The sequence below is a fragment of the Crinia signifera genome, chromosome 4 (assembly GCF_055691185.1).
Source record: "Crinia signifera chromosome 4, ASM5569118v1, whole genome shotgun sequence".
Lineage (NCBI taxonomy): Eukaryota > Metazoa > Chordata > Amphibia > Anura > Myobatrachidae > Crinia > Crinia signifera.
Window position 1 is genome coordinate 109027315 of NC_139220.1, and position 144179 is coordinate 109171493.

Sequence of the window (144179 nt, forward strand, 5' to 3'; positions counted from 1 at the left end):
AGTGTGGAGCGCTAAGAACTAGTTGGATCAATATGGTATAAAACAATCTATTTATTTTATATATATTTTATAGTGGGCTATCCACTGAAAAGGTATAAAAACGTGTACACAGTAATACATAAAAAATATATCAAATCACATTAACATATACAAGTTAGGTAAAATTGGGTATGATACTTATGAGCTGGATTCTTGATGGATTGTCCTTATTGGAGGTATTTTATTGTACGGTCTGTGGTAGTGTGAAGAAAGGGTCCATAAACCTTGCCGGATAAGTGACGCTGGAGGAAGAGTATTCGCCCACTGGGATTGTGGGTATCCTCAACAAGATGCGCCCCTACGATCCTTATTTTGCAGGTGGTGGTGTCCCAAATTTGATGTTACCATATGATGGAATAATGTCCAAACAGACAGTCCAGTATAGATGTACCAGGTAATACTCCAAAGGACAGGATATCCAGTTTATCAGAAGCCCAAAGTAAAATCAATTCAGCAGGTGCTCCCTGGGGAGCACCTGCTGAATTGATTTTACTAGTGCCAATATTCAATATTTACTAGTGCCAATATTCAAAAAGGTAGTGCCAATATTCAAAAAAGGAAAAAAGGAAGATCCAGCTAATTACAGACCCGTTAGTTTAACATCAATTGTGGGTAAACTATTTGAAGGATTTTTAAGGGATGGTATCCAGGAATATTTAGATCATCACCGTCTACTCAGTACTTACCTACATGGGTTCGTGAAAAATCTTTCATGCCAAACTAATCTACTAGGGTTCTATGAAGAGGTTAGCAAAAACCTCGATAAGGGAAATGCTGTAGATGTGATTTTCCTAGATTTCGCTAAAGCGTTTGATACTGTCCCACACACAAGAATTGATTAATAAAATGGAGAACCTAGGATTGGGTGAAAATATCTGCAGATGGGTAGGGAATTGGCTATGTAATAGAGAACAAAGAGTGGTTGTGAATGGTGCCGTATCAGATATGATACCGGTACTAAGTGGAGTGCCCCAGGGTTCGGTTTTGGGGCCCATTTTGTTTAACATTTTTATTAACGATATTGGGATAGGGTTACTCAGCAATGTATCCATCTTTGCGGACGATACAAAACTTAGCAAAGTCATCAAATCACCAGAAGATGTCACCATGCTTCAAAATGATCTTGCAATTCTAGATGAGTGGGCAAAAAAATGGAAGATGAGGTTCAATGTAGATAAATGTAAGGTTATGCACCTTGGGAGACACAACCAGTGTGCAAGTTACAACCTTAGCGGAGAGGAACTGGGTAATTCCATACTTGAAAAGGATCTAGGAGTCCAAATAGACAGCAATCTAGGATGTAGTGCCCATTGTAATGTAGCTACAAAAAAGGCCAACAAAATTCTGGCATGTATTAAGAGGGGAATGGAAACTAGGGACTCAAGGGTAATTATGCCACTATATAAAGCATTGGTGAGACCTCACCTAGAGTACGGAGTACAGTTCTGGGCCCCACACTATAAAAAGGACATCATAGAATTAGAAAAAGTCCAAAGGCGAGCAACAAAGCTTATTAGGGGAATGGAGAATTTAAGCTACGGGGAGAGATTAAGCAATTTGGGACTATTTACATTAGAAAAGAGACGTTTAAGGGGGGACATGCTCAACATGTACAAGTATATCAAGGGCCAATATAAGGAACTGTCACACACCCTATTTTCTACTAGAAAGGAATCTAGGACGCGAGGGCATGAGTATAGATTAGAAGAAAAAAGATTTCATTCAGCTAGTAGAAAGAATTTCTTTACGGTCAGAACAGTCAAACTCTGGAACTCTCTTCCCAGAGAGGTGGTAACGGCTGGCTCATTAAATGCGTTCAAGGCAAAGTTGGACAAACATTTACTGGAGAAAAACATCCATGGGTACAAATAAGAAATATAATTTGTCTGTAAAATACCAGAACCTACCAAATCAGCAATGGATATCTATACCAGGTTGAACTAGATGGACGCAAGTCTTTTTTCAGCCTTACCTACTATGTAACTATGTAACTATGTAACTAGTTCTTAGCGCTCCACACTTTGCTTTTTTCTTCCTATATATAATTGGGCTTTGACGCCCCCCTAGAGGAGCTGCTTGACAAACCACCCTATTAGGCGCCTGTTCACTACTAGCCTCGGCTACTAGTTACCCTCTCCACAACAACTATGAAGTGTACAGTCGGGTAAGTGGAATCAGGAGAATACTGCAGATCTTACAGCAGGGAGCATTATTTTTCTGCACATGGCTGATGTTTGAATGCGTTCCTTTATACACAGATAAAAAAAATGGTATTTCTCCTTCCTCCACTAGGTGTCACTGGAGCGTAGACAGTGGGGATAGAAGGGCGACCTCAGGGAGCTAGGGCACTCTATTGTAAATTCAGTGTGGCCAACTCCTCCCCTTCTACTCCCCCCCCCCCCCCCCCGGCAGTCTTAGATCGTGCCCAAGGGAGCTGGGCACGTTTCCAGAGCTCCTGGGCAATGTCATTAGTAGCGTTTATTATTTTGAAAGCAAGAGGACAGGCTGGCAGTATGCTGTCACTGCCAGCCTGCTACGTGGGCGCTGCCGGGGGGACCCGGCCGCCGCTACAAAGCACTGCGCCCGGGTCCCCGGCTGAAGAGACCACAGTCTCCGTGAAGACGCGCGCGCCCCATAGAGAAAATGGCGACGCTTACACAGCCGCTCCGCCGACCGGCCAGCAGGACAGCTGTGAGTATTCTGACCTCTCTCCAGTTAGTGGAGGAGGTCAGTAAACAATAATGGCGGACAAGCAGAGGGGTTTTTCTCATGTTAGAAGCCCTGGCACGGAGCGCAGACGGAGGCGGGGCTTAGCGCTGACCCCTCCTCAGTAAAGGGGGTAACAGGCAGGGCTCAGAGCCTCCGTTCAGCCCCCTGCAGTGCTGCTGGCGGCCATTTTTAGACATTTGGCGCCTCAGGCAGAGCGTGCAGGAGAAGGCTGTGCAGTAACTGACTCCGGTGACCGTCCTGCTTATACTCTACCCAGTCTGTGAGGTACACAGCGGGGGCTAGAGTAGGGTGAGCCAGATTGGGCTGTGCTAAAGTTTGTTAGGCTACAGTGCCTTTGTGGTAAGGCAAGTTTGGCCGGGCCAGCTCTTAACCCTTTCTCTGCTGTCTCCCCTGTCAGTTTCACTTCTAACCTTATTCTTACTGTTGGAAGTGTGTGAGTGTGGTGTTATATCTCTGTTCATTATGGCAGGAGGGAACACCAAATGTAAGGGCTGTAAGGGGAAGTTTACTCCTTCTGCTGATGGAGTTATTTTCTGTGAGAAATGTGCAGTTAACCCCTCCTCATCCACAGCTCAGGTAGCACCGGTATGGGCTTCTCAGCTTACTGAGGTAATGACACGCTTGGCTTCTGAACTTTATGCCTCACAGAAAGACAGAGAGCAGGCAAGAGACCAACAAATCTCTTTAGCCACAGCTGTACAGGGGTTAACAAAAGCCCTTGTCCCGCCGGCTTCTGCGGAGCAGGGTCAGGCATCTTTACTGCCCCCTCTTCTCTCACAAGGAAGGAGGCAGTTTACTCATGACTCTGGCTCTGATTCAGACGAAATGCCTGAGTTAGAGGAAGGAGAATATTATATTCCTAGCGCTGCTGCACCAGAAACTCAGGATCAGCAAATGGCAGTCCTACCGGACCCTGATCCTGTGGTACATGGCTTAGAGGGTTTGATTGCCATGGTGAAGTTAGCCACGGATTATGTTGATACATCTGAGACTCCAGCAAGGCCTCCTCTGTTTGGGAAGAGGCCCAAGCAGTCGTCTAGCTTCCCTCAATCGGAGGAGTTAGATGATTTTGTTACACAGGCCTGGAATCATCCGGATAAAAAATGTCAAATTCCTAGGAAATTTTATGTCTCTTATCCACTCCCTGCAGATAGTAGGAAGAAAGTGGAAACGCCTCCGGTGGTGGACCCATCAGTGACTCGTCTATCTAAGAAGACGGTATTGCCGGTGCCTGGGGCCACGTCTCTGAAGGATGCTTCTGACCGTAAGTTAGAACTAACTTTAAAGTCTATTTTCACTGCGGCAGGAGTTTTACAGAGACCAGCGCAGGTAGGATGCTGGGTAAACAAAGCAATGGGGGTCTGGGCCTCCAAGATTTCTGAAGGTTTAAAAGACAACCCAGATCCAGCCGAGCTTAATAGGTTAGCTGAACACATACGGAAGGCCTCTGACTACCTGATGGAGGCTTCGGCGGACATTTGTAAAATGTCCGCACGTATTTCAGCCTTATCCATTTCTGCGCGCAGGGCTTTATGGCTTAGGCAATGGCAGGCAGATGCGGAGTCCAAGCGGGCGGTTGAAGCATTGCCCTTCAAGGGAGAAGTCTTGTTTGGAGCAGAACTAGACAAATGGATCTCCCTGGCAACGGGGGGTAAGTCTTCTTTCCTCCCTTCAGCAGCTCCACCTGCTCCTCATAAGGCCTTTCAGAGTCACACCTTTAGGTCCTTTCGTCCCCAAAACAGATTTCGCGGTAGATCGAGAGGAGCTTCCGTCGCCCAGAGGGGAACTCGGGGCAGAGGAAGAGGTATGGCCACAGTACAGCAGGAGGCAAAGTCCACCCCTAAACAGGCATGACGGTCTTCCCTCCCTGAGGGAGACCCTCCAGGTGGGAGCGCGTTTGAGGCACTTCAAGCATGCGTGGCTTCAATCTTGTCAGGATGCTTGGGTACGGGATCTGGTGTCAGGGTTACCAGATAAAATTCATGTTTCCTCCTCCTCAGAGATTTTTCAAGACAGGTTGGCCAGCTTCTCCACAAAAAGCAATCCTTTTGAGGGAAGCAATTGCCAAGCTTCAAAGGATGGAAGTGATTCTCCCAGTCCCGACGGAGGAAAGGAACCAAGGATTTTATTCTTCCCTGTTTCTGGTGCCGAAACCGGACGGATCGGCTCGTCCCATCCTGAACCTGAAACAACTGAATCCGTACCTACAGCCTCTGAAATTCAAGATGGAATCCATTCAATCCGTAATTGCAGGGTTGAGTCAGGGGGAGTTCCTGGTATCCCTGGATATCAGGGACGCCTACCTGCACATTCCAATTTGCTCATCCCACCAGGCTTTTCTGCGATTTGCAGTTCTGGAACACCATTGGCAATTTCAAGCCCTGCCCTTTGGCCTCTCCTCGGCACCTCGGGTGTTCACCAAGGTGATGGCCGTAATGATGGAGATTCTTCGCTCAAAAGGTGTAACGATAATACCATATCTCGACGACCTCCTTCTGAAGGGCTCTTCTCAGGAGGAACTTTTGACAAACATCAATCTGACCAAGAGGATACTGGTAGAACACGGCTGGATCCTAAACTACGAAAAGTCCCAGCTGCAGCCATCGCAGAGGATGCAGTTTTTGGGATTGATCCTGGACACGATACAACTGAGGGTTTTCTTACCGGAAGACAAGATCAGATCACTGCAGGAGTCGGTGCGTCTAGTACTGCAGCACAGGAAGGTCTCAGTACTCCTCTGCACGCGTCTGCTGGGGAAGATGACCGCTTCTTTCGAAGCAGTCCAGTATGCTCGCTTCAGGTCAAGACCATTTCAACTAAATCTTTTGAGGCAATGGTCAGGATCACACCTACACCTACAACGTCTGGGGACCCTGTCCCCGAGAGCGAGGCTCTCCCTTTCATGGTGGCTTCACTCAGCCAATCTCAGGGAGGGGAAACGCTTCGCTCTTTGGAATTGGACGGTCATCACAACGGATGCAAGTCTCCGAGGATGGGGAGCACTGACAATGGACCAACAGTTCCAGGGCCGTTGGACTTGTCAGGAATCCCGCCTACACATCAATATCCTGGAACTCAGAGCAATATATTACGCTCTCATCCAAGCACAACCCCTGCTTCAGGGTCGACTAGTCCGGGTTCAGTCCGACAATGCCACCGCGGTCGCCTATATAAACAAACAGGGCGGCACAAGAAGTCGGACGGCCATGAAAGAAGTAACCCGAATCCTGGTGTGGGCTCAGGTTCATGCGATGGCCATCTCAGCGATCTTCATTCCAGGAGTGGAAAATTGGGAGGCCGACTACCTAAGTCGGCAGGATGTCCACCAGGGAGAGTGGTGCCTTCATCCTCAGGTTTTTCAGCGACTGGTTCGAAAATGGGGGTGTCCTCAGGTAGACCTGATGGCTTCACGTCTCAACCATCAGCTTCCGTTGTACTTCGCACGAACTCGAGACCCAGCAGCGGCGGGAGTGGATGCCCTGACGGCTCCTTGGCCATTCAGCTTTGTATACCTGTTCCCTCCGTTTCCGCTGATACCCAAGATTCTACAGCGCATAAGGAGGGAGAGGGTGTTGGTCCTCCTAATTGCTCCGGACTGGCCTCGGCGAGCTTGGTACACCAGCCTCACAACCCTGCTGGTCGAAGAGCCGTGGCCTCTGCCGTTACAAGAAGATCTTCTAAGTCAAGGCCCTTTCGTCTTCCCAGACTTAAAGCGGCTACATTTGACGGCGTGGCTGCTGAAAAGTCCATCTTAAGACAAGCAGGGATTCCAAGAACAGTAATCCCGACCATGATGAGTGCAAGGAAAGCGGTAACATCAAGACATTACCACCGTATTTGGAGGTCGAATGTGGCATGGTGCGAAGGCCGTGGGGTCTCCACAACGGCATTCAAAAAGGCTAGACTTCTTTTATTCCTTCAGGCTGGGCTGTCTGCAGGTTTGCGTCTGGGATCCCTGAAGGTTCAGGTGTCCGCTTTATCCGTTTTTTTTCAAAGACGCCTAGCACTGCTACCTGAGGTACAAACCTTCTTTCAGGGGGTTTTACGATTGCAGCCTCCGGTTCGCCCTCCGACGGCCCCATGGGACTTAGACTTGGTCCTTGATAATCTTTGCTCCTCGGTTTTTGAACCTTTGGAAGAGGTAGATCTCAAATACCTCACTTGGAAGACGGTTCTCTTACTAGCTTTGGCCTCAGCCAGAAGGGTTTCAGAGCTGGGAGCCCTTTCATGCCGCTCGCCTTATTTGGTGTTTCACTCAGATAGAGCCGAGCTTCGTACATCCTTATCCTTCCTTCCAAAGGTGGTTTCCTCCTTCCACCTTAACCAGCCGATCGTAGTTCCTGCATTTACTGAAGATCCTCAAGCAGAGTCTTTGGACGTGGTGAGGGCCTTAAAAGTTTATGTGGCCAGAACAGCCTCAGTTAGAAGATCGGACTGTCTCTTTGTCACCTATGATCCAATCCGTCGGGGATGGCCTGCATCTAAACAGACTTTGGCCAGATGGATACGGTTGACTATAAGACAAGCATACGTGAAAGCGGCTCAGACTCCTCCAGCTTCCATTTCGGCGCATTCTACGCGTTCAGTAGGACCCTCTTGGGCGGCTGCTCGAGGGGTTTCCATTAATCAGCTCTGCCGAGCTGCTACGTGGTCGGGCAGGCGAACCTTTGTTAGGTTCTATAAATTCGACACATTTGCTTCATCGGCCTCTCAGTTTGGCCGAGCAGTTCTTGGGGGTTCTCAGCGCCTTCCCACCCGTGTTGGGAGCTCTGGGACGTCCCCACTGTCTACGCTCCAGTGACACCTAGTGGAGGAAGGAGAAAATAGGATTTCTGTACTTACCGTAAATCCCTTTCTCCGAGTCCACAGGTGTCACTGGACGCCCTCCTCGGCGCTGTTGCCGACTTACCTAGGAAGGACCTTCTAGTCCTGGTTTGGGGTTTCTTCCTGCTAACTAGTTTTTTGTGTGGTTAACTATGTTCAGTGTTTGTGTTATTTCATCACTGCTTGACTCAGTTTCCATGTCTGCATGAATGTTGGTTAAAAGTTTACCTCCTCTTCGGAAGTGTGTTTCTATCTTCCAGCTCCCTCTGGGCACGATCCTTGAGACTGCCGGGGGGGGAGTAGAAGGGGAGGAGTTGGCCACACTGAATTTACAATAGAGTGCCCTAGCTCCCTGAGGTCGCCCTTCTATCCCCACTGTCTACGCTCCAGTGACACCTGTGGACTCGGAGAAAGGGATTTACGGTAAGTACAGAAATCCTATTTTTATCCTGGGATTCACTTACGTTTATGATCTTTCTGTGAAGACACTTGATTGCGTTTCTGCTTTTTACAGTAATGTGGGGTACACACCAGGACGATATGGCCCAAAACTAGCCAATTTAGATACAATCTCGACCGATTGTATGTAAATCGGCCATGTTTTGGCCCATTTTGCTGCCCTTTTGATGTGATCCCGATCCGATGCATGGCCCCTGCCACAGGTAGGATCTCAGAAATGACTATTGTAGTGGGTGCGGGTCGCGATCGGATCACGATCACATCAGGGGCTTTTCCTGTGCCGGTCGGCGGCTCAGTCAGCTCGTGAGCGGGTCGTATGTTCCTGTGACGACCCGCTCACGGGCAGCATTGTGCTGGTGTGTACCCAGCATTAGTTTGAATGCACTTGAACAATAGGAAGTTCACATTAAATAATGCACCTTTACTTTTTTCACCTATTAGCAATTATATGGTTGCTTTTTATTTATTTTTTCAAATATGGATTTTAATGTAGCATAAAAATATGTTCCAGGTAATGAAGATGCAGAAAACATTACAGTGTTCATATAAACCAGCCCTATGCATTTTGCCTCTTCCTCTATAGCAGGGTTGGCCAAACTGGTCCTCAAGATCTACCCAATGGTCCATGTTTTACAATCACCTACTTCTTGCGCTGTAGTCATAACTAATTGTCACATTTTCAAACATGCTGCATTCATTCCAACTATAGACCCACGGGTTGCCTGAAAAACCAGAACTGTTGGTAGATCTTGAGGGCAGGTTTGGCCACCCCATGCTCTATAGTTATACAGTCCATGAGGTGAGAATTAATCGATCCACACACCAGCTCCCCATTAGTAATGCCACACACCTGCCCCCATTAGTAATGCCACACATCTGCCCCCATTAGTAATGCCACACATGCCCCTCATATATCCACACACCAGCTCCCCCTTAGTTATTCCACACACCTGCCCCCATTAGTAATGCCGCACACCTGCCCCTCTTTAGATATTCCAAACACCTGCGTGCTAGCCTTGAATAATGGTGCCAATTGCAGGCCCATGTAGTCACGGTGACTCTGTGCTGCTGTATGTGTCTGATGGCGGCTTTGTCTGTGCACGGTGTAGTCCTGCGGCCTTTTGCATATGTGCCAGGCCATGCTTGGCTCCTGCTATGCACATGCTGAGTGTCAGCTACACAGAACTACGCCGTGTGCATACACAGCCGCAATTGGACACACATAGAGCAGCGGCGGACCAGTCAGGAGCTGTTCGCGGAGATTTCAGAGGACTTCATAAGAATTGTTGATGCTCACAGGCTGGAAAAGGTTACAAAGCCATCTTTGAAGAATTTTAACTCCACCAAGCAACAGTTTGTGGACAAATGGCACATACCATGTCCTAATTTATTTCCCTACCAAATTTATTGTCATTATGATTGATATTTCAAGCTACAGACTGCTCTGAAGAGAGAAGTTTAATTATGGCCACAATATGTTTGTATGTCATGGTGCAAGGGATGTACAATATTTTTGGTTTATTAGCTTTTTAAATTGTACATATACAGCAAATGTAGTGTTGGTCTTTGAGTTGATAACCAGTGATACTTTTAATGTGACCATACATTTTAATTTGAGTAATTTTTATTTTGGAAAGATAGGCAACATTTGTGTTTTCGTGCATACACCACATACTTCAGGGACTCGGACCTGTTTTACTTTGCTTACCTTTGCTTACTCAGTAGTATGTATATGATAGTTATGCAGGGTATGAGTAAATTCAGGTTGATTTTTTTTTTTTTTCCCTCCAATTTTTCAGACCTTCGCACAGAGAGGAAAAAGGGACTCGAGTGTCAGGGCACTCTTTTACAAACATAATTAAAACAAATATAGTGGTTCATAAACCTAGTACAAAAATGTGTGAGTAAATCAAGCAATAAATGCTGGTGAGCTGTAAAGGCAAAATATGTGCAAGGATGGGTACCATGTGATACAATAGGGATGTGGGTACTGTGCCCAATAAGGTATGCATCCCATCCGTTACTCGATCCTGGTATCAAGATGACCTGCTAGCAGAGGAGAAAATGTAAATTCTGACTCGGCATAGCAATGTCAAAGTGGTATTAGTCAGCACACACTAATTACAAACCTAGGGCCTTATTTTGGTTCACTCTTTCTGACAAAATACTTCTTAGATGGACAAAACCATGTGCACTGCAGGGGGCAGATGTAACATGTGCAGAGAGAATTAGATTTGCGTGAGTAATTTTATTTCTGTGCAGGGAAAATACTGGCTGCTTTATTTTTACACTTCAATATACTGTAGATCTCACTTTGAAGTAAAACCCCACCCAAATCTAACTCTCTCTGCACATTTTGCATATGCTCCCCTGCAGTGCACATGGTTTTGTCCATCTAAGAAGGATTTTGTCAGAAAGAGTGAACCAAAATAAGGCCCCTAGAGAGGAGCTATCATGCTGAATCTTTAAAATTAATTATAATTAACTCTGCAATCTACCATAGCACAAAGAAGGATAATATAAGCTGTGTGTTAAGGATTTTTTAAGGGTGTTTCTAATTCCTGTAGTATGGTTCTCCAGCATTTACAGACCGCATAATGGGAAACACTATGGTGGTAAGTCCTGAAAAAATGGATACAATTTGTAAATTTATGGGATGGGTCGGCATAGCCTGGCTGCTTTGGTACATCACGTGTAATTTAATCTAGCACTTTCTGTTAGCACATTTATTATAGTTCTTTTTACCAATGTAACACTAACAAAGGTGAGGTATAGGTGATGCTTCTTTCTTATTAATACTCTAGCATCTGTCTGGTGGGGTGGCTGACTTGGTGGGTCTAGTGCTCTGGACTTGAACAGTAGTGCTAGGGGGATTCGGTATGAAATCCCGGCGGTTAAAATCCCGACAAGGACAAAATACCGACATATAGAATGTACAGGTGAAACAGTCAACATGACTTTGGGTCGACAGGTCGACATGGGTTTTTTCACTGTTTTTTTACCCGAATGCCGACATGGACACAGTTGTAAGTGAACCGCAGCCCCCTGCAACGCTCGCTATGCTTCGGGCACGGTGCCTGGCTGCGCTCGGCACACTATTTTATTCTCCCACTATGCCCTAGTAGGGCATGAAATACCGCCTGTCGGCACATGGGTCAAAAAAAGTGGGGGAAAAAACCATGTCGACCTCGCGAAGTGTCGACCCCGCGACCTGTCGACCCAAAGTCATGTTGACTGTTTAACCTGTACATTCTATAGGATTTTAAATGTCGGGATTTTGTCCTGGTTGGGATTTTGACCGTCGGGATTTTGACTGCATCCCGTGCTGGGGACCCACCAAATTAGGTCACCTAGAGCATGATTAGTGGGAAGAATTTTTTTTGCCAAAATAAATGTCAAGCACCTCAATTTGCTCTGTTAGATTGCAGAGTTCATTCTAAAGGCCCCCATACACTGAGCAGTTCACCTGCCATTTGGGCTCTTTTCCTGCGATTGCGGTGATCAATTTCAGGAAAAGATCCCAAATTATAGTTGAAGGACAGCAGGTCTTGATGCGAGTCTTTATATCTTTAGTCAGTGCAGCTTGAAATGATTAATAGAATCCTTTATTATATGTGATTGTGGAGTTGCAAGCTTCCAAAATAGTTTCCAAATTCGAGTATGGACGCTAGGTAGATGAATTAGGTGGAGCTACTCTCAAGCTTATAGATTTAATAGGTGGAGATACAGTCAAGCTTTTTTGGGGGGATATTGTTTGTTAACCTGACCTGAAGCATGTGGATAGTCATGTTTCAACCCTAACCTTTCACAAATTTAGTTTGATACCTGACCAATAAAGTGGGTGCCTAATTCTGAGTCTATGGCCACAAACATTGGAACAACATCTCAACCAGCTCTGGCACATGCAGTGTTGGAAGTACATATTCAGAATTTAACATTTTCTTCATTTAAATACAATTTGCATACATGTTTGAGAAATATGACATGCTTTGATCACCCTGTCATTTATGTATGTAAGATATGGAAGTAGATATTAGGTGCCAATAAACTGGTTAGGAGCGTACACAACTTATTAGACTGTAATATACAACCGAACTTGGGGGTCTTTCATTTTGCAGCTTAGTAATGGTCCTTTGTACTGTTATTGTCTGTTATGCCTAGGTCACATCTTGGTTTTTAAAGAGTCCTTGAAAAATAACCTAATCAAGTGACCTTGGAATCGAAGCCTGGCCGCTACCCCTGTTGGATTCTGGTAATGTGCAGTGTAAACAGCTTGACCCAGGTTATGTCTAAAAGCTGGTTGGCTGTGTATGCAGAGGTCTACCTCAAGGGAAATGCCTGTGAGTGACATACAGCTTCAGTGTAAATGGGGCTAACCCAGGTTAGGCCCATGTCCAGAAACTTGATTCAGGTCTGGGTTTTTAGTGGAAAATTTCCAATAGGAGAAAGGGCTGTGGCACATTTTGTTGTGTTTGTATACTCAACAATGGTAAGTCTTCCAAGAGTATAGTACATAGACCTCAGCACCACAATCGTGGTGCTGCTTCAGCCAGTTTTCTTTGAGCTCAGCTGTGCTTCTTGGCTTTCTTCTTCAAGGGGCATTTACCTCAGCAATTCATTATACGCAACAATGGTCCAGCATGACCTGTTCTATAAAAATGGTTTAAGAACTCCATAAATCCACCAACAGTAATGGTATCAGAAAATATTACTGCATATAGCCATAATATTCAGTATAAGCAACAGTGTTAGGCAACCGTTTAGTAAGGTGGTTCAAGTCCAGGACCCGACCTAGAATTGCTTTCATTGGGGTTTCTCATAACTTTGGAATCACACATGCATCTGCCCTGTGTCACTATAGCTAAACCTTTTTACATATGGTGGCCTTCAAATTAATTAAATATCACAATTAAAGGCTTGTTTAAACATTTTCCTTTAGATTAATTAATGCAGATGTTTTGGAGATCAACAAGTTCTTTTAGTCAAAACATTTTGTTGTAGCTTTCTCAAATCCTTCAGTCTCTTTGTGTTATCCCAGTCAGATTCAATGTTGAGATCAGGGCTCTGTGGACAAATCAACACTTTGAGGACTCCTTGTTGTTCTTTATGCTGAAGATTGTTCTTAATGACATTGGCTGTATATTTGGGGTCATTGTCCTAATGCAGAATAAATTTGGAGCTAATCAGTCGCCTCCCTAGAAGTGCTGCATGATGGATGAGTACCTGCCAGTATTTTTCAGCATTGAGGACCCCATTAAACCTGACCAAATCCCCATTTCCCTTTGCTGAAATGGAGGCGAAACGTGAAAGAAACTTCCACCATGCACCCCAGTTCTTATGTTTTTGTGCACCGTTGAGTCATTTGGCCTTGTTTCCCCCATTGAAGTTCTGGCATTTGGGCACAATTCATCGATGAAGTTGCTTCTGGCCAGATTGCTCTAAACCAGGCATTCCCAACCACGGTCCTCCAAGGCACACCAACAGTGCAGGTTTTAGTGATATCCAGGCTTCAGCACAGATGATGCACTAAGTTTCTCTGGGCGACCACTGCATCTAGAGTACTTAATGTTGCCCGTTTCTTTATGCATCTACACTGGGAAATTTGATGTTTTGGCCTCAGTCTTCCCTTCAAGTGAACTCCTTGTACCAGATGATAGAAAATAACACTGAGCCTCTACTTAAATAGCTGGGTCAGCACACAAATCATGAGGCAAACCCTTATTTGGGTTGTGCAAATATGTCTAACAATGTTAGGATTAGTAATAATGAATTTATAGCATACCTAAAGTAATTTTTTATGTTCCGCCACCACAAGAGTGGGCCCTAAGTAAAAGCACTTAAGAGGAAACATTTATGATGCAGCATGTGCTATAAACTGTGTTTAGATTCAAGGAGCATGTACCTGTTTCTTGGCACCTGCAGGATGTTATTGAAGTGATTAAAAAGATTCTGAAAACCTGGACTAATTGCTAAATAAGCAGCTGTGGGCTGCACCTGGGATTGACTCATTTATACCTTCTCAACTCTGTTCAATGCCCACCATATGTATCTGTTCCCAATATCTACACTTCGGTGTGACGTTTATCTGGTCTTCTGGCTCCAGAAGTTTAGCTAGGACCCTGTTAGTGTTTTTATTCTATCACAAATATTTGGCAATCCTATTTGTGATTAACAATGCTCGGGGGCGTGCATCGTTAATGATATTGAGTGTACACACTAGGCAATATAGTAAGATATTGCTCAGAAGGGTCCTTCTAAACCAGTGGTCAGGGAACTCTGTCCTCAATACCCCACACAGTGCATGTTTTGCTGGTAACCCAGCAGGTGCACCGGTGTACTAATTACTCAGACACATTTTATAAGGTCCACAGGTAGAGTTAATTATTTCACTTGTGATTCTGTGAGGAGACCTAAAAAACATGCACTGCGTGGTGTAATGAGGACCGAGTTCCCTGACCACTGGTCTAAACGATATCTTTTACTATATTGCCTAGTGCTGGGGTAGCCAACTCAAGTCCTCGAGAGCTACCAACAGTGCATGTTTTGCAGGTCTCCTCACAGAATCACAAGTGAGCTAATTAGCTCCATCTGTGTATCTTTTAAAATGTGTCAGTGATTAATGAGTGCAGCTGTGCAGCATCTAGGTTGTCTGGAAAATGTGAACTGTTGGTAGCTCTCGTAGGCTAGGGTTGGCTACCACTGGCCTAGTGTGTATGGGGCTTTAGGGTTGACCTTAAAATACTAATACTGCAGTGTGCCAGAATTAAAAAAAATTGGGAACCATTGCTTTCGCATAATATTGTGTTGATTTGCATCAAAATATTAGGATAAGGGTCCCATCATTTCGTCCATGCCATTTTCATGTGTTTATTATTATTTTAATTTAAAATTTTCTGTTGAAATAAAAAAACTTTTCAAAGTCTGATTAATAGTTCTACCAAACAAAACAAATAAACAATGCTTGATTACAATTCATTTGGTCATTTCAGTGGAATACATAGGTTGTTCTTCCTTTTTTTTTTTTTGTGTGGAAAAGGTACCAACAAATTTGTCCATGTATCAATATACAATGTAGATGAAACTGGTAAGGGGACATGGTCATTGGATCTACAGCTACCACTGCTCTAGGGTGTGGTGGGAGAATAAAATAGTGTGCCAAGCGCAGCGGTGTACTGGAAACTGTGTCCATGTCAACTGTGTCCATGTCAACATTTGGGTCAAAATGTGAGAAACCCCATGTTGACCTTGTGACTGGACCTATTGACCTGTCGATCTAAACATGTCGACCTAGAACCATGTCAACCTTTCCCCATGTCAACCTAATGCTTGTCGACCAACTTTCTGTAGGCCAAACGATCACAACACCTGGTAAGAGGGTTGGCAATGAAATACCAAAGTATTAGGATTTTTACTGAGAAGTGCAAGCACTACTTCATTCTCAAAATATACTGAACAATCTATTTTATTATGCAGTCCTTTTATATATGTTATGCATAGTAAATCCCACATGCACTTTAGAACAAAGATATTTTTCTTTAAAGAAATGAGTCACCCCATCTTATTCACCAGAACACACCCTCAGCTGTAAATAGAAGCCATCTAACATGTACTGCCTCCAGTTGATTTTTATATTTTTACAACAAGCAATGTGAGAAATTGAATTGCTTTAAAAAGGGACCATCACCATTCAAGAACAAATTTATACATAGCCTTTCCCTGTAATGAGTAAACTAGCCATTCACACAAGACATGTTTATTTGAGCAAACTATCTGCTATATGTTCTAGTATTCAGTGCAATCATCCCTGCCAGTGTGCAACATTGAAATGCAGTTGGCATGCATATTTTCCTTGCAGTACTGCAACTGATGCTAGACAACCATGGCTCTTATCCGAGCAACTCGTTCCGTTACAGTTAAGTTTGCTTTGGCACTAGATGGGATATAAATTCCAATAGTTAGGCTGGGTACACACACAAAGATTTATCTGTCCAATCTCTCTGGTGCTAACAAAAATCTGGAACTGTATGGGAAAAAAATGAGGTACTTGTTTCCTAGCACGGCCACAATCGGGAGTAATCGTGTACCTTAACTTAAGGTACACGATTACCCCCGATGGACCCGATTTCCTTTGAAATCAGGTCCATTTGGCCGGCTAGGATAAAATATCGGGGGCATCGCGTCGGTCGGGACCGTTAACAATGGTCCCGACGCGACCGACGCGATGCCCGCGATTTCCCCATAGGCTTCAATGTTAAAAAATATTTTAACATTGAAATCGTGTCGGGAAAGGTAAAATATCGGGGGCATCGCGTCGGTCGGGACCATTAACAATGGTCACGACGCGATGCCCCCGATTTTTCCATCGGGTTCAATGTTAAAATATTTTTTGACATTGAAATAGTGAAAAAATGTGAAAAATGTGAAATGGGCCAATATGACCCATTTCACATTATAGATGTCCCCGTCGTCACCCCACGATAGACGCCAACCCGAAGCGTGGCGAGCGCAGCGAGCCCGCGAGGGGCGGCGGTGCGCGTCCTCCGACCTTTTCATTCCCCTACTATCCACGTCGGCGTGGAGTTGAGAATAGAATAGTGTGGCGAGCGCAGCGAGCCCGAAGCGGATACCTTCACAGTTATACGCGTCCCCTCGCGGGCTTCACAGGTGTCCGTGGCGACGCGGACACCTGTGAAGTCCGCGAAGGGACGCGTTTACCTGTGAAGGTATCCGCGTCCCCTCGCGGGGCTCGCTGCGCTCGCCACGCTTCGGGCTCGGTGGCTCGCTGCGCTCGCCACACTATTCTATTCTCAACTCCACGCCGACGTGGATAGTAGGGGAATGAAAAGGTCGGAGGACGCGCACCGCCGCCCCTCGCGGGCTCGCTGCGCTCGCCACGCTTCGGGTTTGGCGTCTATCGTGGGGTGGGGTGTACGACGTTAAATTTGGGGGGGTTGGGAATATTTTACATTGAATTCAATGTAAAATCGGGTCCCAGGGACCCGATTTACATTTCATTCAAAAAAAAAAATCGGGTCCAAAATCGGTCGGTCGCGTCGATCGCATCGCATGCGACCAAATCGCATGCGATGCGATCGACCCGATTTTTCCGACACGACCACCCCGATGTAAATCGGTGTGGCCGTGCTAGGAAACAAGTACCAAAAATGATAATCGATCAATTGTTCACAAACACTGGAAAATGGATAAAAATGATTGTTCGGTTTAATTTAATAAATCAAAGGACTTTAACCAATTTATCTGAATTATTATTGTATGTTTTACAGCATTTGGGAGCAAATGGTTGATTCTCATATGCGTCCATACTGTACATTGCCAGATAAATTGGACAGATAAATCTATAGGTGTGTACCTAACAACATAATACCAAAAGCAGCATGCACACTATTTTAAAAGTTTGCCCTGGGTTAAAATCTGATTTAATGGAGAATCCTTATCAACTGCCGTTTGAAAAGGGGATATGTGCTCAATAGCTTCCCTCTCTGAATCCGAAAAGTATTCACAGTGCTTTGCTTTTTTCATATTTTGTTATGTTACAGCCTTATTCCAACATTAGATAAATTAATTTTTCCCTCAACATGAAAAAAAGTTGTTGGGAGATTTTTGCAAATTTATAAAAAGAAAAAAAAATTAAGAAATCACATGTACATAAGTATTCACTTCCTTTGCCATGGAGCTCAAGTTTAAGCTCAGGTGCATTCTGCTTTCACTGGTCATCCTTTAGATCAGGCATGTCTAAACTGTGGCCCTCCAGCTGTTGTGAAACTACACATCCCAGCATGCATTGCCATAGTTTTAGCATTCCCTAATAACAAAACTGTTGCAAGGCATGATGGGATTTGTAGTTTCACAACAGCTGGAGGGCCATAGATTGGACATGCCTGCTTTAGATGTTTCTAGTTCTACAGCTTAATTGGAGTCCATCTGTGGTAAATTCAGTTGATTGGACATGATTTGGAAGTAGGGAAGCCAATCCCGGGGCATTTTTTCAATCCCGGGATTCGGGATTGAAAAATGCTCAATCCCGGGATTCCCGGGATTGGCTTTCCTAATAAAAAGACACCCTAGCTGCCCCACATTTACCTTCATTTGAGGGTGCAGCAGGGTTGCCAGGAGCCCGGTTGCTGGGTGGGGGGGAACGGGTTGTCCATGGTGCGGGCTGGCGTGCTGGCATGCTGGCTGGCTTCGCGCTGGCTGGGCGGGCGGGTAGGCTTGCTGGCTGGGCGGGCGAGTGGGCTTGCTGGGCAGGTTCATAGCTGGCTGGGCGGGTTCATAGCTGGCTGGGCGGGCTGGTCGGCTTGCTGGCTGGGCGGGCGGCATCACATTGCCGGGCGCGACCTCTGCCTGCGCAGCGTGACCTCTGATCTCGTCACGCTGCGCAGTGCTGCCGGGAGAAGTCGGGCAGCGTCTGAGCGATGCTCAGACGCTACCCGGCATTAGACTGCGCGCATGCGCAATCTAATCCCGAAATCCCGGGATTGGAAACCCCGGCATTTTGGGGGCCAAATCCCGGGATCCCGCCGATCCCGGGATTGGCCACCCTATTTGGAAGGCACACACCTGTCTATATAAGGTCCCACACTTGACAGTGCATGTCAGAGCACAAACCAAGCATGAATTCAAATGAATTATCTGTAGACCTCCAAGATAGGATTGTCTCGAGGCACAAATCTGAGGAAGGGTACAGAAAAATATCTGCTGCTTTGACGGTCCCAATGAGCACAGAGGCCTCCATCATCCGCAAATGGAAGAAATTTGGAACCACCAGCACTCTTCCTAGAGCTGACCGGCCGGCCGGCCATCTAAACTGAGCGATCAGGGGAGAAGGGCCCTAGTCAGGGAGGTAACCATGAACCTGATGATCACTCTGTCAGAGCTACAGCATTCCTCTGTGTAGAGAGGAGAACCTTCCAGAAGGACAACTATCTCTGCAGCAATCCATCAATGAGGCCTGTCGGGGCGTAACTTCTACCTTCTGGGCCCTATAGCAAAATTTTGAAAGCCCCCCCCACCACCACAGGAGAAGAGGGTGACAGGTGTGTGTGGGGGGGGGGGGGGGGGGGAGGGAGATAGAGATTATATGGAAGGGGTGGGGCTGTAAAGGGGAGGTTGTAGCAGAAGAGAGGGAGAAAAAGAGGAGAGACATGGTGGGTAGGGAGTAAATGAGAGGAGGTGGAGAGAGACAGACAGAGAGAGAGCGCGACATACAGAGAGAGGGGACATACAGAGAGACAGACAGACAGAGAGAGAGAGAGTAGGGAAGAAAATGAGGAGGGGGCACCTGCATCACTTTTTTTTTCTCCTATTCACATCCTCTCCCCTCCGACCCACAGTTCAGGCTGCCCTGTACCCCCCTTACCAGTATAATTCATGCTGTCAGTGCTGAGTCTTCCTGTACTGAAAGCTTCGGGTCTCCTGTTTCCCAGGGCCTGGGTCTCCCACACAGAGCAGGCAAGCAGCACAGCGTGTTTCACGCCAGGGCTGGTCACTATATAGTGACGTCAGTCCCCGGCAGCATCAAAGATGGGGGGGGGGAAGGCTGCAACAGCCGGACCACCACATTTCCCTTCATTATGTAGCAGTGCATCCTCGCTAGCGGGGGAGGGGGCAGAGGCACCACCGACACTGCCAAGCGAGCAGCATTAATAAGGTAAAAGGGTGCAGGGGATGCCTGCTGTGCTATGGGGCCCCCTAAGGGCCCAGGCCCCATAGCAGCTGCATCCCCTGCACCCTCCATAGTTAAGCCACTGAGGCCTGTAAGGTAGAGTGGCCAGATGGAAGCCAGTCCTTCGTAAAAAGCACATCGCAGCCTGCCTGGAGTATGTCAAAAGCATGTGAAGGGCAAGGAAGTCCAGGAACAGAGTACTTTATTTTGGTTCACTCCTGACAAATTCCTTCTTAGATGGACAAAACCATGTGCACTGCAGGGGGGCAGATATAAAATGTGCAGAGAATTAGATTTGGGTGAGTTATTTTGTTTCTGTGCAGGAAAAATACTAACTGCTTTATTTCTACACTGCAATATAGATCTCACTTTGAAGTAAAACCCCACCCAAATCTAACTCTCTGCACAAGTAAAGTTGTGTACACATGCTTAGATTTTTCCCTGTTTTCGATTCGATTTTGCTTATAGAAGCAAAATCGAATCCTCATCGAATGGTTTTTAGCACACTTTCGATCTGCATTCGATTCGATGCGCGCTCCCGTTTTCTCAAAATCGAATAGAAAAATCTACTGTGCAGCCAAGGAAATCTCAAAATTTGATCCAGTAAATCGAATGAGTACATTGTGCCTACATTGTGAAATTGAAATCGAATCGAATGCAAAAGTACAGATCTAATGCCAAATCGAATGGGATGATCTAATGCCAGATCTAATAGAAAATCGAATCTAACATCAAATCTAAAGCAAATCTAAGCGTGTGTACAGGGCTTTACATCTACCCCCCCCCCCCCCACCCAAATAACCCCCTTTGTCCCTCCTAGAAATGGGTCATGTTGGGAGGTAGGGGAATCTCACACCATGAAAAACATGGTTGTTGTGAATGCCAGGTGTCATGTTTGGAGGAAACCAGGCACTGCTCATTACCAGGCCAATACCATTTCTACATTGAAGCATGGTGGAGGCAGAATCATGTTCTGGGGATGTTTGACTAGTCAGGATAGAGGGGAAAATTAATGCGGCTATGTACAGAGACATCCTGGATGAAAACCTGCTCCAGAGAGCTCTTGACCTAAAAATGGGGCAAGGGTTCATCTTTCAGCAGGACAACGATCCTAAGCGAATTTGCAAAAATCTTTTTTTCACGTTGTCATTATTGGGTATTGTGGGTAAAATTTTGAGGTAAAGAATGTATTTATTCCATTTAGGAATAAGGCTGTAACATAATAACATGTGGAAAAAGTGAAGCGCTGTGAATACTTTCCGAATGCACTGTATATTTCATAGTTGGTATGTCCAAAACGAGTAACTTCACTACACGTGCTTATGACCATTGCTTTATTTTCTATAAAAATAACTCCTCTACATTGCTTTAATGCTTTAGACAAGTCTTTTGTTTTAAATGATTTCTTACTGTTTCTAGAATTTGTTATTCAAATTAAAGTGTATTCAATATATTTCATATAAAAAAAATTCTGCTTATGACACACTCTAGCATTACCAACAACAACAATATTTTTACAGGAAAAACAGGTGTTTGTCAAATCCACACAATGGAACAATAAAGGCCCATACACGCTGGGCGACTTTGAGCTGAAAGTCGCTCAAAACAGCAGTCCGCCCAGTGTGTACAGCCCGGCGGTGAGCGGTGAACGCTGCTGCACTCTCCCGCAACATCGCCAGGAAAGCTTTCAGGATGGCTTTGCATAGCACTCCGCTATGCAATGCCGTCCTCCCCCACTCCGTCGGCGCCGGGCAGGGGGAAAGCTGCCCAGTGTGTATGGACCTTTAGGAGTTAAAATTAACATAAATCTATAGCACCCTACAGCAGTCAACTGGCAACCTGTTATTTCAATGAGAATCACTGATAATGGCATCAAAGCTTTCATGGGAGATGACCTGCTGTGAGAATGACATTATTACCTCTGTGAAAGCTTAGACCACAGTGACATACGCCAGAGAGTTTCAGTAATGTAACAAACCAAAAAAGTTCCAAGAAAACAAATATGCCCTGTGTCTGAAATGATATATTGTAAAACATTGTCATCCCATATTCTAATGCTGCATCACATCTGAAAGGAGGGAACCTGTATAATAACAATGCAAACAGGGGCGTAACTACCATAGGTGCAAGGGGTGCAGCTGCTATGGGGCCCAGAGCTGAAGGGGGCCCATCTTTGCTGTCAAACTAATATGATTTGCATACATTTATCACCATCAGTTGCTAAATAGGGGGCCCTTACAAACTTTTGCTATGTTGCCTACGAATATCTAGTTACGCCTCTGATTATGCAAACACACTTGTGTACTATGCAGAAGTTGTTACACGAGGATGGTTCTAAACAAGACCTCTCACATGTGTAGTATTCACTATTTCATTCTAATTTTGCGCCAGGACAGGGCAAGTAATCCACTGCTTCCCCTGATGGCCATTACTTCAGTCATACTGTCCCAACATCAGTTGTAAAATGGTGGGGTACAGTGATAACTTCATGGTTTGGTTTTGGTACACTGCTTTTAATAATAGCAATACAGATGTTCACGATGAGCAGTGTAAGTTTTTACCGTGCTACCATGGGGAGGTACTGGACCATCCTCCGTACAGCCCAGACCTGCCACCTGGATTGTTTTTAATCAGGAACGGAGCACACAAAAGGTGCCTTTCACAAATAAAAGGGCGAGGGCACAGAGTATAACCACTTCAAATTACACCGCACGTGCCCGGGTGCCGCCCCCCTCCCTCCCTGAATCTGTAACTGTCCACATGTTTATGGGCATAATTAAGCATCCCTGTATTGTGCCATAGAGGACAGCAGGAGATAATGGAGAAACTTTGCAGATGTTGCTTATGAGGGCTAATGCCATATTTAATCAAAGTCCAAGACTTTAACCCTTGCAAAACTACAGCTTCTTATTCAAAAAAGTAAAATATTGGCCTATTTCATGCCCAAAAACTTGTCGGGCCAGGCAACATACAAGTGGGTCCTATGTAAGTGACCACCCTCTGTTGTATTCAAGGGTCAAATTTGTGTCCACAAATATGTAACCATGGCAAAACCACAGCTGATTTAAATGAGTCAAATGTTTACCTGTGCCCACTATGGCAGCATATTTCATACATTTATTACCTTAGGTGCCCGCCCTTTCCACCCAATTTCCGACACATCAGGTCGAGAAATTGGTCGAAATGTTTCAAATCATATGTGCCTATCCTCAAATTCCGATCCAATGCACGGTCCAGTGCTCATGAGATTGGATGATGATCCGTAGATTGCCATGGCTGCCACAAAAATGTTTTTAATCCTGGGCAGTCAATGGCAGCGCATATGACATCTTATGCAAAAGGAACACATGCGATGTATCGTATGCTATCCTGCCACTCTTCGCCTCCCAGAAGGGGTATTGCATGCAAATGTATGGGGGCCTTTAGTGATCAAACTTTACTTTATAGATTTAATGTAGCATGTTCTGAATAAGAAGCTGGAGCAGAAATAAGTGAATAAGTAGCTGAAGCAGGAATAAGAAGTGAATAAGAAGCCAGAGAAGGTAAAAGAAGTGAATAAGAAGGTTGTTGAATAATAATACTATTAAGATAACTACAGCGGCAGCCTCGTCTTCTTCAGCGCATTTGGATCCTAAATGAACTTGTAGCTGAGTAGCCATCCCTAGAATGGCGTTAAAGGCAACGTGCTCCTCTCATCCTCTCACTGACTGGTCCTCACTCCCCTGCTGCGGTGATCTGCCTGCATCTGCTTTTATTGTCCTCCGAGAAAAAGTGCCTCATCGCAGAGTAGCCTTTAAGAGTCAGCCACGCCCCCTGGATTGCTGCAGAGAGTGAGACATTGCCTGTACGGAGGCTTTTAACCGGCTCCGGGGTTGTTATCCCCTCTCCCCCTCCCTGCCCGGGAGCTGCTCACCCCCATCCCTCCGCCGCCCAGCGCTGCACCCGGGGCCTGTGCCCGCCACCCGGGACTCCCTCCGGGGACAGTCAGGATGGTATCCTGGATCATCTCCAGACTGGTGGTGTAAGTACCGTATTGGACTGTGTGATGCTATGCAGCCCCTGGTCACTCTATTTACATATGTGTGTGTGCGTGTGTGCATGGGAGCGGTGCCTGCATGACAACTCATCCAGGATGTGCAGGAGTATTTGCCTTGTGTACATGATGCTGATGTGTTGTGTATGGATTATGCTGACCTGCACAGGATGGACACAGGCATCCCCCAGCAACGAGTTATTATGCTAATACTGTGTATTGACATTGGGTACATCATGTGCTAATTTATATAAACACATGTAAGACATTGTAGGTATTGGGATGATAATTAGTAGAAGGCCCTGTCTTCTAATCACACAAGCACAGGGTGTACCTTGGTAGCATGCAGCTGGAAAGGAAGCACACTCAGATAAATAATTCCTAGATTAAGGCTGCTCACTTACAAAACGGAAGCGAGGTACAGTAGGCCCATACATCCAAGTGCCCGCCAAGTGCATTATATAAGGTGTGCAATCCATCCATTTACCCATCCTTGCAAACACCGCGGTAATAATAAGTGAACGGTGTAGAAAGTAAATCCTTCTAGTCCTGCCTGCTTATATTTTTGATCACCTTCTTTATTTAATTAATATACTACCCATTGTAACTTCTTGTATCTATTCAATTAGTTATTAGGTTGATATTCATCATGCTCCTAGAAATGATTTCCATGCAGAAGGTGAAATGTGTGAAAATCACAATACGGCCTGGACTTCACCATATCTGAAACAGATTGTCATTTCAGTGAGCAGATTAATGCTGCTTACCTATTTATAAAGCTGGAACCAACTCCCTAAATGTACCTTCTACAGCTTGGACCACTTATCTAAATAATATTACTGTGGAAAGCCCACCCAACTCTCCCATCCACAACTGTTCTTGTTGTTCTGGCCGCCCTATTCCTGCAAATTTCTGTAACATCTGTAACATGCAGTGGTGCATTTGTCCATTTTCATATTCTTAAGTTATTTTATTTGTGGAAAATTATTTTTGTTTTTATATATACAACAATATGAATTTTAAATCTAGAGTTGAATTATAATGATACTGTAGATTTTGAGGAAATCCTAAATCACAAAGTACTGTACTGGAACAGAGTAACCCATAGCACAAGTGCTTTTGTAAGTATATTACTGCTGTGCTGTAAGGGAGCAGTGGGGTTATTCTGGTTCACTTGCAAAGGCAAATTCCTTCTCAAATGGACAAAACCATGTGCACTGCAGGGGGGGGGGCAGATGTAACATGTGCAGAGAGAATTAGATTTGGGAGAGTTTTTTTGTTTCTGTGCAGGGAAAATACTGACTGCTTTATTTTTACACTGCAATATAGACCTTTACGAGTGAACCAGAATAAGGGCCACATGTGTTTTACCTTATAAATAATGAATGTTAGTGTTTAATTTTTCTTTATGAAGGAAAGAAAAAACCTGAGCACAATAAACACACCATGTAAAATGTAAAAAGCCACATAAATAAATGTTTAAATTTACTTTAAGCAGGGGAGCGGGTGTCCATGTACAGGGGAGTGGGAGCCTTGATAGAAATGGGATGGTGCAGCCACAGGAGCCCAGGGGAAGGTGATCAAGTGCCAGACGAGTGGGGATGGCATGACGGAACACATACCAAGAAAGGAAGGGTATGGTAACCAGTGACAGAACCCCATGGAAAAGGGTCCCAGGGAATATGGATAATAGAGAAGCCTAGACACCAAATCAGCATTCTGAAGTTGCCAACATGTGGCATAGCAATGCATTACAGAGAAGGTGAAATTAACAGCACTAGCTCTAATGGTGCATACACACGGGGGGCGATTATTGCAAATATCGCTGGCAATATGGTCGCTGAGCTTGCTCCTGCGACCAGCTGATTTCCACTGCCGGGCTCCCCCGGCAGTTTCTTTTTCATCAGCGACCATCTCCGGGGGTGTGGTATGGGACTCCGACAGTCGGGATCCCGACAGTCATTATCCCGACGTTGGGATCCCGACTGCCTGGAGTCAGACAGCATGGCGAGTGCAAAAAAGCCCCTTGCGGGCTCGCCACGCTGCGGGCACGGTGGCTCGTTACGCGAGCCACCTATTCTATTCTCCCTCTATGGGAAAATAGCGGGTGGCCGTCGGTCACCCGGCTGCCGGCGTTTTGACAGTCGGGATGCCGACGTCGGGTAAATTACTGTCGGGATCCCGACTGTCGGGAACCCATCCGGCACCCCATATCCGGTCGCTGATGCAAACGGAACACCGAGCGATATATCGCCCCGTGTGTACAGGGCTTAAGGGTGCTTATAAGAAAAGTTCTGCACCATGGGCAGAACTGATTTTGTGATAGGGAATACTTAAGGCAGGGGTTCCCATTATTTTTCTGATCATGGCACCCTAGAGTATCAGAATTTTTCCAAGGCACCCCTAGGCCCCCAACAAAAATATATCAAATGAAGTAGATTGTGTTTATATGTGCTTCTTAGGTTCAGATATGTGGTAAAGGGCAGGATTTGGTTCTGATTGTACACATTTTATGATTGGCAGCCACCAGCACTGGTTTTGCCCAGAAATAATTGATCATAAATAAATTGAATTGGTCCTGGACGACCAACCTGAGGCACCCCTGCAAGTGTCCCGAGGCACCCCAGGGAGCCTAGGCGCACAGTTTGGGAACCACTGACTTCAGGGATTTTCAATGTTTATTTTACAACAAACGTCCTTAGTGGTGCTTTTTTTCTGGCTAACACAAATAATTATAATGAACACTAAAGTGGTTCTGGGATAATTGGTGGACAATGTCTAGGCTAACAATCTCTAGGTCAACACCTACAAATGGTTGACACTGACAGAAGGTCGACACAAGCAAAAGGTCAACATGGACATGGTCTACACATGAAAAGGTTTTTAATTGTTTTTTGGTACCCATGTCGACATGGACAACGTACAATGGGCGGGATGCTATATAGCAGAAATGCGGTAAAAACCCCGTTTTCGGGGTTTCTACCGCATTTCTATATGCTATATGGCGCCTCCGCAGTGTCAGCGCTGCGGAGGGAATCGCCAGCTAAAGCTGGCGAATCCCTGCAGAAGCCTATGGGCTTCTTACCGCAGCGCTGTTTGAGGGATCCGTCACGGATCCCTCCCAGCGTGTCCTGCGGCCGGCGCCGGGGTCTGCGCATGCGCAGATGGACTCCCGGGTCACAGACCCGGAAGTCCAGTGCCGGCACCGCATCGCAAGGGACAGCTCTTACCGCAAGAGCTGTCCCTTGCATGAATAACGGCATATGTTATAGCATATGCCGTTATTAAAAATGCGGTAGCCGGCGAAGGGGGCCGCGGATGTTACAACATCCCGCCCAATGTATGGCATTCCCTCGCATGGCTGGCTAAACTCACCATGCTTCGGGCACAGTGCCTTGCTGCACTTGGCACACTAATATATTCCGCCTCCATGTCCACTGGCTTGGTAGAGTCAGTTATAAAAAATAAAATCATGAAAAACCCATGTTGACCTTGTCATGTGTCGACCATGTTCATGTCGACCTTATGCATATGTTGACCTAGTCACTGTCAACTATAAGTGGTTGATCTGGGGATTGTCAACCTAGATAATGTCGACCTGTTGACTGTATTCTCACTAATGTGATAACTAAAACATTTTGGTTCTCAGTAGGGATGGCCATCGTTGCCTTTGCCATCGATGGCAAAAGTACAACAGCCCATCGATAGTGTATAACCATTCTATGGATAACCATCGATATTTTTGCATATCGATGGTCATCCATTTTCTCTGATTGAGTGGCCTGTGGGCCAATCAAAATGTGGGGGCGGGGCTTCACAGGTGTTGGGGGCGGAGCTATGCTCAGTGTCCCTGCACTGTAGGGAAAAAGCAAAAACGAAACTATTCGTTTAAGCTGTACATCGATGGTGGGAAACTATCTGGTTCTCCCCCATCGATGGCAAAACTATTCGACATCGGCCATAAACCATCGATGATTTCTAACCATCGATGGTCTATGGCCATCCCTAGTTCTCAGGTGCTCCTAATATTCCACAATGCTGTTCCCACAAATCAGCAGATCTGTCTTACACATAGAAATCACTGGTGTAATGCTGGGTACACACCAGGACGACTAGGGCACGATTCTGTCAATTTAGATCCAATTCCGACCGGTTGTATGCAGATTGTATGTACTTTTGTGTGTTTACATCTTGAGGGTAGAAATTGTAAACTGTGACAGGTTCAAACCCACATGTAAAGTGATAGTATTTTCTCCGTATGAAATGCAGGCTAACACAGGGAAGCTACAGTGACACCCCCTTTAATCAATATGCTTACAGAAATAAAGGATGGAATCAGCATGAACTCCGCTTGGGAAAACCATTATTATTCTTCAGATGTTTTTTTATTGGTCTCCAGACAATAAGGCAGACTAATAAAGCATTACCATGATAAACACAATTTATTAAAACGAATACACACATTAAAATAGCTTCCATCTGTACTGATGTTAAACAGGTACATCAAATAAAGATGGACGGCAACTCAGGAACACACACCCACCAACACAGACCCTCTGCATCATACACTACAATTAAATGGCATGACCATTACTAAAGTGATGGCATCACAAATTGCTATTTATACAGATATTATTTACTGTAATAGTATCACGCTTGTAACTGAGATGAAGGGTTTAAAAATACAGTAGCTGTAATGTCGGTAAAGTTAACAATACAATTAGGGATAAACTACACAAATGATTTCTCAGCTGTGATCCAGTTTTTCGATGCATTTTTGACCTGAGTGGACCAAGGGCCGGATTAAAGCAGGGGCAAAAGGGGTCAGTACCCCTGGGCCCCCCTAGCTAGGGCCCCCCTCTGGTTGGCATGTATTTTTTTTAAAACATTATTAAATTTTTTTTTTTTTAGCTAAAGGTTTTGTGCATGGGAGTGGGCTAGTGCTGCAGCTTCACATATCTGCCAATGTGACAATGATTAATGGTGCTGAGCATGGAGTGCCAAGGCACACTTACTGCACAAGTGTGCAGTGCATTACCGGGAGTTGACCAAGTCCCATGACACTTTGTAGAAGAGGGAAGAGGCTGAGAGGTTTGTGCTGAGCTCTGATTGGTGGAGCTCATTACATGCTTCTCAGGCCCATGGAGGACAGCAGCAGCAGCCTAGTCATGGGAGGGTTTTTAACCAGAGGCAGCACTGAGACTGTGATGTCTCCTACAGTCCTACAGAGTGAGGTGCAGAGGGATGTATGTGTATATAGCTTCTATATGCAGCTTCTTTAATTATTTGAAGTGCCAGTACCTACGTCCTATATACAGGGCCGGGTTAATGTTTGTGGGGGCCCTGGGCAACACGGTTTGTGCCCTCCCCTTCAGGGAGAAAATGCTCCCCTTCAGGGAGAAAATGCTCTCCCTCAATGCTTAATTTCTCCCTGAATGTCTTCAGGGAGAAAATGCCCTCTTCCTGGACTTCCCTGTTAAAGGAAGTCCAGGGAAGTCCAGGAACAGAGCATTTTCTCCCTGAAGGAGAGGGTCAGGCATCTTCCAGACTAGATGATCTCCTACATGAATACTGTCCTATTTTGGCTATTGGACTATACTTTGAAAAATCTCTAAGGATTACCTTTCTAGCGCTGGTATCAATTCAAATACTTTGTACACTTATATATTTTTTGTAGTCAGAGTAAATACTGACTACTTTTAGCTGTAACCCAAATCTATATCTTCCTGTACATTTAACATCTGTCCCATCTTAATTTGCCACAAATGTCCCATATGGTAATTAGTCCTCCCTCTTCCTGTAAATTACACCCACATAATATCAGACTCTGTCCCCCCTTACGTGTCCCAAACTTCCCCATGTGTCCCCACTTCCAAGGGGTGCCAGTCACCTCCCACTTCTAATCTATTAACAAAACTGGTACTTGTTTAATTTCATGGCAGGAGTTACGAAGTTTACGTAGTGCTGTATTGAGAATACCAATACAGCACTATGCTACCTACGTAAACTACGTAACTGCTTCTGTAGCCCTGAAACTAAACAATGGTTAATATCCCCACTATCCACGTCATACCCCAGTATCCACGTCAGCGTGGAGTTGAGTTTATAAAGTGCAGGGAGCCCCGCGAGGGGACACAAATACGCGTCTGCTCACCACGCTTCGGGCTCGTTGTCTCGCTGCGCTCGCCACACTTTATAAAGTCAACTCCACGCCGATGTGGATACTGGGGGTATGACGTGGATAGTGGGGGAAATGTGTGTGTGTTGTGCGTTATACTTACCCTCCTCCGGCCCGGCCACAGCATCCGCTGGGTTCCCGCGATCCACCGATGGGACCCCCTCCTCCGGCAGTCACTCCCCGGCGCCATTGTTAAGTCCCCCTCCTCCGGCACTGCAAGCGTACAATGTAAGCAATTAGCGTAGTGCCGCTGGTGGACCAGGGAAACCATGTGATGCACCCCCAGTGGCAATGCGCCGGGAGTGACTGCCAGAGGAGGGGGACTGAAAGCTGCCGCCCGTCGCCCGTGACCGTTGCCCGCGGGGATCGGTAAGTATAAAACCCACCCTGCTCAATCTGCCACCCACCACCCTGGTCCCAGTGTAGTTTCACAGCGGCGCCTGCTACGCTGACAACGTAGCCTAAGCTACGTTGTCAGCTTAGCGTAGAGCTGCCACCTTGAAACTAAACAAGTACCATAAAACTAATTACAAACTTTGAAAAAATGCTTGCATTCAGTCCGGTCCTGTAATAGGAATGGACTAATACAGTTATACTGCTTTCAAACCGCAAATGCAGGGTCACATCGGGACTTTGAAACAGTTCAGTCCCGTTGCGACTCTGCATGTGCAGTCTGTTCAGATGGCATCAGCAAACCGGCAATGATGTCATGTAGGGGCGCGTTGGAGCTTCATAGGGGGCGGGGGAGGATGCAGTGCATAGCGCTGGTACTGCTCCAATCGCTGCCCCCTCCATAGTGTGAACTATAGCAACCATTCAGATTCTATGTATTATTTATTTAGCACCTTCTAGAAGATAAGAAATTGAGTGCTAGATGTATCAAGCTTCAAAAAAGTGATAAAGTGGAGAGTGATAAATAACCAGCTAATCAGCTTCTACCTGTCATTTTTCAAACCCATCCTGTAAGGAGCTGATTGGCTGGCTGTTTATCCCTCTCCATTTTATCACTTTTTAAAGCTTGATACATCTGGTCCTGAGGGGTAGATTTATTAAGCTCGGTGAAGTGATAAGTGTCTGGTTTTTATCACCGGCCAATCAGCCCCTACCTGTTATTTTTCAAACCAAGCCTGTAACTCAGGGTTGCCTACTTTTGAAAAATCATTTCAGGGAGAAAAATAAAATCCAGGGGGCGGGCCTTGTGTCACCAAGGGGCGGGCCTTGTATCACCGAGGGGCAGGCCTTGTGTCGCCGAGGGATGGGCCTTGCGTCGCCAGGGGGCGATGCTATTTCTAAAATGGCATGTTATTAACATCACCAGAGAATGGCACTGACAGTGGTTAAATACATGCAAAAAGTGTCTTCAGTTAAGAAGTCATTTTGATGTAGACAATTGCATGTTATTGTACACATTGATGCTGCCAACGCAGTGTCATCGCCGTTATCTTGCGCATGCGCTGTACGCATCACGCAGGCAAAGAGGCAGCTCCGGGAGAAAAGGGTCCTCTCCCCGGAGTCCGTGAGATGTCCCAGGATTCCGGGAGTCTCACGGACATTCCGGGGGAGTCGGCAACCCTGCTGTAACTTCACAGTTAGTAGTTGATTGGCCGGTTAAAAAAACCGGACACTTTATCACTCCACCGAGCTCAATAAATCTGCCTCTGAATCCCATCTTCAATAGAAGTCTCATTTTAGTAAATTTACACCATAGAGTTAATTTGCTCTCCATTGAGCCTTTTACACTGGCTTATTGTGGCATTGTTTTTGAGATGCATGGATTAGGGCTTCCTGTCTATTGGTATTGAACATAATCATTTGATTAATATAATTGCACAATACTGTAGTAACTTGTCATATTTTTGTTTAATCTTGAATTATTTAGACATTATTATTATTATATATATTTTTTGTTTTTTATTTCTGCTCACAAAACGTTTTTAAATCCACTGTTTTTTTGTATTGTTTTCTGTATGAAGGAGTTAATCTGACGTGTTAATAGCTGTAGTTCTCTAGAAATGCCTTTGTCCTGTCAGCAGAAATGTGTGCTCCATCCCAGGATCTAATCTATTTGTTATTCCAGTAACAGAGGAAAGATTAGGCCGACACTCCTTGTCCAGGACATACATTCAATATCATTATAGTGCTGCCAGGTTATATCTATGGTCTTTTTTGTACACCTGTGTGTGCCATGGGGCATTTATTTTATAATAGTGGAGGAGCCTGAAAATATTTTATCACATTCAAAAAAATGTTTATATATGGGGGGGATCTTAGAATGCACACCTTATATACATGAGGTGCTATCATGCTGGGACTTGTAGTTCTGCAAAGAAAAATACATGGTGCAGATGCACACTCCATATTATTAATTAATAATAGAGGTTCTTGGTATATTAATTGACCAAGACATATTTGCCCACCAACCAGCTTCACGGTGACCTCATTTCTGGTGGGTCCCTAATACTAAGTTTGCATATTTATGTATACAGTGTCTTTACCCTTCACATTTTTTTAAGCATTATTCATAAAATTATGTTTGATCTACTGTTACATTTCCTGAAGTACTTTATATTGGTGTATTTTATTTTTTTAGGTTGCTGTTTGGCACTTTATATCCAGCTTACTCATCATACAAAGCTGTCAAGACAAAAAATGTGAAAGAATATGTAAGTTTTAATAGCTTGTATTTTCTTTTGTTTTGCTCTGTATAAAAGTAAATTAATGCATGTTCTAAATGTTATAAAGTAAATGTACGGTACACCAAATGTATTCAGCATTGTGATTTGTGTAGACCAAGTTGCTCATATTTTTGTTTTAAATCTCTGCATAAGTATCAAAATCATTCCGCAAAGGTGTGTACACCCGGCAGATACTGCTGTGAGATGCGAGTCCCGTCACGATCAGATCGCATCGGGACTCGCATCTCACGGCATGCCAGAGGGGCACAATTTACACTATATAGTGCAGATCTGCACTATATAGTCTTGCCTGCCCTCTCTATCTGGCTGCCGATATGCACTCACACGAGAGTGCGCATCGGGCTGGGAAACCCTAAAAAAGCATGCGATTTGCATGCGATTTGGCTTCCGATGTAACCGTGTGCATACCTCCCAACTGTCACGATTACAGCGGGACAGTCCCGATTTTCGGGTCCTGTCCCGCTGTCCCACCCGCGGCAGGCATTGTCCCGCTGCGGGGGGTGGCAGTTGGGAGACCCCCCCCTAATCTAATAGAATATTAGCATCTATTCTCGTATGAAAATGAGGTCGCGGTGAATTAGCATAAGCCGCACCCTCATTTGCATACGCCCGCCCGTCCCTATTTCATCATCACAGAAGTTGGGAGGTATGCGTGTGTACATACTATAAGCAATGTTTGTTTCTATTGAAGCTCCTATTGATTTTTCTTTAAAAATCCATGCAACATTGCTTTAGAACAACAAACAGCAACATGCAAGGGTGTGGGGCTGCCATCCATAGCCATCCTAACCTGTCTCCAATACGGAATATAGTACGGAACAGAGTACATATATCTATAACATATGTTTCCCCTTATAGCTTTTCCATCTGGTTTTCAGAAGGTCTTGCCCTGCTGTTTTATGTTTTCCTTGTCTGCTTATTACTTTTTTTAAACTTAATGAATAATTCAGTTTTCAGCTCTTTATTGTATATACTTAGGGGCTAAGGCAGAGTCCACCTGTAGAACATATTTTGCACGTGTTTGCACTGAGCAAAGTAGACAGGCAGGCGATGCAGTGCCCCACATAGGCCTTTATTCAGATCTGATCGCAGTACAAATTTGTTTGGAGAATGGGCAAAACCATGTGCACTGCAGGTGGGGCAGATGTAACATGTGCAGAGAGAGTTAAATTTGTGTGAGTTATTTTGTTTCTGTGGGTAAATACTGGCTGCATTATTTTTACACTGCAATTTAGATTTCAGTTTCAACTCACCCCACCCAAATGTAACTCTCTCTGCACATGTTACATCTGCCCCACCTGCAGTGCACATGGTTTTGCCCATTTTCCAAACAAATTTGTACTGCAATCAGATATGAATAAGGGCCATAGTTCAGTCGCAGCAGCTCCACTTACCACTGCCCAAATGTTTCCAGCCTTAGGAAGCAAGACTTCTGGACCTTTTACCCACATATAGATAGTGCCATCTATAGATGGCATTGCCTATAGAAGTCTTTGGGCTTCATTTTGCTTAATTCCCCAAGAGGGATTCCATTAGATCCTTGGCCAATGGCAGCTCATGAGCAGAATTGCTCCTGGGTCATAAATCCATGACTCCTCCCACTGCATACAACTGTCCTTTGCGTTTGTAAGTGCAGACGTCATGCATATGGAATTTTTAAATGCTGCTATGTATAAGGTAAGTGGTGTGATGTATCACACATTAATATTGCGATGCTTGCTACATCCTGCGACAAGTGTACAGAGATAGGGTCAGTCCGCATGCAGATGTGCCATAACGCCGCATGGGTTGGGATCATTAGGTTGACCAAAAGAAGGTTGACTTTCATTAGGTCGACCACTGAAGGTCAACAGGTCTTAGGTCGACACCTTCAAAAGGTCGACAGGCTCCTTAGGTTCACACAAGCATTAGGTCGATATGGGCAAGGTAGACAGTCAAAAGGTCGACATGGGTTTTTCATAGGTTTTTTCCCGAATGTCGGCACTGTTGACATGGACACTGTATTGTTGCACTGCGTCCCCTTGCTACGCTTGCCACACTATTCTGTTCTCCCTCCATGCCCTAGTGGATGGTAGGGCAGGAAATACCGGCTGTCGGCATGCGTCGGTTCACAAAAAGTGACTTTTTTGACTGTCTACCTTGCCCATGTCAAACGAATGCTTGTGTAAACCTTATGACCATGTCGACCTTTTGAATGTGTTGACCTAAGGCCTGTCGACTTCAGTGGTCGCCCTAATTAATGTCGACCTAGTGACCGTATACCACGATGCATACAGGAGAATATACATTAAGTTGGTATCTGGTTGATACATTTACAGTATAAAAGATACTGTAGATAGTTACTAGGTTGACCCCAAATTGTCGACATGCAAAATATCAACAGGGTCAAAAGTTTGACATGTAAAAGGTAGACCTTGCTTAATGTCGACTCAGATATGGCCGACACAAGTTATCTTTATTTTTCTTTCTAACTTCATCATTTACCATTAACGTGAACTAGGATTGGGAATAGTAACCTGTGTCGGGCGCAACAGTTGCGCATCAGATATTGTGAAAAATTACACAGACTTTCTCTGTCTTTGTACTGTAAAATGTGGGCGCCGGGGGCAGGCAGCTGACATCATCAGATGTCTTCTGCCTGCCCATTTACCATTAATATATTTTATTGAATTTTCAACAAACAAAAGTAATAGGATACAGAAAAATAAAGATTGGGAGGGGACACACACACACAAAAAAAAGAAAAACACGGGTGTGGGATGCACACAGTATCAGTACAAGGAGGCAATATATAACAATAAAGAGCTCAATACAGTGTTCAGTCAAAGAATAAGACATTTTGATAAAAACATAGGAAATAGGAAGTATACCCCCGACAACCTCAGGTGGCAGGTGGTTCGTTCAGACTGAACTGCAGAGGGGATGACCCAGAGGGTTGGGATACCAAAGCCGCTCCCTCACCATCTGTAACATAGTTATGCCAGGCCATCCATTTCACAATTGGGGAGGATGGTGTGGAGGAATATGGGACAAATTCGGTTTCCATCGTAAAGTGGAATTGGATTTTATGAAAAACTTTTATCACCAGGGGGGGCAAAGGATTTTTCCATGCTTGGGCTAGTGTGGCCCTTGCCGCTATACACATTTGTCCCAGCAAGTATCTACAATGGGGTGGGACTTCCGGAGGGTAGAGGTGCAGTAATGCTATTGTTGGGGCTGGGTTGAGGGCGAGGCCCATGACCTTATTGATCAACTGGAAGACCTCCATCCAGTAATTACGCAATAGGGGGCAGGACCAAAAGACATGATAGAGGTGGCCTACCTCGCCGCATCCCCTCCAGCACTGTTTGGAGCAAGACGGCCAGTAGGTGTGTAGCCTATCAGGTGTGAGATATAATCTGTTAAGCAGTTTAACATGCATCTCTGCGTGGTTCAAGCACTTGGACATTTGAAAGGACGAGCTGAAGATACGTTCCCACTGGGAATCCGATATTGTGATGTCCAGATCTTTCTCCCAGCGAAGTTGAGCATTGGATTTTTTAGATTTGGGCAAGTTGACTATTATGTCATACCAGAAAGAGATTTCCCCACCCGCCCTGGTTGAAGTTAAACGGGATAGGACAGAGTTAGCTACAGCACTAGGGGGATGCGAGGGGCGTGGCAGGTTCTGGAACCAGTGTCTGATCTGAATATAATGAAACATTTCCCTGGATGGGATGGCAAAGCGGTCCTGAAGCTGAGGGAATGTGAGCAAATTAGTTCCGTCTAACAGGTCACCTAGTACCCGTATATTACACTGGAGCCATGGGGATAAGTTCAAGTTGGGAACCAGTCTGGCAATGGCTGTCAATGACAATGCTGCAATAGGGGGGCTAAAGTCAGGCAGTTTGGCAACCAACTTGTCCCATGTGCGTATAGCAGAGGAGGTAGAGGGGAGTAAGGGTAAGTTTGGTGGCCGTAACTGCTTTGGAGTCCACAGGATATCTGTGAGGGGGTATCTGGAACATTTAGTTTGTTCAATTGAAACCCAGGGAGAAGTGAGGGGAGTTATCCAGTATTTCAATTGCGCCAAGATGCAGGCATCTTGGTATGCCGGCAGGTCAGGAAGATCCAGACCTCCACGGTGTCTGGGTAGGACCATACGGGAGTACTGCCTGCCCATTTCACTGAGAATGTACACGCATATAAAAGTGACCTGAGAGTCACTTTATATATGCGTGTGTGCACCACATCTTTCGATGGTCGGTGACCATTGAAAAATGTAGGAGGTTCCTACTGTATATGTAAATCATCCATTCGCATGCCATTCGAACGTACACGACTTGCGAATGGTGGGCCACCGTTCCACCACTTGCAGGGTGGGTTCTAGTTGACTCACAAGGATGTGAATTCGCATCCAAGCGAATCAACCAGAATAAACCCCTTAGATCTATGCACGCAGTGCAGGAACAATTGTGTCTGACAGTTGGTCAACTGTGCATCAGCCTGTAAATGTTTTATTTAAAAACCATTAATATATGAACAGTTTCAATATTATTTCCTCTTTTGCTGGCATATGCATAGCCATATTCCTTAGGTGATCATAGCATTAGCTTAGGAAAGTGCACAGTGATCATAGTGAACTGCAAGAAAGTCACGAAGTAGCAGTTCCGATCCATTTAGTGTTCACTAATTATCTTTATTCCACATGACGGCTTCAATTTAGTATGTTGTTGAATGCAGCTCAAGATCTATGTACTATGAGAGTATACCAACCATTGATGGTGCTCAGTATAGGGATCATGATGTGCCTTTTAGTACGTAATAAACCAATAGCCATAAAGAGAAGATCCGTTCCAGACTTGAGCTTATTTATCCAGGGGCGAAGTGTCTATTTCCTTGTAAAGACCCTAAGTTAGATTTATTTGCAACATAACACTTCTACTTGTGCTAGCAGTTTTATACAGTGACAGCTCCATGTAACCAGCAATCTCCCTGAAGTTTGGTCAGACAGAAGCAGTTGCAGAGCACATGATGATCTCCTGATCAATACATTTAAGCGTTCTACAGGAAAATGGCTACCCCCTCGCTTATTATTCTCTGCAAAGAATGTAAGAGTGAGATTCAGCTCAAGAACTTATATTCTGTGAGTCACGGTCTCACTTGCCAGCTATTCTGATGAACTTTGTGGAGAAGAGTATGCAAACTTTCCCATAATTTCTGATAGATGCCTAAAAGTAGGTGATCTCCTGAAGTCCCAAGAGAGTCTGTCACTCTCCCTAATGTCAGTGTTCGGTGAAAACCAAGGTGATGATTCAGTTCTAGCTATCACACTATACGCCATAGTGTTGTACTCTACCATTGTTCTACTCTACCAGTGTTTTACTCTACCAGAATGCCTGCTAGACTCTAGAATATTGATAAATCTTCTGGACTCCTGAGAAGGTAGTTTAGATTCCCAGATCAGGCAAGTATTTACTGAATAATCCCATTCTGATCGAGGACGAACTTGCAGATCCCTTTCTCTCCTCTTTTTCCCACTGTGTGTGCCCACCTCCCCAAATTGACATCATATCACTAATGAGACATTCACCGCATGACATTCATGCTGTTCCGCATGTGCAGGAAACAATAGAGGCAGGTAGAAAGGTGGGATGCGATTAGCATCCCGGTGGTCAGAATGCCAGCATACATAATACCGACGCCGGTATCCCAACTACCACCACGATACAGTCACTGTAATCCCAACATCAGTTAGGATGCCTGAGCTGGAATACCAACTGCCAGGATACCGAACATAAGTAGTTAGGATTAGGCTGGGGAAGGAGGGGTCGGGTTTAGGCACTTGGAAGGTAAGGCTGCACTTAGAAAGAGGGAATAGGGCAAGGCTGCAGGGCAGGGAGTTCGGTTTAGTAAGGGGGATAGGGTTAAGCACTAGTGGGGAAGGTTAGGTTTAGATAGTCTGTGGGGGTGGTCAGTTTTAGACAGGGAGGTACAGGGTTTAGGATTAGGCACTGCAGGGGAGGGGTTAGGGTCAAGCTGTGGGTGGTTGGGGTTTGTTAGGGTTAAGCTCTGGGGGGGGGGGGGTATACTTACCTGCCCCTAATGTGATTCCTTCCTGTCTGTTTTCTGAACGTCAGAATCCCAAACGCATCCCTGAAGGGGTTGTCTCTGGAATGTACAGTACCAGATGGTAGAATGGGCATATATTTGTAAAATTGCATAAATCACCGGTACTTATGCTTCTCCTTTGTTGCAAACAAATTATTATTACTATAATTAGAGTTAATATAATCAACCCTGACACTTGATTTATAGCAATTACTTATGAAATATAATTGAAACTACAAGCATACTGCTTTGTCATAAGTGGGAATTGATAAATATTGGCTGTCTTCTTGCAGGTGAAATGGATGATGTACTGGATTGTATTTGCCTTTTTTACAACTGCTGAAACCTTAACTGATATTATCCTGTCTTGGTAAGTAGTAGGATACAATGCTGGCTGTAAATGTATACAAATATACTGTTCTGTTTCTTAAATGTCCCCTCTGATTGGTCATAGCAACTGGTTCTGTTATTGTATGCAATTCTGGTCATTTTTATTCTAGGTTATTGGTATCAGGGGTAGTATCAGATATATAAATGAATGGTATATAATCTTGACTTAAATATACATTTGTTGGTTAAATAAGTAATAATGGTTACATGCTTATATTTCCCAGAAGAGGGCGCAAAATAAATGATTCAGAGGAAGGTTTAGTGCTATTTTTCATGGCTTATTGGAAGTACTTGTATTTAAGCCTGGGTGAACAGACATCAGGAAGAAAATGAGTGTACAGCACCTAAATCTAGAAAAGTCCCCCAGCTACCATTACACTTCTTAGGTATTTTGGTGGGAATTTTTCAATCCATCACTTACTGTACTGCCAGCAGTTTCTGCAAAAACAAAACCACGTTTTGTACGTAGTCCTTCAACACTTTCTTCTTGGCATCAGGCCCAGCCTCCTATGACTCTGAAACCCCCTGCATCTGTCTTGGCCTAATACTCACTGATTAGCACCGGGGCCTTTCGGGATACTCAAGATAGAAAGAAGCAATAGAGTGCGCCAATATTGAGTTTTAATAATACCACCACCTTTTTAGCTTAAAGCCTCTTATGCAAAGAGGAATTCTGCATTTTTATTTTCATAAGAATTACTTTAAAATAAAAACATTCAATAAAACATGCAAAGTACAGATGATTTTTCCATTAAACAAATACTTGATGACCCTACACATTTCGTCTTAACGACTTCATCAGGGGAAGTTCAAAGTGACTGATTTTATTACAGTTAATTATTACTATTTAAAAGGTTCATCATTAATAAAAATCAGGAAAAAAATCCACATTGATGATCTAATATAAATAAGCAAGTGCTCCACAAAAATTGGTCTCACGTTGGGAGGGTCTTTTTCCAGAGAGATACCCGGCAGACAGTGATCCCACATGTGCCTCCTCCAAATAGGATGTCAATGTAATTCTTATGGCAATAAAAATGCAGAATTCCTCTTTGCCTAAGAGGTTTTAACCTAAAAAGGTGGTGGTATTATTAAAACTCAATATTAGTGCACTCTATTACTTCTTTCTAACTACCTATCCATTGCCCTTTACTAACAGGGGCTATCTGCTTCCAATATATACAAAATCATAAGTAGTGACCTATAATAACTAAAATAATCAGTGCCCAGTTGTTTATTTGGCCCATTCTCCTAGATGACCAGAATGACGCTGAGCAGAGCCAGGTTTTTAATAGGGGTTTCCTGTGCTAGATTTCCCCCATTCTGACAGGTAAGATACCTGAACAGCATGTGGCTAGTTAGAGCTGTCTCTCCTATAAAACCTATTAGCAAGAAATTTGTGTTTATCTGGAATAACACAATATTTTATCTCTGTTGAACAAACTCTGATAGAATTGAAGGCTCTCACAAACACATACAAACAGACCATTTTTAATGTTAATGTATTTTTAGCACTTAAAACATAACATAAATTTAGATCAGTTTGGAATAGATGAAAAGCGACCTTTAGTAAATTAATTCCCTGAAGTGCTTTTTGCATTGTTTATTCCTGTACTATTATATTTTGGAGCTACTAGAGAAGTTCCTATCCCACAGCATACTATTACAAACCCCAATGTGTATTACTCTGGTGCTCACTTTAGAATGCTAGTTGATATGTTTTCTGGGGGGGGACTGGACAATGCATGGAGGGGGGGATGGGACGATGCATGCCATTTGTTCACCGTGCAGGGAGAGAATGAGGCAGCCCAGCATCTTGGCATGCCCCCACAGTGATAGAAATAGGGGGTGCTGTGAGGCTCTGTCTCCTTCCAATGAGCTCAAGCAGAGACCTAGGCTACACCGCAACAATATTGGTAGGTATGCCTTGGACTGTTTATATAGTAAGAAGAGAAATGTGTGTGTGTGGTATATTAAATATATTGTTGAGTATTTCTGTACCTTGTGTAAGAAGAATGTAACATGACCCTGAGTGTACATATGAGAAGAGCACCGGAAAATCCTGCAGTGAATACCAGTAGAGGGATGGTCATAATGAGCATGTTTTTATCAGCCCTCATACCATATCACTGCATTCAGAAATAATGTACCTACCTCATATATGTTCAAAGGCAGACATATATAGTTCCTTTATTAATCACACAGTTAATGAAACTGGATCTTGTCCTTGAATAATGGAGCCAGATCCTTGCTGACAGTCTGAAAATAGCTGAAGGCGGTCCTTGGTGATGCTCCTAAACCAGGCATGAACAGCATATTAGAACAAAGGTGATAACAACTTTGTCTCTGATGTGCTGGGCATGAGAACGCTGCAGTGCAGAAGTCAGGCATAACCAGCACTGTTAACAACAAATATCACTTCCCGCACATTCTGCCTGAAAGGAAAACTTTCAGCTTATATATTTGCTTTACAGTGTAGGGTCAGTGAGTAGTGCAGCACTAGTGGGCTACTTGTTACTAGGGACCATGACTCTTTCTATAAACAGTAAATATAGCCAATCCAGTAATTACACAAAGGAATGTCTTTTTATTAGAAACTAGTTAAAAGCTTGTCAAAATGACAGCTTAGTCCCTATGTCAGTGGTTCCCAAACTGTGTGCCGTGGCACCCTGGGGTGCCTCAGAGCACTAGCAGGGGTGCCCTAGGTTGATAGTCTAAGACCAATTCAAATTATTTATGGTCAATAAAATAGGCAAAACCAGTGCTTGAGGCTTCCAATCATATAATATCTGGACAAACAGAAACAAATTCTATCCCTCACCACATAACTGAACCTAAGGATGACATATGAACACAATTTATTTAGTTTAATATTGACCTAGGGGTGCCACAAATAAAATTTCATACTCTAGGGTGCCGTGGTTTGAAAAAGTTTGGTAACAACTGCCCTATGTGTTCCTACCTACAATTTCTGTCTTCACAGCTCCCTCTCTCCATATCTAGCAAGTTTGAAACAGATCATTTTGCTTTCACTTTCTGTTAAGGAGTAATTTGGTCCGTCGAGTGGCCTCTAGTGGTCAACGGCTCAGAGCTGAAGCGTAATTAGTCTTTTATATATAAAGATGCACACTATTGTCATATTTAAGAAGGGTTTGTTTTGCTTGATTGGTTTGGCCAGACTGACTATTGTTCTTGGATTATAGTACATCATTTATAAAATTGCTCTTACAGTAAAAACAGCAAATATTGGCACTGCGTGTTCAGTTAGTGTCCACCTCTGAATCTAAGTCAGCCACAAATCCCAGCCTACTGTATACAGATAATGCCCTAGAGATCTGGAACACCATCTGAATGGGATCTATCAGATATGGGGTGAGCTGACAGTAGTTGTGCTCAAACGATGACAACATCTGATCATTTATGTATGTGTGTGTTCCACTTTCCTGCCTGGAGCGTTGCTGTCTGCTTTGGTTCTTCAAGTAAAGTCCGATTTGTGTTGAGATAGAATAGACTGTGCTAGAAATACCACAGCAGACAGCAACATCCCAGGCAAGAACGAGGAACTTTGTGGAATTTGAAAGGTGCAGGGTGCTAGAATGAAAACTATGTACTACATAGTAACATTGTAGTTGAGGTTGAAAAATGAAATATGTCCATCAAGTTCAACCTTTTTGATATATACCGTATATAGCCCAGTCTGATAAAGGTCTGTGGGCTCAGTGACTAATTTCATCCCCTCTTTCTTTTAGGTTTCCTTTTTATTTTGAGTTAAAAATTGCATTTGTGATTTGGCTCCTCTCACCCTACACTAAAGGATCTAGTGTGCTTTATAGGAAATTTGTTCATCCTACACTCTCCAGTAAAGAAAAGGTATGTCTGTGTGTAATGTCTCATTGAATGCTACTAACATACAGTACTACGTGTACATGTGTGTACTTCATGTGCTGTGAGCATTACTTAACTCTACACTGTAGAGCCAATGATGTGGTAAGGACAGTTTTATTATACAGCAGGATATCTAAAAGGGTAAATACTTTAATGAAAAAGTCTTATTCTGTAAGTTCTGTATTGCATCCTTACAAATGGTAGACAGAATCTGATTGGTTTCTATGGGCAACATCATCTCTTTTCATTTTAGACGCTTTAGTACATTTATCCCCTAGAGTTTTAGGGGATACGGTCATTGGGTCACCAGCATGTTATTCGACAGTCATTAGGTCGACACGCATTTAGGTTGACATGGGTTATTAGGTTCGACATGTGTTAGGTCAAAAGGTCAACATGGGTTTTTTCACTCTTTTTTTTTTTGAGCCGACAGGCGGTATTTCATGCCCTACCATCCACTAGGTGGAACAACATGCTGATGACCTAATGATCCACACCCGAGTTTTAGCATGTGTATATTTTTGTCCTTATTCCGCACATGCTTATTTAAACACAAGGAGGATGAATCAGTTGTTTTGCTGGCGGCTGTGTAAGGGGGTCCAATATTGCAATACAGTTACTACACTGTTCTAATCGCAGCCTCCTGAGGTGGCAAACATAAATGTGTGAAAAGTGTCCTGTTCTTCCATTACAGCCAGTACTTTAGTTGGTACTATCCACTTTGCATAGCTAAACCTGGTCTAATTATGCACAAGAATGTAAATTGATAGCCACTCAGAACAATTGACTTGCTTCCATTATCATGGCAATTACAACAATTGAATCACCCCATATATAGAGCCTTTCACCACAATTCAATTCTTCATTATTTGTCAAACATTGCTGAAAATTCTCATAGTACAACAATACAGATATTCCGTCATACCTGCAAAGGAAAATCATTTTTGACCGTGAGTTGGTGGGGAAACCATCAGAATGCCTGGCCACAAGTCTTCACTAAGCGCAAGTCTTCACTGACAATTGTATTTTAGTTGAATGTGAGTGGCCTGAGGGCCAGATGTATCAAGCTTCAAAAAGTGATAAAATGGACAGTAATAAACAGAGAGCAATCAACTCCTTCCTGCCCTTTTACGGGCTCGGTTTGAAAAAAATGACAGGTAGGAGCTGATTGGCTGGTTGTTTATCACTCTCCCCAAATATTTACTTTGAAAGCCATCATTGCAGTAAATTCTAAGCATTTACAAATTAAGTAACTGCATTTAATAATGTATTTTTATATATTAAAATATGGTTTTACAGGAAATTGATGAGTACATAGCTCAAGCAAGGGACAAGAGCTATGAAACAATGATGCGTGTTGGGAAAAGAGGCTTGAATCTTGCTGCAAATGTTGCTGTAACTGCAGCTACTAAGGTATAGTATACAGTATAGTAACAGCTCATTTGCTCATGTTTAATTTACTAAGTACATCAAAGGCATTCTGAACTTACATTTTACCATAGTCTGTATACTGTAGATTTGGGGCCTTATTTAGTTATCAGCCCGTGAAAATGATGGAACACTACAGTAATGTCAGTGCTGGCGGCTGTGCGCGGCCAAATGGAGCAACACTTGAACTACTCCGTTAGCCCCCTTCTAGTGGTCATTAGCATGCAAATCACTTGAATTCCCCCATAGAGGAGAGTGGCAGCATCAAGCTTTTATTAGATTGGATGGATGTAATTGTATTTGTAAGGATAAAAATTGCGCATTTTGTGTGTGTGTGTGTGTATATATATATATATATATATATATATATATATACCACAAATCAACCAACAACTATATATATATATAGTAGAGAGATCCGCACTCCAGATCAGGACAGCATCAGTGGGGTGCTCCGCTTAAAGTACCACTAGTGTACCAAACTATAGTTCCAGGGGCTGATCTACAAATCAACCAAGCGTGCACACTCCAAAATTCCAGCAGTGACAATTTTATTATGTATCATACATCACCATTGTGATAAGTCAAGCAGTCGACGTTTCAATGTACAGGACAATTGCTGTGGCGTTGTTTGGCTGTCATAGATGCTGTCTTGAAAAAGGACCATTACTGGTCCGAAACGTCGACTGCTTGACTTATCACAATGGTGATGTATGATACATAATAAAATTGTCACTGCTGGAATTTTGGAGTGTGCATGCTTGGTTGATTTGTGGATCAGCCCCTGATAGTTTGGTACACTAGTGGTACTTTAAGCGGAGCACCCCACTGATGCTGTCCTGATCTGGAGTGCGGATCTCTCTACTATATATATATGAAAAAGGGTGGTTGTGGCCCCAATATTGCGCTTAGATGAGCAGCACCTCTATGGTACCTTGCTGTTAATTGAGGTACAAGTTGGGTAAAGATATAAGGGAAGAATAGGGGTGCGCTAAAGATACCACTGAAAGACTAAACATATAATAAGTCAATAAAATAGATAAAAACAAATAAGCATTTATTAATGGTTTGTCCAGCAATGCAATTTCATTTCACTGTTTGAAGGTTTTCTTTGTCACATATAGATCCGCGGCCCGACGCGTTTCGTCCCTTAGGACTTCATCAGGGGCGATGAACCAATCAATTTGGGTGTATGTGTGATCCTAGTGCCAGGGTTTGCTGACTAGATTTCACGTAGATACAGGTATAACGGTACTTGTTTCCTAGCGCGGCCACAATCGTGGGGATCGTGTACCTTTAAGTTAAGGTACACGATCCCCACGATGGACCCGATTTCCTTTGAAATCAGGTCCATTTTGCCGGCAAAGGTACAAAATCGGGGGCATCGCGTCGGTCGGGACCATTAACATTGGTCCCGACGCGACCGACGCGATGCCCCCGATTTTGCCATAGGCTTCAATGTTAAAATAATTTTTAACATTGAAATCGTGAGCACCGCGTCGGTCTTGTGCCATTGATATGGCACAAGATGAGATGGACTTGATTAAGTCCATCTCACATTGAAAAAAAATTTGAAAAATGTGAAATGGGAATCCTTCTTAGATGGACAAAACCATGTGCACTGCAGGGGGGGCAGATGTAACTTGTGCAGAGAGAATTAGATTTGTGTGAGTTATTTTATTTCTGTGCAGGGTAAATAGTGGCTGCTTTATTTTTACACTGCAATATAGATCTCACTTTGAAGTAACACCCCACCCAAATCTAATTCTCATCTGCCCCCCCTGCATGGTTTTGTCTAGAGTGAACTAGAATAACCTCCTTAGTGCCATGGTGGGAATCGAACCAATGACCTCAGTGCTGTGAGGCAGTACTGCTAACCATTACACCGTCCATGCTGCCATCCTGCTTTTAAACTACTGCAAGAAAGTAGATTGTTGCTGGACTAATAAAGTGGTAGGTGACATATGGGAATTGGAGTATAAATTATGCATTGCACTTTTATAGCTAACACTGCCACCACACTTGTAGGGCAAATTTGTTCTCAAAATTGACAAAACTATGTGCACTGCAAGTGAGGCTGATATAACATGTGCAGAGAGAGTTAGATTTGGGTGAAGTGTGCTCAAACTGAAATCTAAATTGCAGTGTTAAAATAAAAAAGACAGTACAGTATTTACCCTGCAGAGAAACAAAATTACTCACCCAAATCTTCAGGCCCCCATACATTAGGCCAACTTGTCCTAAGGACAAGTCGGCCTAATGTCAGCCCTGACTTCCCCTGAGCTCCCCCAGCATCGGATCAGATTGGATGTCATACCCTACGCAATTTGGGCAATTTCACCCGATTTCTCTGCCCAATACTCCAGAATCGGGTGAAATCGGGCCCAAATCACGTAGTGTATGGGGGCCTTTACTCTCTCTTCACATGTTACATCTGCCCCACCTGCAGTGCAGCATGGTTTTGCCCATTCTGAGAACAAATCTGTCCTGCGATCAGGTCTGAATTAGACCCATATATCTTGTGCATCCGGACCACTAGATGCTACAGTTTAATGATAGTTCCTTCAGTGTCATGGTGTCTGTACTGTGCCAATCATGCCCCCCTTTTAGCACAACATGTTAGTACATACATACAAGTATTACACTTTGTGCTACATTTTTTCATAATCAAAATTAATTCCAATTGTGTGATTCTTATAACAAAGCTGCGCATTAGAGACGCTGACTATTGTTATACAAATGATAGGATGTAACCACTCATTTGTTTTCAGAGAAACATCTTGGTATTGCAGGAGATGGAGCCTACCCACTACATCTGCGTGTTCCCAGTCTTCTGCTAACTGTGCTTACAGAGCAGCAGCTTAGCACATGCCTCTTGTAGGTCAGGTATAAAATGAACATTTGGCTTGTTCCAAGGTCACTTTCATTGTCTTAAGCATGGGTTTTCAAATTGTGGCCCTCCAGATGTTGTGAAACTACAAATCCCAGCATGCCTTGCCACAGTTTTGCTATAAGGGAGTGTTAAAACTGTGGCAAGGCATGCTGGGATTTGTAGTTTCACAACATCTGGAGGGCCACAGTTTGAAGACCCATGGTCTTAAGCATGACAATGTCTGTGCCAAATGCTGTGTGTTATATAACTGCTCCGTGTACGGTTAACACCCTGGGCCAGTGGGGGCTGCCTGGAGAGGAGGACGTTTGGTTTTGCAGAAGAGTAATTCTGATATTATCCTGAATCTGTATCTATGGAAGAGGGATAGATGAAGGTATCCTGTTGTACAGCAATGCTTCCATTGTAAACCCTCTAGAAACTTCCATACAAAGAAATATGTCTAATTACAGTCTCTACTAATAGATCTTCTGTCTGAACCCTGCTATAATATGTTATAGCACCAATGTGAGAAGGTAATATACTGTATACTAACACTATATTGTGTGCTATATGTATAAGTCTTTCTTGGCCTTTTTGTGCTTAAATGTTTTATTTGACTAGGAGACCCCACCCTCTAAACCAGGGGTCAGGGATCTTTACCTTTTACCCCAAAATATATTTAGATACGCTGACATTACCCCCTTGATTTGAAAGGAAATCATATAATTGTAATACACACTGTACCCCCAGAAATTGATGATCTATCCTGCTAGTACGGTGCACAGCCTGGTGGCAATTGATGATGATTACCATGTATGGCTGTGTGTGTGGTACAAAATTTTGTACCACACAGCCATACATGGACTAGAGATGGGTATACCTTGAAAGTAGCCTATAACCAGGCAAAGAAACTTGGTGCTGCAGTGGCAGTACAGACCGTATGCTGCCGAGATGGTGGGATCACGCAGGCGAGCGTGTTACACACAAAGACCTGATGCACTGCACCAGGTCCTTGTACACTACAGTACTGTAACACACACAGCCGGGCATGCATATAGAATCTATATTCTAAATATTTTGTGTCGGCTGTGCTACACAGCTGATGCCCAATATGTAAAGGTATACAGCAATGACTGGAGCCGCCGGTGATTGACAGCTCAGTGGTTGGTCGCATGCAAAGGTGGGCAGAGATGGATCAGTAGCATAGACCTCGCTAACGACACCCCCATCGCCCTGCATGTAGAGTCAACTGAGGATGTCGCTGATTACCTACAATGTGCCAATATGTCAGTCTAATCCACCCTATTGGACGGCATTCTGTCTAGAGTGTACCCAGCTGGAGCTGTTTGCACACATGTCCAATCATAAGGTATCTATATACTAGTCTGATTTGGGCTGATTTCACCCATTCCTGACGGATCAGGCCGAGAAATCATCCCAAATCAGATGTGTTTGACATCCCCCTTAGGTCCGATGCATGGTCCCATGCACATTGGACCCGAGTCGGAGGTCGGACCTGCTGCCGGCCCCCCTCCCGGCGATTGGAACAGTATCTCCTGCGATACATCGCAAGTGAAAGACCTGCTCAGGGGGGTCGTATGGCCATACACTACTGCAATACATTGCAGTAGTGTATGGCCACCTTTTAATGAGATCAGATTTCAGATCAAATTTTTCATGCAATCCTTCTGCAGACCTGATACCTGAGTCTACATCCAATTCGTGCACATACACTTGTCCAATTTATTGGCAGACCTCCAATCTGTATCACCTGAAAGGACAAATTTTGCTGTGGGGATGGGAGATTTATTACTGATAATATACTGGGAGGAGTAGAGGAACCTATATATATATATTTAGGGACTGTTTAGAGGGGGAAGATTTTGTCTCTTCGTTTCAACATAGCACAAAAACTACTTTATGAATTTGGATTGCATTTCCGCTATTGTATAGCTTATTGTATGAGTCAGGAAAGAAACTGAAGTATGTATTATCCCACTGTGACATCAAGTAAAGGAGCAATACAAAGAAAACCAGATGCTTTACATTCGGCGTCTGTTAGTTTCGTTAAGCAATAAGAGACATCCATATGAGTGAAGTCGTGGGCTTTTCATATCATTATTGCTGGGAGATGGGGACAGGGAATTCTAATTATGCTCCTCTCAAAAAAACAACGTGAGGTTCCCCCATTTTCCAATCATTCTTAATAGGTCCAGGTCCCAGTAAGCCTTCCCTAGCATGATGGCAGTTTTAGAATCATTTGGACATTAAGGGCCTGCTGGTAATCAGGCTAAAAAAGAAAGACCAGGGGCGAAATGTAATAGGGTGCGATTTTTAGACTTTTGCGATTTTTGGTCAAAATCGGCCAAAATCGCATTTTTTCTAAAAATCGCACATGTTATAGGGTGGGAGTCGCGGGAAAAATCACAATTTTTTACCGCGAATTCACACATTTTAAAGATGCGATTTTCAGTCACACTGAAAATCGCATCCAGATGTTTTTCCATTGTAAACTATAGAACTCGCATGTAATAGATGCGAGTTCTAAAGTCGCATATCGCATATGGGACCTTACCAAAAAACGCAAAAAAAATAGACCAGCTTCTTGCAGAACCATGCACAAATCTTTGGGATCTGTGTATGGTTCTGTCCAAAAAAAGGCCAAAAGTTAAAGTAAAAAAAAAAACGGCGTGGGGTCCCCCCTCCTGAGCATAACCAGCCCCGGGCTGAAAGAGCCGGTCCTGGTTTCATAAAATCAAAGGAACAATCAAGTTGGGGTTCCCTGGATTTTATTAAACCAGCACCAGGCTCAAGGGCCGGTCCTGGTTCCCAAAATACGGGGGACAAAATGACTGGGGGTCCCCCGTATTTCAAGAACCAGCACCGGGACCAACCAGCCAGCAGGGTAATGCCACAGCCGGGGGGAGACTTTTTATACAAGTCCCCCCCGGCCAAAGCATTCAGCCCTCTGACCGGTCAGCATGGGCAGGGGCCCTGGGGGAGTGGGGACCCCCCCAAAGAAGGGGTCCCCCCTCCAGAACTTACCTGCCCATGCTGTAACCCGGGGCTTTCCTCGATGCCCCAGGGCTGTGGGCATCGAGCTGATTAATGGTCTAAAAAAATAGATAAAATCCTATTGTGTATTGCTGTGGAACTAGAAGACCCAGCAAGCCTGCACCACATGCAGGGACTTGGAGAACCACAAGTCCCAGCATGTGGGGCAATAAAGGGCCCGCTGGGACTAGTAGTCCCACAGTAGTACAAATAGTTAAATAAACACACACACACACAGACAGTACAACTTTAATACACACCAAGCCCATTCATCCATACTCACCTATGTTGACGCGAAGCTTCGGTCCCCTTGTCCAGTAGAATCCAGAGGGGAGGCTGTGGAGAGAAATCATACTCACCACAGACGTCTTCAGCGCTTCCCCGGGAGCCCTGCAGCATTTTTCCCACGATCACCGTCCTCCGGTGTTCTGTTGACATCTGGGGCTCCGCCCCCCGACCGGGACTTAGGCCCGCCCATCAGCCAATCGTGGTCCTTGAAAACCGGCATGCCGGTTTTCAAGGACCATGATTGGCTGATGGGCGGGCCTAAGTCCCGGTCGGGGGGCGGAGCCCCAGATGTCAACAGAACACCGGACCGTGGGAAGAATGCTGCTGGGCACCCGGAGAAGCGCTGAAGACGTCCGGTGAGTATGAATTCTCTCCACAGGCACCCCAGTGGATTCTACTGGACAAGGGGACCGATCCTTCGTGGCAACATAGGTGAGTATTGGATGTATGGGCTCCGAACGTAATAAAGTTTTACTGTCAGTGTGTTTGTGTACTTTTTTAACTATTTGTACTACTGTGGGACTACTAGTCCCAGCGGGCCCTTTATTGCCCCACATGCTGGGACTTGTGGTTCTCCAAGTCCCTGCATGTGGTGCCGGCTTGCTGGGACTCATAGTTCCACAGCAATATACAATAGGATTTCAGCTATTTTTTACACCAATCATCAGCTCGATGCCCAGGGACATCGAGGACAGCCCCGGGCTTCAGCATGGGCAGGTAAGTTCTGGAGGGGGGGACCCCTTCTTTGGGGGGGTCCCCTCGCCCCCAGGACCCCTGCCCATGCTGACCGGTCAGAGGGCTGAATGCTTTGGCCGGGGGGACTTGTATAAAAAGTCTCCCCCCAGGCTGTGGCATTACCATGCTGGCTGGTTGGGCCCGGTGCTGGTTCTTGAAATACGGGGGACCCCCAGTCATTTTGTCCCCCGGATTTTGGGAACCAGGACCGGCCCTTGAGCCTGGTGCTGGTTTTATAAAATGCACGGAACCCCGGCTTGTTTGTTCAGCCCGGGGCTGGTTATGCTCTGGTTATGCTTGGTTTTTACCCAAAATCGCATATATGAAATAGCGCACATTTTCATGACTGAAAATCGCCCGAAATCGCGGCAAATCGCATTTTTTGCCGCTAATTCGCATCTCATTACATATGCGAATTCGCTGCAAAAAATTCGATTTTTAAAGGTGCGATTTCTGGCGAGTTTGGAACTCATCCAAAATTCGCACCCTATTACATTTCGCCCCAGGCATCCAATTTTTTTTCAATTTATTGAACAGCACCTTCACCTGAGCGGCGACACTCTTGAAGCTCATTTGCATGTCCTTCCTGCATCTTGTTCCTTTTGGTTGCTCATTCCCCGACGTTGGACTGATGCTGCCTTGTGCTGGCTAATGTTAGCTGGACCAATGGGAAGGAACGTCTTGATTTAAAAAAATGGCACTGCTGTAGAGGCAATCACGGCTTGTGACACCAGTTTAGAAATGCTGAACATAGAAATGCTGGACCAATGGGTGGGGGACATCTTGATTTTTCAAAATGGCTGGTGTCAAAGCAGTAACATCTTGTGCTTTTTGCTTGCTCATTCCTTGATGTTGGACTGATACTACCTTTTTTGATTGCTGGCCATTCGCATGGTGATTGACAGGAAGTAGGCGTCTGGGAGTGGCAACTGGCCATTTCACGGAAGTGCCAAGAAAAACACTAGGCGTGCCGAAGAAATTGCTAGGAGTGTCAGGGAAAATGCAGGTGTCAGCAACAGGCCGGATATGCCTGTATTCTTCACAGCTACTTTGAGCCTGCAATGAGTGGCAGGGGTGCCGACAGGACAGCCGGGCCCCAGTAAAATAAAGGGGCGAGTAAACAGGGAAGGTGGCGTAGTCACTTACATGTGGAAAAAACTTTGATTTTGCGGCAGTGAATAGATCTGCAGCCTTACACATCTTTTCGCACTGCGATCACATTAATTTGCAAGGTGGGATTTCAGCGAAGCGGGGCAGCGCCTACCTGAATGCTGAATTACCCCCTTAGAGTACCATAGGCACAGACTGGCTGCATTGGGTTATAGAGCATATATAACCGCAGCGAGCCACCGAGCCCGATGGGGACATGGATTACTTTGCATGTATTGCGCGTCCCCTCACTGGGCTCGCTTCGCTCGCCACACTTCGGGCTCTTACTCCGCGTCCCCTCGTGGGGTTTGCTGCGCTCGCCATGCTTCAGGCTTGGTGGCTCGCTGCACTCGCCACACTATCTAAGATCAACTCAACGCCGCGTACCGCTGCGCTCGCCACGCTTCAGGTTGACGTTGATCCTGGGGGTGACGTTGACTATGGGGGGCCATTTCACATTGTAAGGACCCATCAGGGTGCTTGTACAATCAAAAATCATATACGATCGCATCCTATGCCATTGTATGGCATAGGATGCGATGCAATATTTTATTGTACAACATCGCGTTGCATCGCATACCATCGTATACCTTATTTAGTGTTATGGTATGCGATGCGATGGGCGCCGTGCTAGGATACAAGTACCGAAACATTAATTATACATTGCATATTGTGAAAGAATCAACAAATATTGCCTAAATATACATTTTGTAATACATAGACCATGATGAAAAGGTACTAAATAAACTGATATCTTGGTTTTGCTACAGTGTTAAAAATGTATAGAACTGTATGTAGTAAGAATCTTATAGGATTAAATATTTTTATTACAGACATATTATGGAAAACGTGGTTACCTTTATTTCTCTTCCAAACATCATTCTACAATATTTTTCCTTTAGGTCTCAGCTTTGACCGGTCTTAAGAGCTCATATTGACATTTATTTATAAGTAAATTGAACAGTCTATGTTTATATTGTCTTGTAATTCTATATGATCACTTAAGCAAGAATGCATCCATTTCCATTCATTTTAAATACAACGGTCCAAACACATACTATCAAACAACTGTTAGCTATTGGGGCGTATTTATTATAAATCCTGAAATGTCCAGAAACGTAACATTCCTTTACAGTGCATGCATGCAGTTATATCTGCAGATGGATCGGGCAGTGTGTTCTGCATGTACGCTGCCCGATAAGTCGTGACTGACATCACAACTATTTACATGCACCTACCCAGGTGAGGGGTCAATCACCACCAGCTTGTGCAGTGGGTGTGCATTTGGATCACCCGCACACACAACACAGTGAGCTGATATATATCTTTAGATGTATCACCCATTGGCTGTGCTATTTTATGTGTTGACCTAGTGATTGTCGACCTAATGACTTTCGAGCGAATGCTTTTAGACCTATTGACCGCGTCCCATTTCTCCAGTGGCAAACACAGGATTTATAGAACCAGCATTGCACTTTCTAAGCACACATTCTCCCACCTCATAGTAAGGCTCCTGTCTCTTCTTCTTTGTAGCTACTGTCTAGTTCAGTGCACTGATTGAGGACTCAGATCCACACACACACAGCAAACTTGGTAGAAGCTGCTACCACTTGGCATGTGCAGCAGTTCTGCTCTGTCCCTTAAACCACAGATTGTGGTGGCATCTCTATTTATCATATTATGGGCCTGAGTTGATCGCAAATGCAACATCTTTCTAAATGGACATAACCATGCTGCACTGCAGGTGGGGCAGATGTAACATGTGCAGGGAGAGTCAGATTTGGGTGAGTTATTTTGTTTCTGTGCAGGGTAAATACTGGCTGCTTTATTTTTACACTGCAATTTAGATTTAAGTTTGAATACATCCCACCCAAATCTAAAGGTGCCCACACACGCACCGATCCCGGCGGTGCGATGCTGTACGATGGGGTGCGCGCTCCCGCGGCACCTCATCGTACAGTACAAAAAGTATGTGCAGCACATACTTTTTGTACTAGCTTTTTCTAGCACAGCATCGCATCGCATGCACATCGTATCCACAAGGCATACGATGCGATGCTATGTGTGCTAGTTAAGCCCACAACGCACGCCGGGATCGGTGCGTGTGTGGGCACCTTTACTCTCTCTGCACATGTTACATTTTGTCCATTTCAGAAAGAGTTGCTTTGTGTTCAACTATGAATCAGAACCAATATACCATTGCTATTATAGTCATAATTGGAGTCACTTGAAAAGAGGAGGAGAGTTCACACACTCACACACACACACCTGCATTTGACTATGTTTCTCTGTAGTTTACTTACTATTATGAGTTCCGACATAAATCAAATACTGTAAATATACAGGTTTTATAACATTTTTTTTCTCAGGGTCAGGGCGTATTATCAGACAAGTTGCGGAGTTTCAGCATGCAGGATTTGACTCTGATACAAGATGAGGATGCTATGAACTTGCAGAGCCCAGAGCCTCGGTTACGCAGTGCTTCCAGTGGACTGGTGGAAACCGTTGTGGATCCAGGTACAGATATATTAGATCTTTTATCAACAATGCTAAGAGGAGAGCTTATACTGAGCTATACATCAGGGTTGCCTACCTGGCCCTCTCCATTAGGGAGAAAGGGCTCTGTTCCCGGACTTCCGTGGTAATGTATGATTGCCATCACCTGTGGTGAAACACCTTTCTTATCTAGCTACCCACAGGTGATGGCAATCATACATTACCAGGGAAGCCCAGGAACAGAGCATTTTCTCCCTGAAGGAGAGAGTCAGGTAGGCAACCATGCTAATGCTATACATACACAAGTATGATGGCCGTTACATAAGTTAAATTTCTATATTTAATATAAAAAAATAATATATATATATATATATATATATATATATATATATATATATATATATAGAGAGAGAGATTTGTGAAATTTGGGATCCCTGACGACAGGAGGTTACTCCCGAAACATGTAGGATGCAATAAAGAGCTTTTTTAACCTACTTCTACAAAAGCCTCGAGTGCCGCTTATTCCACAAATCTACATTGAATCACCGTTTCTAAGAGGGCACCAGAGCAGTACCACTATACCTGCAGAGGAACCGAGTGCCGGATTCACCGAAAAAAAATAATAAAAAAAATAAAATATATGTGTGTGTGTGTGTGTGTGTGTGTGTGTGTGTGTGTGTGTGTGTGTGTGTGTGTGTGTGTAAATTGTCCTTAAATGTATAGATATCAGTGACAGAAATACATAAATAAATAAAACATGGGTACTTGTTTCCTAGCATGGCACCCCTGATTTTAATCGAAGTGCATCTTATGCAATCACATCGCATGCAATATAGCGGCATGCGATGCGATGTGATTGTTAGTTGTACAAGCACCCTAATGGGTGCTTACAATGTTAAATGCATCCCCATTGTCAACGCCACCCCCACTATCAACGCCAACCCAAAGCGTGGCGAGCGCAGTGGTACGCGTCCTCTGACTTTTTCATACCCCCACTATCCACGTCGGCGTGGAGTTGATCTTAGATAGTGTGGCGAGCGCAGTGAGCCACCGAGCCCGAAGCGTGGCGAAGGGACACGGATTACTTTACATGTATTCCGCGTCCCCTCGCGGGGCTCGCCACACTTTGGGTTCATGTTCAGCGTCCCCTCGCGGGGCTCGCTGCGCTCGCCACACTATCTAAGCTCAACTCCACGCCGATGTGGATAGTGGGGGTATGAAAAGGTCGGAGGACACGTACCGCCTCCCCTCGCGGGCTCGCTGCGCTCACCACGCTTCGGGTTCACGTTGATAGTGGGGGTGGCGTTGACAATGGGGTTGCATTTAACATTGTAAGCACCCATCAGGGTGCTTGTACAATTAAAAATCGCATCACATGCCAGCAAATGGCATGCGATGCCTGTACAAGCACTCCTGTTAATTTACATCGCATCGCACACCACTAAATACGGTATTCGATGGCCGACGTGCTAGGAAACAAGTACCAAAAAATAATAATGGGATCACCTTAAAGCAGCATATTTTTTTTCAACTTAAAAATATGATGTGAATTTAAATACAGATAAATATTACCGCAATTATAATATAAATGATCTATTCTTAAAATTGATTGACAAAAGAACTACACAAGATAATGTGTATCAAATACAAATGGGTACAATGGGACTGGTGCAGTGTTGGTTTTAAAATGAGAGTATGATATTATGATTATTATTTTTTAAATGACAGTATTTTAATCTATATGATTTATGGGGCCTACATGTGTAGCAATTCCCATGCATTTTGTAAGCGACCTCACTAGGGGCGGGATTCTCTAAAATCTGCAGCCCTCTTCGCCGGCCACCGCATTTCTAATGACCGCATATTCTCTAAAATATGCGGTCATTAACGCAAGGGACAGCTCTTGCGGTAAGAGCTGTCCCTTGCGATGCGGCGCCGTTGCTGGACTTCCGGGTCTATGACCCGGGAGTCCGTCTGCGCATGCGCAGACTGACGCGCCGGCCGCAGGGCATGCTGGGAGGGATCCGTGACGGATCCCTCACACACCGATGCGGTAAGAAGCCCATAGGCTTCTGCAGGGAACCGCCAGATTTTGCTGGCGATTCCCTCCGCAGCGGTGACACTGCGGAGGGACATTAGAGAATACAGAAATGCGGTAAAACCCCCGATAACTGGGTTTTTACCGCATTTCTGTAATAGAGAATCTCGCCCTAGATCGCTTAGAAAATGCCCCTACATGGCTCCGTGTGTAGTGGCATAGCTATGCGTGGCACCACACGTCGCTATTACCCCAGAGATTAATATCCATCAGGCTGGATAAATCTAGTTAATCAGCGGGGTCAGGCCAGTGTTCTCACCTGAAGAACACTGTCCCTGACAGATCACTCAGTGGCGCATCACTGATCTGAGCCTCCTGAGCGATCTAGCATCACTCAGAACACTCATCGCTGCGTGTGTAGGCCCCTTTACACTTTGAGCTTCAATACTAACACACACTGAACATGTGTGGAATCTTGGTGTTGTTCTGGATAGTGGCTTTATACTTAATCATCATGTATCAGCCACAATCACATCCTCTTCTTTCATCTAAGCATGGCCAATCTGGGGCCCTCTGACTGTTGTGAAACTACACATCCCAGCATGCCTTGCCATAGTTTTAGCATTCCCTAATAGGATGGGACTGTTTCACAATAGCTGGAGAGCCACAGTCTGGCCATGCCTGATCTACGGAACATAGGGCCTGATTCAGACCTGTTCGCTAGGCGGCTAATAATCACTGCCTAACGAGCAGGTAAATGGCGCCCTGCCGAACAACCCCCCCCCACACACACACACAAACATGAATCCAATAACTAGCATGCCAGTGGATGTGGTACAATTACACAACCACTCGCATCCGGCCGCACAGTGGAGAAATCATTCAATGGTTGCTCACCGCTGCTCTTAAAGAAAAGTCAGCCTGGACTGACTGTTCAAGCGTACGCTTCCTGACAAATTTGGGGTGGGCACCGATGTCATGTGACGTCAGCCGCCTGCCCCAAGCAGGCATGGGAGTGCCTGCGTTTGCAATAATATTGCACAACAGAGTGTCACCCAATCAATATAAAGGTCTACATATAAAATACACATCGAGGGCGTATATCAGTTTACCTATTCAAGATGTGCCTACACAGATTGTTGATTTTGTTTTATCCCACATGGTCCAATGAACCGAAAACAAAACTTGAACAAAGTTATAGGAGGACATACGTCATCCTCACATGGAACAGATAAACTACACTATAGGCCCCCAAACACTAGTCCAACTTGTCCTAAATGAGCTCCCCCGACAGGTTCCCGGGAGGCTCGCTTACGATTTGTGCCATTTTTACAAGCAATAAATCACATGCAAATTTCCCCAGCCAATCAGCGTCCAGCCAGCCTTTTCAAAATATTTTTTAAAATTCCGTAACTGCTTCCCGATCCGACGCCGGCAAATGCTGCTACCAGCTCTGTTCGGACCCCGCTGCCCTGACCCCACTGGTGCACATAGGTGTGTGCCTGCTGTGCTTCACCGCTGGCACACACCTATCCGATCCAATAGATTGACTCTGAAGCAGGTTCAATCTGTAGGGTCTGACTCGATGTGCGCGGAACCACACATCATGTCAGATGGGATGTCCATCTCATCTGATTTGGGCTGATTTCTCGGCTTCATCCATTGGGATCTTGTGAAATCGGCCCAAATCGGATAAGTGTATGGGCACCTTATAATAGACATATCTCTTCTATGTGCATTTTGTGTTATTAGCACCTGAAGTTTAAACATTTTTCATCACTTGGTATAATTTTACTCAGGCTGCAGTTGCAGATGGACACCACAATTCTTACTGAATGAGGTTCTCGAGGGTGCGATTATCGGCCTGATCCGTTGATAAATGCATAATGACAATTGCATAATGAATGGTCAGCATAAGTGAGGTTTGCAGTGGTTGTGGCAGTACTGGTTAGAAACAATGATTTATATAACATGCTCTTTTCTAATAATTCTTCTTATAGGGCTAATAATACTATATAATAACTGTTTTTGCTTTCTAATTACTGTGCAATACAACAAATGTAGGTTCTACATGACCACCTTCTAACTGGATAATGAATATCTGTAACAGGAACTAACAATACAAATAGAAAACATCAGAAATCTTTACCCACAAGTACCTACTATTTTGCTGACACCCCCCAGGAGGGAGCATGGTGCGGCTAAGTGTGTGGTGTTATGATTGCATCATAGTGGCCCCTCTCTGCTATACAATGCCATGTTGACCGCCTTTGTAAAGAGGGGATGGGGATTCAGGAGTCTCCTGGACATTTCCGGGACATAACTTTCCAAACACAAAGACAAATAAGAAAAAAATATGTTGCATACTATTATATCAATTCAGCGTATGTACACCACTTACAATTACTGTTTACAGTGAAGTGCGGTGGTGGCTGTGTACAGAGAGGAATGCTATAGACAATTAGACAATCCTGATTTCTATAAGCATTTGGACGGCAACCCCACAGCCAGATATCAGATCAAACTGAGAGATATGCTTGATCAAGCTTTGGCAGCGAGCGCAATATCCAAGGAGACTTTTAATTTTCTTTTCCCTATGCACCCCGTCACTTCCACGTTTTATTATTTACCAAAAATTCACAAATCACTTGTTTCACCCCCTGGACGTCCTATTATTTCAGGTGTAGGGTCCCTCACGAATAATTTATCACAATTTGTTGATCACTTTTTACAGGGTCACGTAGAGGGCCTCAGATCCTACATCAGAGACACAAAACATTTTCTCAACAAAATCAATGAGATTACATGGAAAGAGGGATATCATCTCCTCACATGTGACGTAGAAGCACTATATTCCAACATTCCTCAAAAACAAGGAGTGGAAGTAATCAAACAAATTTTGGAAAAAGATGACGAACTCTTAGACCCTCTACGTGACCTAATTATTCAATCTATCACATTTATTTTAGAACACAATTATTTTCTTTTTGATTCACGTTATTATTTGCAGACACGGGGGACTGCCATGGGGACCAGATTCGCCCCGAGCTTCGCAAACCTATACATGGGTGCCTTTGAGGACGAACATGTGTGGGGGAACGGGCTCGGGGGGAGTCTGGTCCTCTATGGCAGATATATTGATGATTTATTTATAATTTGGGATGGGGACCAAGCATCACTTAATCACTTCACTGATAGTCTTAACACAAATAATTTTGGTTTAAAATTGACTAGCTCTCACAGCACTGTCAATATAAACTTCTTGGATATTGCGCTCACTGTAAAAAACAATAAAATAGAGACACAAACATATGTAAAACCAGTCGATCAGAATCGTTATTTAAAATACGATAGTGCTCACGCAAAAGTCTGGAAAGACAATATACCCAAAAGTCAGCTAATCCGGTTAAAGCGTAACTGTTCCACAGAAGAAGCATTTCATAAACAATCACAAAACTTGATAGGGACCTTTTGGGAACAGGATTACCCAGATAACCTTGTCCAAAGGGCAAAAAATGAAGTTGACAAAATGGAAAGAAAGAAACTGCTTATAGAAACAACAACAAAAAGGAAAAAGCAAAAAAGCGAGATAGCAGAAGTAGGAAATAAACAAATATCGTTTGTGACTCAATATAATAGTTGTGCTAAAGAAATTCAGAAAATTATAAACAAAAATATGCTCATTTTGAAACAAGATGACTTGCTAAAGGAAACTTTGGGTGACAATAATAGAGTAATATTTAGAAAAGGAGATAATCTTAAGAACAAACTAGTGTGTAGTCATTTTAGTAGGAAAGAACAAGAAGATACTAAAGATGACAAAAAGAACTGGCTCACAAAACTCCCGATGGGGTTCCATAAATGTGGCAATAGCAGATGTTATACATATGCACACAGTGAGAAACAAAAAAGTGTGGATTTCAGCTCATTTGTAAATAAAAACGTATACAAAATAAAAGAGTTTATTAATTGTAAACAATCTTATGTAATATATTTGATAGATTGTGGGTGCGGCCTCCAATATGTGGGCCGCACCACAAGATGTCTACATATACGCTTTATGGAACATAAACGTAATATTATAACAGGTGTCAAAACACACCCTCTATCTAAACATATTTCGATATGTCAGAATCAATGTACAAAGAATGTTTTAGTAAAAGCTATTGAATATATCAAACCCACAAAAAGGGGGGGTGACCGGTTTGGAATGCTCTGTAGAAGAGAGGCCTACTGGATTTTCCAGTTAGGAACAATGATACCAAATGGCCTAAATGAAACCATAGAACTGAATAATATCTGAAATTCAATGGCGACACCTTTTTCTATAGGTATGACGATTATCCTATCTTCCCATACAGATTTCCCCCCCCCCTCAAACTAAATACTATCTTCCCCTATCCATATGCTCCCGATGCTCCTGTTCTGTACCTCTGTGTGTATATATATAGAGAATTTAAAAAAAAAGTTTTATATATATATATATATATATATATATATATATATATGATAAAAAAATTTTTTTTCCTATTATTATTACTATTGTTGTTATTTAATATTTATTATTATTATTATTCTTCATCATTTATTATTAATTATGATTATCTATATTAATTTAATCAATTTTATTACTATATATATTGTGTATATGTATATATATATATATATATATATATATATATATATATATATATATATATAATTATCTTCTTTGATTATTTTTAGTATTTTGTCTCTCTATCTTTTTCTCTCTCTCTCCCCTTCCTTTTTTTTTAGTAATAGAACTACTATATATATATATATATGTATAAGACTTTGTGAAGACATGGCGATAAAACAAATTATAGTATTATAACCCTGTATGTTTGTCAATATCGTTTTTAAACAATTAAAGTTGATAATTAAGTGTAAATGAGGCTCGAATCTACATTAAATAACGAAAGCATTCATATGAACAAGATGGAGACCAGGCGCGATAATGAGGCTTGGTTGCTGCACAAAATGAATAAAGTTTATTGCGACTAATATGAAAATGAGGCTTGGTTCTCTGCAACAAAAAGCCTATGTGTGAAAACGAGGCTTGGCTAAAAACATACAGAGATGCCGCGCAATGAGTAAAAACACAGCTGATGACACTGCCAAGTACTGTACATGAATACATGCCCATTTGGGCGGCGCGAGCATGAATAAATAGACGGAGATAAAGTGTAACAAACTAGGCGGGGAGAAGGCGGGGAAACGCGTCATCATACGTCACTGCACGCTTCCGCAAACAAGCAAGACCACGTGAGCCGGAGAGACTTTTGCCAGAGCAGGGAGTCCTAGAAAGGGCTGCACTATCGGGAAGACCAGCAGCCGGGGACCCGCTCCAGGCCAGCGAACTCTCACCCAAAAGTGGATTATAAATTGCTGTACTCGCTTGGAAGCCTAAGTATTATTTTACTCAATCTACATATGCTGCTATGCCTGAGTGAATGAGCACTTGCAGTTTTTACAAATATGAAGTATCTATGAAGGCGGTTCCATTACCAAGCCTGTTTGTGTGACTGATTAACACGCTTGCTATCGTTATTAACATCAGTGTGTCTTAGTGAGTTTCTGGGACTGATTAACCCTAAAGTGGATGAAAAGTTACCAAGCCTCAGATTCACATTACGCAACAGCCCAATTGGGCACTTATAAGATTTATTCTTACAGAACCATGGATTTTCAGTCACACCTAGTGCAGCCTAGTGAAAAAAGTTTTTCTTTTAAAATATTTTTTATGGCCAGAAATTAATTGTTGTGCAAATTTGATCGCTCTACCGGCCGGTGGTATTGTAAAATTGTATTAGAAATATATTCATTGTGTATTTTAATAAATTTATACTTTTTTGAATACTAATTAGTGTGGTCCATTAGCGCCGTTTACCTTTGTGTCTATGCTTTTTTGTCTTTTTTGAGGGCTGAGTATCCCTCATAAACGGAAGCTGGGACCATTACTAGTGCCCTGCGCTTGGTTATTCCCTATTGGTTTCGTGTACAGAGAGGAACTGTCACAGGTCTGAAAACATGGACTGGAGCTGTGTTCTTGAAATATATATATATATATATATATATATATAAATACTCACGCTGCCGAAGCAGCAGCAGCAGCACTCTGGAAGAAATCACTTGAAGCAGGTAATACACAGCAACGTTTCGATTTTAATTCAAATCGTCATCAGGCTTAACAAACATATAAATACACTGACCTTATATCCCCCTCCAAGTGTAGGACGTATCGTTACGTTTCCCGCGATCCCCGCAACAACGTCATCAGAGCGCGTCATCCACGCGCACAGCGCCATGGCAACGCATCCAGCCGGAGGCGCGTCACCATGACACCGGCGCTGCGTGACGACGTCACCTCGTCTGCGTTGTGAATAGAGAACCTGCTGGTTACACGTACGAAGTGAATTTAAAAACATAAAAACCCACAGATCATGGCTATTAAGAGGGACATACATAGATCCATCAACCATAATAAAGGTGATACAAATATAATAACAGTTGTAATGGGCATAAACAATACCATCAATAATAAAGAAAAAATACATATGGGAAAATATACAAAAGCATACACAAGTATATAGGGCACACAAGACATAATGCATAGATATCAAATGGAATACATCCTAAAGAAAGGCATGCAACCCCAGATGGTCATTAAGGCCATATGGTTGCATAGTCCTTAAACGGTGAATCCAGTGTGATTCACATTGAATGAGGGCCAAAGGACGATTACCACCACGTAGACGTGGGGGTATGTGATCGATAATAATATACTGGAGATTGGCCATGCTATGTCCAGCCTGTGCAAAATGCCGAGCAACAGGCTGGTCACTAGCACCTGTGGACAGTGCAGCCCGGATGGCCATCCGGTGATTGGCCATTCTCTCCCTTAGTGTACACTGGGTTTTACCCACATAGTGGAGGCCACAAGGGCAAGAGATAAGGTACACAATGTACTTGGTAGTACATGTGACCCTATGTCTGATCTTATACATTTTACCACTGAAAGGGTGGAAAAAACTATCACCAATTTTCAAGCTTCTACAGGTAATACAGTTGAGGCATCTAAAGCAGCCATTGCGTCTACCAAGGAAATTAGACACCGGGGAAGGGTCAAGAGAACTAGAAATATCAGTCCTCACGACCCAATCCCTGATGTTTCTTCCCCTGGTGTAGCAGGGCATCAAACGGGTTTTGGATAAACCCAGGTCACGGTCAGTATTCAAGATGGGCCAATGTTTCTTAGCAATGTTCCTAATACCAGGGCTAAGTGGACTAAAGTGATTGACCAAAGGCATAACCTGTGTGTCGGCATTCTCAGACACAGGCTTAGGAGCAAGTAAGGATGCTCTGGGGGTGTTCAAAGCTTTAGTTTTGGCCCTAATAAGAAGATCCAGGTCATAACCCCGTAACAAGAAGTTCTTAAGCATGTTATCAATTTGTACATTGGCCTCAGCAGGATCACTGCAAATCCTGCAGGCGCGAATGAACTGGGAGAATGGAAGGCCGTACTTAAGGGGGACAGGGTGAAAGCTATATGAATGCAATATAGTATTGCGATCAGTCTCCTTTCTAAAAAGTGAGGTGGAAATTAAACCATTATCCATACTAACTGCCACATCTAGGAAATTAACCCTAGATGCACTGATGGAATAGGTTAATTTAAGAGGGGAGGAGGAACGATTGTGCTGATCAATGAATTCCCCAAGTTCGGCCTCCGATCCTGTCCAGATCATAAAAATATCGTCGATGTATCTGGTATAGAAAAAAATCCTACCAGATACATCGCGATTGTCAAAAAAGATTTCTTTTTCAGCCACAAACATATACGCATTGGCGTACGATGGGGCCACATTGGACCCCATCGCACAGCCAGAGCGTTGCAAGAAAAAGCAACTGTCATGAATAAAATAATTGTGTGTAAGAAGCATGAGCAAAAGATCACATACAAAATCATCGGAAGGACCAACATAAAATGAATTGGAAGTAATCAGATCACGTACAGCCTGGACACCCGTCCCGTTGGGTATTACCGTGTACAGGCTCGATACATCGATACTGCACAGGAAGCTGCCCTCAGGGACCGAGTGGACAGCCTGCAATTTATTAATAAAAGAAGTGGTATTGAGTAAATAACGGGGATGATGTATAATGCAAGGCTGTAGCAGCGCATCAAGGTAGACAGCAGAATTTTGAAATAAGGAGTTATTAGCAGCAATAATGGGCCTTCCAGGAGGCAACGTCGGGTGTTTGTGCACCTTGGGTAAGGTATACAACACAGGTGTAACAGGCCATAATGGTACCAATGCCTCACCCAATTTTTTGCTGATGACCTTATCCTGAACAGCCCGATTAATGTACCCACTGAGTAAAGATGCATATTCTTTAGTAGGATCCCTAGGTAGAGCCTGATAGACCTCATGATCTGCCAATTGTCTAGCTATTTCTTGCTTGTATGTCGCCAAATCCTGTATCACCACCGCCCCGCCTTTATCAGCAGGGCGGATGATGATATCACGATTTTTTGACAAACGTTTAAGTGCCTGTAACTCATCTAATGGCAAATTATTGGGCAACCTCTTTGATTGAGATTTAACATAGATACCAACATCATGATCAATCATTCTGTTAAACGTTTTAATCGACATATTGTTAGATAATGGGTCAAAACGTGATTTAGGCAATACTTTACGTAATTGAATAGGGATATCAACAGTAGTATCAACATAAGTGGAGGGTCTCTCAGGTGTAGATTTAAGATAATGTTCATGCAGCCGCAGCTGTCTGCCAAGGCGGTACTTCTCAACCTGCCAGTCAAAGTCATTAAAGTAATTGGTAGGTACATACGATAGACCACGGCTAAGTACCTTAGTGTCCGCTTCAGACAGGGAATGGGAAGAGAGATTAAATATTATTGTGGCCTCCTGTTGAGAGGCGGCCTTCCTGGCTTTCTTTTCTCTCGTTCTCTTACCACCCCTTCTTGTTCTGCGTCGTTGTCGTGGAGGAGCTGTTTCCTGGTGCGCACCCCTAAAGGGGCCCCAGAGCCAGGGTGTTGTGGGCGTGCATATTGGTCGTAAGCATAATCAGAATCGCTGGTATTATACTGTTCATCATAGCGGGCTGGGCGCATTGGTCTAGAACGTGCACCCCTTCTGCGCTGGCGACCTTGGCCCCTGGGTTCAGGATTAGTCCATAAGTACACTGTATTACGCTCATAATCACCAATCACTTTCTCTAGTTTCCATTCTCCCAGTTCATTCGCGCCTGCAGGATTTGCAGTGATCCTGCTGAGGCCAATGTACAAATTGATAACATGCTTAAGAACTTCTTGTTACGGGGTTATGACCTGGATCTTCTTATTAGGGCCAAAACTAAAGCTTTGAACACCCCCAGAGCATCCTTACTTGCTCCTAAGCCTGTGTCTGAGAATGCCGACACACAGGTTATGCCTTGGGTCAATCACTTTAGTCCACTTAGCCCTGGTATTAGGAACATTGCTAAGAAACATTGGCCCATCTTGAATACTGACCGTGACCTGGGTTTATCCAAAACCCGTTTGATGCCCTGCTACACCAGGGGAAGAAACATCAGGGATTGGGTCGTGAGGACTGATATTTCTAGTTCTCTTGACCCTTCCCCGGTGTCTAATTTCCTTGGTAGATGCAATGGCTGCTTTAGATGCCTCAACTGTATTACCTGTAGAAGCTTGAAAATTGGTGATAGTTTTTTCCACCCTTTCAGTGGTAAAATGTATAAGATCAGACATAGGGTCACATGTACTACCAAGTACATTGTGTACCTTATCTCTTGCCCTTGTGGCCTCCACTATGTGGGTAAAACCCAGTGTACACTAAGGGAGAGAATGGCCAATCACCGGATGGCCATCCGGGCTGCACTGTCCACAGGTGCTAGTGACCAGCCTGTTGCTCGGCATTTTGCACAGGCTGGACATAGCATGGCCAATCTCCAGTATATTATTATCGATCACATACCCCCACGTCTACGTGGTGGTAATCGTCCTTTGGCCCTCATTCAATGTGAATCACACTGGATTCACCGTTTAAGGACTATGCAACCATATGGCCTTAATGACCATCTGGGGTTGCATGCCTTTCTTTAGGATGTATTCCATTTGATATCTATGCATTATGTCTTGTGTGCCCTATATACTTGTGTATGCTTTTGTATATTTTCCCATATGTATTTTTTCTTTATTATTGATGGTATTGTTTATGCCCATTACAACTGTTATTATATTTGTATCACCTTTATTATGGTTGATGGATCTATGTATGTCCCTCTTAATAGCCATGATCTGTGGGTTTTTATGTTTTTAAATTCACTTCGTACGTGTAACCAGCAGGTTCTCTATTCACAACGCAGACGAGGTGACGTCGTCACGCAGCGCCGGTGTCATGGTGACGCGCCTCCGGCTGGATGCGTTGCCATGGCGCTGTGCGCGTGGATGACGCGCTCTGATGACGTTGTTGCGGGGATCGCGGGAAACGTAACGATACGTCCTACACTTGGAGGGGGATATAAGGTCAGTGTATTTATATGTTTGTTAAGCCTGATGACGATTTGAATTAAAATCGAAACGTTGCTGTGTATTACCTGCTTCAAGTGATTTCTTCCAGAGTGCTGCTGCTGCTGCTTCGGCAGCGTGAGTATTTATATTTGGCTGGTCACAGCCTTCAGCTGGCACCTGACACCTTTTGCTCCTATTGGGGATGTGCTTAGCCCTCAAAGACATTGTATATATATATATATATATATATATATATATATATAGACAGGTTTGGACATCCCCGGTCATAAGAACGCATGAAACCCCAGATGGTCATTAACCGGGGATGTCCACCTATTGCTCTTTTTGCTTATATGGTTATATCTTTGCTGTCTAGGTTAAGGTATCCTTGACTAGGAGTTATGTACATTATTGCATATGGGTGCATGTACTTGTGATGTTTTATTATTTTTCCGTGTCTTGATCAAAATGCTATATTATATTTACTATTTTTGTATGTAGTATGAGTATTGTGCATACGCTGTATTTTGAGCCGCCAGATATCCCTGATGCCATTCTCTGTATTTTTGTTTATATTTATGCGTCCTTCACTGTGTTCCCTGCGGTCTATCTGCTACGTGTCGGCCGCGTCATTGGGATACGCCGGTTGCCATGGTGTGGGAGACGCAGCGTTACTGCGTGACCATGGTAACTGACGGTACTGTGACGCGCGCTGATGGCGTGGATGGCTGACGCGGGAAATGTGACGAGACGTGCACTCGGTGTGTAGGGGATATAAGGTGAGCTGTTTGTTTGTTTTATTTATGCCTGATGACGATTTGTAAATAAATCGAAACGTTGCAGAAATTTGTTGGAGTTCTTTGCATTACGACTGTGTGCCGCCTTCACTGCCCTGACGGTGTGGATACGTATATTTGGCCTGATCCGGGCCTTTGGTGAGCACCAGGAATTTTCACTGCTACTAGCTGGAGTGCTTGGCCTATTGGACTTTATATATATATATATATATATCTTTATATATCTTAACCTCCACTGGGGAAGAGAGAAATCAGCACACCACTAATAAAGTTTCAAAAATTTATAATGAATGCATCATAAAAAGTAAAAAAAAAATGGATTTCAAGCACATGGCAATATATTAAAAAGCATATAGTGGTCCAGGTCAACACTTATCGTAAATGGTCACTCCAACATGGTGAATCTTACGTAACCTGCGACCAATCATGCAGCCTCGTGCAGCCCAGTGAGCCCGACAGCCTGTTTCGGTGGACAAACCACCTTTGTCAAGAGCTAAAGGGTGTCTAATAGAAAACCATATATATAGAGCTCAAAAAGCCGCCAAAATCAGTCCGACACATATCACCTGTAATCATGACAGGTCTCCCTGTCCGGAATTATGGAACACCCAGAAGTGCAGCTTAATTGCACAATGTTGTCCGGTCCCGAACACTAACAGCCATATCACCTACTCAAAGTTACTTACCTGCACCCGCATAACATATTTTCATTGCTGCCAGAGCCTGTCTCAGGCTGGGTGACAAACGCCTAGCTCACCTTTGGTGCACATAGCGCTGACACCCGCCGGTCCTATGGATGGCGCGTCACTTCCGGTCCGTGGAACGCATGGCTCCGGCACCACGGACTATCACTGGGTGCCTGTCAGATTATATACTTATGTAGCGGCGGTGATAAAATATTGAAAAAAGCAAAGAATCATGGTTACTCATGTAGGTTCCCTGTGTCATGACTTCATACATATATATATATATATATATATATAAAAAGTCCAAGCCTGCCGGCACTCCACAGAAAAAATCAACAGGCCCCGGTGCCCAATAAGGTCAAACCATACAAACTCCAAACAGAATGGCACTCAGGAGGCAGTTTTATGCAGAATAAAGGATGTGTTTTATCGCATAGCCAAGCTTTCGGGGTATCACCCCCTTCTTCAGGGCACAATCCTACATATATATATGTAGAACAATATAGGTATGCTGACACCTGCGTAATTAGTCCACACTCAACCAAATTGGTGAGTCCACTGTTATTGACTTAGAACGTCCGGTGTAGTGAGTACATAGAGACTCCAAGTCACTGACTACTTGTCTTTCCTGCTACTTTAGACCTGAGTGCTGCAGTCCCCAGTATATGCTATCTATCTATCTATCTATCTATCTATCTATCTATATATATATATATATATATATATATGGAACAAAGAGTGGGGTACCCTTTCAATGCGCTAGATAAAGTAGATTGGGCAGCACTCTGTCAAGCCAGTTCCTCAATATGTGGAACAACAGCAGACAAGTTGGTTGATACCTGTTGAGACCTGTTTTTTAAGCGATACATATAGAAATTGTTGCAGCTGGATACCAGCATTAAGATCTCCAAGGGATCCATTTGCACACTTTTGTACAGTTTGTCAGTAAGACCACTATCCGGAGTGAAAACTTACATTCACTATCCATTTACCTGAGGAAAGTTACCCCTGAGGAAGTCATTTTTTTGACGAAACGCGTTGGATGTTTTTTCCTGATTATATAGATTCGACCAACTGACTGCATACAAGCAAAAATGTTTTTACTTTGTTTTTAAATTAATTGTATTAAATACTGTTGTACAGTGACCTGTCGATATATTTTCTTGATCCTTCTGGTGGTAGATCTCCATAAAATAGTGGCACGCTCTGTCTTCTATCTTTTTTTATATATATAGGCAGGTGATGAACGTGCGGAGCTAATTATCACACCAGCTAGATAAGAAGCCAAAAGCAGGGTCCACACTGTGGCCAAGTGCACAATGTCCAATGTACGGATTGCAGCCTCCTCCAAAAGGCTCCTGCGACTTATGAAAGGAAAGCAAATCTGTTTGAAAAAAGAACAGGAGGGGCGCTCCATAGTGCAGAAATGATGACTTTTAATGATAGTAAAATACAAATCCGTAATGAGCAACAAAGTATGAAGCAGCACTTTGGGTTGGGTACCACAAGATTTTCACAACGCCTACCAACAAGCCGGGGCACCGCTGGAGACCACGAACCCCCGCTGGGATCACTGTAGATGAAGACAGCGTGTTAGGAATCCAACCGGGAACAGCAGTTGGGGAGCGAGCCAGGCAGCAGTAAGGAGCGGACGTCACAGGCCCCGCCTTAACGCTTTTCGTTAACACTTCGTCAGAGGGCGTGGCCTGTGACTGACAGCTCCCAAAATATAAAGCAGTGACCATCCAATCAGTGCAAATGTGTTGTTAATGTTGTCGGCTAGCCGGCTGTGTAGTAAATATTGCCGGCTCTGCGGGCAAGAAAAAAAGAGACAAAAAAAAAAGAGATTTGTCTTTTTTTCCTGCCCACATAGCAATATTTACCACAGGAGTGCCGGATGGGATCCCGACGTGCCCGCAAGGGGCTTTGTTGTCCATGCTGTCTGAGTCCGGCCAGTCAGGATCCCGAAGTCGGGCTAATGACTGTCGGGATCCCGACTGTTGAAACCCTATACCACACCTGAAACACAGAGGCAATCAGGTAGCAGACTAGCTTTAGAAGCTGTTGCTTTGAGGGGGCTTAGCTAGTATGTGTTAATATATATATATATATATATATATATGTATGTGTATATATATATATATATATAATGTACAGTATCCACGTTTTACTTACCTGATTGGCGTGCCGCTTTGTGAAATTGTGTGTGTGCATATATACGATTTTCCAAGTGTGCATAACTGACCCTTTCACAAGTCTGTGACAAAGATAGGCTAATCGAGGCCAGAACTGACGACACAGACACTGCTTTAAAAGGCCTGGGCATGCTTGCATTTTTTCTGACACTCCCAGTATATGGCCGGTTACCACCCCCAAATGCCGATTTATGTCAGTGAAGTTGCAAGGAGATTGCGAATAGAGTAATCACTGATTTTTGTCACTATTTGGCCTCGCACAGGTGTGGCTTTGATCCGTACGCATGCGCAGTCATTCGATAATCGTTCTTCATGCAAATTAGCACAACAGCGATCAGGTCTGAATAACCCCCACAGTTAGCTATAACCACACACAAAGGCATACATTTAAAAAGATAGGAGTTTTTATTGAATATGGGATGTGCTAAATAATTAAGAAGTACAATCTGATTGGTTGCTATAGGCAATATCCCATCTTCAATAGACCTCCTGTCTTAGTAAATTTACCCCAAAGACCCATTGGAAACATCCACAGTAATCTTGTAAATGCTTTAGACAACATATTTATTAATGATCTGGTTTAAAAGGGATTAATTATTTGTTTTATGTATTGTTATTTACTATGGCTACATTATTGTACTATTTATTGGCCATTATTTGTATTCGATATTTACTCTTGCTACGTTACATTCTTTTGATTGAAAAAAGTCAACAATATAATTCTGTTTTTTTTTTTTCCTGCTTTCATGGATTCTGTGTAAGTTTACAGTGCACATTGTATATTTCAAGTATTTGTTTGCTTGTATTTATATTTCTACTACTAATTTCGAATAAGAAATAAATACAAAAAATAAAGTGAATTGGGAGATTCAGGTAAATAGTAAATGACGGTATTAATGCGTAAAAGTAAAGTGAGATGTTAAAGTATTACCTAATGTACATTATGAGTATAAACCAGTAGATCATGAGTATCACTTTTTAATTAGAATAGTATAGGTCCTTAGTACCAGGACAATTTCTGGTAAATTTGCCGGCACTCTGCTGTCTATATACCCTATACCAGAGGTTCCCAAACACTGTCCTGAGGTCACCCTAAGGGCCCAGGTTTTAAGGATAGCCAAGGAGACTTAGTAGCTCAATCAATTTGATTTAACCATCTGTGCTCATCCATGGATATCCCTAAAACCTGGACAGTGAATGCGCCCTGAGGACCGCATTTGTGAACCGATGCCCTACACAATTATGGTCTCATACACCAAGGTGATGTAAGTCACATCTGAAACCTTTTCTGCTCTTCGTAGTGTAACGGTTGTTATGTTTTGTTATGATTATTCATTGTTGGTCTGTAAAGAGAGTGATTCCAGTTCTGTCCTTTTCCTTATGTTTGCTTAAAGGCTGTCAATGTAGCTGTATCCCAATCCCATGTCATTGTGTTGCCACCAAGTGTGAACCTCTGCTCTTTGTATACAGCGCCATCCACTTGGTTAGTTCCCGAGGAACAAAGACACGTTGTGAAGGCAGATGGAGAGCAGGCGGATGTAAAAACCGAACAGTCAGATGAAGATGCCATGGACAAAGTACCGAAACGTACAGGAAGTGTCAAAAGTGTCAAGAAAGTTACAAAAGTGGAGGTAGGTGTTGTATTTTTGACTGGATGAATATAAACAAGTTCCATAATGGAGAAATGTGTGTAGCAGGATGTATGCATTGCTATAACATGCAACGTTGTCTGTGCTATTACAAATACCACTCTCCATGATGGGAATACTGCAGCATCCCATAAGCATGGTTATATAGCTAGAATCTTGTTTACAATGGGCAATATTATTATCATCCTTAATATATAAGGCACCATAAGAGTTCAACATCGCTTACAAAGTACAGAAATGAAACAAGAAAATCAGTGACCTACATTATAAGACAATTTAGGACAAGTACATGGTATATAAACCTTGCTGTACCAGTGACCATGCGCTGAAATAAGCATCATGGTGGCAAGAATAGAACTAGGGGCCTTGTAAGGAGTATGGTGTAAAAGATAATCTAAGTACAGTAAGAGAAGGAAAAGGACATAAGGGGAGAGGACCCTGCTTGTGACACAAACGTGGTAGACAGGGAGCATGGATCAGAGGCTTAGGATGAGAGATGACTGGGTTTGATGAAGTGGGTCTTGAGACATCTTTATTTGTTTATTTTAGAAGGTTCATACACTTCCCAGCATTGCCAAACTCAGTTGGGGAAAAATCAACCAAGATTTTGTTTCTATATGAAGATGGTAGAAATATATACTGCATGGTTCTAATAAAGTATAATGAGTCAGCTTCCAGGAAAAAGGTCTGTGCAAAGCTTTCAAATCTGAAAAGGAACAATCTCTAAGAAATAACAAGTCTCTTGTAACATAACATGTAGGCACATACAAAAACACAGTACTATAGAGGTTTCCAACATATAAAGTAGGTATCCACAGAGTCTTTCTGATTGATTTGAATTTATACCATAGGTACTTGTGTCCTAGCACGGCGCCCATCGCATTGCATACCATAAGGCATACGATGGTATGTGATGCGATGTTACGCGATGGCAGCCGATGTTATACAATTTTAAATTGTATACCATTGAATTGTATGCCATATACAATGGTATACAATTTAAAATTGTATAAGCACCCTAATGGGTGTTTTCAATGTTAAATGTGCCCCCTATAAGATAAATAATTGTATAAGCACCGTAATGGGTGCTTACAATGTAAAAATCACCCCCACGCCACCCGTACTATCAACGCCAACCCGAAGCGTGGCGAGCGGCGGCGGTACGCGTCCTACGACCTTTTCATACCCCCACTATCCACGTCAGCGTGGAGCTGATTCCATATAGTGTGGCGAGCTTAGCGAGCCACCGAGCCCGAAGCGTGGCGAGCGACCGCGGAATACATGTAAAGTAATACGCGTCCCCTCGCGGGGCTTGCTGCGCTCGCCACGCTTCAGGCACGTTGGCTCGCTGCGCTCGCCACACTATAGAAAATCAACTCCACACCGAGGTGGATAGTGGGGTATGAAAAGGTCGGAGGACTCGTACCGCCACCCCTCGCCACGCTTCGGGTTGGCGTTGATAGTTGGGGTGGCATGGGGGTGCATTTAACATTGTAAGCACCCATTAGGGTGCTTATACAATTAAAAATCGTATAGGATACTTATACAATTTAGCAGCGCATCGCATGCCGGCATATGGCATGCGATGCGATGCCGTACGACTGAATATCGTGGGCGCCGTGCTAGGAAACAAGTACCATACCATATATACACATTACCCTATCCCTGCCGACACTAATATTGGCGGTGGCCAAAGCTGGACACAATGGGGCCAACAGCAGAGGGAGCAACAGATATGCTGTATGTGATGTGTGTGCAACTCAGAATCAGGCCGCTATATCCCAGGCCTCATCTGGAGTGTCCACGTACTCCTCAGTTTTCAGGATTGTGTCCTTGGGTCTGGAGACTCCACTCAGCACTGGATATCATGAGGACGCAGATGGGAATACCTTCTGTATGCATGTGTGATCCGGAGCTGTTTCACATTGGATAAACTGCAACACCATCACCAAGCTGAGTAACTTATAAGGTTAAACATACTGGCAGTGGAAGCTCTGAGAAGACAAGGCAGTGGCAAACGCAGGATTTTCAGACGGGGGTTTCCAGAGGGGCGGAGCAAAGCACGGAGATGGACACTTAGGTGACCCAGTATATGCCGGGTCAGTTAAAGTATTATAGATAGACCAAATGTATATAAATAATAATAATAATAATATATATATATATATATATATATATATATATATATATATATATATATATATACATACACACACACACACACACACACACACACAGGGGCGTCAACAGCAGTGTAGAGCCCTGGGCATAGCAATGTATTGGGGCACCTACCGATCCTCCAGCGGTTGGGGTGGGGGAGGCTTTGATGTCCCCCAGGTGGTAGGGGGTATTGGGGCAGATTTATTAAGCTTGGAGAAGAGATAATCTGGAGATAAAGCGGAGAAAAGGTAAAAGGAGATAAAGCACCAGCCAATCAACTCCCAACTGTCTTTTTCAAACACAGCTGATTGGCTGGTGCTTTATCTCCTTTTACCTTTTCTCTGCTTTATCTCCAGTTTATCTCTTCTCCAAGCTTAATAAATCTGCCCCATTATATCAACCGCTCAGCATGTAGGGCCTGGATCAGTAATTTCCACTAATTACCCCTTTACTGCACAGATGGTGGGAGATGGGGTGGGAGAAGGGGGCATTGGGCTGAATGAAGGGGCCCCGATACATAACTTCCAGGGTGGTAGAGGATGTTTAATACCAGAGGAGGGGTGTATAGTGGAGTGGGCTTATTATTCATAATTTTCTGGTGGGAGGACAGCTTGCTTGACTGCAGATATCTCCAGTTCCCAGAAATAGATTTCTTAGATTTTTATGGCATTAAAAACTAGAGAATCCCACCTACCAAATGGTATTGGGGACTAGGGGATCAGAGTTCAGGGGGCAGAGCAATCTACCAACGAGAATATAAAACTACATACCAGGTGTGTGGAGCTGGTGCAGTAACCAGCTGCTGGAAGGCTGATGTCTATGGTTCTGGGAACAGTAGAGACAAGCTACTAGTGTCCATCAAAGGGGGAGAGTCCCAGCTTTTGGAATATACCCTCATAAAAACTCTAAGTCAGACAGAACCTGAAATATCTGACTTGGGAGAGCAATTAACAGGCTTGGATGGGGACCAGTGCTTTGAAGTCAGATATCTCCGGTTCCCAAGGGCCGATTTTCAAAATTCTTGTACCCATGGAAAGAGGGAACCCTCAGCTTTCAGCCTAGGGCCCTTAGACTCCTTGGGGGGTTTCTGGGTACTCAGAAACCCCCCCTGCGTGCGCTACTGCAAGTGGCTACCCATCTAAAACATGATGATAAACATAAATGCAGGTGGACCCAAATTCTTTAGAAGCGCTGGATGAAGGTACTAGCAAGAAATCTACACTTTAAGGTAAATGAACCACAGCTGGAGTCCTGAAGTTGGTAGACAGTGTTGTTATTTCTGCATCCTGCATTGAACTATTTCCTGGACTCAATACATCATTTGCACAATGCAGGAGGTCCTTTAATTGGAACTGGTAAATACTTCCATTCCTTGGGGATAGATGGTGATATAGGATTTCTTTCTCAGCTTTTCATGGACCTTACAACCTCAGTGACGCCCACTTTTTCCACTTATGTTAGCAATACACACTGGGGTTGATCCTATTAGGTGTGAATGATTCGTGAGTGCGAATCATCACGGTACCGGGCGCTCTTTACGGTGGACAGAATTTGCTTAAAAGCGATCGCACCTCCATAGGGTTTCAAGCTATTTTAGGCGAATTCGGCCCAGTGAAGGGTGCGAGATCAACTTATTTTGGATGCCGTTGCCAGCATTTAAACGCGTTGGAACAACACCCTTTAGAGCTAATAGGATCTACCCCACTGTATCTTATGTGGCACAACAATGTGTGTGAGTTAACAGTGCCATGTGATGGCACGTGTGCGTGCTGATTCCAGTAGTAACATACTACTGGGGAAAGACTCCACACACCACAAGGACTTGCGTTCCTGAAAGACGAGGAGCCCACCTACCACCTCAACCAGTCCATAGTCTACGCTCCTATCTGAAACCCCATTGGCTTGAGCGGGCTTTTTAGTTTACTAAGCAAGTGTACAGAGAGGACCCTTCACCAGCGCACCAGATCTAAAAAATGCCCTTCCCTTAAGTGTTTCAGGGATGTCACGGGAGATGCAGTTGTTGCTAACAATTTTTGGATACACACAGGTCTCCAATCAGCAGATTCCTCATTCAGGTTTCACCATAGAATGAGAGAAGGATATCTCCTAGCATAATACTGTTTAATTCAATAAAAGTTCCACAATTATATCCAAAGAATAATATACTATAAAAGGTGCACTGGACACAGTATTCCCTGGTGGTGTTTAACAGTGCTGTAGCAGCGTAATTACCGGATAGTAGCTCAAGTTTCTATCTCCATCTAGTTACCAGCATCTAAGACACAGTATTACGGTATTATGGGTTTGAACCCACAGCCGCTGTTTAGGATGGCCACAGTGAGTCCTACACTGTTGGTTACGCACTGAGATAACTGATACAGTACCTGCTCAACTAAAGCTTCACCTATAATAGCCACGTTTGTCGGTGCGAATTAAGTCCCCCACTAGTGCCTAGACTAGTGGGGGTACAGGGTGATGCTATGGGAAGGAGAAGGTTAAAGTTAGTCTGCGGGAGAGGGAAAGGTTAGAGTTAGGCATCTGTGAGGGTGGTTAGGGTTTGGCTGCTGCAAGGGGGGGCATAGGTTTAGGCTGCAGGAATGGAAAGGTTAGGGTTAGGCTGCTGGGAAGGGGGTTAGGGTGCAGAAGGGCGGAAGTTAGGGTTAGACTGGGGGAGGGAGGAAGGTTATGGTTAGGCACCTGGGAAAAGGATTAAAAGTGTCAGAGAGGCAGCGTCATAGAGAGAGAGAGCGTCAAGGAGAAAGAGTGACAGCATCAAATAGAGAGAGGGAGAAAAAGCATCAGGGAGATAGTGTCAGGGAGAGAGTGATAGCATCAGTGAGAGGGAGAGAGAGTAACAACATCAGGGATAGAGAACATCAGGGAGAGACTAAAAAAGTCAGTGAGAGAGAGAAAGGAGGAGATAGTGTCAGGGAGGTAGGGAAAGAGGGGGAGCGAGCACTACCTGACCCTGCAGATGTACCTGATGGAGGTAGGCACTTAAGTTCTGCCCCCTTAATACCTGCGATTCACACATTTTTGTTTTCTTTTTCTTGCGGCTCACAAAATCCTAGATCCTAATTATTTTGCCCATTTGGGATTTTGAGTTTGACATGCCCGGTTTAGTGTGTATGCACTATTGACCTTATTCATCCTCAGTTACATTATGCTAAAATTGCAAATCTTATTGCTATCTCATGCTGGCAGTCACCCAACACAGGGCAATGCCACCCAACATGAGAAGGTCATGCACTGTGGTCGCAATCTAACTGTGATCGCATCGCAGGAATCGCCATGCCTTGTCCAGTCTGGCTGTGAAGGCAGGTGTACAACTGCGTCTTTCCGTACGCAGCGGCACCGTGTGATGTCACACAGCCACCCAAAATATGGTCTGGACACGTCCACCTCCCTCCCCCCACCAATGTCACTCATAGTGCGATCACATTCTGCCAGAAGCTTTTTGAAAAGTCACATTAGCTTTATGATCACAGATGAAATAAGCTATAATCGAATAGAACAACATACAACAAGACAAGAGGGGGAGATAAAAAAGTGGCGCAGAGGAATCTTTGATGCTTATATGTTACCGGCTTCTCCTTAATCGAAATGGAGGTGTTCTCACGTGGGAGTGGGTACCCGGATCAAAAGAAGTTCGGTGAAAAAAAATTAAATAAATAATAAATCAATTAAAGACTTATTTTCAGAATGTGTGTGTGTCACTTAATATAAACCAATAAGGTGATAGATGTTAAGTTCCATTGGCGTACCAAGACTCACGTTGTTATACGGAATTCTCCCTCTCGTAAAGGTATCTTTGGCACGTCCAGGGAACTTATATATTCTGCGATGAGAGATCCTTTTTTTCGCTGTGTGTTTATTCGATTATTTTCACTTGTGCTCAAAAAGAAAAAAATATAAAAGGTGTCTGAGCTTTCCGTGTATTCAAAGGATTATATTTCAGTGGTAAAGGCAAGTGGGGAGGCTGGTAAAGGATGGTAGACCTATAACAGCGTACCTCACTTACGTGATTAAAGAGGAGGGAAACACATGTAAAGGTTTCATTTGATAGCGAAGGAGGGCGTACCCCTACTCACGATGTGTTAGGATGTTTTCAAACCTACAAAGGTTTCTTTACACGGGTTTCTCCCCAGGTGCAGATCATTACGTGATTACTTCTATGCTTCAAAAATTGGAAAATTCTTTCTCCACTGTGGGGTGTTCAATATTTTCCACGTGTGAGATAGGTTTTTAGTAATCAGCTTGCCAGCATGAATAGCAGCACAGGGTGCAGTCTCTTCCACGTTGAGTCAAAGCCGCAAAGCTCTCGATCCACCGTCGATAGGACCACCCACGCAGACGTCACTGGACACGCCTCTACGCGTTTCGTCACTTGATTGGACTTCGACGAAGTCCAATCAAGTGCCGAAACGCGTAGAGGCGTGTCCAGTGACGTCTGCGTGGGTGGTCCTATCGACGGTGGATCGAGAGCTTTGCGGCTTTGACTCAACATGGAAGAGACTGCACCCTATGCTGCTATTCATGCTGGCAAGCTGATTACTAAAAACCTATCTCACATGTGGAAAATATTGAACACCCCACAGTGGAGAAAGAATTTTCCAATTTTTGAAGCATAGAAGTAATCACGTAATGATCTGCACCTGGGGAGAAACCCGTGTAAAGAAACCTTTGTAGGTTTGAAAACATCCTAACACATCGTGAGTAGGGGTACGCCCTCCTTCGCTATCAAATGAAACCTTTACATGTGTTTCCCTCCTCTTTAATCACGTAAGTGAGGTACGCTGTTATAGGTCTACCATCCTTTACCAGCCTCCCCACTTGCCTTTACCACTGAAATATAATCCTTTGAATACACGGAAAGCTCAGACACCTTTTATATTTTTTTCTTTTTGAGCACAAGTGAAAATAATCGAATAAACACACAGCGAAAAAAAGGATCTCTCATCGCAGAATATATAAGTTCCCTGGACGTGCCAAAGATACCTTTACGAGAGGGAGAATTCCGTATAACAACGTGAGTCTTGGTACGCCAATGGAACTTAACATCTATCACCTTATTGGTTTATATTAAGTGACACACACACATTCTGAAAATAAGTCTTTAATTGATTTATTATTTATTTAATTTTTTTTCACCGAACTTCTTTTGATCCGGGTACCCACTCCCACGTGAGAACACCTCCATTTCGATTAAGGAGAAGCCGGTAACATATAAGCATCAAAGATTCCTCTGCGCCACTTTTTTATCTCCCCCTCTTGTCTTGTTGTATGGTTTGTGAAGTATTGGTGTTACTTCTGGGGATTGTGAATTGAGGCAGCATTGCGCCACGTATCACCTGTCAATCTTGTCCTGTAAAGAATAGAACAACATACCTACTGTGAAACATGGAGAAGACCTGGTTATGATTTGGATCTGGTTTTGCTGCATCTAAGAAGGGGTTTCTTGAATCTTTGTAGTGCACAATGAATTATTAAGACTGCCAAGACATTTTTTAAACTAATTGCTCAGTGCCAAAAACCTAGAAGCAGGTAATGGGTCCTCCAGCAGGATAATGACCAATACACACAGGTGAAAGCACACGAGAATGGATAAGAACATGATATTGGACTGTTCTGAAATGGCCGTGTATGCGCCCTGTCTGAATGGTTGCAAACGTTTATGGAAAGAGCTGTAACATGCTGGAGAAAGCTCCCTTCACACCCGAGACTGCTGGAGATGTTTGATAAGAAGTAGAGGGCCAAACTACCTTCTGACTGCAGTCTCAAGGAGCGCAATAGAAATCCATTGATTGCAATGACCGCAATATTCTTTTGAGTCAAAAATCAAATGCAGAGTCCTAAATCCTGTTAAATATGGAATAAACAATGTTGGATGCCAATTACTTTTGTCAAGTTTAAAAACACGGGCTCTGCTTTTGTCATGGAAGGGTGCCAATAAATTTGCCCACATTTGTATATAAAGCTTAAATGTCTGGTAGCCTAATAAACCCTTTAGCTTTTCACCATTAAATGATTATTTGGTAATGGTGAAATGAATAGAAGAAATTCTGGAAAACTCAATTTAAGTTCAAGAATAGAAAGTGGGCAGTGTCTTGACCCAGACTTGTCGCATTTCCACTAAGAACACATCTGAGGAAACAGGTCATTTTTTGTGCACATAAATATATGCTAGACAACAAAACAACAAAAGGTACACACTGTGCTAAAGGCATGCTATTATTTAGTCTGTGCTGCCAGGATGCACTGCATAACATAAGTCACATCATTATTCAGCACAGTGAACCACAAGCCTTCATTAGAGACCTACTCCAGCCTCGGCCTTTAAAATCACTTGAGGTTGATGATTAAGATGTAACACTGCCATTATCCGTTACTTTGTCGCTAACACTCCTGCCTCATTTCTATTGCTTCATTTAGAAAAAATATTTAAAGCTTGCATACTGTATAAATGAATCTAATATTATAATATTAAAATCAGAATAACTAAATAGAGAGGATTAGATTTAAAAATAAAAAATAAAAATGTGTGGCAATTAAATTGAAGGGATTGTTGAAAAACATAAATTCCTATACTGTTAATTGCAGGATTCAATCTTAAACCAAATGTACATTGTAATTATAACGTGCACTGCAAGCCATAGCCAGATCTGGCAACAGTAGGGATTAACCTGATGTACTGTAGCAGTTAGCAGCAGCTGTGGGAAATAATGCACATGTCTCAGGAGGCATCAAACCAGCAACAGGCTTCTGTGATCTGCTGCTGTGTTCGAAGATGCCGCATCAGATCACTCGTGTGAACATTGGACATCTGACATCTGAAGCTGAATTAGTTCTCAGACATCTTAATTCCCTCTGAAGATCTGCCAAAAGTCATACATGCATTTGTAACATCTCGATTACATTACGGCAATGCCCTCTACCTTGGTCTCCCAGCAAAATAATTGCACCAATTACAGCTAGTACAAAACACAGCTGCTAGGCTGTTAACCAACCAGCCCCATTCTATCCACATAACTCCCATTCTCTAATCCAGTGGTTCCCAACCTGGGGTACTAGTACCCCTGGGGGTACTCTGCAGACCAATTGGGGGTACTTGAAAATAATATTGGTAATGGCGGAAGAAGAAAAAGTGTCCCTATGGCAAAAGAAGTCTACCATTGCCATGGAGACGAACCACGTTGTGTCACATCCGGTTCTATCTGCAGCATCATCAGCGTCTCCTTGTGTTTTGCCCAACCAGCAATCCACTGAGAGCTACCCGCACTGCCCTCAGACATCAGCGAACATCTGCCCTGTACTGACATGGGTGGAAGAAGCATTAATCCTACAGGCATTAGCCGGAACTCATGAGACAATACACAGCCAGCGGCCAGACAAAGAGGGACCCGATATACTAGTCCACAGCCATATACTAGTCCACGGCTACCGCTCACTTCCATGCATACCGCTCACTTCCACTCATAAGTACTGTGGATATTTAAAATTGAGAGGAGGGGTACTTATAAATGAAAAGCCTACTCAAGGGGTAACGGGAGAGAAAAAAGGTTGGGAACCACTGCTCTAATCCCTTCACTGGCTGCCTATAAGGCAAATCATCTTCAAGATCAACTTGCCCCTACCAAATTACTGTGATCTGTAGATGAAGGAGTTTTAGCAGTACCTAGAATCTCCCATAATAAATGTGGGGGTCAAGCTTTTAGCCATGAGGCTCCAAATCTATGGATCTTACCTCCCTGCAGAGTTCAAAAGACCCAACTGTAGAATCCTTCAAAAACAGACTCAAGAATTTCCTGTTTACTCAAGCATTTATGTAATTCCTTTAAGTATAGTGTAAAACTTTTCTGAACTTCATTGTTCCTGTACTTATAAAATTTATTCTATCTGTTAAGCAGCTTGAGTACTATTGGTGAAAGAGCGCTATATAAATAAAAGTATTATTATTATTATTATTATTATTATTATTATTATGTACAGTTCTATTGCAGTGTAGTGTAGGTTGCTCTGCATCACTGCAGGAATGACAATGATTCGCCAGCTCTTATCTCAGAGTGCAGGGTTGCTCATTCTTGAAAAAAATGATGCACTGCCCATTTACAGTGTTTAAGGTTTTGTATATAAATTGCACAAAAATTCCTTGTATATTCCCTTATACATACAGTGATGGCTAACTTGACACTCCAGCTGTTGTTGAACTACACATCACAGCATGCCCTGCATCAGGTTTAACATCGCCAAATAGTAAAACTGTAGCAGGGCATGCTGGGATGTGTAGTTCAACAACAGACAACAGCTGGAGTGTCAAGGTTAGCCATCACTGCCTTATACCCTTATGTAATCCCTATTGATAATTGCATGGTGTCTGAAAATGTTGCTCTGATTATTATTTTGGTTGGATTAAGCTGTTAACAATGGCTCATGTAAGTAGTTTCTTTTCATCCATCCACTTCTTATTCAAGTAATCTTCATTTACAGCATGTCCTAAATTATTTCACCAAGCTATGTGTAAGATCGGACCTAAAACTGGGGCAGATATATTAAGCCTGGTAAAGTGATAGAACAGTGATGAAGTTGAACGTGATAATGTAGCAGCCAATCAACTCCTAATCAGCTGATTGGCCGGTGCATTATCACTTCCACTTCATCACTTTACCAGGCTTGATACATCTCCAACCCACTGCTCTGACTGACTGATGAGACATCTTATGTGAGCTACATCTGTATTTCTGTAGCAGACACAGCCCAAGACTATAAAAGCGCGCCCTAAGAAGAAAACCACGGGAACCACTGTGCCTGGAGAGTCCGCATGAAGACATGGCTTTCTGTTCGGAATTTCCCTTACACGCTGCTCATTTGAAACTCTTTGAAGGACTTTGTGCTTCAGTGGCGTCAACTGCCACTTTTAGGAATCCTCCGAATCTGGGGAACAGTATTTGCAAGAAAATATGTTTATTAAATGATATTAAATATTATATTGTGCCACACTCACATGTGCTACATGTGACATACAAGTTGGGCAAAGATCCATTAGGCGCAACTACAGTACTCGTAGAAACAAAACTTTTACTTCTCAGTGGACATGGAAATAGGTTTGAAAATGAAAAAAAAAAAACTAATATAGTAATAATAAAAAAAGAACAGGGATGCGCAGCTATGTCTGATGATGAACTACTGTCAGTCAGGTTTGTTATATGAGATTATACTATCGGTTGTCCTTTACAGTGACCTCATTAGTGCAAGTAGTATGTGTTTACAATTTGGTTGCTTTTTAATTTTTTTTTAAATCTAGATATGACAGATTTTTTTTTAATTAACCCTTTCATAACTATGCTGTAAAGCTTACAGTTTGCTAATACACAGACTATACTTTAGATGGGACTAAGTGACTGCAATGGGGAGGGCGTGAGAACAAAATGGCAATCACATATACTGTAGAACAGTACACACTAGTTTCTGTATAGCTCGCTATGAACTGTTGTATTGTTTTCTTACAAGCTGAAGTGTAAATTGCTATATTACTCCCTAAATAAGAGATATTATACATTAAAATATGTCTACAGGAAATTCAATTTATAGGTAGTTCATAATGAAAGATTAAGTGCAAGCAATTGCGGAAACTGACCAGGTGATCACAGTGCCACATGTAGTTACCATCCATGTTTTAGTATATGTGGTACTACTTCCAACCAGAGGCTCCCCTAAGCTTGAGCCGATGTACATTGTGCTAAGATGCTCAGCAGTCAGAGATGATAGGAGAAGGAAGAGTAACAGCCATGTGCCAAGTAATACGGTGTACCAGCTGGGATTGGAGGGGTAATGTATTATGCAGATGATAATTTGTGAAAGTGTCTGGAAGAAAATAGGTGTAACACACATGTAAATCTTAAACTTATTTTAGACTTATTTATAACAATAAGAAGAAACATTGGTTTCAGGATGTGAATAGCAGTGGGGATTGTTAATGGTTTGTTCACTGACTGTTCAGCATATTTGGCAAATATCCGTTTTCCCAGAAGTCTGTGGGAGCTGTAGAACGGATAAAGCTTTTCCCTGATTCATAACAGCTTGCTAGTACCGGGTTATTCAGTCAATTTAAAGTTTACATTCTTTTGATACTGTATGATACTGTATGTACCACAGCCTGTACCACATTAACTTGTACACTGCTTGCTATAATGCTGCCTATACAGCAAAATCACTTCTGTAAAAGTGCAGCAACACGACATTCCTTAGAATAGTCACTAGCTTTGTGTGGTCAAACTTGTTATTTATTGATAACACAACTGTTCAGCTTGATGGCAGTGGAGCGCACACCAACTAGTTATTCATGTATAGTTACGACTTTAGCATTTAAGGGGCAGTACTTTGAGTTAAAGATGGGTCATTGTAACTAACATTGCTCCGAAACCATTTGACTCTATGTAACATCATTTTTAATGAAAAGCCTTAATATATCAGGGTGCTTCTCATCAGCAGGACACTTATAGAGTACACACACACACACACACACACACACACACACACACTAAATTCCCATGCTTGATTTTGAGGAATACATAAAAGACAGTGTACTGTATTTAGCCGTTGGCCAATACAACAGCTGTTTTGATTGGATATTATTAATAACATGTATTTATGAGGTGCCGGTATATTCTGCTGTGCATTTCTTTTTTCAACTGGAATATTGTAAAAAAGAAAAATACGCTGATGTTTTTTTTTTAAATCCAAACTGTGAATTTTTATTGTGCTCAGACAGAATGCATAAACAAAACATTTGCACAATCACTGCTTTGATTTTTAAATTGATCAGTTAGCGTAGGGGGTTTACGCCAATGATTGGCATGTTTTGTAGTTTACTGCAAATCTTTTCCAAAACCTGCAGGTTGTGTGTCTGCTCTGTAAGGGGGTTGACATTTTGTTTATCTGATCGGTGATAATGGGGTATAGTACTGATTAATTTGGATTGATCTGTAGAAGATGAAGGAATAATGGCATATTACGCCACTGCTTTTAGGGAAATTTGCACTTTGATTGTAATAAATTATTCTGTTTTTAAATCTATATTTTTATTAACCATGTAGATTGCTGGAACGATAATGGGGCTCTGTATAATAAATTAATAGGTCATTAGTTAGAGTAGGTAATTATTTGCATAGCCGGATAAAGCCCTCATTTTCTGCTGAATGAAATGCTATTTGAAGTAGGGTAGGTACACTCCACATGTGTCTTTCTTTTTTTTTTATTCTCAGGAGGATTTTGTTTCCGTTTTGGCTTACACAATACTTAATAAAAATATTCTTCATTCTCATTACATTGCTGCTAACATTAACATTTTTATGTTTAAGCCTGGAAATAGGAAAGTTTATAATACAGAATGGAAGCCGTACTAACTATAAAGGTCACACATAATTATAGCAGTGAGATAACTGCCAGGATGTGACTTCAGATCGTGCTAGAGGTATTGATTGTTAAGACCTTTGTCATTTATATTTTTATTTTCTAACTGGAATAGTTGGTGTTCTAAAATAGCTACTCCCTGACTAGCCGTATCACATAATGATTCACAACTCTACCATTACAATATATATTTTAAGGCTATCCATGCTTGAGTCCAGAATTTTAAATCAAATTGACATAGGTCAATTAAGTCTCCTGTGCTCAAATACCCATAAAGCCTGGAGTTTCGAAAACTTCATTTATAGACTTTTGCCTTATGTACACACGGTGAGATTTTGATAGTCAAAATCTCCTAGTAGGTTAGCCAAAATCTCACTATTATTTCCTGCTTAGTCAATATAGAAGTCCTGATAACCTGAACTTTTTGGGGGAATGTGCTTTGAGTGCCTCGGAAACACAAAGCATAATCTCTGATAGCCGGCCGTCTGAGCCGCGCTAACACACAGGTCTGGGAACTTATCCCAGATCCCATTTGTTATCGCATAGTGGGCCCTTTTTCAGCTGATAAAAACGGTCTATGATTGGATATCCCGATAATGACTGGTAGTTGTTTTTATCGGACAAAAAATATTTGTAGCTAATGGATACCCACCATAAATCTCTTCTAATCTGTTTATAGAACTCGCTTACAGATATCGGGAATAAAGCATACTTTCCAACTTTTGAGATCCATGAATCATAACAGGGGACAATTGCCCTTCATGAGTGATTCCTCTTAGTCACTTGCCTACCAAACACCCATTATCACTATGCAAAGTATTAGGGAACTGGACATAACTCCAAACGTTCGATGCACAGTATTTCTCATTCCAGTGTCCCAAACTCGCTGAGCTCCTTACTGTGTCCCAAACTGCACTCTGCTCCTCTGAGAGTAGCGCTTAGGGAGGAGGGAAGGTGAGCAGGGCTCAGAGCAGCCTGAGTGTAAGGTACCCTGGGCCAAACAGCTGAGGCACCCTGAATATCCAGGACTCCTAGCGCTTGCCACTGCAGTATTTATGCCCATGCTCTGGAACAAAACAAACATGATGATATCTTTCATATATTAATGAATTAGTTCATGGTAAAAATAGTCTACCCACAAAATATTTTTCTGTACTTAGTTGTGCCACATACATGGGGAACAAAATGTGTTTAATATAGTTTTATGCTATTCCTCTTTACAGGCTGTAGGATTATTGTGATTCACTGAAATGAGCACTACTGCACTTCATTTCTCATGCTTTTATGTTGGTAATAATCTGGTGCATGAAACCCCCTGTAGGCAATACAGGTGTTTGGGGTTTTTGACTATTAGCCATTAGGAAACAATGAAGTATGTTTAAATCAACAAGATCACTAACAGTAATGCCACTTGTCTACATAAACCCTTAGGTTCCCAAACTCGTCCCCAAGGCACCTTAAAGACAGGTTTCAAGGGGTGTGGATTGTTAGATAAACAGTAATTAAGTCGACCGCTATAGGTCAACAGTGAAAAGGTCGACACATAAAAAAAGGACATGAGTTTTTCAAATGTTTCTCTTGTCTATGATGATCCCCAATAGTGTAATGCATACCCTTGCTTGGTTGGCTTTGCTTGCCATGCTTTGGGACTGGTGCCTAGCTTTGCTCGGCACACTTTACCATTCCCAGTTGTAGTCCACTTTGATTGTAAAGTATGAACAAGTTATCAGAATGAAAGATAATGTGAAAAACCCATGTCCACCTTTCTCATGTCGACCATTGGCACGTCGACCTGGTGCATGTTGACCTTGCCTTTCCGACCCTTAATGGTCAATATTTTGCGTGTTGACCAATAGTGGTCAACCTATTGACTGTCAACCTATATACCGGAACCAGTTTTAAATATATCCACGCTAGAGCACATGTGACTTAATTAGTGCTTCAGACGATTTTGATTTAACTGGCTGTGCTCAACCATGGATATCCCTGAAACCTGGACTGTTAGGTGCCTTGAGGAACCACTGCCTTAAGGATTGGCTTCTCTCACCTCACACATGTCGTACTTCACCAACTGTGACATTCTACCTAATCGTTGCCTCTAAAGAAAACCTGTATCCTACTGTATTGTGGCGATCACTATTGCACGTACAGTAAACAATGTTGACAAAAGATCTTGGGGAAAGACGATGGGTTTTGGAGCTATTTATCATAAGTCTAAAAACGTGTTATGTATGATAACTCATTGATAAAGCAGCCCCTATGAGAGATAGAAGATAGGGATAATACTATTCTGATTATTTCTATTCGAGAAATGCAAAAGGAAAAAATGAAAATTAAACAAATCTGAGAGTGCTTTTAATGCTGGCAACACGTTGTAAGCTGGCTACTGAATGTTTTTGTCAGTCTCTGTGCCACTTTGGACCTGGTGCCAATGCTAGATTGTAAATTCCCTTTGGCATTACAGGTCTGGCATCTAACTTTCACTTAAAGTATTTTTGGGACATAGAAAAGTATCACAGGGAGAACTAAGAAGTGTCTCCAGCAACTTTGAAATAATCGCAATATTTTCCTTGGATATCACGGCATTTATAGCAGAGATCATTATAATGAGATGATTCAGCAGGGTGGAATATATTTGGCCATATAATGAGGCGATGCACTGGTGACACTGTAGTGGTATGAACACTAAGCTTTCTTGATGCACTGATGTTACTGTGAAAATTATAATTTGTGATTCCAATATCATTTGTATAACTAAGGAATGTTCACATATAGGATGCTTTATGAGCAGTGATAAAAAAAAAAAAAAGAATGTAAACAATAAAACATTGAAATATTATCCTTTGGTTAATGTCTTTTTTTTTCGCTGTGTACAATTGAGTTATCAAGAGTTATTTGTAAATCCATACTAAGCACAGTACGCGGGTAGTACCAAATTCGCCATGGACTTTCCTCTCCCCTGTTCCTCCTCTGTGATCAGAGCTTGACAACTGGCCTGGCAGGAGGCTGGGAATATACACAGTGGGCTCCACAGACTTGTACCATCTCCCCCTACAGCAGTGGCTTTGGAGGCAACATGCTAAACAATGGCTGCAATCGGGCGATCTAGGAAAAAACAAAATGACGGGGCCACCATCAGTGTGTGTGTGTGTGTGTGGGGGGGAGTTTACTGCATGCTCCTGGGAAAATGGGGCTGCAGTGTTACCAGACCAGCTGGACACGTGCCTTAGCGCCCCCACACACACCCCTCCCCCCCTTCTGAATCTGCCACTGGCTGAAATATATAGAGATAAAACTGTGCGCATGGATGCATAGCTGTTGACTGATTCCTATATATAGACTATAGTGATCTGCAATGCTATACTCCTTTGCACATTAGGCTAGTAGGCAGCATCCAGCATGGATACCCCTATTATACACCTGTGGTGATAACACAAGAATGTTTCAGACTTCCCCCAGCAGAGAACGTGAGATGCACAATGCAGGGTACATCTGCATGCTTTGAATACATGAGACTGAGGTACAGTATACGAAAGTCTCTCCCCATACAGAGCATCATGAACACCCTCAAGATGTGCAGAATTGGCCCAAATTGTTCTAATGTGAGTAAAATACGTATGTTACTGTATACAGAGTGTGAGGCGCATATTAGCGGCACTGGCAAGATGTTTAGGTACAATATTACTGTACATAGATAGTTGTGACCAGGCCCCAGCCCCGACACCTGCTACCCCACCTCCCCATGTTGGCAAGATGGTGGCTGCAGCACTGAAGATTTTCGTCCTGATGCCACAACGCTATCTTTATTAGCACTAGGTGGCAATTTTAAAATGTGTTTCAGGAGCCGCAGCCCTGCACCATCTCTAGAGGCCGTGGTCAATACAGGATGTGCACCAGGGGACTATACCAAGAACCACTGCAGCCGGGACTATGCGGTCTATATACTAAGCCCTGTACTAACCAATCATCTCCTGTCATTTTTCAAATACAGCCTGTAACATGGCAGTTAGGAGTTAATTGGCTTGTAGTTTATCTCCACCTACTTTTTTCTCTCCAAGGCTTAGTAAATAGATCCCTTACTCCTGGGGCTACAGGGCTGTGTGCACTGACCACTGGTGACCATAAGCTTAGCTCACGGTGCACCACCCTTACCAGGCTGAGGCGTGCAACTGTGTAAGGTCCCTGCGCCAAGGAAAGTTCACCAGTGCTGGGACATGTACAAATGTGTGTCTTGGTATGTGCCGCATCCTGGGACTATTCTCTACCTTAAGCACCAATGCTCTGCACGGGGATGAATGCATGGACCCGTGAGTCAGATGTTCCGCTAGCTCGAGGTAAAAATGGATGCTGCAGATATGATGTAGGTACCAGTAACTCTGGGAACCAGGAAAGACAACTACTGGTATTACTCCTAGTGCTGAGAGGAAATAGTTGCTGCAGCCCATGCTGATTACTGGGGAGCAGGGCTGTGTTGGCAAAGCTAAACGCTGAGTTCCATTTATAAAATAAAGAACAAATGTGTATGTCTACAGTTCCTGAGCTGCAATCCTCGAGTGTGTACAGCATGATACTGTGCACAGGCCTCAGGTGTGTGCAGGCTCACAGTGTATTACTTGAAGTACTGTATGCATTTTAAAATGTATTTTGAAAAAATGCACTTACCTTGAAGGCCAAGGGGATCCAGAGCTCTGTGATGGCTGCTAGATCCCTCAGCCCCCTCCTAGCTAAATGGAATACCTTCCAGTTTTGAGCAAAACAATTTATTTTCAAGAATTTCCTATACATTTGTGGCGGATTCAAGGGGGAGGGGCACCCAGGTACGGACTGACATGTCTCAGGTTGCAGCAGCTGCATGTGACATCATGCAGCTGCTGCAACCCTCTCCCCAAGCAGTCCGGACATGAACGCTCCCAAAATATGCTGCCCCTCAACACCTGTGATCACAGTTTCAGGGCTTAAACATGGGCAGAAGTGTAGAAATCACCAAATAGCGATTTTTGCACTTCAGTGTTAAATATGGGCTGATCCGGACCCATAAGCCATAATTATGGTACTGCTGGATAAATTGCATAGACGCGTGCAGGCATATTTCTGGGTACCTACAGCTAAGTATTTGTTTTCTCCACAACTTGGATGGTATTATCAAGAGGGACTCTCCTATTCTGAACTGAGAAAGTGGTTTATCAGTTTGAGACTCATTCACTTTGCGGGATTTGCAATACTTGGGGGTGGGGCTTGATGATGTCTACATCAGGCCTCGCCCCCCCCCCCCCCCCCCGAAGTGCTGCTGACAGTCTCCTCTTGGGGGTTCTCTCGAGGAGGAGACTTTAAAAGTAGGCAACCTTGCTGACAGGCAATGTCTAGTTTGACAGCCAATAGGGAGACAACATATGGTTGACATACAGTACATACAGATGGAGCCATCCTCATCTAGCCCTTTAATAGGATTAAGTGAGTAATGGGATTACTCTGCTAATCTCCTACTGCAGTGGCGGAACTTGTGAGTGGTGGGCCCAGGTGCAAAAGAACAATTTAGGCCCCACACCCATGGGTGACTGGTACAAGCTGCTGGTCTAGACAGCAATGGGTCCCTTAGTCCTCAGGGGCCCCAGTGCAATGCACCTGCTGCACCAATTGTAGTTCCGCCTCTGTCCTACTGTACTATTCTATGTATTGTTTTGCAGCTGAGAACAATAGGCCTTGTCTCAGCATGGCTCACCATCGCTATCCAAAGACGGCTAGATGAGACTGGCTCCATCTGTATGGTGAATATTCACCATAATCACTGTCAACCATATGTGTTCACCCTATTGGCTGTCAAACTAGACATTGCCTGTCAGCAGGGTTACCTACTTTTAAAATCTCATAAAAAGGTAATCGCAAGCAAAATGGTTAAATAATGAAAACATGAGTTTTTTTTTTTTTATAATCTTTCATACTTTACCATCCATGTGGACTCTGAGGGACTGGAAAGTGTGCCAATTGCAGCAGGAGGCTGTGCTCGGCATCTGGCCCAAAGCATAGCGAATGAAGCAAGCAATGCAAATCTTGTTTACATCTCATGTCTATATGACTCACTGTGAATAAGGTTTTCATGGTCTATCTCATTTGCCTCCACTAGATGGCAACACTAGCACGGTTCATTAATCATAAGTACTGTACAGTATGTGGTTGTTATTCTTGCTTTCCGTTATTTAAACTGGGTGAAAATGAATGCCCACATGTTTTGTGATTCAGACAATACCAAGATTAAGCCACGGTGGAAATGGCATTGAAATGCTGAATTTGGTTCCCTCTCTGAAAGTAGTTTCTGTTTTAAACTTCACTTGATCGCAAACTAATTGTGTATAGAGAAATTCAGACACCCACAGACATACAGTACAGTACAGTACAGTACAGAGAAATCTCGTACTGGGCATCTTTTGTGGTCTTTTTATTGCATCCAGTTTTTGCTTAAATGCAAAGTGTTAATGCTGCCATATTCAGGATACACTGTTAGTCAGCCCTGTTACGGTACACATGCATTGGGTAGACCACTGAAGGTCAACAAGGTCGGAAGGTTTATTGGTAGGTAAGACTGGGCATGTGACCTATAGAGTTTGTGGGTGATAGTAATTATGACAGTGTTGTCACAATAATGACCGGTATTCATATGATTGAATAATTAAAACAGTACTGTATTAATAAAATTATATTTATTCTAATGTAACTATGACACATAATTAAATATCACATATATAATGACACATATGTAATATAATATATAATGAAAACATAAATAAAAGGACATGTTAAATAGAAGAGAGTCCACTCTAAAAGAGTCCACTTTGGTGTAATATCGATCTACATTGGTGGTATATATATAGAGAGAGAGAGAGAGAGAAGTTGATGTCCGGCACTCCATATTACCATGAATTAACTTGCTGGGGTGCCATCCCGATTTCCCTGGTGAGGGGATCCATGTAGGTACGTGAAGTAGAGGCACTCCTCAGACTGGCTTAAGCATTTAAAATTCCTTTATTGTCGCCCGACGGCGTTTCGGGGAAAAGTTCCCCCGTTTTCAAGGGCAAGGTATCCTGTGCCCTTGAAAACGGGGGAACTTTTCCCCGAAACGCCGTCGGGCGACAATAAAGGAATTTTAAATGCTTAAGCCAGTCTGAGGAGTGCCTCTACTTCATGTACATATATATATATATATCACCACAATAGTGTTAAACAGCGCCCAATATCTCTTTTGTCTTTCCTTAATTTAAATCATCCATGAACAAACAAATTTTGCAAATATATAAAACATTTATTAAAAATACAGGTACTTGTTTCCTAGCACGGCCACAATCGGGAGTAATCGTGTACCTTAACTTAAGGTACACGATTACCCCCGATGGACCCGATTTCCTTTGAAATCAGGTCCATTTGGCCGGCTAGGATAAAATATCGGGGGCATCTCGTCGGTCGGGACCGTTAACAATGGTCCCGACGCGACCGACGTGATGCCCGCGATTTCCCCATAGGCTTCAATGTTAAAAAATATTTTAACATTGAAATCGTGTCGGGAAAGGTAAAATATCGGGGGCATCGCGTCGGTCGGGACCATTAACAATGGTCACGACGCGATGCCCCCGATTTTTCCATCGGGTTCAATGTTAAAATATTTTTTGACATTGAAATAGTGAAAAAATGTGAAAAATGTGAAATGGGCCAATATGACCCATTTCACATTATAGATGTCCCCGTCGTCACCCCACGATAGACGCCAACCCGAAGCGTGGCGAGCGCAGCGAGCCCGCGAGGGACGGCGGTGCGCGTCCTCCGACCTTTTCATTCCCCTACTATCCACGTCTGCGTGGAGTTGAGAATAGAATAGTGTGGCGAGCGCAGCGAGCCACCGAGCCCGAAGCGTGGCGAGCGCAGCGAGCCCCGCGAGGGGACGCGGATACCTTCACAGTTATACGCGTCCCCTCGCGGGCTTCACAGGTGTCCGTGGCGACGCGGACACCTGTGAAGTCCGCGAAGGGACGCGTTTACCTGTGAAGGTATCCGCGTCCCCTCGCGGGGCTCGCTGCGCTCGCCACGCTTCGGGCTCGGTGGCTCGCTGCGCTCGCCACACTATTCTATTCTCAACTCCACGCCGACGTGGATAGTAGGGGAATGAAAAGGTCGGAGGACGCGCACCGCTGCCCCTCGCGGGCTCGCTGCGCTCGCCACGCTTCGGGTTGGCGTCTATTGTGGGGTGCGGTGTACGCCGTTAAATTTGGGGGGGTTGGGAATATTTTTACATTGAATTCAATGTAAAATCGGGTCCCAGGGACCCGATTTACATTTCATTAAAAAAAAAAAAATCGGGTCCAAAATCGGTCGGTCGCGTCGATCGCATGCGACCAAATCGCATGCGATGCGATCGACCCGATTTTTCCGACACGACCACCCCGATGTAAATCGGTGTGGCCGTGCTAGGAAACAAGTACCAAAATACATTTATATAAAACAGTAAATTCTTGTCAGAGGATTTTCTTTTTTAGACAATGGATGAGAGTAATAGCCCGACGCGTTTCGTCTCACTAGGAGACTTCATCAGGGGTGCTTTACAAACATCGGTACTTGTTTCCTAGCACGGCCACAATCGTATGGATCGTGTACCTTTAAGTTAAGGTACACGATCCATACGATGGACCCGATTTCCTTTGAAATCAGGTCCATTTGGCCGGCTAGGACAAAATATCGGGGGCATCGCGTCGGTCGGGACCGTTAACAATGGTCCCGACGCGACCGACGCGATGCCCGCGATTTCCACATAGGCTTCAATGTTAAAAAATATTTTAACATTGAAATCGTGTCGGGAAAGGTAAAATACCGGGGGCATCGCGTCGGTCGGGACCATTAACATAGGTCCCGACGCGATGCCCCCGATTTTTCCATAGGCTTCAATGTTAAAAGATTTTTTAACATTGAAATCCTGAAAAAATGTGAAAAATGTGAAATGGGCCAATATGACCCATTTCACATTATAGATGTCCCCGTCGTCACCCCATGATAGACGCCAACCCGAAGCGTGGCGAGCGGCGGCGGTGCGCATCCTCCGACCTTTTCATTCCCCTACTATCCACGTCGGCGTGGAGTTGAGAATAGAATAGTGTGGCGAGCGCAGCGAGCCACCGAGCCCGAAGCGTGGCGAGCGCAGCGAGCCCCGCGAGGGGACGCGTATAACTTCACAGGTATACGCGTCCCCTCGCCACGCTTCGGGCTCGGTGGCTCGCTGCGCTCGCCACACTATTCTATTCTCAACTCCACGCCGACGTGGATAGTAGGGGAATGAAAAGGTCGGAGGACGCGCACCACCGCCCCTCGTGGGCTCGCTGCGCTCGCCACGCTTCGGGTTGGCGTCTATCGTGGGGTGGGGTGTACGCCGTGACATTTGGGGGGGTTGGGAATATTTTACATTGAATCCAATGTAAAATCGGGTCCCAGGGACCCGATTTACATTTCATTAAAAAAAAAAAATCGGGTCCAAAATCGGTCGGTCGCATCGATCGCATCGCATGCGACCAAATCGCATGCGATGCGATCGACCCGATTTTTCCGACACGACCACCCCGATGTAAATCAGTGTGGCCGTGCTAGGAAACAAGTACCCAAACATCTTAATTGGTCTGAATGAGAATTTTCTCTTTATTTCAAAGATTATAGTTCTCTATGTCGATTATTTGTAGTACCAAATGTGTGGATTTTTCCTACTTTTATAAAGAGTATTTTAGCGAGATCTTAAAATGCTTTTCTTTTAGGCAACAGCCTATAGGAATACCAAACGGTTCAGGACTCAAAGGTTTAAGATCTTTACCAAACGGTTCAGGACTCAAAGGTTTAAGATCTCAAAAATTGAGGGCTCAACATTGGCCGGATGACCATATAATCGATAGAACCATTCTATTCTAGATCAGAACTGAAATTCCAGCTTTATTCTCCAATGAGCATACAATAGAACAATCTCTTTGGGATTAAACTTCAATTTTTCAAAGTAGTAGTAATCCCTGGTTATCACCAGTAGTAGTGTGCTCCTCTGTGTCCAATGTGTCCAATATACATATACAATTGTATTATAAAAGTGAGTGCCGAATCTTGAACTTACATATCTATCTATCTATCTATCTATCTATCTATCTATCTATCTATCTATCTATCTATCTATAGAAAGATAGATAGATAGAAGTCTTTGTGGAAGCTGAAATGATTATTCACATTCAGAAATAAATATATAATAATTTGCAATTAATTTCTTGTATTCCTGATGCACTGGGCGTCCCCAGGAATTTAGGAATCCACTGACCGCTTATGTCAGAAGGGTGACATAAGCATTTGACAATGGAAAGGTCACACTTTTTTGCAGCCAACATGTGCCGATAAGCAGTATTTCATGCCCTACCATCCACTACTGCATGGTGGGAGAATACCGTGTTTCCCCGATAATAAGACACTGTCTTATTTTTTTCCAACCAACAAAAAACACCATAGGCCTTATTTTCAGGGGAGGTCTTATTTTAAACATGCCTCTGTCCTCCTTTTAAACATGCCCAAATCCTCCTTTAAAACATGCCCCAGTGCTCCTTGTAAACATGCCCCCAGTCCTCCATTAAATAGAGGGAACGTACCATAACAGCCTCCTTTAAACACAACTCCTTTCTCTCTCAGTCTTAGCAACGCCAGCGCTCCATGCTCTGCTGCAGCCGCGTGATGTGCGCGTCGACGTCACACCTCCACGCGCAATGCATCCCTGGGACCGGGAGCAGGAGCGGCTTCTGTAGAAGTCTGTGGTCTCTAAATACCTCAGCCAGTGGCGTAGCTACGTTTTGGGCGCCCCCCCGCCGTTAGGGGGGGGTGCCCCCCCTCGCCGCCGCCCCACCAAGCACCCCTACGCCCCTGCCCTGCCGCCTCGCCGCCTATGCAAACCCCCCCCCCCCAATCCCCCACAGCCTTACCTATCGCGCTGGTCCCTGCGGCTCCGTTCTTCTGCTGAGGACCACCACAAAATGGCCTCCCCCATACAACAGACAGTTTCAGAGAACTGTGTGCTATATGGGGGCGGCCATTTTGTGGTGGTCCTCAGCAGAAGAACGGAGCTGCCGGGACCAGCGTGATAGGTAAGTCTGCGGGGGATTGGAGGGGGGGGGGGTTAACTATACCACCACAGCCCCTGGCGCCCCCACATGCACAGCGCCCCCCCCGCGCGGTGGCGGGGGCTGCGGTGCTATAGTTACTCCGCTGACCTCAGCGGTGAGCGGAGGTCACCCGAGGTTAGTGGGGGGGTTAGCGGGGGCTAGAATTTATTGTTTGGAACCCAGTGCATTGAAAATTTAATCTGCTTTTACTTTCGGGGGAGGTCTTATTTTGGACACATGTCCAAAATCTGGGGTAGGTCGGTCGGGAGGTCTAATTATCGGGGAAACACGGTACAATAGTGTTCCTGAAGCATGTGAGAGGATGCGGGGTACACTTAGGTGTCCATGTGGACTGTGTCGACATTTGGGCTAAAAAACGTGAAAAACTCATGTTAACCCTTTGAATGTCGACCTTCCCATTGTCGACCCAATACTTGTGGCCACTTTAAGTCGACAGCCACAGTTTCACACTGCTTCACAGAACTCACAAACCTACTACATATAGCAAGAGATGGCAGCATATGGAGCATAACGTGCTGTGTTTATTTGTTCAGGTTTTTCATTTCATTTCAATTTCACATGAGCTTGTGCTTTATACAATGGCAGACTGAGTGATTATTATGCAGAGTTGTTTATGTCTGTTTATGCAATCTATGTGGGTCACTATGTTGGCATGTATGCACTTTTTTCATCTAAAAATCAGGGATGTTTATTAAAAATTGATGCAGAATATCTGACTTGCCTATTGTATCCAATCATATCTTTACTGTTTACCAGACATAAAAAAAATATTTGCTATGGAAAACACAGCCTTTGTTACACAGTTACCCATTCGAGTTATAAATGTTCCCTACTATGTTCTCATTTTAAAGTATGAGGCCAAAACCTGTTATATATAGCATACGCTACCACTTGCTGTATGTCACAAGCACTGGAAAACAACAGGTTATCTCAGCCTTATTTATTAGATTAATTTTCTGTAAACTGTTAATTAATAGTTTGCAATAGAGCTTACTATGATTATTCCCTGCTCCCTCTTTTGTTGGAGCTCTCATGTTGTACCTGTGAGCAGACTTGAGACAACAACCCATAACCAGCACTACACACAGAAACTCTCTTTTATGGGAAGCCAATTTGCAAGATGAGACATCACAGAAGTGAGAAATTAGGGTTCTTGTTTAGTTTCACGGCGCCAGCATGGCCGGCCGCTACTTCCGGGTTCGGCGCTCGGCAAACTTTCTCAAATAAAGTCCATGCCAACGTGAATAGTTCATACCCCCACTATCCATGTTGGCATGGAGTTGATTTTAGATAGCGTAGCGAGCCACTGAGCCCGTAGCGTGGGCGAACGAAGCGAGCCCCGCAAGGGGACACAGACGCTGCTGCGACTGAGACGCTGCCACGGTGAAACTAAACAAGTACCAAAATGAGTTACTGTATTATTACATTTAAGTCCTTTGCAGAAACACTGGAGTTAGCACTAGTGGGAATCCCCAGATAAAGAACTACAAGGTAGGCACACACTGACCCTGGAGGGAATATTGAAGCTATGAAGAACACGTACCTCAGTGCACACCTACATGGGCTATTTACCTACCTTCACTGACACCAAGAGGGGAGGGAGGAGCACTAATTAACTGGGCCTTGGCTTGCCCCGAGTGTATACTGACCTTGATTGTAGAAGTGGGTCCTTCATCCTCCACAGCACTATCTTCCCAAATGTTATTGCAGGGAGGAGGCACTTATGCCATTTAAAAGATCTAACTTTCTCAGTCACATACAGTAGCTCTGTTACTTCTTGCATAGATTGCAATATATATATATATATATATATATATATATATATATATATATATATATATATATATATATATATATATACAGGGCTATTTTTGTGCAGGCTCCAGCAGGAACTGAGGCCCTTATTTCTCTTTCAGACAAAATATTTCTTAGATGGACAAAACCATGTGCACTGCAGGTGAGGCAGGTGTTACTTGTGCAGAGATAATTAGATTTGGGTGGGGTTTTACACCTGCCTCACCTGCAGTGCCCATGGTTTTGTCCATCTAAGAAATATTTTGTCTGAAAGAGTGAACTAGAATAAGGGCCTCAGTTCCTGCTGGAGCCTGTACAAAAATAACCCTGTATATATATATATATATATATATATATATATATATATATATATATATAATTTTGTGTATTCCGCACTCACGACCAGCTTTTGAAATTTTTAGGGGTGCTCCTTTAGAGTATGTCCCAATAATATATATAGTGGGAAAAGTATCCCAATAAGGGCACTCACCAAAGTTCACGTAATGACAATTCTTTATTGGTAATCAATTACCAGTTAAGTTTCATGTAGGTCTACGTTTCGGCCACCTCAATCTCACCCCCACCACCATCCATCAGCAGGTTGTAGAACAGAGGGCAGTGGACTTTGCACGGAATAGCCCTCCCGTCTCCCTGCGTTAACGATATCCAAACCATCCATCTATATTGGAATTCGTGAGTATTGTGCTAATTATTGAAGTTACAAACTTACACAGACTGGTTATCTACAAATACTGGCCTTTTTGCTCCATTAAAATTCTGGCTCATTGATCGGGAAAGTTTTCTCCCATATAAAATAGGGGAGATTAATACCTACTAAAAGACGGTGTCAATTTTATGCAATTTTTTATATTATTTGTATACATATGCTTACATGATTATATTAATTGACAATTAATTAGATTTGAATGTGAATGATAGGTGGCCACCTTAAGAAACTTATGAGCATTATATTTCTAATGTAGATTTATTTTTAGTAATTTTTATTTTTATTATATTGCTATATTTATTCATTCATTCATTTAAATAAAATATTATTGTTATTTTAATAAGTGTTTAATAATTGTTATAAGTGTTTAGCATTAATTCAGACCATTATGCACCTTGTTAAAATTAGCGCAGATAATTGGATATAGTTCTTTATCTTTGCAGTTGGAGACCTACGTATTGTAGGATCACCATCTAATTAAGTGTGACTACACAATCACACTACCATTTCTGCCGCTGAAAGAGATTCAAAGTTTATGGGAAAAATTGCTCAATAATTTATTGATCAATAAAATATATAATTCGAACCAGCGCTCGAAGTAGGAGGGTAACCTCAGAAAGTTTATTAGATGTAACCTGCTTTCTGCCCTCATAAATGATGTATTTCAGGTCTACTCTGTGGTTAATAACATTGGGGCAGGTAATAAGCCTGGTAAAGGGTGATACTAGTAATGATAAAGTATTGATATTATAAAACTGTAAACCCCCCATTTTGGGGAGAGGGAGGTTCATCACTTCATGATATATCTCCCCTTAATTTTTTGATGCCTCATGAGAGTTTTGTGATTAAGGCAAATTTGATGTTCTTGTTACAGCCTGCCATTCTTCCCTCCCACAGACATCCTACAGTAACTATATTTATTATGCCATGCATTCTCACTACATATTCAGCTGGCAATTTTATAGGTTAGACAAATATTGGTAGTGGTTGCCATAGCAACAGTCTATGTTTTCCTTTACATTTTAAACTGTCATATATATATATATATATATATATATATATATGAATATATATACAGGATGTGGCGGTTTGTGACCAAATGATGAAAATATCTCTACAGAATACGGAGTATAAATTGTATCAGCTCTTAAACATAATTTTCAAAGCATATAGAGTTCTGATGCTGCCAGTCCACCTTTAATGAGCCGTCTGACTTCAGCACCTCCTTATCAGAATACTGTGCAAGGGAATAGTCACAGAATTAGCTTACCCATTCCTCTCAGCAGTGTCCCACAGACAGGAGCTGGGAGTGGGATGGGGGGCGGTCATGTTGGGGAGCCTAAGATCACCACTGCTCTGTCCAGTAATGCAGCAGGTGATCTCTCTATATATATGCATGGCATCTAAACAGTGAATTGCAGTGATCCTGGTTGATGCCCTGCTGTTCGGGAGAACTGGACATGCTCCCAAAATGATGAAAACAGGGACCATGCTGTGTGGCCATGCCCACCCACTTGAGACCCTGCCCCTTCTCATCCAAAGCCATGTCATCTTCAATCCGCTGCTACGTCATGCAAAGGTCCCGATCCCTGAAGCTAAAAGATTGGGAAGTATGGTTTACCGTACTGTCCCTTTGAAACTGGGAAACTAATGAACTACACAGGTTCTGTGGCTGGCTGACATCAACACTCCTATATAGTGTATATTATAGGTCCATGAGGACTGTTATATAGACATAACCTGTACTTCCATGCATACATTGAAGGTGGACAGGCCAACCCAATAAAGGTACTATTGGACCTTAAGCTGCTGTGACCAGGGCCGTTGCGACCCTGCCCCCCCCCCATCCCTCATAATTATATAAGTACCAGCAGTCTCCAAGCAGTGGTGTCAAGAGACTGTGGGCCTGATTCAGGTTGCTTTGCAAAAGCAAACTCCTTCAATAATGGACAAAACCATGTGCACTGCAGGTGGGGCAGATGTAACATTTGGATGAGTTATTTTGTTTCTGTGCAAGGTAAATACTGGCTGCTTTATTTTTACAATGCAATATAGATTTCAGTTTGAACACACCCCACCCAACCCAAATGATGTTACATCAGGCCCACCTGTAACGCACATGGTTTTGTCCATTAAAGAGGGAGTTTGCTTTTGCAAACCAACCTGAATCACCCCCTGTGTGTGGTGGGTACTAATTACCTAGACACGGGCTGCAGGAGTGGTCCGGGTCCTCTGCCCCCTTCCCACTCCCAATTATATCTATACTTAAGGCCAGCACCATCTTTCTAGTGATATCTTTGCACATTGAAAGCAAAAACTGTGGCACTACACCAGAGTATTTGGTCGCTAGTACACATGCGCCACCCTCCCAAATATTACTGAGAAGATGGGAGAAGAGGAGTAGAGAATTGCTTCCAGCAAGCATATTATAAATAGGAGCCCTCCCCAGCACCCCCCCCCCCTTCCTGACTCCATGGATTAGAGTGGCGCCCTCTTAAAATTCTATTATTTTTAGAGTGTTTGAACATTCTCCCTTTTTAGGGTATGCCCCCATACATTACTGGGCCCATTGTGACTGTCTGCACTCCTAGATGGCGGCATTGAGAGTTGGGGCTGTGCCACCCCTGTTTTTTTTAGGTGTGCCTAGACCGGGTTTCTGAGCCTAGCAAGAGGGTTTCCAATGGCCAGTCTGAATATGCATTGGCTTATGCATGCTGGCTGAGAGCTGTAGCCATCATGATTCTAGTAGGAGGCATCTATTTCGTACAGGCCAGTAGCGCACGCAGGGGGGGTTTCCGAGTACCCAGAAACCCCCTCAGGAGTCTAAGGGCCCGAGGCTGAAAGCTGAGGGTCCCCTCTTTCCATGAGTACAAGAATTTTTAAAATCGGACCTTGGGAACCGGAGATATCTGACTTCAAAGCAGTGGTCCCCATCCAAGCCTGTTAATTCCTCTTCCCAGTCAGATATTTCAGGTTCTGTCTGACTTAGAGTTTTTCTGAGGGTATATTCCAAAAGATGGGACTCTCCCCATTTGATGGACACTAGAAGCTTGTCTGTACTTTTCCCAGAACCAGAGATATCAGCCTTCAAGTAGCTGGTTACTGCTCCAGTTCCACACACCTATTATGTAGTTTTATATACTCGTTGGTGGATTGCTCTGCCTCCTGAACTTTGATCCCCTAGTCCCCAATACCATTTGGTAGGTGGGATTCTCTAGTTTTTAATTCCATTAAAATCTAAGAAATCTATTTCCGGGAACTGGAGATATCTGCAGTCAAGCAAGTTGTCCTCCCACCAGAAAATTATAAATAATAAGCCCACTCCATTATACACCCCTCCTCTGCGTATTAAACATCCTCTACCACCCCGGAAGTTAAGTATCAGGGCCCCTTAATTCAGCCCAATGCCCCCTTCTCCCACCTCATCTCCCACCATCTGTGCAGTAAAGGGGTAATTAGTGGAAATTACTGATCCAGGCCCTACATGCTGAGCGGTTGATATAATACCCCCTACCACCCGCGTGACATCAAAGCTTCTGCTCATAGCACCCCCCACCCCTACCGCTGGACAATCGATAAGGGCTTCAATACATTGCTATGCCCAGGGGTCTACACTGCTGTTGAAGCCCCTGTATGTATATATATATGTATATATATATATGTGTGTGTGCAAGATACTTCAAAATACATAATTGAAATATTAAAATATTCCGAAATACGGAATAATCCGTTATCCAAAATTCTCCTGGTCCCGAGCATTTTGGATACGGGATACTCAACCTGTATATATATTTTATTATTATTATTATTTATATAAATTTGGTCTATTTATAAAACTTTAACTGACCCGGCATATACTGGGTCACCTAAGTGTCCATCTCCGTGCTTTGCTCCGCCCCTCTGGAAACCCCCTTCTCAAAATCCTGCGTTTGCCCCTGCAGGCACCTGCTGCAGCATTAGATCCTTGTGGTACGGTATTGCACAGACCATGGCATGTAAAATACCTAAGAAAAGACTGTTATATGCACATTGTGACATTGCAAAGTAAGAACAGCAGAGAGAAAGTCAGTGTCACTAAGTTTTCTAACCAATTCAAAGTATGAATTTGTTTGATAATCAGATTCCAGTAATAGTTATGTTAAATAGCTGCGTTAATTCCGAGTCAATGGACATAACCCACCTAATGAGGAAGCTGCTAATTTATGTACTACCATGAGAAAATATGTCCAGAAAACATTTGGAGTAATAAAACACCCCAATAATGCATTATAAGGGAGTAATTCAATTATTGACAATGGTGTCAAAGTGGTGGATAAAGTATTGGATGTGTTAAATCCCATTATTTTGTAAATTTTTTCTAAATCAATGGACAATAAGTTAGTTACGCTGTTTACGCAATGCTACGCAAACCTATTACCCTTTATTCCTAACTATGGGTGTACCTAAGCATAGCACCACATAGTGTACATTATCAATAACAATGTACTCACACAAACCTTAATATATATATATATATATATATATACGAATAGTGTGGTCCCCGGCACTCCTAATGCCCCCACTAGAGGGGTTTCTTGCCCCGTTGCCTTCCCGGAGAAGGGGATGCCTCCTGATAGGTATGCTCACAATAACGGGCGGCACTCGGAGACTTGAAAATACGTGAAGCAGTGAAGCTTTAATGGATCTACGTTTCGGAGCTCGTGGCTCCTTCGTCAGGATAACATGTGAAGTGCAAAACACAGTGCATTTAAACATAACTTACCGGCATGTCTCCTCCCCGCCGCGCTCCCGCACGTCCTCCGTCGCCGGAACTCTCCTGTGACCGCTTCCGTCTTCCTCACTGGCTTCCGGCGGGTACTGGAGGTCCCAGGCGTCTTTGGTCGCTATGGCAACGCGGCGTCGTCAGAGCCTGCACTGCAGAAAAACATATAATGCAAACGATAATAAACAAAGTGCAAATTCAATTAAAAAATGCATATGTGCTCCAGGTACTATATATAAAGAGCATATTACGTGATAAATTATTAAACTGTGACCAACACTCTCAGACCATGTATCTACACATGGATATAAAGATGTGCTAATTTTGTAAAAACGCTACTAACATACATAAATAAAAGTGCCCCATTGGGTACTGTAATTAAAAAGGAACATTCTCACCCTGCTGGTGCACGGGGGTTTGTTCCTGTTGGCGCTTCTACCTGTAGGCAACAGCGTCGACCGTATCTGTGTCGACCATTTGCAGTTACTTGATATCTCATACGTGTAAACTTGCTATATCTGGCTAATCTATGTCATAGATCAATCTGCTGTATATGTGATATTAAACAAAATGTATGAGTCCTAATGAATCGTTGAGTCCTCGTGGATAGATGGTGCTCAGCTTATATATCCATCTGGACTCCAATTGCAAGAGTTTTCTTGCCCTATTGCCCCCTCTCAAGTTCTCCGGTACATGATCTATGATCTTATATTGTAGTGTGGCCATGCTATGTTTTTTTACCGCAAAGTGGCGGGCCACTGGTTGCTCACTTGATCCTGTGCTCAGGGCTGCTCTGATTGCTGTTCTGTGCTGTGCCATGCGGGTCTTAAACTGACACTCCGTCTTGCCAACATAGTACAACCCGCATGGACAGATAATCACATAAACCACGAACTTGGTGGAGCAAGTGAGGGGCCATTTGATGGGGTACCTCTTCCCCGAGTGGGGGTGTAAGATAGAATCCCCAGCTGTAAGATAATTGCACGTGACGCAACCTAAGCATCTAAAACATCCGTTTTTTCTGCGCAGGAAGTGTTGGGTGGTGGATTTCTTAAAATGGGTAAGGTCAGTTTTGACTAGTAAGTCCTTTAAATTGGCACTGCGCCTGTAACTCGGCATGAGCCTGGTGTTGGTAAGGGGGAGTTCCGTGTCTGTGGCAATTATTGGCCACAACCTTTTGGCCATCTTTGCAACCTCTCTGCTCCCTGTATGGTATTCTTGTACCCAGGGGCAGACCTTCTTTTTATCTGCGGACTTCCGGGGAAATAATAATTCTTCCCTGGATTTGGCTAGTGCTTTACGCTTAGCCGCTTTTAAATCCTTGAGGGGGTAGCCTCTCTGGAGGAATTTTGTGGTCATTTTCTCTAGTTGACTTTCTGTTTCTAATGGGTCACTTGTAGATCTGCATACCCTGATAAACTGAGAGTATGGCAGACCTTTAGTGGTGGACAAGGGGTGGAAGCTATCGTGGCTTAAAATGGTGTTTCTGTCCGTGGGCTTGCTATACAGCTTTGTTGTGATCTTTCTGGACTCTAAACTAATCTGTAGATCTAAAAAACAGATAGTTTCTTTGCTGGTATGCATTGTTAGTTTTATAGGGCTTGTTGAATCATTTTGCTCCTTGATGACCTCCTCTAGCGTCTCCAGGCCCCCTGTCCAAAACAGGATGAGGTCATCAATGTACCTATAGTACAATGATACATAGGGTTTGGCTACCTCATTGGACAGCCACAGATCTCCCTCCACCTCCCACATGAAGGCGTTGGCAAATGAAGGAGCCACGGCAGACCCCATTGCACACCCTACTGCTTGACGGTAGAATTTCCCCATAAAAAGAAAGTAATTATGTGACATGACAAATTCCAATAGACACATGAAGAAATCAACCTGCGGGCCCAAATATCTCACGTTTCCTGTAATGAGCCTGCGTACGGCCTGTAGACCTGCCCCATGTGGGATGCAGGTATACAGGCTCGTAACATCAATGGTGGCCATGATGGTTTCTTCCGGCACTACTCCCAACTGATCAAATTTTTGCAATAGGGCACCTGAGTCCCTAAGGTATGTGGGTAGGCCCTGTATGCACGGTTGCAGATATGCATCAAGATATATTGCTATGTTTTCACACAGCGAATCCCTTGCGGACACAATGGGACGTCCTGGTGGATGTAAACAATCCTTGTGGATTTTTGGAATGCTATAGAATATGGGGACGACTGGGTGCTCATTGTATAATTTATTAAACACTTGTTGCGAAATAATTTGTCCCTTTACTGCTTCATCAAGGACCAGTTTTAGTTCACGTTGGTACACTACTGTAGGATCCTTCTGTAGCTGGACATATGTATCCAAGTCCCCCAAAAGCCGATTGCACTCCTTGATATACTCCTCTGTGTCTTGTACCACGATGGAGCCGCCCTTGTCCGCCCCTCGGATAATGATGTCCTCCCTGTTACTGAGCGATTTAAGGGCCATCTGTTGTTCTCTGTTTAAATTATGTTGTCTATTGACTGTGGGACTCAGTCCCTCCTTTTCCACCATCCTGTTAAACGTTTTGATTGCTGCATTGTGCGATTGCGGATCGAACCTGGATCTTGGTCCAAGTTTCTGTACAGAAGGAAGTAATGGTGGGGCTGTTGAGGATTGTGGGTGTTTGTGGAAATGTTCCTTGATCTTTAGGTTTCGATTGAACTTGTACATGTCCACTTTCCACGTGAAGTCATCTCGATGATGGGTGGGTACAAATGTGAGGCCTTTATTTAATACTTGTCTCTCAGCCTCAGTAAGCGGTGTAGACGACAAGTTGAAGATGGCTTCTTCCTTATCCGCTTTTATTTGTTTGCCCTTCTCCCTCCACGTTTGCCCCCCTCGCCTTGTGCGCCTCTTCCTCTGCCTCTTGCGACCGGGCCTCTCCGGGTGCTGACCCCTAAAGGGACGCCTGCTGTTGATACTGACGTGCCTTGCCCTGGGTCCTCTGTTTCGCTGGCCGAGGTGCTGGAATATTGGTGTATCCCTTGTGGTTGCCGCTGGCGACGGTAAACTGGGGTAAATTGTCTTCTCTTGCCCCCCTGTGGAGTATTCAGCCAGGTGTAAACTCTATGCTGGGCATAGTCTTGTTGGACTTTCACCAGTTTTTCCCGCTTGTACTTTAAGAGTTCCATCTTATATTGTTCAACCTGTGTCTGTAATTTGGATAGTAGGTCCTGAGTCTTATCCGCTTTTATCTGCGGTAAATGCTCCATCTCAAATTTAGAGATTTTTTCTTTGGTGGCATTATGCTCCTTAGTGGCTTCCTCCACCACCAGTAAAATTAGGTCCATGGAGCATTTATTGAGGACCGCGATCCAGCGTTTGCAAAACTCCATGCTGTATCGTCCTATGGTGGGTGTATTATGCACCCTGAATCCTCTGGGTATTTGTTTTGCCCTAAAATAGTCAGACAAGGTCCTTCCATGGTACAGAAAGTCCAGTTCACGTTTTTTGAGGCGAAACAGCTCCCTGTACAATTCCTCTGTTGATTGTGCAACATTGCCATCAAACGCTGGCTCCTTGTGCAGGATACGCTCTGCCTCAATGTCTGACAGGCTGAGCGTCTCATACGTATCACACTGCAGCAGAAAGGTGGTAAACTCCTGTGTGTCTGCTTGTGAGCCGGCCATGATGCTGTCTGTGCTGTAAATCAGGTAGGGTGTTCTAAGCGCTGCTGGTCATCAGAATCTGATGCAGAGACGTCCTGTAAGTTAAATCTGGAAAACGGCAGGTTGCCTTGGGACATCCATACACCTGCGCGGTGGCTCTGGACAAATGTATACGAATAGTGTGGTCCCCGGCACTCCTAATGCCCCCACTAGAGGGGTTTCTTGCCCCGTTGCCTTCCCGGAGAAGGGGATGCCTCCTGATAGGTATGCTCACAATAACGGGCGGCACTCGGAGACTTGAAAATACGTGAAGCAGTGAAGCTTTAATGGATCTACGTTTCGGAGCTCGTGGCTCCTTCGTCAGGATAACATGTGAAGTGCAAAACACAGTGCATTTAAACATAACTTACCGGCATGTCTCCTCCCCGCCGCGCTCCCGCACGTCCTCCGTCGCCGGAACTCTCCTGTGACCGCTTCCGTCTTCCTCACTGGCTTCCGGCGGGTACTGGAGGTCCCAGGCGTCTTTGGTCGCTATGGCAACGCGGCGTCGTCAGAGCCTGCACTGCAGAAAAACATATAATGCAAACGATAATAAACAAAGTGCAAATTCAATTAAAAAATGCATATGTGCTCCAGGTACTATATATAAAGAGCATATTACGTGATAAATTATTAAACTGTGACCAACACTCTCAGACCATGTATCTACACATGGATATAAAGATGTGCTAATTTTGTAAAAACGCTACTAACATACATAAATAAAAGTGCCCCATTGGGTACTGTAATTAAAAAGGAACATTCTCACCCTGCTGGTGCACGGGGGTTTGTTCCTGTTGGCGCTTCTACCTGTAGGCAACAGCGTCGACCGTATCTGTGTCGACCATTTGCAGTTACTTGATATCTCATACGTGTAAACTTGCTATATCTAGCTAATCTATGTCATAGATCAATCTGCTGTATATGTGATATTAAACAAAATGTATGAGTCCTAATGAATCGTTGAGTCCTCGTGGATAGATGGTGCTCAGCTTATATATCCATCTGGACTCCAATTGCAAGAGTTTTCTTGCCCTATTGCCCCCTCTCAAGTTCTCCGGTACATGATCTATGATCTTATATTGTAGTGTGGCCATGCTATGTTTTTTTACCGCAAAGTGGCGGGCCACTGGTTGCTCACTTGATCCTGTGCTCAGGGCTGCTCTGATTGCTGTTCTGTGCTGTGCCATGCGGGTCTTAAACTGACACTCCGTCTTGCCAACATAGTACAACCCGCATGGACAGATAATCACATAAACCACGAACTTGGTGGAGCAAGTGAGGGGCCATTTGATGGGGTACCTCTTCCCCGAGTGGGGGTGTAAGATAGAATCCCCAGCTGTAAGATAATTGCACGTGACGCAACCTAAGCATCTAAAACATCCGTTTTTTCTGCGCAGGAAGTGTTGGGTGGTGGATTTCTTAAAATGGGTAAGGTCAGTTTTGACTAGTAAGTCCTTTAAATTGGCACTGCGCCTGTAACTCGGCATGAGCCTGGTGTTGGTAAGGGGGAGTTCCGTGTCTGTGGCAATTATTGGCCACAACCTTTTGGCCATCTTTGCAACCTCTCTGCTCCCTGTATGGTATTCTTGTACCCAGGGGCAGACCTTCTTTTTATCTGCGGACTTCCGGGGAAATAATAATTCTTCCCTGGATTTGGCTAGTGCTTTACGCTTAGCCGCTTTTAAATCCTTGAGGGGGTAGCCTCTCTGGAGGAATTTTGTGGTCATTTTCTCTAGTTGACTTTCTGTTTCTAATGGGTCACTTGTAGATCTGCATACCCTGATAAACTGAGAGTATGGCAGACCTTTAGTGGTGGACAAGGGGTGGAAGCTATCGTGGCTTAAAATGGTGTTTCTGTCCGTGGGCTTGCTATACAGCTTTGTTGTGATCTTTCTGGACTCTAAACTAATCTGTAGATCTAAAAAACAGATAGTTTCTTTGCTGGTATGCATTGTTAGTTTTATAGGGCTTGTTGAATCATTTTGCTCCTTGATGACCTCCTCTAGCGTCTCCAGGCCCCCTGTCCAAAACAGGATGAGGTCATCAATGTACCTATAGTACAATGATACATAGGGTTTGGCTACCTCATTGGACAGCCACAGATCTCCCTCCACCTCCCACATGAAGGCGTTGGCAAATGAAGGAGCCACGGCAGACCCCATTGCACACCCTACTGCTTGACGGTAGAATTTCCCCATAAAAAGAAAGTAATTATGTGACATGACAAATTCCAATAGACACATGAAGAAATCAACCTGCGGGCCCAAATATCTCACGTTTCCTGTAATGAGCCTGCGTACGGCCTGTAGACCTGCCCCATGTGGGATGCAGGTATACAGGCTCGTAACATCAATGGTGGCCATGATGGTTTCTTCCGGCACTACTCCCAACTGATCAAATTTTTGCAATAGGGCACCTGAGTCCCTAAGGTATGTGGGTAGGCCCTGTATGCACGGTTGCAGATATGCATCAAGATATATTGCTATGTTTTCACACAGCGAATCCCTTGCGGACACAATGGGACGTCCTGGTGGATGTAAACAATCCTTGTGGATTTTTGGAATGCTATAGAATATGGGGACGACTGGGTGCTCATTGTATAATTTATTAAACACTTGTTGCGAAATAATTTGTCCCTTTACTGCTTCATCAAGGACCAGTTTTAGTTCACGTTGGTACACTACTGTAGGATCCTTCTGTAGCTGGACATATGTATCCAAGTCCCCCAAAAGCCGATTGCACTCCTTGATATACTCCTCTGTGTCTTGTACCACGATGGAGCCGCCCTTGTCCGCCCCTCGGATAATGATGTCCTCCCTGTTACTGAGCGATTTAAGGGCCATCTGTTGTTCTCTGTTTAAATTATGTTGTCTATTGACTGTGGGACTCAGTCCCTCCTTTTCCACCATCCTGTTAAACGTTTTGATTGCTGCATTGTGCGATTGCGGATCGAACCTGGATCTTGGTCCAAGTTTCTGTACAGAAGGAAGTAATGGTGGGGCTGTTGAGGATTGTGGGTGTTTGTGGAAATGTTCCTTGATCTTTAGGTTTCGATTGAACTTGTACATGTCCACTTTCCACGTGAAGTCATCTCGATGATGGGTGGGTACAAATGTGAGGCCTTTATTTAATACTTGTCTCTCAAGGAGGGACTGAGTCCCACAGTCAATAGACAACATAATTTAAACAGAGAACAACAGATGGCCCTTAAATCGCTCAGTAACAGGGAGGACATCATTATCCGAGGGGCGGACAAGGGCGGCTCCATCGTGGTACAAGACACAGAGGAGTATATCAAGGAGTGCAATCGGCTTTTGGGGGACTTGGATACATATGTCCAGCTACAGAAGGATCCTACAGTAGTGTACCAACGTGAACTAAAACTGGTCCTTGATGAAGCAGTAAAGGGACAAATTATTTCGCAACAAGTGTTTAATAAATTATACAATGAGCACCCAGTCGTCCCCATATTCTATAGCATTCCAAAAATCCACAAGGATTGTTTACATCCACCAGGACGTCCCATTGTGTCCGCAAGGGATTCGCTGTGTGAAAACATAGCAATATATCTTGATGCATATCTGCAACCGTGCATACAGGGCCTACCCACATACCTTAGGGACTCAGGTGCCCTATTGCAAAAATTTGATCAGTTGGGAGTAGTGCCGGAAGAAACCATCATGGCCACCATTGATGTTACGAGCCTGTATACCTGCATCCCACATGGGGCAGGTCTACAGGCCGTACGCAGGCTCATTACAGGAAACGTGAGATATTTGGGCCCGCAGGTTGATTTCTTCATGTGTCTATTGGAATTTGTCATGTCACATAATTACTTTCTTTTTATGGGGAAATTCTACCGTCAAGCAGTAGGGTGTGCAATGGGGTCTGCCGTGGCTCCTTCATTTGCCAACGCCTTCATGTGGGAGGTGGAGGGAGATCTGTGGCTGTCCAATGAGGTAGCCAAACCCTATGTATCATTGTACTATAGGTACATTGATGACCTCATCCTGTTTTGGACAGGGGGCCTGGAGACGCTAGAGGAGGTCATCAAGGAGCAAAATGATTCAACAAGCCCTATAAAACTAACAATGCATACCAGCAAAGAAACTATCTGTTTTTTAGATCTACAGATTAGTTTAGAGTCCAGAAAGATCACAACAAAGCTGTATAGCAAGCCCACGGACAGAAACACCATTTTAAGCCACGATAGCTTCCACCCCTTGTCCACCACTAAAGGTCTGCCATACTCTCAGTTTATCAGGGTATGCAGATCTACAAGTGACCCATTAGAAACAGAAAGTCAACTAGAGAAAATGACCACAAAATTCCTCCAGAGAGGCTACCCCCTCAAGGATTTAAAAGCGGCTAAGCGTCAAGCACTAGCCAAATCCAGGGAAGAATTATTATTTCCCCGGAAGTCCGCAGATAAAAAGAAGGTCTGCCCCTGGGTACAAGAATACCATACAGGGAGCAGAGAGGTTGCAAAGATGGCCAAAAGGTTGTGGCCAATAATTGCCACAGACACGGAACTCCCCCTTACCAACACCAGGCTCATGCCGAGTTACAGGCGCAGTGCCAATTTAAAGGACTTACTAGTCAAAACTGACCTTACCCATTTTAAGAAATCCACCACCCAACACTTCCTGCGCAGAAAAAACGGATGTTTTAGATGCTTAGGTTGCGTCACGTGCAATTATCTTACAGCTGGGGATTCTATCTTACACCCCCACTCGGGGAAGAGGTACCCCATCAAATGGCCCCTCACTTGCTCCACCAAGTTCGTGGTTTATGTGATTATCTGTCCATGCGGGTTGTACTATGTTGGCAAGACGGAGTGTCAGTTTAAGACCCGCATGGCACAGCACAGAACAGCAATCAGAGCAGCCCTGAGCACAGGATCAAGTGAGCAACCAGTGGCCCGCCACTTTGCGGTAAAAAAACATAGCATGGCCACACTACAATATAAGATCATAGATCATGTACCGGAGAACTTGAGAGGGGGCAATAGGGCAAGAAAACTCTTGCAATTGGAGTCCAGATGGATATATAAGCTGAGCACCATCTATCCACGAGGACTCAACGATTCATTAGGACTCATACATTTTGTTTAATATCACATATACAGCAGATTGATCTATGACATAGATTAGCTAGATATAGCAAGTTTACACGTATGAGATATCAAGTAACTGCAAATGGTCGACACAGATACGGTCGACGCTGTTGCCTACAGGTAGAAGCGCCAACAGGAACAAACCCCCGTGCACCAGCAGGGTGAGAATGTTCCTTTTTAATTACAGTACCCAATGGGGCACTTTTATTTATGTATGTTAGTAGCGTTTTTACAAAATTAGCACATCTTTATATCCATGTGTAGATACATGGTCTGAGAGTGTTGGTCACAGTTTAATAATTTATCACGTAATATGCTCTTTATATATAGTACCTGGAGCACATATGCATTTTTTAATTGAATTTGCACTTTGTTTATTATCGTTTGCATTATATGTTTTTCTGCAGTGCAGGCTCTGACGACGCCGCGTTGCCATAGCGACCAAAGACGCCTGGGACCTCCAGTACCCGCCGGAAGCCAGTGAGGAAGACGGAAGCGGTCACAGGAGAGTTCCGGCGACGGAGGACGTGCGGGAGCGCGGCGGGGAGGAGACATGCCGGTAAGTTATGTTTAAATGCACTGTGTTTTGCACTTCACATGTTATCCTGACGAAGGAGCCACGAGCTCCGAAACGTAGATCCATTAAAGCTTCACTGCTTCACGTATTTTCAAGTCTCCGAGTGCCGCCCGTTATTGTGAGCATATATATATATATATATATATAAAGGATAGAGATATAGAGAGCGCTTTTTAACCACCAAATGGAGATTCCACCAACAGTTTGTCAAAATACAAAACAGTACAAGTATTTATAAAACCAGTGTGCCTTTTATTAAGTAATTTTTCAGAATCACATCTGGAAATAGTGTCCTTTTCGGAAATAAAAGTAACCCGACACGTTTCGTCTTGAAAAAGACTTCATCAGGGGTTTAGTACTGCAGGTGGCAAAAATAACAATAATGGTATATTAAATACTGATATTTACAAAAAACATACACATTTTATACATACATTTAATAAAAATAATATTTTTTAGGAAATTATTAAGAACAAGCGGACCTATCTGGTCTTTAAAAACATATATATATGTAACTTAAGAAAACGAGCACAGAAAATGGACGAAGTGGAGTGCTAGATTGCATAAAGAGAGGACTTGATGGAAAATGGACTTGAGGGTAATTAGGAGGGTATTAAACATACCATTGAAAGATTATAACGCTTATACCAGTGTGTGTTTCCTCAGTTTTGCGTAGATAGCAATGACCTCCCTCAGTGGGGCAGATTTCAGAAATCTGTAGGAGAACCATGTGTAAAACATCATTTCTATACATTTTTATACCTAATGTACAAAAATCATTTTTGGATTCTGTAGTTCCGCACTCCCAGCCAACAATGTAACAAGTCGCGGTGCTCCTTTAAGGCGACACAATGTGTCCCAATGTATAACAGGGTTGGATATTCCAATAAGGGCACTCACCAGTAAATCATAAAAAGTTTATTCAGGGTACATTACCAATCAGGCATAGTAGTCAGTCTACGTTTCGGCCACCAGGTGGCCTTTCTCAAGACAGGTCAGCTTAGACATCCACACAGTACAAGAGTCAGGATACACTGACACACATTCAGCAAGCTCCTTATAAAGCACTCCACTCTAATGACATATAGTACAGCTGTGTATAGCTGTACGGGTGCCCAATGTGTTCATAGCTCAGCACCCCACATGACCACAGGGAAACTTCTAATAGGCTGCTCAGCGCTGCTAATGCGAAATTTAAAATGGCCGTGCGTTTCACACGGAAATGCGGTGCGTTCCACCGTCAAAACTACTGTTAAAACATATGTGGCATAATTATAAGACGGCAATTTGTTAACAAATCATTTTTGTATATTAAATAAAGAAGGTTTGGAGGATATTGGACGTACCAAAAATAATTAAATAATGCTTTTACCAGCTTGTTAATCTTCAAAATTACGTGGGTGGTAGTGACCTCCCTCACTGGGACAGTTTTAGATGTCTGAAGGAAGAGAATCATTTTTTATATATATGTGTATAGGTTTTATACTTTAAAAATTCATGAAAAGGTAGTGTAAATGGTTGACATACCTAAAAGATAATTTTGAACATATATACTGACGTATAATTTCTTTTAAGGTAGGGGGCTGTAGAAGCCTTCTCTTCAGAGGGATGATTACCTAATGGTCATAGGAAAATTGTATAGTGAGCAATATTTCAAAACCATTTGGGGTAAAAGAAATTTTATACTTCACATACCCGAATTATCCCCTTATAGGGTCAAGGTAACCACGGTGTGTCCACAATCTTTGTAAGTCACGAATATGAGCACTTTCTAAATAGATATGGATGGGACCATCATATTGCAAAGGGTTGCCAACAAGTAAAATTCAGTGTTTGGCCCGGTCCAGTTCAGTGTTTGGTCCGGTTTGAGTCTGCAATATCTGAAATAATGGGCATCTGAGTATATGGCGGCTATTATTAATACACCCATACCAATATAACTGTGGGGTGCGTGGGAACATTTACATACCTACTGGTCCGTTGTAAAATGGATAAAACGCACATAGGAAGCAGAGCAGAAGATTCAATTTCTGTGAATAATGTAAATTGTACCAAATTAGGTCTATTCGGTTGAGAGGGTAAGTGTCAGTCTCATTCATCTAAGGGCGATATTGGTTAGTTACACCTTCAGGTATAATTCAATAATCAACAGGCTGTTGGCCCTTCCATTAGACTAGTGCAAAGAATGTCGCTAGCCTTTAGTTGGGCTTGTGCAAAATACAGTATTATTATAATAACAACATGGGGTATATAGGCTTATAGCCCTTTGTGGGATTCCCACAATGAGTGTGATTGCTTTGAACAAGTAAACAATTTAACCTTAGCAGGGCTCTATGTGCAAAATGGAGCATTGTAATCAGTACATCAATGTCATAACAGTACATCTGTGCTGAAACATTGTTGCTCAAAACAAATAATAGCAATCAACAGTATATCTGTGACAGGCATGGCAATCGCCACCAAAATGGGTTTAGTGCAGAAAGTTAACAACAGTTCTAGTAACCATGGTCAAACAACACACCACCTCCTCTTACCTGGTCTCAATGGGAAGTTCTGTAATGCTCTGTCTGCCAATACAGCCAGCTGTTAAACTGGCTGCCTTATAAGCCCAGGGGTAGTGACATCACTTCCGTGTGTCAGAAGTGACAGACTGAGAGGATTCGTGCTAATTCATGGGGACAGCGTTCTTCCTGTCAATATGTAACGCTGCTGAAGCTGATGTGAATTAAATGCTGGCATTCTTGATGTTAGGGAGCTGGGGTTTATGTCCCCTAAGGTACCTAATTGACTCGCGTGCGTTTCACTAGCGTGTCAATGCACATTTCCGGGATAGGGTGGCGCCTATCACTAGCGTGGGCGCACTTCCTGGTTCCTATGCGCTCCACTTGCGTGTCAGCGCGTACTTCAGGAAGGGGGCTGAACACATAATCTGTGTCAGCGCATTTCCTGGATGACGTCTCGCCTATCGCTATCACTTCCTAGTTTTTATGCGCTTCACTTGCGTGTCAGCGCGTCCTTCAGGGAGGGGGCTGAATCGGCGCCCTTCCTGATTGTGGTGCGTTCCACCTGCGGGTCACAATGTGGGGGTGTGTTTTTGTTAACACATCCCTGCTGTGAGTCTGTCGCTGTTGGTATAAATAATAAATAATAATAGTAGTAGTTGTTCTTCGGACTGGTGATAACTTATTTTAATCACTGAGGTGTATATTTAATAATTTATTCAGTTTGACTTCTAATTGTTACCATGGTAACATATGTTACTCTTTAAAGGGGCATCGTGGTCAAGTGAGTGTTGCTACAACTTTTGATCGAAGCCATATATAAAGGACATCAAAATCCCAGTGAATAGGGGGGGGGGGAAAGTTTTCTACTGTGTTGCTCCTCAACATAGGGTGATTGAAATAGGTGAGTGGATATCAATTAATATATCAAAGGGGTATTAATTAGTGGGCTCTCTTTGTATATCATGAACATAATTGAATTAATTAAATTTAAATTTATTAAATTTATTCGTGGACATTATTATATTAATTTAAATTAAATATGTGGACTCTCTAAAGTCTCTTGTGAAGTGTCTATAAGGGTAGTGCCTCCACGGTGAATTTTTAATATAGTTGATCTTCAACTTATGGCGGACAGAAAATTAATAATTTATTAGTGAGGTGGTCTGTTGGGAAAAAACAATATTTGGTGCTATATATATATAGAGGATAGAGGATGTGTCAGCCCGGCACTCCAGAGAAGAAGAAGCAGATGCCGTGGGTGCCTTCCGGGCACAATGGATAGAGGGTGATACTCAAACAAGCAGAGGCACTCCAGCAGTCTTGTGAAAACAATAAACTTTACTGTGATGAAACACGACGTTTCGGGGATATACACTCCTCTTCTTCAAGTGTACAATACATATATATATATATATATATATATATATATATATGCATGCGGCCAACGGACCGGCACTGTCCATGAAAGTTCAAAGTAGCTGCGTGCCTTTGTCAATAATCAAAGTAGAGAGCGGTGTATCCCAGAGCTTGAACCAGGAGACAGACACGTCACTGCAGCATTCATTCAAAGTAGAAGAGATTTTATTGTATCATAGCCATAGTATATATATATATATTTATATAATATGAGCATCTCCGACGCTCATTCAGCTCTCATTAATAATTTAGACGAGACTGTTAGCTATCTTTAGATCAGGGGTCCAAACAGGCACCGGAGCGCCCCAGGCGGGAGGTTGCCCCGGCGCTCACCAGCTCCACGGGGGGGGGGGGGGGGGTGGCGTGCAATGTGGATGCCTGCCCGCCCGGCCACCCTGCTGCTCAGGGGGATTGGGGGGGACTGCTCGGGGGGTCCGCGTTGTGCCCGTTGTGCTGCTCACTCACCACCGAGATGCAACTTCCTTCCTCTGGGCGGCTCTCCTCTGCTGCTGGCCTGCAGCTCATTACCTCCCTCCAGTAGCCGAAGGCAAATACCTAAACCTGCCTAGTGGTGGCGCCGGCCCTGGGTCCAAACCCCTAACCGTATGTATTTAGCCCCTAGCTGACACACAGGGGTAACAAAATAGTACAAAATTACATAGTATACATGACAGGTACAATCTTGTAGTATTAACTAACAAAGGGAAAACAAACATAAGTACAATCAGCTATAAACAACCACACCAATACAAAGCGTAATAGTTACCGTCATCAACTAGCAGCGCCTCCTGGACAAAGTTTGAGCACAATGAACTGAGTTCCTGGCCCAGAGATCAACAATTTATAGGGAATAGATAATAGGGTCCTGAAGGTCTTCCATTGGTCAAGGGGTCAGTTTTCACCTCTTCTGATTGGCACAGTAAGCTGGGTTTTTATTCTAGGCTTGTCATCATGCCCTGGAGCTTCCGCTGTGCAACTGGTTCAAACTGGCCCCCACCATATGTCCCCTTTCCTCGTGGCAATACATATATGGTTCATATCTCCCTCCTAGACCCTGGCGACTTCCCCCCCACCTCTTATCAGACCCGCTATCTAAGTCTATAATTGCTGATGGCATTGCCTCCTATTTCAGTACCAACTCCCCTCAAGATACTTCCGTTACAACACACTGGTGTGCCTTTAAAGCGGTCACCCGAGGCACAGCTATCCAAGCTGATTCTCTTCTCAAAAAGCACACCACCCAGAGACAGACAGACCTAGAAGATAAACTCAAAGCTGTAGATGCTAAAAATAAATCCTCTCCCTCATCCGCACTTCGAAAGGAGCTCTCAGAGGTCCGCAGCCAACTCCAAAAATTGCTTTTGGCCCACTTCCAATCAGCTTTAAATAGACTACGCCAAAAATTATACCTCTCAGGGAATAATTCAGGCAAAATGTTGGCTCGTAAATTGAGGATGCAACATGCTAAAAATCTAATTAAACGTATATACTCTTCCTCTAAAGATAAACTCCTGAACCCACAAGACATTGCTAACCGGTTTTCCCAATACTATGCCCAACTATACAATCTATCTCAAGACTCTGAAACCCCTCAACCAATGCCTGAGTCTATCTCTTTCTTTCTAGATGGCCTAACTTTGCCCTCCCTCTCTGCAAACCAACTAGAGACTCTCAATGCCCCCTGGACCCACCTCGAGGTGAAAAAAGCAATTAAATCCCTTCCCCGCAATAAGGCCCCTGGACCTGACGGGTTTATTAACAACTTCTATACCACCTTCTGGGATATTCTGACGCCCTACCTGACCAAGCATAACTTCTTCAGGCTTTCTCCCTAAAGAAATGCTAGAAGCCTAGATAGTAACCATCCCAAAACCAGGCAAAGACCCAGCCCATTGCCATAATTATCGCCCGATAGCCCTATTAACCCCTTCACGACATTGCCTTTTAAGGTAATTTTTTTTTTTTTTCCTCCTTGCGTTCAAATAAGCGTAACTTTTTTAATTTTCCGGCTATATAGACACATGAGGGCTTTTTTTTTGCGGGACAAGTTGTACTTTTTAATGGTACCATTTAATATACCGTATAATATTCTGGGGAATCAGGAAATAATTCAATGTGGGGTAAAAAGAAAAAAAAACGCAATTCCACAATTTTGCGCTGGTTACGGTTTTTTTGGAGTTCATAGTTCGTTTAAAATGATGGGTTATCTTTATTCTATGGGTCGTTACGATTTTTCGAATTTGCGTCGCGTCGCCATGTTCTGCGGCTTATAACTTTTTTATTTTTCCACCTACGGACCTGGGTGAGGGCTCATTTTTTGCGGGCTGAAGTGTACTTTTTAATTAATACCATTATGGGATATGGGCGACTTTCTGATCTCTTTTAGCTATTTTTTTTTGGGTAGGCGATGCGACCAAAAAACGTAGTTTTGGCGTTGGGGATTATTTTCCGTTTACGCCTTTAACCGTGCGGGATAACTAATGTTATATTTTAATAGATCGGACTTTTAGGAACGCGGCGATACCAAATATGTTTATTTTTTTTTATTTTTTATTTATTTTTATTTGGGAAATGGGGAAAGGGGGGTGATTTGAACTTTTAATATTTTTTTATTTTTTTTTTATTTTTAAACTTTATTTTTTTTTTTTTTTTACTTTTACTACAAGGCCCCCTAGTGTACTTGACCACTAGGGGGCGCGATCGCCTGTACTAGGTTCAGCCATAGAGCTCTATGGCTGAACGTAGTGATTTTATGCACTTCCTATTACATCCTGCCTGAGGCAGGATGTAATAGGTATGCATACACGGCCAGCACAGGGGTCTACATTAGACCCCTGGCTACCATGGCAACCGATCGGCACCCTCCGATCTCGCTGCGGGGGGCCCCGATCGGCGCCGGAGGGGGGCGCCCCCCCTCCGATCAGCTATTTAAGCACTGCGGGCGCTTTGCCCGCGGTGCTTAAAGGGTTAAACGGCCACGATCGGCGAACTCGCCGCTCGTGGCCGTGAGAGCAGGGACCTGGCTGTAATATACAGCCATTACCTGCTCTCTTTCAAGCCAGCTCACTCCGTGAGCTGGCTTGATTCCCCCGCAACCGACATATGACGTATATATACGTCATATGTCGTGAAGGGGTTAAATGGGGACTTAAAATTATTTGCAAAACTTATCGCTACAAGAATCAATAAGTACCTCCCATTGCTGATACAACCGGATCAGACTGGGTTTGTGCCTGGCAGGCAATCATCCGACAACACCCGTAGAGTCTTTAATCTAATAGACTGTGAAGTGATAAAGTGTCTGGTTTTTATCACCAGCCAATCAGCTCCTAACTGTGAAGTTACATGCTTGGTTTGATAAATTAACAGTAGGAGCTGATTGGTAGGTGATAAAAACCAGACATTGTTTCACTTCACCAAACTTAAAAATCTAGCAGATCGTGCACAACGTACAGACCGCGAACCGTGAGTTCTAATAACTGCACACAAAATTTGCCCAATGGGAATGCCGCAGGCAAACTAAAGTGACAGAAGCTGAATGACCTATAGCAGTGGTGGCCAACCTGTGGCTCTTGAGCCTCATGCGGCTCTCCCCCTTGTAAAGTGTGGCTCCTGCTCCCACTGCTGCCCGCCGCCCACCATCCATCCCAGTCCCCCCTGTTGCCGGTTCCCTGAATCCCTTCTCCTTCTGAGGGGAAGAGAGTGCGCATCGCGCATCTCTCCTACCCCTTACTGTGCATTCTTGTGACTGGGCCATCTGCCAATTGGAGCTCGCAGGCCAGCAGCCAATCAGGAGCCGGCCAGCGAGCTTTGATTGGTGGATGGCCCAGTCACAGGGAAGTGAGGGGGAAGGAGACGCGTGGTGTGCTGTGCTCTCCTCCCCTCGGTGACATCACAGGACTGCAGGGGGATGCCAGACTGTCCTCTCCCCGCCCGGCAGCAGCAGCAACAATGGTGAGTGCTGCTTCTGGGAAATTTGCACTGTGGGGGCATAGCAGTTTGTGGCACTGTGGGGGCATATCAGTTTGTGGCACTGTGGGGGCATACCAGCTTTTTGGCACAGTGGGGGCATACCAGCTTTCTGGCACCGTAGGGGCATACCTGGCACCGTGTGGGGGGCATATGTGTATCTGGCACTATTGGGGGCATATGTATATATGGCACTGCACTATTGGAGGCATATTTGTATCACACCCACCCAAGGGGTCAAAATAGACTACGCCCTTTTTTTGGCGCATGCGTCTTCGGCGCGTGCATTATGTCGGCTCTTTAGCTTGACTACCGATATTTTTCGGCTCTTTACCTCTGACCGGTTGGCCACCCCTGACCTATAGAGTATGCCACTCAAGGAAAGGACATAGGTTGGGAGTGAAACCTATGGGATTGTAAAGGGGTTCTTGAGTATCGTCCTAAGCCTGCAAGGCTCCTCTACTGATTTGCCTCTTATATAGACTACCACCACTCCACCACCAGACTTTTCTATACAAATCACCATGAGGGACCGTAGGTCTCATGAAAGATACATCTGGGAGCTTAAAGGAGTCTCTAAAAGAACCCCATTTGGGAATCTCTCATGAGTGACACTTGTTTGAAAAAATTTCCCATAAAACTGGGGACTCCATATAGGTGAAAACACAGATTAAGACCGCACAAGGTATAGAAACAGACCCAACACACAATTAGAATTTGTGTGTGTTCACAACCTTCAGCTCCCCACTGAATTTTATCAGAAAAAACCCAATCCTTCCAAAACTGTTAATTAATAAGCACAAATTTTGTGATCAAATTCATCTCCATTTTTATTAAACATACACAGATTTCACCTTATTTACCTTTTTTTATTTTTTTCTCATCACAAGCTCTCACCACTTCACAAGCATTCAAACTCACGCAGTGATCATACTAACTAACCATTTAAACAGTAGTAACATCTAACTGAATTGGCCAGTATTGGCTAAAGTTAGTGAAGGCGGTTCTAAGGTATGTTTATGAAATGGAGGCTAATGCAGAGTGTTGGGCACCAAGACATCAGTCTGATACCTCTTTCTCATCGCACCTTGGACTGGGGCTATTGCCAGGTTGGTGATGTATGGACCTGGGTTGAGATGCGGTGTGAAAGCAACCACAGCTTATAAACCAGGTCGACAAATTCAGCAATTCAATTATACATAGGGTTTAATGTGAAAGTTTCTGAACTGGTTCTGTCCCGGAATTGCGATGATGGGTCCGACCTGGCTTTGCAATGTGAAAAGGGGTATGATAATAGTGACAGTTATGGATTCACATATAGGAGCAGTGCAGCGGGATAGTGTGGGTTATTGTGGTCCATTCATTCGGGGCCCTTAGTTCACAAGGGGTCTGATGGTGTGCGTCTGCGCATGCGCAGGAGCCAGGGCAGGCAACAGGGGGGGGGGGGGGTCAAGGGGGACAAGTGTGGCGGGCCCCAACAATCTCAAGGGCCCCAGAGCTTCCATGCCCCATCACGGCCACTGGCCTGTCAGTGACCCTCGCGGCCAGGCCGTCTACTGTGCACCATCTGTGTGTGGCTGAGTCTAAGGGCCTTATTCTAGTTCACTCTTTCTGACAAAATCCTTCTTAGATGGACAAAACCATGTGCACTGCAGGGGGGCAGATGTAAAATGTGCAGAGAGAATTAGATTTGGGTGAGTTATTTTGTTTCTGTGCAGGGTAAATACTGGCTGCTTTATTTTTACACTGCAATATAGATCTCACTTTGAAGTAAAACCCCACCCTAATCTAACTCTCTCTGCACAAGTAACATCTGCCCCACCTGCAGCGCACATGGTTTTGTACATCTAAGAAGGATTTTGTCAGAAAGTGTGAACTAGAATAACCCCCTAACTGCCACTGTGTGCCACTGCTGTCTACTGTGTGTGCACCCTGCCATTCGGTGCTCAGAGCCATCTACTTTGTGTGTGCACATGGCCTGTGGCCGCAGGTGCACAGCCATACCCGCCACTGGCACTGTAGCCTCAGTCTCTGGGTCCTGTACTTTATAGCACATGTGCGGGTCGTCTGTTCCGTGCCTGCTTTGTAGTGCTCTGTGTTCTTTTGTGAAAGTGACAGGCCAGCAGAAGGCAGCAACCAGGAGCCAGGCCAACAGGACTGAGAACGAGAGAAGTCCGCACCTGAAAGCAGGATCTGGAGCAGCGAAAGGTTAAATGAGGCTCCTACAGAAGAGGGTTGTGTGGATTTGGGATTTGGTGCGGGCCCCAGAAATATAATTGTACAGGGCCCCAAGATTTCTGTTGCCAGCCCTGGCAGGAGCGGGGTGCATGTGGCCACTGTGAACAGACTGTTCACCGGGTGCACGCACCCAATTGCGGGCGGGAGGTGGTGGCAGATAGTTGCGCCCATGGGAATTCCCAGCATTCCCATGGGCGCGACTATCAACCGCGCTCCCATAGTTGCGTTCCCATTGACATCACACGGTGATGTGGGCGGCAGCTGACGTCACCAGTTGTCAGCTGCTCGCCCACTCTGAATGCCCACACACATCTAATGTTACCTCAGAGTAACCTTAAATGTGCGTGTGCCTTCCACATCATTCCATGGTCGGTGACCACTGTAATTTTTTATCACTCTCCACTTTATCACTTTTTGAAGCTTGATACATCTGTCCCTGAAGCATTGTTTCTATCAGGGAATGTTTACCTGCAGCACGAAAAACTTTTTCCCAGTATATTGAGTGTCTATAGGTCAGGGGCTGGCTGGCAACTTTTAGCCTAGGGGGCAAGTCCAGAGCACTGGCCCATAATCAGCCAAGTTACCGTCAGAAGGAATGCTTTTGCGCGCCGTAGGCGCGCCGAAAAATTAGGGGCGTGGCCTATCATAAGGGGCGTTGCCTGTACCATGATTGTATTGTGTACCTGCAGATTGCACATTTTAGCGAACCTTGTAATACCCATTACACATAAAGCCACATGCCGTAATGCCAATTACACATTATGCTGAACATTATGATGCCAGTTACACATTACGCCCAACACTGCGATGCTAATTACTCAATACACCGCACACTGTGATGCTAATTACACATTATGCTGCACACCTTGATGCCCATTACACCCCATACTGTGATGGCAATTACCCAATGCTCCCCACACCGTAATGTCCATTACGCCCCATACCATGATGCCCATTACACCGCACAATGTGATGTCCACAGTGCCAGATATGCCCCCACAGTGCAAGATATTCCGCCACAGTACCAAATACACATATGCCCCCACAGTGCCAGACACAAATGCCGCCACAGTGCCAGATATTCTGCCACAGTGCCAAATACGCATATTCCTCCACAGTGCCAGATATGCCCCCAGAGTGCCAGAGACACATATGCCCCCACAGTGCCAGAGACACATATGCCCCCACAGTGCCAGAGACACATATTCCCCCACAGTGCCAAAGACACATATGCCCCCACAGTGCCAGATATGCCCCCACAGTGCCAGATATGCCCCCACAGTGCCAGAGACACATATGCCCCCTCAGTGCCAGAGACACATATTCCCCCACAGTGCCAAAGACACATATGCCCCCACAGTGCCAGATATGCCCCCACAGTGCCAGAGACACATATGCCCCCACAGTGCCAGAGACACATATGCCCCCACAGTGCCAAATACACATATGCCCCCACAGTGCCAGACACATATGCCCCCACAGTGCCAGATACACATATGCCCCCACAGTGCCAGATATGCCCCCACAGTGCCAAATACACATATGCCCCACAGTGCCAGATACACATATGCCCCCACAGTGCCAGATACACATATGCCCCCACAGTGCCAGATACACATATGCCCCCACAGTGCCAAATACACATATGCCCCACTGTGCCAGATACACATATGCCCCCACAGTGCCAAATACATATATGCCCCCACAGTGCCAGATATGCCCCCCACAGTGCCAGATACACATATGCCCCCACACAGTGCCAGATATGCCCCCACACAGTGCCAGATATGCCCCCACACAGTGCCAGATATGCCCCCACACAGTGCCAGATATGCCCCCACACAGTGCCAGATATGCCCCCACACAGTGCCAGATATGCCCCCACAGTGACAGAAACACATATGCTGGGGTGAGGGGGGGGGGGGGGGGAGAGCGCTTACCCACTCGCTAGCTGCGGGCCGTGCTGCGGCTGGATCAGCTTCTCCAGCCCTCCTGCGCTGGCCGCGGCTTCCAGAACACGGCCGCGGCTACAGGAAAATGGCCGCCGGCCTCCTGCACTGAGAACATGTCCTCAGTGCAGGGGGCCGGCGGCCATTTTCCTGTAGCCGCGGCCGTGTTCTGTAAGCCGCGGCCAGTGCAGGAGGGCTGGAGAAGCTGATCCAGCCGCAGCACGGCCCGCAGCCAGTGGGTGGGTAAGCGGCCCGGGGGGCATATGGCACTCTGCCCCCCGGCCCAGCCCGCCCCTGCTATAGGTACTGTCCTCTACTAACTTTCCCAAGCTAAAACCAGTTGTCTTGGTAACCCTTAGCTATGGTGCATGCAATGACAATATAATATGTTTCTTCATTTTAAATGAAACATTTAGCAACACTCTCCAGGCAGCCATACCATATACATGTTAAATCATATCTCCCAACTGTCCAAATTTGCGTACGACAGTCACAGTTTTTTGTCACTGTCCTGCATCTCACACGCGGTCAGCAGTGCCCCTCACGGGGGGGGGGGGGGGGGGGGGGGGGGGGCAGTGGCAAATGCAGGATTTTCAGAAGGGGGTTTCCAGAGGGGTGGAGAAAAGCACAGAGATGGACACTTAGGTGACCCAGTATATGCCGGGTCAGTTAAAGTATTATAGATAGACCAAATGTATATAAATAATAATAATAATAATAATAATAAAATTATATATATATACATACATATACATACATACAGGGGCGTCAACAGCAGTGTATGACCCCTGGGCATAGCAATGTATTGGGGCCCCTACCGATCCTCCAGTGGTAGGGGTGGGGGAAGCTTTGATGTCCCACGGGTGGTAGGTGGTATTATATCAACCGCTCAGCATGTAGGGCCTGAATCAGTAAATTCCACTAATTACCCCTTTACTGCACAGATGGTGGGAGATGAGGTGGGAGAAGGGGGCATTGGGATGAATGAAGGGGCCCTGATACATAACTTCCAGGGTGGTAGAGGATGTTTAATATGCAGAGGAGGGGGTGTATAGTGGAGTGGGCTCATTATTCATAATTTTCTGGTGGGAGGACAGCTTGCTTGATATCTCCAGTTCCCGGAAATAGATTTCTTAGATTTTAATGGAATTCAAAACTAGAGAATCCCACTTACCAAATATTTCTGGGGACTAAGGGATCAGAGTTCAGGAGGCAGAGCAATCTGCCCACGAGTATATAATACTACATACCAGGTGTGTGGAGCTGGAGCAGTAACCAGCTGCTGGAAGGCTGATATCTATGGTTCTGGGAACAGTAGAGACAAGCTACTAGTGTCCCTCAAATGAAAAGAGTCACCGCTTTTGGAATGTACCCTCATCAGTCAGACAGAACCTGAAATATCTGACTGGGAATAACAATTAACAGGCTTGGATGGGGACCACTGCTTTGAAGTCAGATATCTCCGGTTCCCAAGGGCCGATTTTTACAATTCTTATACTCCTGGGTATTCAGAAACCCCCCCTGCGTGCGCTACTGGGGGGGGGGGGCAGTTTGGGTCACCCATCGCTCATTGCTCTGCTTAGGGAGACAGAGGGAAAGGAGAGACAGAGCACTGGCATGCCCCCACAGCATTGAAAATGGGGTTGGGGGGGGGGGGGGGGGCTCGTAATGATAGGCCATGCCCCTAAGATGCCCCTTTATTTTGTCCACATGTAAGGTTGGGAGGTATGGTTAAATAAGCTGCTACATAATGTCACTTTTGTGCTTGGAGCTAAGCTGTGCATTTTGCAGTATGTTATAGTAGAGCACTGCTAATTATCATTGCTTAGGGGTCTATTTACTAAGCATTAGACTCTATCAATCATTTATCACTCTCTAATGATTAGAGAGTGATAAAGTGGCACGGGGTCCATTTACTAAGCATTGGGTGTGTGATAAAATGGAGAGGGATAAAGTACCAACCAAGCAGCTGCTAATTGTAATTTTTCAAACATAGGCATACATGACAGTTAGGGGCTGATTGGCTGGTGCTTTATCACTCCACTCAGAAGAGACTGCTTAATATAACTTCTTTATCCTCTTTGCAGAACAGTCCACAATAAAGCTTAAGCACAGCCCAATGTACAGTACTGTATGCAGACACAAGGACGGAGCAGCTCCACACCCCATCATGCACATCTGCAGGAAACAGATGTAAAATTGAAGGAAAATCTTGATGGCGGAGAGTGGGCTTATAAAACACCAGCCAAACTCACACGTACTGACAGAGGCAAAGTATGTTTCCTGTCTTCCCAGTGCAGAGAGGAAGGCTCCTGTTTTCTTCATTTTACTGGAGCCACTGACAGGCACATGGAAATTACTCACACTAATATCCTATCTCTTTCTGAATTTCGATTGGGCTGGAATCCCTTGCCTTTGAAATACAGCCTGTTTTCTTTGCAGCGTGGGTTTCCCTTGGGACGTCTTGCGTAGGTGGAAGTCTACCTCTCTGGCTGCCCAGAGAAGTTATTAATGCCAGAGATGTGCCATCCCTGCGCCTACACAAATATCTTGCTAAAGAGGCGGGATCACCACTGCACTGCAGCAAAGCGAGGATTCCCATCTCTGTGGGTAATATAGAAGGGGGGTCTCCCATCAGTGTGTGTGTATGGGAATGCAGCATCTGAGGTTATCCATCACTGCTTCATTTCCTTTACTTTATTCTGCTATATTTTGCTTAAGGGGAAGAACAATGTGCTTCATGTACACTGTTGTGCTTATGGGGTTAACTGTATAGTTAGGACGTACATGTACATATAAGGGTACACTGCATCCTAATTGGATTTGTGGGTGGAAGGATGAGTCAGCGCAGATAAGGAGGGAGACATCTGAATGAAACAGAAAAATGGATGCAAATGAGTAATTAAGGATACTTGGTAAGAGGTTGATATGGGAATTCACAGCCTAAGCAACACAATATGCGACAGATACAGAAAATAAATGTAATATTGCTGAATAGCAAAACATTGCATGGACTAAGGTCAAAATCAAATTACAGAATGCAAGAAGTCCACTGGTTTGACATGAATTATAATGCATATTTCATTATTCATCCATCAATGCTGTCTACAGTATTAAATCCAGCACATATTATATTAATATGACAAGAAACTCTAAGTAGGTAAGTTTACACATTGGGCCTGAGTTTAATGCAAACCCATTGTTTTCCCTGTTGACTGATTAATGTTCAACTGCGCATGCATCCAAGACACACAACACATGTGCCACTATGGTCATACGATGACGGTTGCGCCGTTCTGGAGCATTTACAAGGAGGAGTGGCAGCAAAAGTATAGGCGTGGCACAGCAATTTTTTAGAGTGTCTCAGCCTTCATCTGGGATTCCGTACACAGTAACAATGACTCCGGCGTCCTGCTTCCTGAGGCCACACTGTGCAACTCACACTGCATCTTTGTACACAGATAGGTGGATTATGTTCATTTGCATATTTTTGCATAGTTGTTGCGCACTTATTGGCAACTGCGGTGGCATTAGTGTACAACTCTGAATAAGGCACTAAGGGGCAGATGTATTAAGCCTTAACAAGAGATAAATGCAAGGTTGATAAAGAGAGATAAACGTCCAGCCAATCAGCTCCTTACTGACTTTTTTCAAACACAGCCTATAACATGTCAGTTAGGATGTGATTGGCTGGACGTTAATCTCTCTTTATCAGCCTTGCATTTATCTCTTGTTAAGGCTTAATACATCTGCCCCTAAGTTAATGATCACAAAATACCATTAAGGTAAGGTGGAATTGTTTATTTAGTCATGTCTAATCACACATGTTTCTCCATTCCCTAATGGTGATAATTGTGTATTTCTACAGGAGCTGCAATTGTGAAAACATGCACTTACTTACTGTATTCCACCTATGTCGGGGTGCCTCTTTCCTCCGGCATTTTACCCCTACATGATGGAGGAGTGGCAAGGGTCAGATTAGCACAGGTAATTACACATTTGAGTACATGGCTGTACGAATGGCATAGTGTTGAAAATGTCCCAACAAAATGACCACATTAATTTATTGTTTGCTCTTTTTCTTTACTTTAGGCTCTCGTCTCATATCAAGGGGCAACACTATTATGATGTTGACAGTTTGAAGATTGACAGTCTGACTATATCCCACTGAAACATTTCAGATGACCTGTAAATGCTCACAAGGATTTTAGACATTTTTCTGTCAGTGCTAATTGCCAACAAAGTTAATAATGCAGTTAAAACTCTAAAACCATGTTTAGTACTGTATAAGGTATTGTATCCACTGTGGATAGTGGTGTAACTACTGTAAGGCAGCCCCAGCAGCCGCTTGGGGGAGCAAGCAGCAGCAGGGTCTGTGTGGGTGCCAGCACCCGCTCGATGCACTGACATGCTGCTGCCTGCCGCTGCCCACTGACTGAGCAATGGAGGCGAGTCAGCCGCAGTGTGGGTGGGGCCATGGCAGAGATGACAAATTCCCCCACTGATCCAATTGACTGTACACAGAGCCGGCTATTGGCTACTGTGTACAGGATGGGCGGGCGGATGGGCATGCTAGGGAGGCCTGGGATGCGTTGCAGCCAAGGAAGGCAGCAGTGTATGCTGGTCTCTCTTCCTCTCTCCTGCTTCAGCTTCTCCGTTATGTGTGTGATGTCATCACGTCACACGCTGGGGAAACATGCTGGAAAGGAGGCTGGAGGGGGGGTGTGTGTGTAGGGGGGGGGAACACACTTTTTGGCAGCGGGGAGCAAAATTTATAGTTACGCCACTGACTGTGGACCTGCTGCACACCAGTTCCTATAGAATTCTACAAGGCTGTGATGTGCTGATGTGCAGAAAGCTCCAAAAGTAAAAACTTTCCAGACTTTCTGCACAATAGGCAGCACCATCTATATTTATTTATTTATAGTGGATATTGCCTATAGAAGCGGATTCGGTATGAAATCCCGACGTTTAAAATACCAACAGGGTCAAAATCCCGAATGGGTCATAATACTGACAAGGACAAAATCCCGACATTTATAATCCCAACAAGGACAAAATCCCGACATTTAAAATCCAGACAAGGTTAAAATACCGACATATAGAATGTACAGGTGAAACAGTCAACATGTCTTTATGTCGACAGGTTGCGAGGTCGACATGGTTTTTTCACTGTTTTTTGACCCGTATGTCGACACGGATGACATGGACACAGTTGGAAGTGAACCCTCGCATCGCTCGCTTCGCTCGTGATGCTTCGGGCACGGTGCCTCGCTGCGCTCGGAACACTATTTTGTTCTCCCTCCATGCCCTAGTGGATGGTAGGGCATGAAATACCGCCTGTCGGCACATGTCGGGTCAAAAAACAGTGGAAAAAAAACATATCGACCTCGCGACCTGTCCTTGTCGGGAGTTTAAATGTCGGGATTTTGACCTTGTCTGGATTTTGTCCTTGTCAGTATTATGACCCATTCGGGATTTTTGACCCTGTCAGGATTTTGACGGTCAGGATTTTGACTGCATCCCATAGAAGCCTACTATATTTGCTTCAATATGCAAGAGGACCCTGGAGAGGGATATGAAGTATCCCTTATTTATTATAATTCAATGCGATCTGGTTGAGAATGTAATTTCATTATGTAAAGTACATACAGGGTTTGTATAAAAAGTAATGAGACCTATTTTTTTCTGACTAGACTGTACGTTGCAGCATGCATGCTCCAGGTGAGTTCAATGGAGGGGTAAGTCAGCTTCAACACGCACCGAGCGTCAGTCACCTATGAGCTTCCGTGCGGTTCGTATCGTGATTTTAGTGGACCCCTGTCCCTAGGCTCGGTGGAAGTTTAAAAATGCAACGTTCTATCAAACAGCACTACGCCATTAAATTCTATGGAGACGTTGGCCATAATCCAGAAAGTGTTCGGGAGTGAAAGCCTATCAAAAGCTGCTGTTTTGCGATTGCACAAGTGCTTCAAAGATAGTTGAGAGAATGTGGAAGACGAACCCCGTGCAGGACTCCTCTTCACGAGCAGAAACGAGGACAATGTGCAATGTGTGCGTGATGCGTGGAGCTCAGACCAGTGGTTAAGTGTTTGAATGATTGCAGACCATGTAGGAATTGATTAAATGACTGTGCACAAAGCTACACCAGCTTCATAGTCAATGACTACCTGGCCTGGAATGGCATCTCAACGCTTCCCAAGCCCCCCCTACAGTCCCAATCTGGCCCGACTGACTTTTTCCTGTTCCCCCGAGTGAAGACAGCCCTCAAAGGACACCGCAATGGGTCCATAGCAGAGGTCGAAGCGGCTTTGACGCGCTGCTTGAAGGACGTTCCGGAAAAGGACTTCCAGGGCGCCTTCCAAGAGTGGACAACTAGTTGTCAGAAGTGTGTCGACGTACAAGGGTTTTATTTTGAAGAATGTTTATTGTTTGTAGCAATATCTTCAATAAATATTTTTTTCCCAAATTTGGTCTCATTGCTTTTTATAGAAAACCTGTATCTCATGCAATTCCCTACACAGGGTGCATTTTCCACTAGACACGATGTGATTTAATACAAAAATACCTGCCTGCATATACTCTCTTGCCTTGTGATATGGACTATGCTGGACGCACATTGCATCGCAAGGAAAAATAAACATGGTGCATTGAACTAGGCGCGATGCGATTTGAACTGAAAAGTTTAAATCGCACGCAATCGCACGTATAAAATTTAAATAAAAAAAGTGATATTGCCCATAGCAAGATTATTTCTATCTTATTTTCTAGGATGCAAAAGAGAAATGATAGACAGAATCTGATTGGTTGCTATGGGCAACATCACCTCTTTTCATTTTTAGAAGCTTTAGCAAATTTACCCCTTAAGGTGCATACAGCGTGTATGCAGAGTGATGATGGGGAAAGCACTGGGATGAAAATCGCTCAGTGCACACACACTGAACGATTTTCCCTCTGGCCACGATTTTCTCCAGGGTGGATGACTTTCCATAGCCGGGAGCTATGGAAAACAGTCTGCCCCATCTCTCATATGCTGGTAATACCAGCAGATGAGCTGCGGGGTGCGGCGATGATGCAGTAGTGCGCACTGGGCCGCACTCTTCACTGGGCCGTACACACTGGCAGCTTTTGAACTGAAAGCAGCTCAAAAGGGGAAACTGAACTGCTTTCAGCACAAAATTGCCTGATGTGTATGGGCGCTTAATGTCCTGTATCTTAATGTAGGAAAACATCATTGTAAAGCGCAACGGAATATGCAGCGCTATATAAGAAACTGTAAACAAATGAATAAATAAAGAAATCATTGTAAATGGTTCACGATCTCAGAAATGAATGGAATCTGATCAAGGGTTAAACTTTAAAGTCAGCAGATGCTATGCACATTGCACCAAATTTGGAATAAAATCCATTGATCTAATCCTAGTAACAGAATTTAGATGTTAATTGCCTCATTATTGATGCATAAAGCAGTAGAGCACAGGATGATAAATTGCCCAGAAAGTGAGATCCAGGCTCCCGTACGTTTTCCTTCTAGAGAGCAGTGGGCAAAGTGTAATGTACTGTACAGTAGGGTGGTGTCACAAGGGTGCTTTAGTCAGCTAGACAAGTTTGTTTGATGGCTTCAGTAGTCTATGAGTGAGGGAAGGAGGGAATGCTCTGTAACCCTGTCCAGGGCCGGTGCGACGCGGAGGGGAGCAGGCACTTACCTGCTCACGGGGGGCTGATGCGGCGTCCTGGGGGGGAATACGGACGCCGGGGAGCTTGAAGTGGCGGGGGTGCCACTCATATGGCTCCAAGTGGGGGGGGGAGCTGCTCCCATACCACCCTCCAGTGGCCGGTGCCCTAGGCAAATGTCCTCCGGTGGCCGGTGCCCTAGGCAAATGCCTAAGACTGCCTAGTGGTGGCGCCGGCCCTGACCCTGTCACACAAGAGTGAACTTATCCTGTCGCCAGAAAGTGCTATGAAAGCTGCACTTTTCTACCTTGAACAGTGTTAAGGCCCCCATACACTAGGGCGACTTGTCCTTAGGACAAGTCGCCCCCGACTTCCCCCTGAGCTTCCCCGGCTGCTCCCCGGAGGAGCTTGATTAGATTGGCACTTGATGTGCCATTTTTTACATGTGATAAATCGTCTTGATTTATCACATGTAAAAAACCCGGGGAGCAGGGGGGGGGCTACAGAGCAGGGCTGCTGGTGGGAGCAGGGGGGACTGGGGACGCTGCGGGGGACACAGGCAGCATAGAGCCGGGCAGAGGGAGCCGGGAGCTGTCAGTGCTAGAAAAAAAAGCCTATACAATGAATGGGCAGCCTGTGATTGGCTGAGCGCTCTCTCAGCCAATTGCTGACTGGCTGAGAGAGCGCTCAGCCAATCACAGGCCGCCCATTCATTGTATGGGCTTTTTTTTTTATTCAGTGCTGACAGCTCCCGGCTCCCCCTGCCCGGCTCTATGCCGCCTGTGTCCCCCCCAGCCCCCCCTGCTCCCTCCACCGCCGCGCCGCCCCACTAGGTCCCAAGTCGGGTGGTCGGACGTGCAGCAGGTCCGACCACCCAACGCAGATCCGATGCGCACGGGACCGCGCATCGGATCTGAGGGGACATCAAAACTAGCCGATTTTGGTCCGATTTCGGCCAGATCCGACTGATCTGGCCGAAATCTGACCAAAATCGGCTAGTGTATGGGGGCCTTTAGTTTTTAAAGTGACCACGTGATACCAGCCAGAGTCATATCACCTGGAAAATAAGCACTAACCATCCAACTATTCCATTACAACAGAATTATATTATTTGCTGAAAATAATGAATTCTGCTGAATGGGACAAGAAAGAAGAACTGGAAAGAAACATTACAAACATCCATTATATCGCATTTTCCCCATAAATGGTATAAACCTGGATGTAAATCAATAATACTACAGTCACAAAGGTAAGGTATATTACTTTTTGCACTTATTACGGTACTTGTGTAGTTTCATGGCGGCAGCTTATGCTACGTTTGAAGATACGTTATTAGCGTAGCCCAAAGGCTGCCTTACTTGTGTATTTGCGTGGCAAGCGCAGCGAGCCCCGCGAGGGGACACGGTACACGTCCTCCCGACTTGTTCCTACCCCCACTATCCACATCGGCGCAGAGTTGATTTTATAAAGTGTGGCGAGCGCAGCGAGCCACCGAGCTCAAAGCGTGGCGAGCGCAGGGGACGCGAATTACTTTACATGTATTCCGCGTCCCCTTAGCGGGGCTCGCTGCGTTCAACGCGCTTCGGGCTAGGTCACACTTTATAAAATCACTTTATATTCGGGACACTTTATAAAATCAACTCCACGCTGACGTGGATAGTGGGGGTATGAACAAGTCAGGAGGACACGTAACGCCTCCCCTCGCAGGGCATGCTGTAATGGGCAGTACTATGTGTTATATAGTATGTAATGGGAATTGCGGTGTGTTATATTGTATGTGACGGGCATTACGGTGTGTTATATAGTATGTAATGGGCATTACGGTGTGTTATATAGTATGTGATGGGCATTACGGTGTGTTATATAGTATGTTATGGGGATTACGGTGTTATATAGTATGTCATGGGCATTGCGGTGTGTTATATAGTATGTCATGGGCATTGCGGTGTGTTATATAGTATGTAACGGGCATCATGTGTGGGCTTATGTGTAATTGGAATTACAAAGTTCACTAAAATGTGCAATGGGCATTACGGTGTGTGGTATAATGTTGGTCCATGCCCACTTTTAACTGAGCAGGAGCCTCACCTACTACAAATTGAGAGGGAGGGGGGCGCGAAACATGCCCTTGCTCCGGGCACCGTGGCACCTAGCTACACCACTGCCGCCGCCTTATAGGAGACAGACACTAGAGGTACTGCTATACCTCTAGTGTTTGTCAGAACAGAAGAGTGTGGTCAGCGCTACCCGGAAGTGTGGATTTGGGTAGTGCTGGCGCGCTATTTAAATGGAACCCTTCACAAGCATGCACCCTGGCTTCCCCCTGGCAAAAAAAAAATATCAATCCCATGGCATGGCAACAAGAATAAAACCCCTGGCAAGAAGCATGTAACCCCTGGCAACAAGTGATATTCCTCTGACAATAAGTATGTAGGTAAGCAGCAATTAAATGGTATAATATGTAATAGGCATTATTATGTTTAAAGGGCATTTTGGTATTGGCATTATGTTTAATGGGCATCACAACGTATGGCATTGTGTTTTATGGGCATTACTTTGTTGGCATTATGTGTAATGGCCATTACAGTGTGTGACATTATATTTAATTGGTATTACGGTGTGTGACATTATGTGTAATGGGCATTACTGTGTACATTTTTGGCTCGCCAACGGCGCGCAATGTCCCTATTTTTACATCATTATCTATACTATGGCTTAATCCATGTGGCGTTATCTGAATTTTGGCTTAATCCATGTGGCATTATGGAAATTTTGTCTCATTCTTTTTGGCATCATGTGTAAGCGGCAAGTATAATAGGGTTCACTATTTTGTTGCATAATGTGTAAAAGTGGTATATGGTGTGGTACACTACACTCAAGGCCACGCCCCCTTTAAAAAAAAAAAAAGCTGCACGCCTTTGGCGCGCACACAACTCCATCCTTCGCTTTTCACTCCACAGTGGGCCTGTGGACTTAAAATGTCAGGGCCTATTTCTAATCCCATTCCTTCCCTCTCTCTCTGCTCTCCTCCTCTCTATCTCGCTTCAGTCTCTGAGAATGCACACTGGCACTACTAACACCGCTCACTCCCATCCCCGTGTCATGGTGCCCCCCCTGTCATTTTCTCCTGGATCCGCCCCTGGCATAGAGTGAGATTATAATAGTGCGCCATGCCCAAAGTATTGCAAGTGAAGCGAGGGGATGTGGTACACTTATCTGGGGTTCATGTCAACACACCCAAATAATATTTAAAAAACTCATGTTGACCTAATTACTGTCGACCCCATGACCTATACCCCTTTGCGTAACATCTCCAATAATATGGCATGCAGCAAGATCCAATTCATTTATGTAATGATCCAGTCATTGTTTACAGGACCTACTTATTAATTGTAAACTAATGGGAAGAAACACAAAATATCTCTCACCTTACTTTTAGATATCCTAATCCTTATCGACTATTGGGAAAATCTAGAAATTCATGCTGAAATATATTTATTGTACAGTATTTTGTTATACAGCCTTTCTAGAGTTTATTAGGCGTCTCACTGATGTTCAGTTAGGGCCTTATTTTGGTTCATTCTTTCTGACAAAATCCTTCTTAGATGGACAAAACCATGTGCACTGCAGGAGGGGCAGATGTAACATGTGCAGAGAGAATTAGATTTGGGTGAGTAATTTTGTTTCTGTGCAGGGTAAATACTGGCTGCTTTATTTTTACACTGCAATATAGATCTCACTTTGAAGTAAAACCCCACCTAAATCTAATTCTCTCTGCACATGTTACATCTGCCCCACCTGCAGTGCACATGGTTTTGCCCATCTAAGAAGGATTTTGTCAGAAAGAATGAACCAAAATAAGGCCCTAAGACAGGAAATATAACAGCACAATGAATAGCAGATATACCACAACATATGAAGGCATTAAAAGATTCACAGTTTAATCAATGCTACTAGTAACAGTGTCTGTTGTCACGCGTTCTGAAAACGTGCTGTTGCCAAGGAGATGCTGCCATCACATATAACAGTACAGTCAGAGGCTCCAGCAAACATTTACACTATGTATGCATTATAAATTATATTAAGTGGATGTTTTATGTCATGCCATGGTTCACACCTTTATCTTGCTCAGCAAATTATGATATTCTGCATTGTGTTCTAAAGTCTGTTGTCGTGGAAATGTATTGCAATTGACATAGAGGGTGAGATGTACTAAGCCTTGGGGCCAAATGTAATAGGGTGTGACAATCAGAAAGTGAGACATTCAGGGAGAGATTTCCCATTTTGTTTAAAGCGGCAATCATTTACACTGAAAACCAGGTTGATTTTGCCATGTAATTGATCGCCGCTTTAATAAAATGGGAAAACTCCCCCAAAATCTCTCACTTTTGAAAAGAGATTGCTACCAACCAATCAGCTACTAACAATCATATTTTAAATGTAATCTATAATGCATAGCTCCCAACGTACAGGGAGATGGAGGAGGGACACAGGGTTGCATGCCAAAGATTTCAGGGGGCGTGGCCCACTTAAAGGGGCCGTGGCCTATACTTGCGGCCAGGGCCATCTTAACAGCAGTGTGGGCCCCTGGGCAAAGCAATGCACTGGGGCCCTTACCCATTCTCCCCTCCTAGGGGTGGGGGGTGCTATCAGCAGCAGCTTTGATGTCCCACGGGTGGCAGGGGGTGCTCTATCTTCCATTCAACATGTAGGACCTGGAGCAGTAACTTCTGCTAATTACTCCTTTACTGCACAGGTGGTGGGAGGGTGAACACTAACGTGTGGAAGGGGACCCTGAGCTGAATGAAGGGTCCCTTGTAAATGACTTCCAGGGAGGTAGGGGGTGTTTTATACGCAGGGGAGGGTTGGATAATGGAGTGGCCTTAATATTCGTCATTTTCCGGTGGAAGGGCAGCTTGTTTGACTGCAGATATCGCCATTATCTGGAAATAGATTTTTTTAGCCTTCAATAGTATAAAAACCTAGAGTCCCAACTTTCAGGAGGTGCAGGGGACTTGGGGATCAGAGATCAGGAGCCAGAGCAATCCATTGACAAAAATATAAAACTGTACACCAGACGTTTGGAGCTGGAGCAGGGACCGGCTGCTGGAAGGCTGATATCTCTGGTTCTGAGCATAATAGAGACAAGCCGCTAGTGTCAACTGAAAGGGGAGAGTCCCAGCTTTTGGAATATACTCTCACATGCGCACAGCGTTTATTCCCCACTGCTCAGCAGCTGACAGGGGGACTCCCAACAGCCCCCCCCCTCGCCCCGGGTCACTGCCGGAAGCGGGAGGGACGCGAGAATGTCCCCGAAAACTGGGACATTCCCGCGGTAATTGGGACTGTTGGGAGGTATGATGATAGCAGTTAGGAGATGATTAGCCAGTACATTATTGCTCTCCACTGTATCTCTGTCCAAGGCTTAGTACATCTTCAATTCATTTTCCATGACATATTATCCTATGCTCCAAATATTTCAGGGTAAAGAAATGAGTGCTGTTGGTGTGCTCGTACTGCCATCCATTGTCATTGTCATCACATTGTCACTATCAGCTTGAAATCAGACAGAATGTATTTGTTCTAGACTATTTATGATAAAATATGTAATTTGTGTTCTCTACATAGTGAATGCAGATATTTATACCAGGTGGCCTAGCTGTGGGGATTATACACCAGGGAGCCGGTTTAAGGAATGCTAAAAGGAATAGCATTGATTTCCTCTGGCTGCCAATGAGGTTAAGCATGCGGCATCAGGTAAAGAGACTTTTAATCAGTAGCGGCAAACATGAGGCGGCAGTAGCATATCACTGGAATCATAGCTGATTTACTACCTGTGGCTTCCAAGTTTTCTAGTGGTTACCATGACGACGGAGCCTTGAGAACTCTATAAAAAAAATGGAGAGGCAGAGGTTTTTTATGGGACAATGGTCCTCCTGCTGTTGGAATTCAATGCTTAAAATAAAACATTTTCACTGTATTGTTTTAGCTCAGGTAATCATTTCTGCACTACCTTTAGTTTAAGTACACTTGAAATGATCACTTTGCTTTCATAAATGAAAGCATTTATAAAGCTCCGGATGCTGTGTAATTCGTGTTCTTGCTCTCATGGCAGTTATAATTTAGGTTATTTTGTGCATTTACTCCTTTCACATGAATAGTATGTAGTTGTCATGGTTATTTTCCACTGCTTGGATAAACCAAGCTTCTGACTCTTTTTTTTCTATAATAGTTAACCTCTCCTCTGCCACAGAACCTCATTTGCGCTACTAAGAATGATAGTATCAGCATCATTTGCCAAGTATATGGTTAACGGCAGTTCTTATTTATCTGCTAACAGTGGGGTTCATGTCACCCAGCGGATGTCCTGCACACACCAATACACTTGAACACCTTTCCTGAAATAATTGTTCCGTCTCCGATTGTGATTGCTGCCAATGGTAAAAAAAGGCACTAATTTCCTACGTTATGTTCTACCAGTCAACACCATTCCTGATTTCCTAAAAATATATGCACAATGGAACTTACATGCAATGTGCCTTTGTGGTTAATGTCCTTTACCTTTGCTGTAAAGTACAAACCTTACAAAAGCATTGAACAAGTTACCAAAATCCTGTGTCAGAAGCGTCTTTCTACTAAAAGAGATTTAAGTATCACAATAAAGCGCAACGGAATCTGCTGCGCTATATAAGAAACTGCAAATAAATAAATAAATAATAATTGATGGGACATACAGTAATAGCGAGGAATGTTAAATGAATAGAGTATAACCTCTGTCTGTTATCTCTCTCTAAGTTAAAATGGCCTTGTGTGGACACAGAGAAAGCTCTGATGAGACATAATGGATAAAGCAGGGTGCGGAAGAATGGATATGAAGATGGCTGACTTCCTGACAGTCTGACTGCTTTTGTTGAAGAGAAAGAAACAAACTCAATAGAAAAAGATGCAGAGCTCCCTACACAGTACGATGTTGCTTTGTTCTCCTAACTGCACAGAGTGACACAGGGAAACTGGCAAATTGCTAAAAATTATAGACGCGCCAACATGAAACGCATTTGTCTTGTGTTGTATATACCATTTACATTGTGCCTGAATTCAACTTACTTAATGCACTTTTGGTGTATAATAAAACAAAGTGTATTTCCCACTTAGATTATGTACCAATTTAACAGAGGCTGAAAGCATTAATTAAATATAATAAGCTATTTAGTTTTACTCCAGTTTATTAATTGTGGTTGGTTTATTCAGTCAGTCAAAACGTATGTTCAAAGCGTGACACCTAGCAAATATATTCCAAACACAATATTCAGACCATGCAGATATGTCAGGAGCAGGGGTGTTTTGGGAGAGGAGAAGGCCCATGTGCTGGTTTCTCCAGCTAGGCCTCTCCTCTCTGCCAGGAGCAGTAGCATCTGAGCACTGTGCAGCGCACATGCGCAACTCTCCATAAAAATGGGGCGGCGGCCATTTTTCTGGTGATTTTCATATTGCAGCATTGTTGAGTCTGAGCACTAGAATGCTGATCGCCACTGGTCAGGATGCACTTACCTTTCTCACTGACTTTTTAGACTAACGCATAGAGGTGCTCATTTAAAGTTGTATATAAAAATTAGATTAGAAATGCACCTGCACAGTTACGTTGCTAAAGGTGGCCACTCACTGCTGCGATTTGTTACAGCAGTGTATGGCTATCCGACACCCTGAGCCGCCCGGGACCCTCCCGGACGGTAGGATCACATGCGATACATCACATGCGGTCCTTTCACATGTGGGATGGGGGCCGAGAGGATGGTCAGAAGGGCAGCAGGTCTGACCTCCCTCTCAGGTGCGATGCACATGGGGCCACACATTGGACCCAAGGGGATGTCAAACATCGGATTTGGGCCGATTTTTCATCCCGATTCGTCAGGATTAGGTGAAATTGGGCAAAATCTGACTATTGTATGGGGACCTTTACTTACATGATATTAAGATACATGCTACCGCATATGTGTGTATCTATGTGTTAGTCATCAGCAACACAAAAACTTAAGGGCCATACACATGGGGTGATGTGTACTTAGCGATCTGTGTTAAGTGATTTAGGTTAGGCGATTTCCTGCTGTCTAGATCGCCCTACACACATAGCGATGTGTGCTCAGCGATCTGTGCTAACCACTGTGCTCTGTATGCACTTGTTAGGCGATCTGACTAGATATGAGCCGGATGTATCTTTTACCCCTTTCAGACCGCAAATGCCTGGTCACATCTGGGATCAGGACACGGTCCATCCTGGGAGCGACAAAGCATTTGAGGTCTGAAAGCTCCCATTGCTAGGTCGTTGACGGGGACAGGGTGGCATGTCATTAGGGTTGGAGCTGATGATATCTCCAAGCAGTGCCTCCTCCATATTGTGATCGGGACCCAGGTCACTCGACCTGGGTTACTTGCTCACAATGCACAGCAACCCAGGTCATATACATAAATAAATATATATATATATATATATATATATATATATATATATAGGAGGGAGATTTGTGGTGAGGCACTCGTGGCAATTGTAATCCAGAACAAAGCTAGCCAACAGGAGATAGCAGCAACGTTTCAATTTATTACTTCAAATTTTCGTCAGGTTACCAAAATTTGAAGTAATAAATTGAAACGTTGCTGCTATCTCCTGTTGGCTAGCTTTGTTCTGGATTACAATTGCCACGAGTGCCTCACCACAAATCTCCTACCAATCCTCTGTGTAGGCACCGGCGCTGCTGTTTTTGCTGTTACAAGGAGTGCCAAACCCCTGTCCTCTATATATATATATATATATATATATATATATATATATATAGGCAGACCGTGAGTCTAGGCTGCACACACAGGGCAATTTCAGGAGTGCTGAAGCTCACATAATGGTATATATATATATATATATATATATATATATATATATACTGTAACAATAATATATAACCATATATATTATAATGACTATTATGCTTTGCCAATATGTAATGTATATGTGTGTAACAGTAGCTAGAGCTGCAGCAGCCAGGCAGCCCTGACAGGTCCGACAATAATAATCCGACAATAATAGTGGTGTAGATTTATATGAAAAATAAAGGCAAACTGATTACTTAGGATGTGTGCTCATAGCTGTAACCAGGGGGGTGCAGAGTGTGCCACCATACATATCGCTACAGGGTAGGGGAGCTATTGGCAGCATTTGTCACTATTCTGTTTTAACCCCTTGAGTGATGGCTTTTGCCCCCACCCCCTCACCTTCGCCTCTGGCGTTTGTACGTCGGAGGCTGAACTCCCCTGCTGCCACTCCCCCAGCCACTAGTCACAGCAGTGACCACAGGCGGCAGGCTCTGGGATGTTCACAGCAGCTCGGGAGGACTCGGGCACCTGAACTCCTGAGTCCACCCGACACGCCCTTAACATCCCCAAGCCTGCCGCCTTCGTCACTGCTGTAAAATGAATGGCGGCTGGGGAAGCGGCAGGGATCAGGGGAGCAGAGGTGATGGGGGGGAACAGAAGCAACGGGGGGGAGGGCGGCAGAAGCGATGGGGGCCCTAGAGGTGTTGCGCCAGTGGTGCACCACTGGTGCGCACCTACTGCAGCATAGTGGTATGCCCAGAAATGTTCTGGGACAGCCCACTGCGGCAGTGCAGCTGAGCCCAGAAAATGTACAGGAATACCATCCAAGGGGTTCATAACTTTCACTTGCAGCATGTGCCAGATTAAGTAATGTAGTGAAGTGTACTGCAGCAGCAATAATCAAAAATAACCCATAGTCATTAGCTTCAACTTCAGGACACAAACAAGGATCAGGGGTGCTGTACAATTTAGGAGCATCTGAAGGATCTGTCAGTTTGTCATGCCTGGTATACCTTAACTGAGCTGTTATGATGCTGCTGCACTACATCACTGATCCCCCTCTCCTCTACATCACTGATCCCATTGTGCCATACACTACATCACTGACCGCTCGATCCCCTACATCACTGATCCCATTATGCCATACAATACATCACCTACATTACTGATCCCACTGTGCCATACACTACATCACTGACCCCTCTATACCATACACTAC

General features: G+C 44.1%; 1 protein-coding gene and 1 long non-coding RNA gene across 4 annotated transcripts; both read left to right on the forward strand.

Moving 5' to 3' along the window:
• The first annotated feature begins 23525 nt into the window (after window positions 1-23525).
• On the forward strand, window positions 23526-89363 carry REEP2 (receptor accessory protein 2). 3 transcript variants are annotated; one of them, XM_083182190.1, is made up of 8 exons: window positions 23526-23756; window positions 32537-32609; window positions 39026-39102; window positions 42872-42992; window positions 44307-44420; window positions 54903-55050; window positions 72777-72937; window positions 83863-89363. In XM_083182190.1, exons 1-8 carry the CDS (start codon window positions 23725-23727, stop codon window positions 83935-83937), a joined length of 801 nt encoding a protein of 266 aa, XP_083038316.1. In that variant the 5' UTR covers window positions 23526-23724; the 3' UTR covers window positions 83938-89363. The 3 variants fall into 3 exon arrangements, with proteins under 3 accessions (XP_083038316.1, XP_083038315.1, XP_083038317.1); XM_083182189.1 differs by having other exon boundaries at window positions 23530-23756; window positions 83860-89363; XM_083182191.1 differs by having other exon boundaries at window positions 23532-23756; window positions 72795-72937; window positions 83860-89363.
• Window positions 89364-128117: 38754 nt separating this feature from the next.
• Window positions 128118-131078, forward strand: LOC146072384 (uncharacterized). The gene is made up of 3 exons (XR_014473103.1): window positions 128118-129033; window positions 130296-130414; window positions 130520-131078. It is a non-coding gene; the product is annotated as an uncharacterized LOC146072384 (long non-coding RNA).
• Window positions 131079-144179: the final 13101 nt, after the last annotated feature.

Bases quoted from the DNA above. Each gene is read 5' to 3' on its own strand.
- REEP2 (XM_083182189.1), top strand. From the start codon at position 23,725: ATGGTATCCTGGATCATCTCCAGACTGGTGGT. The intron at 23,757-32,536 runs GTAAGTACCGTA...TTATTTTTTTAG, and splicing joins ATCATCTCCAGACTGGTGGT to GTTGCTGTTTGGCACTTTAT. The intron at 39,103-42,871 runs GTAAGTAGTAGG...TCTTTCTTTTAG, and splicing joins ACTGATATTATCCTGTCTTG to GTTTCCTTTTTATTTTGAGT.